Source organism: Dicentrarchus labrax, unplaced genomic scaffold (genome assembly GCF_905237075.1).
Source record: "Dicentrarchus labrax unplaced genomic scaffold, dlabrax2021, whole genome shotgun sequence".
In the NCBI taxonomy this organism is placed as follows: domain Eukaryota; kingdom Metazoa; phylum Chordata; class Actinopteri; family Moronidae; genus Dicentrarchus; species Dicentrarchus labrax.
In genome coordinates this window covers 13,436,954-13,579,227 of record NW_026136708.1, presented here as the reverse complement: position 1 = coordinate 13,579,227, position 142,274 = coordinate 13,436,954, and the positions used below count along the sequence as shown (strand labels likewise).

Sequence of the window (142,274 nt, the reverse complement as noted above, 5' to 3'; positions counted from 1 at the left end):
ACATTAGCCACTACTAGCATAATAAACCCAAATCTTGCAACAAACTGTTGCAGTCTTGTTGCTTTGTGGATAATGTAGGTGCCAGGTTTCGTGACTAAACAAGAATCACAAGTCTGACAATGTTATTCATTCATTCTTGATCTCAGCCCTGTATTAGACCAAATGGTTAATGGTCAGCAAGACTTGCAGCTGGCTTTTTGAAGACGTGTGACTTACTTGGACTTCCCCAAAAGATTCATAAACAGCTGTTGTTATCCTAGTGTGTCTTCAAATCAGGACAACATTTCCCAAAAACCACTGTTGCCCCTTGTTCCGAAGGGCATGCTGTTTCACGGCTTAAATATCCTCTCTTTTGGAAACTGTTGGGGAAGTTGTTTTTCTAGCTATTTTTCACTCATCTACCTCTCTGTCGTTGTCAGAAAACATAATTTACTTTGAAAATGTGGACATCCTGTTTTGTTCATTTCCATATATACAGCTTTACGGCAGATTTCCTGCATGCAGCACAGGCTGTAAAAACTTGTGTGGCAGAGGTCGTTGTCACTGAGCTGTGGAGAACCATCACATTTTTAGACCCGCAGTTCCAGGTCAACAACTTTAGGCAACGCAAGCTCAAGGCAAAGAAATGTCAAGTAAAACAACCCATGAGGAAAAACTTAATCTGCATGAAGTTTATTTTGTTTTAATATGTTCTATACAAGAGCCTAATTTAAAAACACTGACAATCGGTTCATATTAGTAATTATTAACATGCAAGACACAGACGACAGTTTGTTCCACATTGGTCATTGTTGTTCAGAACTCTTTATCAGAAACTGGTGTTGCTGTAGAGCCACATTCTGGTATTAATTGGTAACTGATATCAGTAAGTGTCCTGTACAAATGTCTCGGAATGAGTGAAAATGCTACATATAGCACCTTGTGATGATTTTTGTATTGCATGTGTGTGATAAATAGCCTCTCTCAGGAATTTCCCCCGCTGTGAGCGTGCAATAGAACTCCAAGTTCACTGCGTAAAGGATAAACACTGCAAGATGCTCCAAGAATCATATCTTCTGGACTGTCATCTCACAGCAATTTGATGTTTTGCAACAACATCCATCTTGGTTTGATGAAGCTCCATCCACAGTATGCCGTGAAGCAAATAAGGTCTCCAAACAAAGAGACAGCTTGGAGGAAAAAGAGGAACAAATGACAGGAACATTTAAAAATGAACATCTGGCTCTAAATGCTTGAGGATAACCTGCCCAGTGTCACTCCTCACCACTCGATCACTGTGATTTAAATACTGTCACATTTCCATGCCGTGTTTTGAGTGGATAGAAACCTTGTTTAATAGAGTAAATCACCTAAAGCTGTTGTTACGGCAACAGCTGCTGTTAAATGATTGATGCTCTGTCACGGCTGACTGGAATTTCACACGTGGGGGTAGAGGATTTATTTTGGGGGGAGGGTTTGAATTCAGAATCAGCTTTATTGGCCAAGTAAGTGCGCAAATATGAGAACTTTGAATCTGTTTTTTGTTGCTCTCAAAGTGACATAAAAAAAATTTTAGTTCATCCTCTACTGGACCTTTTTGATGCAGACTTCATGTTCTGGGAGTTTGTGGATGCCTGAAACTGAAGAGACAATGCTGTTGAGTATAGTGATGGAGGGCAGTGTTGGGGGCTCCTCCTACAGTCTGCTGTCATCTCCACAGTTTTTCACATGTTATTTTTCTCCAGTGTTGGGCAGTAACTAATTGCTAGTAATATTATAATATTACAGTTACCCTCCTTCAAAATAACATGATGTTGAATGCCGGGCTGAAGTACATAAACAAGATCCTGGGGCCAACACCTGTTCCTCAGAGGATTTCTTGACCACAGATGTCAGACAGTCTTGTAGTTTGAGGGTTTCTTGGGGATTTGTATGATTGTTTATGTGTCTTGTAATCGAGTTATCATTTGGTTGTGAAGAATTTCAGATAAGTGTTGTGCATGTAAACATCTTCTACCACTGTTGTGGTTTCAGAAATATTTGATAAATCTTCATTCATTTTAATTCAATTTAATTTTATTTGTATAGCGCCAATTCATAACAGAAGTTATCTCAGGACACTTTTCAAATAGAGCAGGTCTAGACCGAACTCCTTATAACATTTACAGAGACCCAACAGTACCACCATGAGCAAACACTTGGCGATGGGGGCAAGGAAAAACTGCCTGTTAAGAGGCATAAACCTAGGACAGACCCTTGGGCTCTTGGTGGGTGGTCGTCTGCCTTGACCAGTTGGGGTGAGAGAGAGACAGACAGACAGACAGACAGACAGACAGACAGACAGACAGACAGGTGCACAGCAACAACAGTAGCAACAACCAATAGTAGTGACTGATGATGATGAACATGAAGAAGACGATGAACAACGACAACAGCAACGATGGGGGACAATGAGCAGTGATAATAGTAATAATAGTAACTGTAGTAATAATGATATTAATAATAATAACAATAATATCGGTGATATTAGCAATGGCAGTCAAGCAGGACCATTGTAGGAGGCTCCACCAGGATCCACGAGAACCTGCGAGACGAGAGAGCACAAGAACTCCGGGGAAGAATGAAGTTATTAACATGCATTAATGCAGTGGTTCTCAATTATTTTCTGTCATGCCCCCCCTAGAGGACAGACATTTTTTCACGCCCCCTGAATTTTAATACTATTGAGAAGCTGATAATATTTATTTATTTGTCTGTACAAACCACTGTATGAGTTGCTAGCACCAGCATTCTGCATACAATCATCTGATTATCAAAATGGATTAATAAAATGAGCTGAGATAACATCTGCAACAACTAAAAACAATTTCCAAGTTCAGTTTATTAACTCAATTTGTAACATTTAAACAAGACTTAACACAGTAACATTCAAAACTTTTTTTAACTGTAAACATTGGTCACTTGTCAGCTTCATCAGCTTATTCCTTTTCAAAAAGGTATATGACTTTTTAACATTTGTTTTTTTTTTTTGTGCAAAATTTGCAACAATATTGTTTATATTTAACATTTGTCTGTTAGATGTTCTGTGAGTTGTTCTTGGAGGTCATCTGAAATGTCAAATATACGTCTCCCGATCGTGTCATTGGAGATAGGGACAGTATTCAGTGTCTCAGCACTTTCCTCACCTATGATTGTGACCATGTCCAATGCTGCTGGAGTATTAGCTCCTGTGCTATTGTGTGATGGTTTTTGCACCTTGCGATGTGGCGGTGTTTGTACGAGGCTAACGGTGCGTTTTTATTTACTGATGCCGCGCTCACTAAATGACCGGCCTGTTGGCGATACTCATCGAGCTTTCGATGAAAAAAGTCCAGTGGCTTATTGACATAACTGGGGTGTAAGGTCTCCAGGTGCCGTCTTAATTTGTTTGGTTTCATGCTGTCCGCTGCCAGAGTTTGCTTCAATTGGCGGGTTTGGCGGTTGTACCACAGTGCTAGTTTCCTATGTTTTAATATTTTCCTTTTTATAGGAGCGATAGAGTCTAATGTTGATCATAGTGAGCCTGCAGCATTATTAACAAGATTATCAATTTCAGAGGGTTTAAAGTTGTTATAGGACTCTTTTATATTCAGACATGGCATTGAATTAAACACTGATGGAATCTCCTCCTTAAATTTAGCAGCACTGTCAGATAGACATCTGCTGTAGCCAAACTCAGAAAAACTAAGTGTTTGTCTCAAAGCACTTTAGATTATTTATATTTGGACTTAATCATCAAGAACATGTTTATAAGTACTAGGTAGGAAGAGACATATCCAAGGCGAAGTTAACAATGGAAAATACCCAAATTCTGTGTGTTCAGTGTTTGGAGCTCCAGGGAGGCGACTTTACTGAATAAGAATGGAGTTCCTGCCATCTAGTGTCACATTTGGCCTTTTACACTGAAGGACAAGACAGACAGATCCCTCAAAAAATATCTTCTAACAAGCTCAGAATAATAGAAACCTTAGTTTCTAGTGAAACTATGAGAATTTTGCTTTCATGGAATAAACTTTGTGAAGGATTGTGTGGACCAAGATTGTTAAAGTTAAACTAGAACTAAGCTAAAAACTAAAACTGAAAAAAAAAACATTTTAGTTAACTGAAAAAATATTGTGTACTTAGAAAACTAACTAAAATAAAATAAAAATACAAAGGAAATGTCTTTAGTTTCACTCTCTGTCCAGGGTTGGTCAAATAGTCCCCATATTATAATAAAAGAAAACTAAAACTAATGTTGAAACTAGTAAAAACTAAACTTAAACAAAATAAAAATGTAAAAATACAAAGTTAGAATAACTCTGGTGTGGACATGTTTCAGCTGCAGACAGCAAAGGAGAAGACAGCAGCTTGATTCATAGACTGGGTTCCTTTATTCCCTGTGAAAGAGATCCTCAGAAGATACTGTCCAACCAAATATTTGTATGATCAGTTCCACTTTTATCTGCCCTGGAGAGCATATTTGGGATGCTCGACTCTCTGCTTCTTAAACCGCCTGCAGCTTATGAGAAGAGCTGCTGTGACTGGAATTACTGATGCTTCCCTTAATGATACCTGGACTAATTGATCATTACTTAAAAACATCTAGTTTGTTTGTATTTTATTGTTCTACAGTTGTATGTAGAAGTGCTGCATTAGTCTTAATTCAATGAGGTTATAGCATTTAATAGAGACACCAGAGTCTCTATCGAAGTGTCATATAACAACAAATGTCAGACATTTTAATATGGATACAGTGCAAACATCTACTGTTGAACCATGAAACAGCAAGTCACAACTCTGCAGAGGAACAACTGCTGCTGACACAGAACTAAGGCATCTGTGTGTGTGTGTGTGTGTGTGTGTGTGTGTGTGTGTGTGTGTGTGTGTGTGTGTGTGTGTGTGTGTGTGTGTGTGTGTGTGTGTGTGTGTGTGTGTGTGATTTACTGGAACATCCCTCCCTTGAGATGACAGTCCCTGTTGTTTCTGAGGATTGAAGGATTCCTGTTTTGTTTAAAGATATTAGTTATACTTCATTTGACGGGTGAGTGAGTCAGTTTTTTTTTTATTACTACACAACCCCTTGTGTGTGTTTTTGTGTGTGTATGTCCATGTTTTAACCAATTTGTGCTCCACCTCTTGCTGTTTTAAAGTCTCAAAGGCCTCCAAACACTTATGGAAAGTTACAGTACATGTTAGTGCTGGTTGTTCAGTCTAAAGGTCTGACACCAGTGACCTCTGAGCTGTATCTCCAAAATGTCCACTTTTCATGAAAACCAGCTCTGTTTTTTTATCATTGTGTTTTTTTCCAGATAATCCCACCGGTTCACAACTACCAAATTTGGATATATACAGTGAGCCTTCATAAAATCACACTGACTCACAGTCTAGTTTTGTGTCTTGGTTTTGTTTCACTGAAGCATTTAAAAAAAGAAAGTTAATAAAAGTACATTATGACTCCCACACCCTTCTGTTCACACTGTTCTGTAGTTTCACTAAATAAACAAACACAATGTTGACCTGTTAAAGCACATTAAAGATGCATTTAGGTGGTGTTCTGCATGGCTTGTTGTCTTTGGCTTACTGGGACACATAGCCTTCGTTAATATAATTATTTACACATGTGCTTTCACTGCTATGGCAAAATGTCTCCAGTGAAAATGGTTTGGGTCCTCCTAATATCTTTTTTAAAAAATATATAAATACTGAAACCCAGCTGTTAACTAGGCTAAATTCAATAACACATATAGTAATATAGGAGATTCAAAAATACCTGAAAGTATTATTAAGTTGCAAGATGGATGAGTTAAATAACTGAAATTAATTTAATAGTGTTTGGATTTGGATTTGTTTTCGGAATCCAGTTTGGATTATTAATTGTTTAAAAAAAAACATTCACAAACACATATGCACACACATATACACACTTTGTCATAAACAGAGGAATTATTAAATGCTGTTTTGAATTTCAATGTAGGACCTGTGAGTTTTGTGAATCATGTTCTATTTTATTAGCCTAGAATACACATTTCTTTTGTCTCTCCTCTCATCCTCATATAATGTGGTTTGGTTTTAGGCTGATAAAGACACGCGAAAGTGAAATTATTAAATGTTGAGTCACGCTCAGGATGAATCAAATGTTTGTCTTTCTGCTCAGCAGCTCTGAGTGCTGCTGCCAATAAATTACTAAACTTCTGGAAAAGTCCTCAGGCCCACCAGCGTCAAGTCCAAAGGAGTTCACACCATAGGGACCGGAAAACGCCTTCAGATTTCAAAATAAAAGCTCAAAGGGAGCAACTTCATGAGGGGTAAAAACTCAAGTCATCATAGTGAAATTACTGGATCTATATTGAGTAAAGCAATCAAAATAAAACATATAGTTTAGTTTTCTCATGACAAACAAATCTAAATCTATGAGCAAATATATAGACATTAATGTATAAATCATAGCCTACTATTGACTGAAACTGGCACTGACATTACAGGATATAAAGGCATATGTAGTCTTTTTTTAATTCATCACTGGAGACCCATCACACCCTGTTCCAACCTCTCCCTCTAGACGCTGCAGAGCACAAACAACCAGACAAAAGAACAATGTCTTCCTACAAGCCATCAATGAGCAGTTAATATCAGTCATACAGTGTCAATAACCCAGTCCACCACTATATATTCACAATATATATTTACATACTGTTTTTAATGTAGCCTACATACAATCCATTATTGTCAATATTAACTCTTCATGTTCTATATTGACTGTGTGTATAGACTTGTATATATCCAGGCTACATGCAAATCCTTTCAGTGTTTATTTCTTTGTACCGTTTGTATTGTTTACAGTTTACAGAAACATTTGACTTGTTGTTGGTCATTGTTACTTTATACATATATATACATACATAACCTTGTCTGCACCTATTTTTTCACCACCATGTATGTCTATACATAGCTCTGTTCATTTTTACCTGCCTACCTCCATGTTTTTTAGCTGTATGTCTCGTTTTTTGTACATATTAAACACAGAAGATATAATAAAATACACTGATTTAGTGAACTTTATGGATGTTGGGTGATTTAGTTACTTTGAAGAGAGCTATGCTAGCTGTTTCTCTCTGTTTCCAGTCTTTATGCAAAGCTAAGCTAACCAGCAGATAAACAAAGAAAATGTTTAACTAATCATTTTATAACTTTACAAGTTTACATCCCACTTCAGGTTTTTATATTCTATAAATAAGAAAACACAGTTATAGTTTGCCCAAATGGCAGTTTGTTTAGTCTAATCTTTGAATAAAACCGATTTATTTTGAAACTTACACCGGAAGTGGGCTTTTGCATTATGGCAGCTTGTAACAGTAGCCTGTTCGGTCAGTGAATCACATGTCTGCACCGTCCCCGTTATCCGCTGGTATAAATAGGAGCAGCAGAGAGACTGAAGGCAGCTTCAGACGGTCTGGAGTCTCAGGAAACAAACAGAGGTGAGTCAGAGGAGCTTTTATTTTTTTATTGAGAGAGACTGCAGCTGGGGGATGCTCAGAGGACAGTGTTGTCTTTATATGCAACCTGTGATAACAGTGTTATTAAGATGAAGCAGAAGAGAGTGCAACATATGAGCTGCGTTTTTTTGAAAGCTTATGAAATGTCATGAAACTTGAATTCACCTGTATGATGTATGATGTGTCTTTTAGTAATTTTGGCCTCTTGAGTTGTTTTTCTTCATGCAGAAATGCTGACTTCATGGCTGACTAGGTGACTGCTGTTTGCATTGCTTACTCATGGGTGTGACCTCCATCTTTGGATCAAAACAACTGGATTAGTGTAGATGACATCATAGTGTGGTTGGTTCACTTTAATACACTTTTAGGCTCAGACACACCCAACAGTAATACTAACAGCAAAACAGCAGAATAAAAATGCTATTTGAGGTTGAGCTGTTGAGGAAAAGAGGGCGAATGCAGTAAATCCTGGCAGTTAAACAGCAAATGCAATATTTTATGATGATTTTTTTGGGGTACTTTTTCTAGTTTAGAATTGACCCTAATGTGACAAGTGAATCCTTTGGGTGCAGAAATCCCCAAACACTTAAAATGAGGCCAACATGAGGCCACATGTGCCAGTGTCCCATTTGTTGTAAATGGATCCCACTTGATCCAGATGAGTTAATTGTTCCTTCTTATTCTGGCTTTGGGAAAGTCGTTTGTGCAGGTTTGAGCTTCTAACAGAGAGAATGAGACAGAATTAGAGGGAGAATTTAATCAACAGTGGAGATAAATGTAAGCAGGAGCAGTAACTAGTTAGTAGCTGATGTATAAATGTTATTTCAACAGATATTTCAGACTGGATAAGATTTTACTGATCCCCCGAGGGAAATTCATATATTACAGGAGCACAAATTTCGGCTAAGAGGTAAGAAAACAGATAAAGAACCATTTAAAGGAAGATTTAATACAATACAATATACATTAATACATTAATGTGTACGAAGAAATACAGCAATGCAACCCCAGCAACAATGATGTGTGACGTATATAGTTATAAGTATGAATAAAAAATACAGCATGCATAATAATATGTTAAAGTAGGGTTGCAACTAACAAATTATTTTCGTTATCAAGTAATCTGCCAGTTGTTGTCACAATTAATCGATTAATTGTTAGGTCTATGTCATGTATCTGATGCAGCTTTCATAGTGTTTATAGTGGATTTTTATGAAAATAAGAGGTTGGAGGAAGAGGATGGTAAAAAAAAGAGATACATAAAACAGAATAAAAGATTAACTACACACTATAAAATATATTCTGTATAGAAATGGAAGAACATATCATGATATAGAATATAATATATGCATTATAGTGATTCTTATCAAGTGATAAATGTCATATGCACTGTAAAATAAAGCAGTTTCAGATACGGACTCAAAGAAAATACTCAAACACAGAGTGTGACGCAGATGTGTTTGCCTATTAAAAACTGTGTAGCTTAGTGGACTAATTGTATTGATACTTGTGTTTCACTTCATGAAGCTGAAACTTTCTCGCAGGCCTCGCAGGCAACATCTGGATTGGAGGACGGTCGACTGGTTTGCATTTTTTCAGTTGTGTAACCAGGATCCACGCAGCTGTTATTCAGCAAATAACATAGCTCAACCTCCGCATTGTAAATTATTTTTCTCTCCTTCTTTTCCTTTTTATGTGTTTAACTTTCTTCCTGTCTCTCTTTTCTCTCTCTGTCTTTGACTGTTTTTGTCTCTCGTCTCATTGCTCTCTTGCTCATTCTTTCCTCTCTGCACGTCAAGACTTACTCATTCTGTTTTTTTTTCTTCTCATCAGCAGTCAGTCCCTGTTTACCTTCCAGTAACTGGCATGCTGTAATTAAGCAAGAGGTTTATTGTCACATGAATAATGACCGCATTGTTTAAGCGGCTGCAGTTTGCTGCACTGTACGTGTTGGACTCATGAACACGTGAGCTCATATAGAGCAGAAAGTGGGACATTTTTTTAACCCCCAGGTGGGTGTCCAGTCCTGCTGGGTTTTAAAACAGTTGGGGACATTTTTTTTCTTCTCGTTTTTCACTGCAGACTAAAAGAATGCGAGAGAAAGAGGTTAGGACCGGTTATGCCATCAGTACATTGAATTTATCTGTGATATGATGAGTGCAACACTCTTTGGCATGAACAGTGCTGAATAATAGTTGCTATAGCTTTATCTCAAAGGTGATAAAAACACATTGTTCAAATCCACAATGTTAAATTCTAGTAGGGATCCGACAGTTTGCAAAGATACCAAATATGTCAGGCTGCATTTTGACGGCAAAAAAGTGGAGAAATTGTATGTTAAGAGGTCAAATAACAATATTATTTAGTAACAATAACAAGATAGGTTAATGTAAAAGGTATATCTTAATCCCTTTGTGTTGATTGGACAGCTTTATACCAAATATGATGCAAAAACATCATGCTGTGCATACTGTACTTTTCTTGTTTCCATAGGAACAGAAGATGGTGGGCGAGCCAGGGATGAACAAATGCTTTCAAATCTGAAAAAACAAGTTACATAAGACTTATTTGGTTTAACATTTTTATGTTTAACACTTTTTAAAACATAGATTACATGTAACACTTTCAATACCTTTTTATTTACCTTTACCCTAACCTACACTAAATGACCATCCTGTCCACATGTACTTAAAGCAGCTATAATCAATACTGGTATATTAATAGTGGATTTAATAACTACGTTTAATGTGAAAGATGTCACTCAGTGATGACCTGAAAGAGAATTATCACCTGAGTGTATTAGAGTCTTTCAGTTCATTGTTTTTGTTTTCCAGCTTGCAAGTTTACTGTTTTGGTTCAGACTCAAAACTCTCATCAGCATTGGTTCAATTGTTAGCAGTTAGCTGGTGAACATAGTGGAGCCTTTAGCAGCTAGAGAACCAGATATGTCCCTCTGGAGTTGGTGGACACCAAAAACAGGAGACCTAAAAGGAGGGTGAGTATTGTCTCAGGTGGTCAGAAACACGACTTAATGATCATGTTTATTTTATAAGATCACCATATCAACTCAATCTTGATACATTCAAATACAGTGTTGTATTTGTAGCTTGTACCTGCTGCCCCCAAGTGGCCACAAAATCAGTTATTGTACGCTCACTTTGTGCCCCAAAGTGAGGTTCATAAAGAAAAGGTTTCTTCAGAAGATATTGACTGTCCTGAACTGGAACTTAGACTGTGAGTCAGGTTTTATAAACCGACATCGGTGGCTGACCTCACTAAAGCTCTTGTGACTGGAACAAATCCCTGCAGCGGTGATGGCAGCAGCAAAGTAATGTTCAGGTGTCCATATGGTTGGCATAGAGCATAATGTATGTTAATTATTACCCATTCACTTTCCCAGTTCTCCTTTTCACGGCTGACCGGCTTATAATGTCATTACTTTGCTTGACAATGGCAAGATTGATGCATTCAGATTGTCCTGTTGTGTATTTAGAAGAAAAGGGAGGATTATGTCTGGCTGCAGAAATCACAGGGAGAGATTTATACTGCCTGGGAAAAGCTGCCCAGAGAGGAGAGAATGCCAGTCCATCTGTCCGATGACTTTCTCCCTTTGTCTTTATCTTGTGTGTCGGGAAGAAGAAACATCAGGCGTTACAGTCACTCTCTGTTGAAGCAGTTAATATATGGGCAGCTGACCAAGCAAAGGTCCTGCTGTTCTCTTTATATAAATGACTTTGAAAGACAAAGTTGGTCAAAGTCACAGTAAAAAACACTGATCTGAGGTCAGTTTGGTAATTATGTCCTAATGGTTTTGTGAATGAAACTGGAGACAGATGATTCATTCAGCGGGCATCGGTTTGAATTATTTATCAGTATTGATCTGTGCGGTTGTTTTTATGCTTTGCTGCATAAGGGTGGAAAACTGCTGAGCAAGCGCTGTCATTTTCTACTGCGTAGGTCTCTGGTTTCTCTACAGCGTATGTCGCCCTCTGGTGGAGGTGGAGGCGCACTACAACAACATTACAACACAGGAGGAGTTTAGACTCAACCTGTATGTCTACATCTGATGGTTGTTGTTTTGTTTTTCCCAGGTTTTTTTTTCTCATCATTGCCTGCTGGCCCTGTGAGAGTCAGAGAGGATGTTAATGATGATGATGATGATGAAGAAGAAGGGGTCAAAGTCTTTGGCTGTGGTGGCTCTTTTTCTGGCCTCAGTCAACTGCATCGTTCCTCCATCCAAAGAGGATCTTACCGGTAAGTTTCACTGCACCTGCGTCAGAAAACTATAAAGGCTCAGTTACCCAAATTACAACAAACACGTTCTGTATTAATTTATTATATTTCCCTGAAATGTACAAAGTGAAGTATGTGGATTATACAGACATTGTTTCTTCAAAACCAAACTGCTGTTGGGACATTTAAATCTATTTTTAATGCTGTGAAATACTAATTACCTACATTGTATATATAGATATTTTTTTAGATACAAATATCTAAAAGCCTGGACAAATAAAACCAAAGTTACAGTAACTTAATGGCTAAATGTCATAATTTTATAATTAATTAGGAAAAAGGTGTGTGAACTGGTCCTTTAAAAGCAACTCACCTCGTCTGAATTAAGAGATGTGTCACGGTGGCGCAGACAAAAAAGGGCAATATTATAATAATATTACATTAAATAAACTTAAACATACAAAAATACCTCTCATATATTTACTTACTTTGTATAAAACACAATCAGCTTGGTCAAAGAGGGCAGAAATACAGGATCCCGTTGAAGGAATCCACCCCTGCAGTGAATATGTTATATGTCTCTTTTGTACAGAGATCTCCCTTCAGGGAGTAAAGTATCTGGATAAACAGATTGAAAATGCTGTTAACGGAGTGAAGGAGATGAAGAGTGTGATGCAGAAATCTTCAGAGGACCACAAGAAGTTTTTGGATGCTCTGGAGAAGACCAAGGAGCAGAAAGAGGTAGAAACCTGTACTGATGCCTGTTTCTTTATATTATAGAATGTCCTAATAATACATTGATTAACGATGCCTATTTCATACACAGGTGTTAAGATATGATCTACTGGAAAACAAATGGGCTAATTTTGTCTCAATATAGTTGTTTATTGAGTGTAGCAGAGTTCATATGCTTTCTTGGCAAATTAGAGTAAAAATTCATGTAAAAGTCACGTTTTATCTGTTATTTTATGTTTTATGTATCTTTAATTTATTTGTTATTATTCATTAAAATGAAAAATATCTGAAAACAAGCAAAAGCTTGACAAGTATCAGGACAGGAAGCAGAATCAGAAAATGGGAGACAATCTTCTTGCAGGGCGATTCATGTCATTTCCCAACAAAAGGACTGAATCCTTGAATTTTATTGCAGAAAATGTTGTTTTTCAAAAAGATTATTGTTGTCTTCACCAGGATCCACTTTCTTGGCAATATACAACAAAAAGGCAATTGTAAAACAGATAAAAGCAAAATATATTTAATTACCTTACAGTCATTTTGTTCTAACCGACAGAATCTGATAGGAATCAACAGAAAACACAGTTTTACTGACATTTGATCCTGAAGGAAACATGATACGACGATAATAACTCGCACTATACATACATATACTATACACTAAAGTTCTGAGGAACCCACCAGAATAACAGCTTCCCTGTTGACATCTAAGTGCCTGTGTCACTTCAGGAAGCGATGCGTACGGCTCAGGAGATGGAGGCCAAGCTGGAGCAAGAGGAGGAGGTCTGCAACGAGACCATGAAGACTCTGTGGGAGGAGTGTAAGCCGTGTCTGAAGAACACCTGCGTTAAATACTACTCCCGAACATGCAGCAGTGGATCTGGACTGGTGGGACGCCAGGTCAGACCATCACATGTACACACATGTACTCATACATATATAGTTAATAAAATATATATGTATAGTAATATAATGGATATAATGCAGTTTCATTGATTACATGTTGCTTTGAGAATCAATCAATAGTGCTGGTTCTTATTGTTGTTAAGTGACTGTAATGCAACTTTTCTTTTAACACAAGCCTCCACAAACACATTAAATATGATCCATGGTGTAATGTAACTAAGTACTTATTTACTTATTGAGGTACTTTAATTGAGTATTTTATTTTCATACTTCATTACAGTTCAAATAATTATACTTTTTACTTCACTATAATTATCTGACACCTGCAGTTAGTAGTTATTTTGCAAATTAATTCATTGCACACAAAACATCTGAAAATGTACAAGTACAGCTGAAAGAATATTTAAAAAAAAAAGTTTTTTATTCATTAATCCAGCAAAAACATTTCATGCTTTCAGCTTCTCAAATTTGAGAATTTGCCGCTTTTCCTTTTAATAATGTTAAGGTTTGTACTATTGGATAGACAAAACATGCATTGTGATTTTACAAACCAAACAATCAAATTTATTACTGGAGAAAATAATCAGCAAATTAATCCATAATGAAAATAATCATTAGTTGCAGTCCTAGAAAATAGCTTTAAATTAGCTCCGCCTCAGCCAACTAGTAAAACAGTAAAATGCTGTTTTTAAATTAATGCATGACTACTAATAATCTAATTATATAATATATAGTTGTATAACAGTCAAAGTTTTCTGTACTTTTACTACTTTAAATACATTTTCCTGATAATACTTATATTAATTAGTTACAATCTTTGGATCCAAATAAAAGTGTGTAAAAATGGCTTCTCTTAATGAGCACAAAATACAAAAAAATACTTTGGAATTTCAATGACAATGTACAAAGATCAATATCAGCACTCATATTCTTACCAGAACCACAAAATTAAACACACTGCAACACTCTCTTCTTCACTCTCCCGATAAGATAAAAAGTATAGATGTTTGAGATTTGAAATCAGAAATTCTCCTTTTATCTGCAGCTGGAGGATGTGCTGAACAGAACATCCCCCTTCTCCATATGGATCAACGGGGAGAAAATAGAAACCCTGGAGCAGGAGGGACAACGACAGAGCAAAGAATTCAAGAACCTGGAGGAAAGATACACAGAGATGGCCGATGGTGTGGACAGCATATTTTCAGACAGCATGAAGGTACTGTTGACCTACCACAGTTTGCTTGTATACATATATATCTGCTAAGACTATGCAATGACTTCATTCTCTAGACAATATGTAACTTCAACATTAAGGGAATACACTGAGAAAACAGACATGTTTTGGTAGACACGATCGTATCATCTCATTTACTCTGAGATCACTTAAACAGGTCCTATAAGTAATATGAGTTATTCAAGCAGCAACAAGATTGAACAGAATTAGAAGTAAAAGAGAAAAAAAAGACAGCTGATAATAATATTAATAATAACTTTATAAAGCATCTCTATATCAAGCTTTATTTATAAAGTAAAACTTGACTGAGTTAGACCTAGAGATTTTCAATGAGCACAGAGAAACTTTCCACTTTCAACAGTTAAATGTGAAAACATTCTTCTAGCGTCAAACTCAGTAAAGCTCAAACATCCAACTGTAGGAACAAGAAGAAAAACATGCCTTTTTAAGTGAAAGTATTTGTATGAGTCAAAACAGTACAACATCATCAGCTCTGTCTCTTTGTTCTTGGTGTTTCTCAGGTGGCTGATCATGTGCACTACAGCCCTCCTGTGTTCTTCCTCCCCAATTTCCTGGGACCGTACACTCGCCGGAGCAGAAGCATTCGCTCTCTATTCCGGGATCCTTTCCACAGCTTCCAGAATTTGTTCTCTCCCATGACGGATGTGACCAGGAACTTCTTCAGCTCAATGGGCTCCATGATGGACGACACAGACACAGCTCCTAATGAGGGTACATTTTCTCACATATTCTCTTGAAATCACAACTATAGATGCTCTGTTTACTTTTTGTTGTCTTTTGTCCTTTGTCTGTTTATTGTGATAAAACTGCACATTTCAGCCTCATTTGGGTAAAAACAAAGTAAGTAGATGAAATAACACACACACAGCATTTACCTTATCAGCAATTAAAGCAACGGAAAAAACAAAAAGAGTTTAAAAAAGGCCAAAACAACCTATTTCCAAACAGCAGATGCAACATTATCTCACGTGACAAGGCGAACTGTCTGGAAAATCTCTCCCATTGAAGTTGAAATGCAACAACAAATGATATGATGGACAAATACATATTGTATATATACCTTTTGAATGAAGTGTAAATGTTATTCTGTTTACATGCAAGCATATTCCCAGTCATGTGACCATTTTGACCCTGAAGACTGACCTGCAGATCTTCTCCCAACATAGTGGTCTCAAAAAATTATTATAGTATAAAGTTTTATAAGTAACAGCCTTCCATCTGCGGAGGATAAGGGCGTGGCACTCAATGGTAAAACAGGGGTTCCTTAAGGGAAAAGGTTGGGAACCCTTTTGTGTTGCACAATTCTAACTGTATATCTGGTTCTAATGTTTAGAGAATATTAACAACAGTTTTATAAAGTTTCCCTCATCTGCACCAGGCTCTGATTAGAACATTTGAGTTCAAGATTTGAAATGAGTGGACACTAAGTTGTGGATTGAAATAACAAACTGTGTCTTTGTGTCTGGTCTGGTCTGGCTATAGACGGCAGCGTCAACGAGGACGTGGTCATCACCAAACCTTTTGGCAACGGCAGGATGACCTGCAGGGAGATTCGCCGCAACTCAGCCGGCTGCCTCAAGTTCCGTGACGAGTGTCAGAAATGCAGAGAGATCCAGCACATTGGTAAGATGACTCTCTCTTTCATGTTGTTTTATATATATATCTATATAAAATAAAATGAATAACGTCTTTGATAATTAAACAAATTATGTAAGATGTCATAAAACAACTAATAATAACTGTTGAAAAGGTTGAGTGGGTGCCGTGAGGTCTGGCTGTGTCCTTTCATGCGGCTTCCTCCTGCAGGAAACCAGCAGGAGCTGAATGATGATCCAAAGATGTTTTTAATAGAGCAACACAATTAGGATTTATGTTAATGTTGGAAACAGGAAGGGCTTATAAAAGGATGGCAGCGGATGCTGGGAGAGTGTCATTTAATTATGTAATCTATTCCTTTGTGTTGATGGTGCTTTTGTTCCTCTGCCATGAACTAAAAATGCATCATCTACATTTGAGACATTGAGACAAAATATTGATTTCACCTTCAGAGGGATGCTTGCAGCTAGTTGGTATAAACACTGCAGCCTAAAATCTATCTTTAGATTTTATTATGCAGCTCGAACACCTTGTTTCTCCTCTGCGTCCTCTCAGTCTCAGGGTTTCTTTTTCCTCGACATTGCAAAATGTTGTCAGAAACCCTGTATACTGATGCCCATCGATACCCTTTTAAACCAAAATATGTTGTTACAACATTTGTTATTTTAGAATAAAAGTCATACGATAACTGCAGTTTCTTATATACACATCCAGCAGTTGTGGAGCAACATTATTCATTTAGCTAATATTCACTCTATTTCGGCTCCGTTTTTGGTCTCCACCAACTTCTGAGGAAAATTTCTGGCTCTCTAGCTGCTAAATGCTGCACTGTGTTCACCAGCGAGTCGCTTACTTTGTCTGTCGTTACGTGCCGAGTCGGTTTTTAAAGCCTTTTAACTAAAAACAGCTGCAACCGAAAACAACGCTTTGAGAGTGGGGAGAGTTATTTATTGTCACATTGTCATTTTATACTTAATTATTACAATAATTCAAGTGCTTTATATACGCCTCAGTAAAAGTCTTTGGTCAGATATAATCTGGGATCAAAATGCCAAACAATGTAAAGAATCATGCAGTGACTCTAATCTCAGTGATTCTTCTAACTTTCCTCGAGCTTCATGATGATGCTGTTTGCCTGTTCCCTGTTTCCTTCACAGACTGCTCCGGGAAGAAACCTCTGGAGGGCCCGCTGAAGGAAGAGCTGGAGGAGGCGTTGGCCATGGTTGAGCGATTTACTCAGCAGTACAACAGCCTCCTGAAGAGGTTTGAGGATAAGATGTTAAACACCTCCTTCATCCTGGACCTGCTCAACAGTCAGTTCGGCTGGGTGTCTTCTCTGGCAAACCAAACCAATGCCAATGACAACATCTTCCAGGTTCAGACGGTATGTAGACCTGCTCGCTGTGCTGCTGTAAGTAATCTGTTAAACTCAGTCACTGTTGTGCTGTTTATTTTTCCATCTGTCTATGTTGGTTAGGAGATGTAATGAGAAACATATTGTACATGTAGGAAAAGAGTGAATGAGGTATAAAAGTAATAAGGGTGTAATCTGTAGCCAAAAGCAATATGTCAATATGAAGTGACTTGTCAGTTGGGATTTTTTCCCTAAATTAAAAAATGTGAATTTATAACAAGCTGGTACAGAAGATGGATGAAGACGGAAGGTCTGCATCGTGAAAAACATGAGAACATGAAATCTGTGCATCTCTTGATGAACTTTCAAATTCAAGGTTTTCTTGTATTATATTTTGTTAAAAGTGTTTTTTTAAATTTATTTAAGTGTCTTTTTGTGATGTGTCTGTTTTCTGCAATTCCTTTAATCCCTTAAACCTTAAACCTTACTTTTAATTGGACAAACAACTACCTTGCAAGTTGGATTTTAATTTAAGAAATAATTGAACTGCAGTGAAACAATCAAAATTACTAAAATTTGAGCCATTAAGCCACAGTCTGCCCACTACATCTGCATATGCACAGAATACACTAGTATTACCTACAGTGTGTGAAAAAGGAGATATGTTTAGGCTGTTTGCTGAAATGTTAAGATGAAACCCCCTCCGTACTGTAGGTGATCTGCAGGGACACTGAAGAGAAGTCAGCTGGAGAGGAGAAGCAGCCTGAAGAAACCAATGTGTCTGTGCAGCTCTTCGACTCTCCACCGATGAACCTCACTGTGCCGGGTGACATCCCCTGGACCGACCCTAAATTCTCTGAGGTGGTGGCCCAGGAGGCACTGGACCGCTACAAAGAAATCAGTGTGTGAGTGTCAAACTACAAGCAAGAGGAGCAGAACCAAAATTTAAAGAAATAGTTTTGGGGATATTCGCTTTCTTGCTGAGAGTTAGATGAGAACATTGATACCACTCTCGTGTCTGTCCCATAAATATGAAGCTACAGCCAGCAGCCGTTTTAGCTTAGCTACGCATAAAGACTGGAAACAGGGGGAACGAGATTGCTTGGCTGGCCAAAGCTAACAAAATCAACCTACTAGCACCTCTAAAGTCACATTATTTTATTGTTTGTTTAAGCTTTCAGAATCTCTGGTGGTAGCTGCTCCCATCAACTGTTACCATTTGACAGATGCAGGCCAGCTGTTTCCCCATATCCAGTCTATATTAACCTGGGAACTACCTAAATAGAAATAACTATATAGAAATCTTCTGGCGTTCGTTTATGTATAGGTCATATAGGGGTATCGGTTTTGAATTTAGACTGTTTCGTAACGAATTAATAACTCTTTGTAGTAGGTTTAAAGGATTTGTAAAGCCTGAGTGATTGAAATTGGTATATTTGGTATATTATTATTTTGTTTTTGTTTTTTTTGTTTATGTATGTCCTTTAAACTTCCCCTTATCCTACAATTTATTTTTATTTCTGCTAGAATTTTTAAATTTCTAGATAATGTTAATGGCAGTGGTAAAAAGTAACTGAGCAGATTTGCTGTACTGCACTTAAGTTCTTTCGAGGTTTCTGTTGTTTACTACTCGATTACATTCTAAATGCAGGATTTTTACACGCAGTTCTCCCCTGTGCTACTTGTATTTAAGCAACTTTGTATGATTTGAATTTTAGATCTTAAAATCCTGAAGTCCTTTCCTTGAATTTAACATGTGGGGGACACAGCAGATGGATCGTATGGAGTGAAAATGAACTCCATACATATAAAAGAATCACTGACAATCTCTGATCTCCTTCTCTTTGTTTTTCCAGTATGGTGAAATAAAGTCCCTGTTGGAGTTGCGTCCCAACCTGCTGACTAGAGAATGTTCTGGATTCATTGAACCGCACCTGAAACCCAGACGATAAACACACCTGGAAACACCCCTGAAGCCAACCCTCTGATTCTGTTGTAAATCTAAATTAATTCCTGCTTTTGCAAACGACAGTTTAACCTCAGAGATTTATATTGTAACATTAGAGCTCTTTTTCCTGCTGTAAGAGAAGATATTCAGTAGATGTAGATAACAGGCCTACTCGTGTCTGTAGCACCTCCAGGTCTTAATACTATATGTGAGCTGGGCTTTGCAAAATATGCTTAAGCCAAACTTGATGTAATTTACTCTGATATGGTTTATTATCTGCATTCAGTGGTCCTAACACACACAACGATTAAACAAATGTTTCTTCCATAACAGTTCAATAAAACAAAGCTTTTATTTGTTGCAGAGATTTGTAGGAAACTAAAGTTTTGATGAAGTTTATTCAGGCTGTTTCAGTGGCTTTAATGACCTGAAGTACCCTTCTACAGATCTCTGATCGCTTTCATCTGAGTTGGTTGAAGTGGTTGATTTGCTGCAGTTGGTTGCACTGATTGGAGTGATTAAAGTTTGGAAAGTTAAAATACTATAGGAGTTGATTATGTTCAGGATTTTTTTGACACCCTCTGTACAACAGCCTAGCCATGGAGCAATACATAAAGATCTAATAAAACCTGCTCAAATCCATTCACTGTCTTTGTCTTTTTCTGTTGACAATTTTCTGAATTTATGCAGCAAATGGTCACCAGGGACTACATTTATGAAAGTGCAAGTTCTCAACTTTAAGCACATTTCAATGCCAAGATTAAAGCTATGTATCAAAGTTCTTGTGAAGTATTACAAGTATTTACAGTAAGTTAGTGCCTTAAATGGCTTCAGTGCAGAAACAAGTGAGCACAAAGCTTCTGAGACACATTTTGGATTGACTTAAATATTCAAATCCCCTGAATATTCTGCATACTTTATTGTGTGATATAGATGTGATTAAAAGTGGACTTCATTTACTTTTTAAGTCATCAGTCTATACACAAAGATGATAAAAGCGAAAAAATGCTTGTAAAAATCTTTACAATTGTTTTTAATTAAAAAAGTGAAACCATTTGTTATGTCACTTTAAACTGAGCTCAAGTGCATCCTGTTGTTTCCTGTCTGCTTTTATTTTCCTTGAGATATCGTTAGAACCTAACTGGACTTGATGAACAATAAATTAACTAGTTTTAATCCAACAACCTGCAGCTGCTGCTATCTTGTCACTGTGATACTAAATTCTTCCCTGATCTGGTTTGGTTTTTGTTTACAGTCTTAGCTAGATCCTATGATTTAATCCCTCATTACAGTCTCATCATAAATATATTAGAGTTTTCTTATTTTTCAACATTAATTGCCACTGAAAATATATTTCACTCAAACAAACACTTAAAGTATACATGTCATTAATCATCACCAGAAAAGACAAACAAAACTGAACTGGAAACTCAACAGTGTTGCACTGTTGCTGACCATTTGCCAGCACTGAAAAGATGGTTTTGAGCCTGTAAAGTCCCCTTCCACTGACAGTATGTTTTTGTTCTTCTTGCTCCTACAGTTCACTGTGCAGAATGATGTATGTGCAGAGTTTTGACACTAGTAGGAGGTTTTCCCATTAAAGCCATCGGTGCACAAGAATAGACTTCACAGTGAAGTAGGAGACATCTTGTGTCCAGCAGGAAAACTACAGAAATGAGAAAAATGTACATATGAACAGATTCTGAACTTTTTAAAGAGGCAGGAGGAGTAGACGCCCTTTTATGGATTTTTTAAAACTGGCCTGTAGAGCTAATCCTGATGACGGGACAGTAGACAACAATGCTCCAAACAGTAATGTTGCTGCAAAGAAGGCACAAGATCTATTCGACCAACTGGAGAACATGGCCCCAATCTCCCCGTCTGGTGTCGGTGTTCTTCATCATGTCACAGTAAAGCTGCTGTGACGATCCCTTCACTAGGTCTTCTCTTTTTGGCTCCTGGTTTTTCTTTTGTTTTACAGGATCCTGGTCAGGACATCAGGAGTCATCAGCCTGATGCACCCTGCGTGGTTCATCATAAAACTCACCACTGGAGATCCCCTCTCTTTCCTTTACCATTACATTTCTGACTTCTACATTTTTCATTCTTTAGTTTTGTAAATAATGCTTGCAACTCATAAAACATGTCTTCCATCTTTGCTGATTCAATTGAATACCCGTCGAAATCAATGAAACGAGGTGGTGGAAACACTACTGCTTTTGTCCACAGGGGTCGCCAGAGTCAACAAAAACATGAGAGTTCTTGGTTACTGCCTTTAAAGATCCGAAACTGTTGTATGGAGAGCGTTGTGTGCTCATGCAGGACCAGAACCAAGAGCATATTTTCAGGGTCTTTAACAAACAATAAAGAAGTCAGTAAAGAGAGCAGTGTTTAAAATATTGTGCCATTTTTATTTTTGTGTAAAAATCACACAGCTGCTAGTTGACTCTGCAGAGATACAGTACATCCATGCAGTTAAACATCTAGGATCCCACAGCCAAGAGAGAAGGAATTAAATAGAATATTCTTTCGCTGTTAGTCAGCAATTAATGCAAATTTACATATGAGTCCAAAAGTGTGTATCATATACAATATACAACGCAGATCTGGGAGCAAATAGCATTCAAAATCCCATCAAAGACTTTAATGTTAACGACTAATTGCTTCTGCCTGCCTGGATTGCCTTTTGGGTTTAGGGTTGGAGGGGAGCTATTGTGCTAGCAAACATAAATCAATCCCACATGAAGGTTTTTAATAGGGTTTTAAATGGTATTAGTTCCAGGTCTGGAAACAATATAACACACTTACACACGCACACACCCACCCACCCACCCACCCACGCGCACACACACACACACACACCAAGTACATCATCATCCTCAACAGCAGAAAAAAGAAGGCGAGCCGTGATACAACAAGGAGGAGAGGTCAGTCAGCCACCATGGAAACCTGAACGCCAGTTGGGGAGTAAGGCTTAAGAAGAAGATTCTTCGCAAACACACAGGAAGCTCCAGGGACAAAACATTTATAAAAAAATTAAAAACAAACAAACAAACAAGACAGGATATTTTAGGGTACTGGCACAAAAACCTTACAGTTTCCAGGTTGTACGGAAAAAAATAAAACTCGAGTGGTTCATTATTTTTCTTCTTAAAGCAACTTCTTTCTTTTTTTTTTTTTTAAATACAACATCATGCAGGTTAAAAGAAAGCAAAGAGGGACGTAACAAATAAAAAATACAAAAGAAATAAGGAGGTGGGATAGGGGTGGGTTTAAGTTCAAAGTGCAGTTGGGTCATTCAGGTCTCCCGTTCTGTTGACTGGTCTCCGTCTGTAGTCCTGTTAAGCTTCATCTACAACCACCAAGGGTCGTATCTTGCAGATTTAGGGTGGAAGTGCCCTAATAAAACACTGATCTGGAGTTTACTCCCTCTGCAGTCGGGAGCGGGGGGGGGAGCGGACTGCTCGTCAGTACCAAAAAGAAAAAGGCAAAATGAATCACAAACATACAGTAGATGGTGTATTGGAAGATCTAAGATACAAAAAACTGCTCACACAGTTGCTACTATCATAGTACAAACAGCTAAGCATAGTTGGTCTGTGAAGATGTATCGCCCGTACTTGCATAGTGCCGACTGCCCGATTGGAAAACAGCTGAATTCTTAATCAATATTAACTCTTATCTGCACCGTCAGATCGGATGTGCACGTGTGTTTGCTGACCGGAAAATCACAGGAACACTTCTCTCCCTGATCAGCAACACACTTCTTCATGAATGCCGCCTCCTGCAGTCAAGCAGCTGGAATATCTTCAAACCCTTCAAGTGAATGTCTGTTTTGACTCAACATTTCGCATCCAGGTGAAGTTAAAGACTGTAAATAACTGCAGCAACCAAGGATAAGAGGTTTAAAAGAAAGCTGAAATGTTGATGCACAGCTATGTTTGGAAAAAATCAAGAGAAACCTGTGAGAAAGGAATCAAGGTTGCATTTTCTTTTTTTTTTTAAAACACAGCCCAAGTAGAGGTGAGAGGGCAGAGTGACAGTTCAGTCATTTGGCATAAAGTTAAACCATTCAGTCACATCAATCTCCAAACACTGTAACATGAGGGGGGGAGACAAAGCACATTCATTCATTCACTGCAGCATGCCATCAACCACACACGCACACACACAAACACACACACACACACACACACACATAGACTTCAAGGGGCAGTAAGAAGAGGGAGGTTGGCTGAGTAAAAAAAAAAAAAAAAAGCCTTCACCATGATGATTTAGCCATTAAAGGCCTCACACAAACACACATACAACGTCCTGTCCAGAAGTAGGCCAGTATATGTTTTATGGACAGACCAACCACACCAGACTCCAGTCAAAAAAAATGGCACTTTTTACGTTCCTCGTTTACTGGCAGATGTAGATTCCTGGTGTAGATGTTCTCGTATTTTCAAAGCCTGTAATATCTCTGTGACCGAATTTCATCAAAATGTTGTGAAAATGGGGACACACTAAAGGTAAAATGTTCAGTAGACGGACCGTCTTTGATGACATATAAAGCAGAAATGCTTTTAGTGTCCCATTTTCCACAATTGCTGTCCAATTCTAAGTAGGTATTCACAGCAGTATAAAAGGAGATGTGCCAATAAGTGACACAATTAAAGGAATAGTTCGACATTTTGGGAAAAACAACTCCCACTAAAACCACAAATAGTTGTTTTTATTTTCTGTTTTTGTAAGGATTAAACAAACCAGAGACAACACGTTAATTTGTGAATTTTAGAGGAGCAGGTAGGTGTAGTTTTGAACTTTGGACAGAGCCAGGCTCTCTGCTTCCAGTCTTTATGCTAAGCTAAGCTAGAGTCAGACTCCATCTCTGCAATAAACACACACGAGATTGATATAGATCTTCCCATCTTACGCTTAAAGAGAGCGAAGAAGCGTATATTTCCCCCAAATACTGAACTGTTTAAATTTACTTAAAAGTTGCCTGATTTTAAATAGAAATTTGGTGTGGCTTGAGTCTGTACCCCAAGAGAAAATAAACATATTGGTGCTAGCCTCAAGAAAGTCACTAAACAGGAGCAAAAATACAGTCAAACACACAACAAACACACTCCGCCTTTCTCCTTCAGTCATTCAGAGAGTATCGGACACCAGCAGTTTGTCTTCAGACCACACTCGCAGTGGGAGTGCTTTGTTTGCCACTCCGAACCGTTTCTCAGTCTGCCGTCGTCCTCACGTTCACCTCTCTTTAGAGAAAAATTGAAAAGTGCCAGTTCCCCCACCACACTCCTGTTGCCTCCTCCTCTTGGTAAGACTGCGCTCTCAGGTCCTTCCGGTTTATGAACAGTAAGTGTGTGTGATTGAGCGTAAGAGTTTTAACGGAGCACCCTGAAGCAGGTCGGAGCCTCCAGGGAAAGCCAAGATGGTGGGAGGAAGGAGGGAGGGAGCGATGGAGGGGGAGTCACAGCGAGCGTTGCTTCAGATGAACTACAGTTGAGGTTTCCTCTTCACGTTGGTTAAAGGTGGGAGAAAGGTCTGAGCTGCTCCAGCTGGACTTCCAGGGATATCCTCTCTTCAAGCAGGTCCTGGAAAATGACGAAAGTTATGAGTGACTTTTTCTTTTTTTTTTTTAAGGAATGAGAACATTTAAATGCATGATATGTTGTTTCACCTGTAAGTGCACAACTCAACAAAATATATAACATGGTCTAGTTTTTTTTTTTACATTTTAATGCAGAAATGTGATGCATTTACGTGCACATCCTAAATACCTTCAGCTGCTGCTGCAGTTCACTGTTGAGTCGTGCCAACACTGTGTTCGTCTCCTTGTTTCTTCTGATTGAAGCTTGAATCGCCTTTTTGTCTTTTCCTACTGACCTGAAAACACACAAATACACACTTTTCACTAAAACGTGATCCATACCGAAATAACGAAATAAATTATTAATTGGTTGTAAAAGTCTTATTAGCCAAACAACCGTGTCTCCTACCTGGGGATGGAGGGCTGAGTGGCCAGGACGGCAGCTATGACGTTTGATTTCTGCGGACCGTGTTGCTCGTCCTCCGGTCGAAGCTCATCTTCGGACTTCAACCTTCGGCGCACAGGTTTTGGCGGAGGAGCGAGCGGACCGGACGAACCCTTGGCCTGATGGGAAATCCAAAATAATTTCAGAGGCAATAAAAAAAAATAAAAAAATCAAAGGAGGTCTCACCTGTCTTTATGTCGTTAAAGTTAAAAGTTAATAATTAGCAAATGTATTTAGAGCCGAAACGATAAGTTGATGAATCGATTAGTCTCTCTTTCAAATCAGAATCTTTTTTTGATAAATATACTACTATACTATAAATACTATATTTAATCTTGATGGATTTTGGACAATTAGTTGGACAAAACAAGCCGTTCGACACATTGGGTTTTGGGAAACTGATCAGCATTTTAAACTTTTTATATCATTTACAGGCAAAACAATCTTTATGTGATCAGGAGCTTCTATAAGATTAATAAAAATATTAATATTTTCAAAATGTATTCACAGTCATGAATTACCAATGACAAGACAAGACATGAAATGCACCTTCCATTCATTTTTCAGACCGTGTTCAGTTGGGTCCTGAATTGTTTGACGTATTTGATTATGTATTCAGTTTATAGAAGATGTTGACTTACAGAGTTGACAGTCGCTGAAGATCTCTCATCTGCTTGGCCATCACTCTTGACTGTTCTTAAAGGGCCGGCTCCCTCTGACGACTTCTCCGCCTGTAGACACACAATATCCATGCTCAAAAACATGCAGGTCAAACTGGGTATCAACTACAGAATTATGGCTCTAGTGAGAGGAAACATAATTGAAACGTAATTACACACTTATCTGAGTAAATATTTGGTCCAGTGCACAACAGATTGTGACCGCAACGAAAACAACATTTAAAATGTGATACTAAAAATAAATTCTAAAAAGCGAGTTTGTGGAAATGATTTGTTATATTTGTTATACATTGTTTATCATGAACAACTACTTAGAAATCGAGACACACTCCAGGTAACAACCTACCTGTCCAGGCTCACTGTGTATATCGACCTCTGGCAGGCTGGAAGGCTGTTCAGATGCAGCGAAGGCCTGAAACTGACTGAAGTCAGCAAAATTGGGCTGCTGAGGAATCTGTTGGGGGGAGGTGGTGGTGAGCACCGCTCCGCCACCGGGTGCGACCTCGGCCTCTCCACGATGCCCGGTGAGTGGCACTGATGTCTAGAGAGAAGGTAGGAGAGGGAAGAGAGGAGTGAAGGCCTTCATTCATGATCAAGATCACACTTGATGCAAGATTTGTGATGGTGTGATGCAGTTAGACCTCATCTGTCTTACCTGTGTGGGCAGCGGTCGAGGAGGCACAGCAGGCGGGAAAGCTATAGTAGAGGGTTGTGGTTGTCCGGGTGCAGATGTGGCAGCGAAGGTGCGGTTCATGTCGAGAGATGAGGAGCGAGAATGAGAGGGGTGGGGGCGGGGCGGAGGTGGAGGGGGGGCTACCACCTTCAGGGCCTCTGGAGACGTACCCGACTGAGACCTGAACACAAACATTTATATTTCTATGAGTTATGGATAGTGGTAAATTATCAGAGCAGAGGAAGAAAGAAGGTCAAAGATACAGATAAACAGATGTCCCCAGATGTCCCCCTCATATCTGTAAATGGTCACCAAACCACTCTGGGACACCAACTGATACTAGTGATGCAACAGTGAGTGAGAAAGTGGATAAAATATAACATGTAGTGATTGCCTGGTAAAAACATGTCCACAGTGCATGTCCGACAAAAGAAAACAACACAAACATTAAAAAACAAAATATAGCCACCAACCTTTGTCTTGTGATCGGCTCCTGGTCTGAGGTGAAGGAGTCTGAACTGCTGTAACCATCACCTTCATGGCAGGAAAAAAGCCCATAAACATTAGATCAACCTACTCACCAATAATCCCAAAAATGTAATATATGTCTATTGTATATGGTCTTATACATTATACAACAAAGCCTTATTTAAAAGGGAGCTCCAGATTTCACGCATCAAAGTCTGAATACTGCTGCATATGTTAAAGTTGTATAAAGCCATTTGTGGCTTCAGAAGGAGATGCATAACACACACGAACCTCAGACAAAACTGTTAGCGGGCTGACTTGCATTGTGGGTAAAATAGGCACCAGGTTTTGACAAGGAAGAAGAAGACGATATTTCTGGCTCTGCTATACTGAGTTTAAACGTTTTTTTTAAACTGTCCATCGTGAGTCAGACGATGTTTTAGGAGTGTGATGCTAAATCGGTTGAGTACTCCTGTAAGCGTGGACTCCTTGACGCAGCAGGCGATCCTTTACTCACCTACAGTGTTGGCGGCTACAAACTTCATGGAGGTGGGCAATTTGGCTTCTTCAGACAGTTCGGGAGGTTTAGCCAGCAGCGGACTGGTAGGATGGTTGTGGTCTAAAGGTTGGAGAAACAGAGACGATAAAAGTGTCGAGTCTACTGCAGTCAGCTATACAGGGTTGTCAAAAAAAATCTTCAGTAGCAGCTTCAGGAGCCTGACCACAAAACATTTCCACTGCATGTTTATAAATTTAAAAAAAATCCAGACTGATTATGTTTAACCACATTTGTTTCTGTTTACTCATAACAAATGGCAGCCTCTCATTACTTCTCCCACATCACAAACTCAGCAAGGGACACAAAGTTCTGGCCCATTAAACATGCTCTTGCCACTCAAATCAGATTTTTATACATTTCCAAAATGTGCTGGTACGCCTCACAGTGCTTTTTTTTTTTTTTTTCATATTAGCTTTAACTCACATTCATAAGTGATTTAAAGCTCACAGTGCTATCCATAAAAACAGTCAATAAGCAAAGGAAAAGCTGAGGTTGTCTCACCGCTGCCAGTTCTCTTCAGCTCCATCTCCTGCATGTGGATCTTACTGGGCGTCATCCGGATGGGGACTGGGTGGACGATGGCCGTGTCCTGAAGGATAGATACAGGAACAGGAGGTGAGACAGACCGATTTATGAAGGGAGAGAGGCAATTTTCACAGAAGGAGATACGATCGTAGACCACAACACTGCATCAACACTTGGTTTGATACATGACAGTTCTGCTTTGTGTATCAAATGTAAACCAAGTGAAGACTCGGCTTCATGGTTGCTTCAGCCGCACGTTGGGTTACAAGTTTATTCAAAAGTTTTCTGATGTGTTTTTCCATTTTTTCAATTCTCAACCGGGATTACTTCAAAAGAAGACATTTATAATACCAACAAATATGTCTGAAAGTACTTTTTCTGAATATTCTAATTGGAACGGCGCTGTGATACACAAGTCTTTTAACAGCAAGACCTATTTATACTTTTATTCACTACAATAAAGAAGATTGTACTTGTTCTCCACTTCAACTATTTGACAGCTTTAGTAGAACTACCCAACCCAGTGCATAGAATAGTTTAAATTATGTCCGCTTCGACCAACCACAACAGTAAAATGCTTACTCATACTAATGCATGAGTGATGATAATCCAATGATGAAATATATAACACTCACAGGAGTCATTGTTCTGCATTATGAAATCTCTCATTTTTGATACTGTAAATAAGTATATTATGCTAATAATATGTACTTTTATTCACATTTTCAAGACTTTTATTTGTAATGCAGTACAGCTACTTCTACTTTAGTAATAAGGACCTGAATATGTCTTCCATCCCTGCCTAATTCTATATGTACCTGTGATATTTCATTAAAAGCAGCTCATTGATTTGCCATTCCAAATGGAGAGGGAAAAAAAGAACATTTTTCAGGTTCTGCTGGGATTTCTGCCCAGAATCTCAGAGCAGCTAAAAACAATCTAAAAAAGATGCACACTCCTGCAATAAGGCAATTTGTGGTAGTCAATACTGCACTTTTCGCCAGGTTAATTTTGCAGAGCAATTCATGAGCCAATTATTCCTGTGAGGAAAAGATATTCTGCCTGAGGGACAAAAAAGGAATTCACAAACGACAGTTCAACAGTAAATGAGAAAGCACCACACATTTGTTTTTTAAGTACTTACAGCATTGACCATATATGGAAAATTGTATCTGTCACAATCTGCAAATGCACTAGTGATTGGTGGATGTCACTGTAGAAAAAAGGTGATGTCCAATAGAAGCTAAGCCAGCCAAATCACAACACACACTGACCACTGCTGATGCAGCAGACTGCACTTTGAAAGAACATCATGCACAGAGCTGGAGACATGAAGAGAGAGAGAGAGAGAGAGAGAGAGAGAGAGAGAGAGAGAGAGAGAGAGAGAGAGAGAGAGAGAGAGACACAGAGAGAGAGAGAGAGAGAGAGAGAGAGAGAGAGAGAGAGAGAGAGAGAGAGAGACAGAGAGAAGGCAGAGAGATTCAAAGAGGGTTAATGTCTGTCCATTAATGGTGAAACCATGCATACTAAGTGATTGACTTACAGGGTCAGCTGGTGCAATGTTAGAGTCAAATTGGGTCAGAGTTTGTGAGCTGGAGGAGCGCTCGCTAAACGTCTCCCACTGCTGCAGGAGACAGACAGACAGTGAGAAAAAACATGTCAGTCAGCCAGTGCAGTGACATCACACATTTACATCATCAGCCCGAGCCTCTACCGAGATGCGACATCATCAGTCATCGGCGGACGACGTGCTGATGCGACATCATCGGCGGGCGTGGAAACAAAAACAGACATCGCTGACTTTCATACAGAACAGCAGGATACCACCACAGTCCAGGAAGTGAGAGAAGAGGTGCTGAATTATCAGTAATTATGTTGGATAATGAAAAAGGATGAAATGCAAATCAAATCATGATGATGATAAAGAGAAAAAAAAAGGAAGGTCATCTAATTAACCCTGAGCAATTAATTATGATGAAACAAATGCAAAACACAGCAAAAGCAAACAAACGTGGAGCTTACAGTGGGTGTGAAAATACAATGAGTAATCATGTGTGTTGTGTGCATGTTGGAACCTCGTTGCTCTGGTTCATCTCTGGCCAGGCCTGGTTGAGTGAAGGCATGGAGGGAGATTTGTTAGGGGTGACCTCGACCGGGGAGCCCGAGTATCCAACGTCAGCAGTCGACTCCGAGACCTCTGAATACGAAAGATTAGACACAGGTTAGCCAGGTTCCTTAGCAACAACCAAACACACAAATATCAGGGGTCAAAATACAATAAATAATCAGAAAAATCTAATTTCCATTTGTCTGTAGGAGTCTTTCTTCAAAAATTTGCATAAAATATTGTTTTATGGTTTTAGTTATGGGGGAAACAATATAACTGACCAAACATCTGGTACAGGTTTTTAAAATGAGACTATGTAACTTTTAAAAGAAGAAATTAAATATAAAATTTGAAATTATACAATAAAACACATTCTTGCTCAGTTTAAGTGACCCCGTAGTTTTACAGTGAAAGCTTAAATTGGTCTGGTATGACCAGTAGCTTAAGGTGGCCAGTGTTGTTTCTGTCTCAGAAATATAAGCATTTACACATTTAGATTACATGGATTGTTTACACACACTGCTTGACTTTGCTCTGCATAGGGTTTGCACTACAGTTAAACACCAGGGGTAGATAGGCAAATAATAATAGGCACAGAAAGAAAAAAAAAAACTTTCTGGAAGCAGTTCATGAATACAACAAAGTGCAAAAAGTACAATCTGCTCTTCAGAGGATATAATATTAAAATGAACAACAGAAACTCAGAAAGAACATGCACTCTAAACTTGGCAATCCATGGCTAAAATTATTTGCATGTAACATGAAACGTCTAATAGTTCTGCCTAATGTACTGTGTTAAAATACCATAATATCCAAAGCAAAGCAAAGGAGAGAGAGAGAGAGAGAGAGAGAGAGAGAGAGAGAGAGAGAGAGAGAGAGGGGTTGTGTACCTGCTGAGTCATCCAGGTCAATCAGCTTTGGCATCAGGCTCTCGGGCAGTTTCTCGGGCAGGTCGTAGCCATTCTTCCTGGCCACGACCAGGTGGAAGGCGGCGCAGAACTCATCCAGGGTCAGCGCTCCGTCTTTATCAAAGTCTGACAGTTCCCTTCAAACACACACAGTTAGACATTAGTGAGTTTGTCGTCCTGCCAAAACGCGTCACAATGACAGCGCAGAGCTTTTTCAAACGGATCAGCTTCCTTTCAATCTGACTTTATCGTCACCCACATCTTAAAAAAAGGTGTCTGCTGTTGCTAGTTGAGATGGTGCTGCAGGTACACGGATGGGCATCAGTATGTAGCAGATGGCTCATTTACACACAAAGACCCAGTTATCAAGAGCTGAATACAACATTTAGTGATAAATACAGTGAAGTTCACACAGTTAGTGATACTAGTAGAGACGAGTCCTGCTCAAAACAAGTTGTGACAACCAGAATTAAGGCTCGCTCCAACGATTAAAGGAACCTGTAAGACTTGTAACAGCAGTTCCCAAATGGATTTTGATGTGCAGTAACTAACATTTTATTGCCCTTTAAAACAATGACAAGTTGGTAGAGTGGGGTTCCAATCCAGTTTTTCCAATTAATCATTTAAAGCTATTTCTATTGTAAGTAAAAGCCAAATTTTTTTGCTTTTCATCAATAAAGAAATGCTGATTTTCTCAACTTCTTATCACAATATCAAAATAAGTGCCACTTGATAAGAAAGAACACAGACTAGATCAGTAACACTACATGACTATATAATTAAGAATAATTAAAATTATTGATTGATTCATTACTGCCCAATGCATGAAAATGTTTCCTGTCAACCTGTCCTAACCTACCATGCAAAAAAAAAAATGATGGTCAAAAAGTATGAGTTGCACTGGTGGTTCAAACGCCCACATTGGCAGAAATGTGACGACTCACCAAATATGTGACAACTCTAAAATCGGTAGTTTTGATTTGGTGAAGAACTCTTTCGCGGCTGAACCTGAAACACAAAAACAGAGCACAGAAGATTAAAACAATACACTTTTTAAAGTATTGTTTTGCGTGTGTGTGCGTGTCTGCATTTCCCTACCAGGTATGAAGCCGGTGAGGTCTGGCTGGATGGTTTTGAACTGGTTAATATAATACTGTCTCTGCTCATCCGTGATCTTCCATGGATCATCGTAGCCGCTGGACTGTCGCTGGATCTCATTGGTTGTTGCTGCTGAGGCCACAGTTCGTATCGTTGTGCTTTCCTATGGGAAACCACATGGGACGTTTACAGATTCAGGAAAAAGTAGCACTGGTTAACAGAAATACATACAATTATGTAGATAATTAAGTAGAGCAGGTTAGAATAAACCTAACTGTGTAAGGGAAGTTTCATCAGGGGCTATATGTACTGTATGAGTCCTTCTAGCCACAGCTTTGAATGGATTGTCTACGCTTGTTACAAATTCAAAGTGTGGCATTTATATAAAAAGGTCACATTATTCTAGGACTTTGCTCTAGTGGAACAGAAGCATCATCAGATCTCAAACACAATTTGACAAACTGAATAAGATTGTAAAAGAAAGTAAAACTCAGCGTGATGCCTGTCTAAAATTAGGCACTGGGTCTTGAGGCCTTTGCAGTTTTTTCCTTTGTGACACGTTTGAGGCACCACTGTGGTTTGTATATCTCATGTTTAATGTTTGCAATGTCCAATGGTGCCTTTTCATCAGATTAAAAGGATGGATGATGTTTACCACCATTATTCACACAGCCTGTCACAATATTGTGCTTAGTCATTCTCATTATCTCCTGTAGGTCACTTGTGTGTCCTGAGGGTGTATATATATATATGCCTCAACAATATGTAAGCTTACTTTTGTTATCTCTTTGTCTCGCCCCTATTTCAGCTGTGTGATTAGCTTATGGTGTTATTAGACTGTAGTTAAAGTCTATGTATGTGGATTAGGGAAAGACAGATGCTTAAAAGGGCTAGAAAGATTTTTTAAAAAAAGGATTTGCTGAAGGGTTTAAAGCTACGTTGCTGCATCAACAAGTGAGTTGCACAAAACGTAACTGTAATTTATCAGGGGAAATCAGTCTGACCAGCTTTAGTACTGACACGCTGACAGAAGCATGACACGGCCCTACCTGGACTGACGAGGGATGCATTGCTGGGAGTGCGCTGGATGGCGGGGTGTCTGCTGTGAAACTGACCCAACTTTCCTGACCTGGAGGGGGAGGCGAGTGGGACGGCCACATTCCCTCACCTGGCACTGGACCTGGAAGGAGGAGGAGAGTAACGCACACAATGACATCCCATGACGCACAAATAAACATACTGCAAGTGTTATTAGGAAAGGATAAGGGCTGCAACTAGTCCAACATTGGAATTTTACCATAACATACGACAAAGAAAGTAGTAAATCGTGACGTTTGAGAAGCTGAAATCCAATCGACTAAATTAATCGTTGCAGCTTCACGTCTTTTCTTTTTTGTAATATTTCCACCACATTTTGTGCTGATGAAAGCACAGCACAGATCATGTGACGTCTTCTTTGTTCCTGTAATGACTAACAGCCTTAACTGCCATTCTCAGCAAACATCATCTATGTACAGGCTGCAAACACCAGGAAGTAACAAAAACACAACAACATGCCCCTCGCTGACTCTTTCGGGCAAAAGTCTAGTTTCAGTTTTTTCTGCCGAGTGCGTCACATCTATGATGGTTGTTGTTATCATCACCACAAAGAGTGAAACCCTGACGCTTCTTTGCTATAGCTTCCAAAATAAGGTATCTGATTCCCCTCGTGGCCTCTTTCTATTGACTTAGGGCTGAAACTATTGTTTTTACATAACATTGAATCTGCTGATTATTTTCTCGATTAACTAAATAGTGAAAAATGTCCAGATGTCTTGTTTTGTCTGACCAACAGTCCAAAACCCATAAATAATCTGTTTGCAGCGGTATAAAACTGAGAAATCTGAGCCACTGGAGAAACTGACACCAGAAAAATTTGGCATTTCTACTTAGGAAATGTCTCCAAACGATTGAATGAACACCCAATCCATTTATCAACTAATCACTGCAGCTCCACTATACTAAATCAATACCGTGTAACCATTGGCATTAGCGTTATTAAGAAACTACTATTGAGCAGCAGTGAGTCAGTGGATGTTACCTGCTTGTGGTTCTCTGAACTGCGTCCACACAGCTCCGGTTGCAGCCACAACCGGCTGTCTGTCTGCGTTTCCTCCGCTGTGCTGCCGCTTGTGTTTCCTCCACGAGTGAGGGGAGGTGGGGGGAGACTGGTGAGGGGAGACCACCGGGGACGTTGGTTCGGGCTGGCAACACATATAAATACAATCGACGTTCAGTAAGCATGAAAACAACTGCAGATTTAATGACAGTGAATCACCAGGCATATTACGGTTTCACGTGTTATGGGTGTTAACGTTGAGATCCCATCTGAAACACTGAGATTTCCATCTCAAAACATGCCACAAGTACGGGCCAATAAACAATACTTCAAAGCTTTTTATCTGCTCATCGCAGATATGGCATGTTCAAGCAACCAGCGAATGAACATTTCACAACAGATTGATGCAAACAGATATGAGCCGAGGAAGAGCTCCTCGTAACCGACGGGCAACGTGCTGCTGGTTTCAGTGAGGAAAGCTCAGCGGCAGATAACTACAGAGAGTAATTTGAGCTTGAAGTACTCAAACATGCACAGGAAAAAACACAGGAAACACATCAGTATTCCAGGAGCATATCTCTCGTAACTGCTGGGTCCGACTGCAGGAGGAAATAAAACGTGTGTATGATGTTCCCCAAAAGATAGATAATGGTAGGACTAATTGTGGGAAAATGCAGCATGTTTGTCTTTAGACCTCAACAAGTCTGAACTGGTACCTTCACCTGTTAAGTATTTTTTATAACAAAGGATGGTTAGTTATAAGAAAAAATGCAAAGAAACATGTTGATATAAAACATTAAAAAGTGTAATTCACTAACCTGTGGCTCTATACTGGGTGCCAGGGGCTGGATGACCTCGTGGACAGGAAGTGCGGTTGATGATGGGGGACCTTTCTTGTTCTGGAGACCCCTGCCCGGTGGCCTGGGTATTACTGCAGTGGCAGAGGCTGGGTACAACCCCTGACTGTCTGTGTCCTGGTACAGTGCCGCGTGCCTCGCCTCTGCCTCATTCTTCCCCACCACGAACCTGGGCAGTGGCAGGTCTTTGACTGGTGAGACAGGAATCCATTCACAGGATTAGAGGACAGATTTGTTTCATATTGATTTTCCGGTGCTTTTATGCACTAAGCTTGAAGACCGAAATCACTCCCCCAAAATGGTCAGATGTGATCTGTGCTGTTAAGTGGATTTCATGAGGTTTTTTTTTTTTTTGCTCACAAGTTTACTTTTTTTTGGTGTAGCCACTTTCCCTTATTCTGCCTCGTGTGCTTGTGCTTCACTGACTCCCTACATTTCCCATAATGCAGAGAGAAGGAGCAGGAACTTGAAGTAAACATGACTGCTGTTCTGCTGAAGATACTGTTGCTGGAGTAAATGGCGTGTTTGTTTCCTCTACAGTGGATTTGTATGATGTTGAATGTCACAACAAAACAGTGAAAATTGAAAGAAGTACATACTATTAGTTTGCCACAGGATTTCCAACTAAATGTTTTACTTTTTCTGTCAAACATTGTTTTTTTTTTTTACTGCTTTTAACTTCCAACGCTGCAGCACTAAAAAAACTTTAGTTTACTCTAGTTTTTATAGAACTTCTCAAAACCAATGCCACAAAATCTTTACACAAAATTAACAATAGAAGCAAAAATACAACAATAAAACAAACACACATACAACAGAAACGTAAGCCGTTAAGCATATAAAACATACTGAAATTATTGATGCGCAAATATTAAAAAGAAGATATTAATTGGTCATACAACCACAAGGATATCAATCAACAACGTGAACTCAGAAAACACAATGTGCATCAACGAGAGCTGTTCCCTGACAGTCTTATCTCTTTACCACACTGATTAAAAGCTCACTGAGAAGAGAACGGAAACAAATGAGGTGCGTGTCGTACTGGATTGTCATAATAAGAAAAAATTAAGTGGGAGTGTAGTTGGCAGATTTACATTAAAAAAGCTTTAGCTCCTGAAATGGTTTAGGAAACAACTTTCTATTCTCTCTCAGCACCGACCGATGTGAGGCTTTCTGATAGCACAGAGTTAACGGACATTATGAACTCACTGTATCTACTTCTGACACGACTTTATCTTTGAGAGAGAAAGGTTCAAACATCCCCAAATAAAATAAGCATCACTTTGTACAGCATGTCCATTTTGCTATGAGGAAGTAACCTCTGTGCTTCCTTGTGTTTTGTTTTGTTTTTTTTAAATCTAATTATGAAATCATTTCAGCAACTTAATGTTGCAATATTTCAGGCCAAGCAAGTAACTTCATGCAGTGGTTAACTGAGACATCTTCCCTTCTGTTTTTTCTTTTAAGAGTAGTCACACCAAAGACAAACAGAAAAATGCAATTTTGAAGTTAAACCCTCAGGACCTTCGACTACAAACTCTATTTTAGTCAAGATAAATAGAAAGCCAGTAGCAACAGCTCTTATTGTCATAAGCATAATGGCAGGAATAACATGTATCTAATCTTTTCTGATAACATTACATTTTTGTCCAAAGGGACCAGTATCTTTCTCTCTCACACACACACACACACACACACACACACACACACACAATGAGCGAGTTGTGGTTCAGTGTCCTGCTCAAGGACAATCATGTGACGTGTGGACAGAAGGAGGCGGGGATCGAACTGCCAACTCTACGATTAATGGCCGACTCTCTCTACCAACTGATGAACTGTGATTATGTATTTTCAATGACTTACGATGTGTCCACCGACTGCACACTTTAAGCATCGGACACACAGAATGCAAAAGCATTTCAAGTATTTTTTTTAATGTTAAGCCCATCATTTGCACAGTTAGGTAACACAGGCTCCATTCTTCCGCATTTTAAACTAAAAGTCTTCTATACTAACCCTTGCTTCTTGTCCCCTGACCTCCTCCAATTCATTAAGCTATGACTTCTAAAATAAAAAAGACTTTGATCACCCTGGATACAGAAAAGGGCCTTGAGTTTAACAGAAACGTCCACTGTTCGAGAGCCTGGTATGCTTTTTAAAATCTTACTGACTGTGTGGGAATCTTTCTTCAGTGAGTGAGAGAGTGAGGGGGGCATCTGAACGGTGGACTCACCCGAGTTGAGGCTCTCCACCCTTAGGGGCAGACCGGACTGGGCAATGGCAATGAGCTTCAGAGCGATGTAGAACTGGCTCCGCCCGAAGTGACCCAGCCGAGTGGCTCCACATAGCTCTGTGATCTGAACCCACACACAGGAACAAGGAGGAACAGTTAACAACATTGTACGTAAAAAACTCTGATAATAACCATTACTGAGAGAAAAAGAGAAGTCTTTCCTCGGATAATTCACAACAAAACAAACACAATTTAACATGGAAGAGTAAAACACTCTTGCTTTAACAAGAGGTGGACACAAGCAATGCTGTAAACACTTGATTACTGACTTAATGCAGTTTATCTGCTTTAAGTCACAAAAGTGGCACAAGCAACAAACTCTGTTCATTGGCAGATGTTCAGTGGGGCCTCACGGATACTAAGCCTGATTATCACATATTTTGTTGTACTTGACGTCATGCTCAGCAGGCTTTGCCCAAAATGTCAGATTGGGTAGCACAACAGAAAACCACAAAATGTTTAAAATGTGCACAGAATCACGGGAGATACTGCAATTCAGGGTGAGAGCGTACAATGAGCGGCGCTGTGACGTGTTTAATACGCGGACAGCAGAAAAACCTGTGGACATTTAACACCCGAGGAGTTAAACTTCACAACATTAGGTTGGCTCCACCAAGTGTGAGTCTTTCAGCACTGAGAGAGAGCCACAACACCGACAGCCCGCCACAGCTGACTGATCCCTTTCTGGCTGACAAAGGACTTTATTTTGAGTATGTGTAGATACAAAGCACCAGTCACTTCTCCTCCGCCTGTTACAACACAACACTGTAGCTGTATGTGTCCCATGGTGTGCGTTTTGATAGTAGGGGATTACAACACTGCCTAATTCTTCCACCACACAGCTCCCCTTGTTGACCTTGAAAAGGATTCTGACTCACAAACTGCAAATATTGGCCTGCTGAGAGACCGCTGGAGTCACTACAACGGGCTGCAGCAGTTACAGTGGCTACACGTAACACACAGTCAACAGACGGGGACAGTCGGGATGGGATCAATGTGACCATAACATAATTACTATAATCTGACAGATGTATCTGTGGGTTAATACATATTTACAAGGTCTGTGTAAAAGCTGGATACCAGTGTCCCTACCTCAGTCGTGTGTTTTGAGGCAGTTTTGGTTTGGTGACAACTACAACTATAGAAATCACACTGACAGGTGGACACTGGGACACTGGGTCTTACACTGGGTCTGTATTTCCACCACGTCAGCTCAACCCAGTGCAGAACAATAACAGACTGTAATGGAGTGAGGAGACAGGAAACAGTGGGCAGGGATCTAAAGGCAGAGGACTGATGGGGACATCATTTGCTACAACGTTATCAGGCGCTGTTCGGACACATGTCCACAAAAACAAAAACAACAACAACAAAAAAAGACACTTGGAGAGCAGACACACACGAGTGTGTCACACGCATGAGATGTTAATCTGAGCCCAAATCTTCAGCTAAGTATGTGACCTGGCTGCCCACTCTCTTTTTGGCTAAGGCTAACATTAGCCAGAAGAAGGTGTGTCTCTTTTGCTGCGCAGCTTTGCTAACCACCAAGGCTAACCATAGCGTTAGTGGACGACAGGTCAGCACTGACAGCCGGACGAGTGTGTAAAATACCCACTGACGGCGCGACGTTTCGTGGGCCAGCTCCCACAGTCTGGTGATAACACTTTCAAAAAAAACCCACACACACACACAAGCTGGCACTGGCTAACGCTAGCTTACCTGCAGGACAACTTCGCTGGGTAGCTGGGCCGCCCGGAAAAGGTCAAGAACTCTCCCATTGGACGCCACTTTCTTGGTGTTGTCCGTGTCGCAGTAAACGAACAAATCCGAGTAATATTTCTGCTCGATATCAGTCAGCGTTAGGCTTTCCATTGTAGCACCAATCGGACCTGAAAACCAGACTAGTGGGCTGTAGATTAGCCCTGAGCCAATGGCTGGGGCAGGATCCAAAAAATGGGCGAGACTTCAGGATCCCAACTCAGCTAGCTAGCGAGCTACCGATGAGGTTAGCGGTAATAATGTTCACACCGCGCCGTGTCGACTTGTTGTCGTCCGATCCCGCTCTCTGTAAACAAAAACAAACAAAAAAAAACACCCTAACACTATCTGTCGACAAAGACAGCTGATCACCATTCAAACTAATTCAAACGAGGACCGCTTTCATTGCAGTTAATCACTTGAGTTAACTTGTTGGGCCAGCCAAGCCGAAGTAGCCAACAGCTGGCTAGTAAGCTAACCGCTACCTTGAGTCAGAGTCAGTGGGCTCTAACGTTGAGCTAACGTTGAGCTAACGTTGAGCTAACGTTGAGCTAACGTTAACTAGCGAGTCGCAAAGTGCGTCCACCTCCTCAGCCTGGACTTCTAACGCGAAAATCTCACGTAATAGCACTTCTTCTCCCTTTAATCCGTTGTGGGATGCTGTGACTGCGTTTCGGTAGAGACAAATTCCTCTGCGGGGCCGCTAGAAGTAAAGTTTCATGGTCTTTGGGCTCCTTCCTCTAGCGTTAGTAATCTTAGCCGCCATTCCTACCGCCAGTGTCAAGTCACTCAGGGTTAGAAGCGCGACTTCCGGTAAGTTCCTTCAAATTAAAACACCTATCGGCCAAGTGCGCTTCAACTACATAGAGTGGCAATTTTACCCCTCCTCACCCCGAAACTATCAGAATGTTTTCACGGGTATTCATATCTTCCTCCATTAAGGGAAGTGGAGGCTGTATTTCATGGGTCCCTACACTTTGAGGCCTCAAATGCCCCACCATCATTAATCAGAAGATGCATCTGGGTGGTGTACTTTTACCTGTCGTGTCGAGGGGTCGTGTGTTTGAATCCACATGTTCCTTCATAAATTTGTGTTAAATCCAATAACCACAGGTAGAGGGTTGGTGGGTCCCCACTTGTCATCCCCCCCCTCCCCCAGGGCTCTCTAGTGGGTTAATCTGGCCCATGTGGACATGACTGTAGTGACATTAAATTAAAGCTCAAGGTCACGATCTGAATATCTGTCTGTCTCAATATACAAGAGACTGACAAATACATTTCATATTCCTTATTTAGTTGAGTTTCAGGTTAATTCAGGGGCCAGATAGTATTCTGTTTGCATTGCACAGAAATGGGGAGAGAAATTAAGAGTGCAGGAGCCTTGCAAAATATTTTTGCTCTGGGGCCCCGTAGCAGCGAAATTTATAAAAATAATGCTTTTTAAAAAACAAAATATTGTGATTATGAGCCAGCATTGTATTTCAGAGTAGTTCTTACATCTTCTTTATTCAGGTAAGAGTGTTTTAGATATCAGTGTGTCCAAACATCACACATCCGTCAAAATGTTGAACTACTTACTCTTATTTAGGCAATATATAAAGATAAATGAAGATAAATGTAATTCAACTGCCTCATTAGATTTTAAATACATTAATGAAGTGGCCCGTGAGTAAACACTCTACTAACAGGAAATATTCTGGCGTATATAAATAAATAAATATTATGCTCCTTAAAAAAAAAAAAAACCCACAAAGTTACGCTTTTGTTCTGAAGAGAAACTCGATACACTTCCGGTCTCGTCTTCATGTTTCTTATGTCTAGCTTGACGTGTCGCGACGTCACTGAGCTACGGTCCGAGTCAGCGCGAGCTTGCTTGGCCTGCAGGGACCCGGATGAGTGATTTCAAAATAAAAGCTCAGTGTTACCATTATGAAGACACGGGACAATTCGCTGTAGTGAGAATACAGACAATAAACAAGGGGAGATGACTTACGTTATTTATTACTGGGTCACTGTTGTCTTTAAGTTCTGAATAATATGTTAATAAATAATAATAATAATTCTGTATCATGTCATAGTTTCATATGGGCTTATAAAAACAAGCCCATAATTTCCACAAATTCTTATCTTAAAACTACAGGTATCCATAGATAGATAGATAGATAGATAGATAGATAGATAGATAGATAGATAGATAGATAGATAGATAGATAGATAGATAGATAGATAGACAGATAGATACTTTATTTATCCCGAGAGAAATTCAAGATGTTCCTCACCCCTCTGAGCAATATGTCCAGTTTTCTTTCTTAAAATACTACCTGGCTCAGATTTTCTGTTTGGCCACTTTAATTTAGGAATATGCACCTGAATTAAACTGGATTAAAGCAGGTCTTAAAAACTACATTTTGACACAGGAATGCTCCTTGAGACAGGACCTTAAGATCAGGTCGTCTATAGCAGGACATTTTAAACAAACTGGGGCACAAACCAGTTGACAAAGACTAAACCTGGAGCTCTTTGAACCCCTGCTGTATATTACTTTGCTCAGTTGGTAACACAGCAAAGGAGGACACAGCTTTCTGAATATTGTGCTGATGCATTTAGCACCTTGTTATGTGTAAAGATATGAGCCAATGGGGGTGAGTCTAGAGCAAGGCTGGTGAGAATGTTAAATCATGAATGTCATGGATGGAAACTTTCTGTGTGATGTCTCTGTTTTACTGGAATATTTTCTGGACACTGCCCTGAAGTCTTAACAACAAAACCTCCTGTTTTTTTTTTTACAAGTTGATGGGCTGTTTGCACATTTAAAAGCTGTTTAACCGACTGTGAGTTGGCACAGGTCATTTGTTTGTGGAGGCAGATTCCAAACGCAAGCATGGACATCGCTCCTTCACGCCATATAAGGGGCAGAAACCGTGAAAGTATCGCATTGTGTCACAATGAAGTCAGATGAGCAACTATGGTGCCTTCAGGTGTTATAGGAAATTGGAGCGTTTCTGAAATAAACCATGAAAGTAATTTAAAATAGGCCCAGGGTTTGAATCCGACCTGCGGCCCTTTGCTGCGTGTCATCCCCTCTCTCTACCCCCCTTTCCTGTCTTCCTGTCTGTCTTCAGCTGTCACTATCCATTAAAATAAAATAATAAAATACCAAAAAAATAAGTTTCAGAAGAAATTTAGAGACCTTAGAGTTGGCATTTTAGCAGAAGATCCTTATAGCCTATATATATTATATATAGCTCTCAGGCTCTCTAGTGGGTTAATGTGGCCTTTATCTGTTTGTGTCAAAATACAAGAGACTGACAAATACACATCCGATGTTGTGCTTTTTTATTCCTTATGTAATTTGAGTTTCAGGTTATCACAGGTTAGTGTATATGTACATAGTATTCCATGTAACAACCTTTTACATTGCACAGAAATGGGGAGGGAAATTAAGAGACAGGATCCTTGCAAATTATTTTTTGCTATGGAGCCCTGTAGCAGCGAAATGCATAAAAAATTATTCATTTTACATGTTTAAAAACAAAATACTGTGATTATGAGCCCCCAGTAGCCATCAATTCAGAGTAGTTCTTACATCTTTCTTCGGGCAAGAGTGTTTTAGATATCAGTGAGTTCCACCCAAACATCACACATGTCTCTCAAAATGTTGAACTTTAATTAATTACTCTTATTTAGGCAATATATAAAAAATAATCTACAAGTTGATGGGCCCTTTGCAAATTTAAAACTTCTGTAACCGACTCTGACTTGGCCCAGAAGAAGGTAACTTGTTTGTCGAGGCAGACAAACAAAGACCGCCCCCCCCCAAAACCTTAAAGCCGGATCGTTTGCGACCGACCCATCACAATTTCCGAGCAGACTTTGAACGCAGCACCATTATCCACGGCAGCCGATGCAACAGTAAGTCGTCCATCATCTAATTACAGTCAAGAAGAATAAGAATAAAAAAGGTAAATCTATAAGTGTTACTGTTCCATTTAAACTGGGTTTGCGTTGACTTTTATGAACTCGTTCAGCCACCACACATTACATCCGTGTCCGACCCTCAGCAGCTCTTTTTTCAACGCCAGGAGCTCAACGTTACCGGCGAGCTCCTGTCTGCAGCTCATTGTGCTGCTTTCTTTTTGTAGCTGAAGTTATGTGTACCAAATCTGTCGACATTAATCCCCACCGATAAATGAATACTCTCCACTGAAACACAGAGAATTACAAGAAGGATTTGTGCTTTACGGCTAGCTTGGAAGGCTAACCACCCGTTTCCGCATTGATGACACGGTCCGCCCTGCTCGTGTTGTAGCTCGTTAGGTTGATCTGAATGCTGCAGTCAGTGCTCACACTCTGTGTATTGTTTGTGCTAGTGTATTTGTTTATCTGATGGATGAAATTTGTTTTTGTATTAATTAAATGGCCACAACACTCGCGTTTTTTTTTTTTTTTTTTTTTTTTTTGCAGGTGAGAGAAAATCTCAGTCCCAAACTCCGTTTACTAATCTTGCAAAATTGTAATTGCCTTGGTGATGAGGCAATATAATCACGGAGAAGAATAAAAGTCAAGATCATTTCTGCATTACTACCCTCTTGTTGAAAATTCGGCTTGTAGTTAATCACAAATCAGTACTTTAATTTCAATTAAATCAATGCTTGTTATAATTACTGAACAGTATCATCGTTGGTGCAAGGTGCCCATGATATCGGTCATGAAAGTTAAAAAATGAATTTAAATGAACTATTAGGAAGATTAAGCATATGCCGAATTGAGTGAACATTTATTAAATATATAAATATACATATTTTTAGAAGCCATTTACTTTTTCCTAGAAGCAACAGAACATGAATAAAAATTGACACTATTTTGAAAGGAGTTTGGCTTGGTAGTCTCAGCTTGCAGAAGAGTGGGTTGTATCAAGGATAACCCCACCCATCCCACACAGTGTACTTGATGCTTTAAAAAAAAAAAAAAAAACGTACAAGTATATTTGTATATAAGTATATTTGTGTTAATATGTTTGTCTCTTTTGATTTTGTTTTCCCTTTCAGTAACAATGAATGTCACTCATGAAGTAAGCTTGCTGGTGGAGGAGATTAAGCGACTCGGCAGTAAAAGTGAGTCCAGGCTTTGATTCAGTATATGAGTATGATGTATTTTCACTTAAGCCTGTTCATGCCATCATTTCTAATGAACCAGAAACATGCAATCATGTGATGTTGATCAGTAGTTCTAGCTCACCACTCATAACCATAAATAAACTAGCAGGTCACACTGCCTCGAGATTGTGTCAGTCTACAAAGACCTATTCTCAAGAGTCAGTCTCAATTATTTAATATGTGGACTGTACAGAAATGGAGTCTCTCTATGTGAGGGAATATACCACAGTAGAAATGGTACACGCAAGCCCTCAAAAGTGTGTGTGTGTGTGTGTGTATGTATGTATGTATATATGTGTGTGTTATATGTGTGTGTGTGTGTGTGTGTGTGTGTTATATATATATATACACACACACACACACACACACACACACACACACCACACAAACAAACGCACACACCAACTTCTTAGTGATTCATGCTCGAGCCTTTACACTCTTAATAGCTATTTTCTCTTAAAATAACTCCTATGTGTGCCTGTGTCTTTCAGTTTCTCACACAGTTGGTACATTGCTGAGTCTTTTTTCATGCTTCTATAGTTGGTGCTAATGTTGCGTTCATGGTCCTTTTTTGTGAATTTCAGATATGTATGATATCACTCACTTGGTGAACATAATAATGTGCCAACAAATCGGTGGCATAATGACCACCTAGTGCTGAGACGATAAGTCGATTTTAAATAAAATTATTGGCAAGAGTTTTATACTCATTTGTTTAATTTTAAGGTAAAATGTTCAAACGTCCTGGTTTCAGCCTCTAAAATGTCAGGATGTGCTACTTCTCTCAGTGTTATGTCACTGTGAATTAATCGTTGGGCTCTGGACAGCTGCTCAGACAAAACAAGCAGTTTGAATTGTCAATATTGTTTTATAATTATTAGCATAAACGGTCAGAAAACAGCAGGCATCTATAATTCATATTGAAATTATAAACCATCCTGTTTGGTAAATAACTTTCAATCTGCTCAACTCTCTTATTTCAGATGCTGACGGTCAAACCAGTGTGAAGTTTGGGGTCTTGTTTGATGACGACCGTTGTGCCAACATCTTTGAGGCGTTGGTGGGCACCCTGAGGGCAGCCAAAAGGAAAAAGGTGGTCACCTTCCAGGGCGAGTTGCTTCTACAGGGCGTCCACGATAACGTCGAAATTGTCCTGCTCCAAGAATGAGGCCAGAGTTCGGACCAGATGGGCCTCTAGCGACTGTGGGTCATACTGAGTCCTTCCAAAAAATACTGAGCTTCTGCAGTGTACCGGCTTGTCACTGAGCTTCTGTTTTCAGTTCTCTTCATTCATGTACAAGGCTCGGTATTTGAATTCAAACACACTGACCAAACAGATTAGATCAAACAGTACACTTACCAGACCCGGCATGTCTGCATAGGATTTCATTTGATTTCACCACGTCAAACAGAATCATTAAAAAAAGGCATTTGAGAACACAACACACATTCATAGTTTCAGATAACAAGAGAAAGTTTTGTCTTTCTCAGGCGCTGCTGTTTTATCAACCACGGGTCTGACATGTCATTTTTGATACACTTTTAAGACTATAAACGCACAAATCAGGAATGCAATAATTTGCGTAAAGCATTCATTCGGGGTTTTTTTTTGTTTTGTTTTCTGGAAAAAACGTACAGTATGGGGTTACTATCACAACCAAATGCCTCTCCTGATGGTATCAGTGTCGGGATAAAGGACACAGAACAAGATACTGGCTCGAATTTATCAACTCTGACAAATTTTGTCTTCACATTTTTAATTGGAGCACTCTGACAAAGTTTATAATGGATACTTGTTTAAAGCTGCACTAGGTAAATTCAATGGGAGTTTAAAATGTGTTTGAGTATTTTAATCTAGTGTAGCTTGAAGACAACGGGTAGTGTGTTTCCACCAACAGTGTCACCAAATGGCAGTTCCATTTACTGTTTACATGAGCCATTTATACTACCTCTTGTGGACTTTGTAAAAAGACATTATCAGACCAGTGCTTTTGGAAATCTAAGAACAATTCCTTCATAGAAACTACAAATACAAGTGCATTGAAAGAATGACTTTTGCACCTTTTTGTACTCATTGCAATCTGCTAGAGTAGTTTTTATTCCATCTTTTTATAAGTGGTCTACGAATGAATTTTCTCTGCTAAACAAACTCCCAAACTTGCCTTTTCGTAAGAAAATAGCTGATGAGCAAATGGCGAATGTATTTCTCGTGCAATTTTTATTAGTGTATAATTACAGGGTGATTGGTGCCAAATGCAAAAGATGAATTTGTTATGTTCCTCAGGACCAAATCGATACAACCAAAATATGTTTAATAATTGTCCTGTTGCTTAAATTAGGTGTCTTACTTGTGACACAAGATGTGCATTTATAGTTTTATTAGTTAAATGTTTTTATTTTACCACTCTTTGCTCTGTACTGTAGGTCAGATGATACTTGCAGATCAGGTGTGACCATTTTGCTTCGTTTACCACCATGAAAACTCATTTGTGGGTGTTTTTGTTTTGTCTGTTTCTGAGTTCATTTTTGCTCAGATATCACTGACAAGGACTTCTGGCCTGTATGGAGGCCCAAAGTGGTCGAAATTAAATAATTAAATCAGACTTTAAATAAATAATCATATGAACAAATACGGACAAAATAAGTAGTAAAACAGGAAATTGTGAAATAATTGAATATAGTTTTGGACTCAGATTAATTAAGTCGGCTTCAGGTCATTTTTTAAATTTAATTCCAACTGTTTTTATTTTAAAATGCCATTTTCTAAGTGATCCTTTTGTTTTAAAATGCCATTGTTTATCATAATTTGGCATGGTGGATACAGCTATTGATTTGTTGTTCACCCATTCAGACCAAAGCCAACAGTCAATCACATAACTGGCTCTGCCCTGATTGTTTTGATTTACAAAAACTTTGTGATAAAACGTGGCATTGATTGGTCATAGTGAGAAATTAAATTATATTATATATGAGATAAAACAGACATTTTAAGATAGAAACTGCAGTAATAAAACAAAAAAAACGAAATAATCTGTTATTGTGAAAAGACAGAATCAACATTTCACAATCAGCAGCTGAGTTTTAAACATTTATTGGATGATTTAACATTTACATTTCATATTTTGTCTACTTTGGGTCTCCTTTGTGGGGTTAGTGGCCGCAGCTATTTGGATGCGAGAAGTAAGATTTTGCCTGAATGTAACATCTACTTGGCAGCTCTTGTGCTCATCTGCATAATATCAAGATTTATATATCAACTGTGTGTGAGCCACGCCTCATCTGCAAGTCTTATAGGACCCATTTCACATTCACTGCTGTTGTATCAACCTCGCTAGATCTTTTAGGTTCAGGTGTTGACTGTTTGACTTGAATTATAGGATTTTATTTTTTATTTTTTCCTAAACCGCATAGGAGACCATTCGCTTGTTTCGTGATCTCTAAACAGCGTTGGTGACATATCAGGACAACCGAAAGAGCTTAATCATATTCTAATTATGAATAAAACTGAAATGTAGCCTAGGAAAGATCAGTTATGTGACATGTAATCATCAGAATACAAACAATAGGCTGAGTAGAAGTGAGTAAAAGTTGTGGAAATGATGGGAGAGTGAGGAAGATTGAGGAAGAAACATGCTGCTTGCATCACTGTCATTTTGGATTATCCTGCTGTTGTCGCACTGGAGTGACTTCCTCCTGAACATAAATGCATATATAAGTCAACATTTAGCAAGAGGAGAAGGTTGGCAATACCTCGAGCCATTTCTGTGAACTAGTGGGATGCCTGCATCATGTGTTCGAGTGTGTCATTACTGTCTTTTGTATTGGCAATAACACATTCCTAAAGGAACAGAGGTGTCTGTTACTGTGGGATTCAGTCTGAGAAATAAAATCTTTACACTTGAAGCCTTGAACCTGCTTGTCTGCGTGTTTTATTTGACGTCTCTAAATCTCGAAAAACAAACTTTGTAACACTTGATTGGATATATTATTGATTGGAATGTTGTTTTTGGAATTATTATGGTTATTAGTGTTTATTGTTGTTACCACTGAAAAGGCGAAATATTGGGAAATGCATTGAGCTTGCTTTCTTTATTTGTCTTTTACATTTCGTTAATTGTGATTAACATTTAAATTCTACATACTTCTGAATGGAGTAGAATTTTGTAGTAGTAGTTAGCACTCAGCTGCTTTGGAATCACAGTTTATACAGATTTTGTAAGGGCCATTATTGTGTGTCTTGGTGCAGGGAGATTGTGGTAACATCAGGTTGAAATATTACTTAAGTGTTGCTTGGTGTGTGGGATGAAGGCCAAATTGGAAAGCATCTACTGTTGTTTTGTTCAGCATCTTGAATAATGTTTTAAACAGGTTTGAACAGTACCTGATAAGATAGAAATCTTTAAATGGTGAGATTTATAAGTGGAGTTTGGTACATCAAACTCCTTCAGGAAAAAAAAACCCTTCAGTTATCTCACAGGGATTTTTATGGGATATCACCACCCAGGCTGATGAATGATGTGCTGTAAAGTGATGCTTCCCCACAGGTATGTGACACTTAACTTCTTCTCATCAGCTTCTGCTGAGTCTGCTGCTGCATTCAGGTACTGTAGGAATATTTGATACGGCTGCTTCAGGTTAAATTTAAGTTTTATTATGTACTTTTCCATTTACCTGTAGTTAAACATACAACAAAAAGGAATACGTTTACAGAAGCAGTAAGTCAAACCAGCTGCCTTTTTATTAAACTGATATCTTTTTCCTCCATCTCAGTGTATTATGTAATACTATTACATTATATTAGGTAAAATATTATTCTGCATAGAGCTTTAAGTATATTTAACGCACATATGAAACTTCATTTTTGACCATGAGTTTTACCTGTAATAGATTATTTCTACACTGTGGTATTGCTTCTGGTTTTCTTGATAATAAGTCTATAACATTTTGGATTGGAAAGCTTCTTCCTTCAAATAAAATTATTAAATTCTTGAGTTTTAAAGGTCCAATGTGACAGATTTAGAGGAAACTAGTGGTGAAGTTGCAGATTGTAACCCCTCGCCCAGACGCTGAGTGTAAGCGTTTCCTTTTTCCAAGCTATTTTCCTCCTCAATTACCAAAATCAATCCATGGATGTGAATGGCTTGTTGAACTAATTTATTTTTGTATATTAACTGTAATATTATTACTGAACTGTATTACTAAATAGTTACACTACTAGTTACTGGGGAAAGTAATACTATTAATGTAACCTTATTAAGATAAGATAAGATAAGATGTTCCTTTATTAATCCACTGTGGGAGAAATTCAAGTTCGGCACAGCAGCACAGGGGAATGTAGTGCAAATAGTAGAGAAGAATAAAAATACAATAAAAGAATATACAGATATAGATAAAATAAAAAATATAAAAACTATTGTTAAGTTGGAGTTGTGCTCAGCAAGTTAAACTTAAACAGCCTTAATAAGCGGAGGTGGGAGGTGCTTGGTTGCTTAATAGTAACGCCTTACCCGCCCAACACTGCACACTGGACCCTTTAACCACTAAACCATCTCCAAAAAGCGTGTGAAAGTAGTAAAACAACAAAAGCCCGTTTTTCCCCCGCTGGACCTTGAACGCACCGCACGTCGTTGACGGCCAGTGCGCGGCGGCGGTGGAGGGAGGGGGGCGGGGTCCTGTGACGTCAGGGGGTGGAAGAAAACAGCGGAGCAGGAATCAAAACAAGAGACGGACACGCCTTCGCTCTTAAAGGTTATAGCAGCTTATTCCTCATAACTGCTGCTGTCAGAGCCGCACTAAAGCTCTGCCTCAACGTCCACGAGGACACCGCAACCGACAGCGCAAAGAGAGAGAAAGAAGAAAAAAAAAAAAAAAACACACTGCAGGAAAACACTGCAGAAATGGAGTCCACAGAAATGTCAGACAGCGTTGACAGCAGCCGCTGATAGAGGTCGAAAAATAACACTGACAATACGAATCCTGTAAAATGCCCAACCAGAAGAACAACAAGGGAAAGAAAAGCAAACGCACCAACAGTAGCGGAGATGAGCAGGAAAATGGAGCCTGTGCGGCCGCAACAGGAGGCGCGGCCGCGGCGGCTGCGCCCAGAAACGAGCGCTCAAGTGGTAAGAGAGGAAACGGACACAGATGTAGAAGTTTGGTGATGCTGCCTTCCTGCAAGGGGAAGCTCTTGTCTTGTCTGTGCGACTGTGACATGCATGCACTGCGACGTTGCAAATGGCACTATCCTCCCCCCTCTCTCTCTCTTCCTCCTCCTCCCTCCTTCCTTTCACTTCTCTCCACTCTGGAGACAACGCCATACCAAACTTAGGTTTAAGAATGTATCAGTTTAATGGCTGCTTGGTTATTATCGGTAAATATAGGCTATGATGGTCGATCACGACTTGAGGCCTTGTATGATTAGAGTGGTGTTTTTTTTATTTGGTCGTCGGTGTGTATGTGAACCAGCATGTGTTTGTACTCAGCTCCACTCATATCTCGTTTCGTGTAATTGCATTGCTTGTTTTTAAAGGACACTGTGGTTTGTTTGGGTACAAGGAGATTGTGGGAACAGCGGGCAAAAAGTTGAAATATATTTGAAACAGGTGTTACTTGGTGAGTCGGAGGTAAGCCGAACTGGAGAATTGTTGTTTTATTTTCCTAACAAGTCTTGAGTCTTGTTTTGGCACTTGTGAATAATGCCTGATAAGCAAAACATCTTTAAATTCTTGTATTTATGAATGGATGTTGGTGGCTCGATGCTCTCCTAGGAAAAAGGGATTCTCACTTATGAATACAGTACTCTTTATTGTGAAATGTAGTCACAGGGAGTCTGAATGACACAATGCAACACTTATTTCAGTGTTATTACATTCACGTTACTGATCGATGGCTGTTACATTTGGTGTGTGGGCTACTATATGCAGGCCTCAGCTGTTCTTTTCCTGAAGCGCACCTTGTCCACACAGTTTTTTTGGTTGTGGCCTTCCTCAAGGGTAATACTGACACCTCGCCGCTTGTCTGCGCACTCAAGTTCAACTTCATCCCATACAGACTTACAATATAGAAGAAAGTTGCCATGGTGGGTTTCTTGCCCTTGTAAATGTGGGACAGATGTGATTTAAAACGGACTGGCTTCTGGGATCAGCTTCTCAGATCATATGTAGGTTTATTAGGATGTGAGTGGTGCAGTATATTCTGATAAATGATCTACAGATGTCAATATAGTCATTTTATTACATGGTTATAACATTTGTTAATGTAATGTAATGTTGTACCTACATTGTTTTTAGAAAGATAAAGATGCACTAATCGTATTTATTATTCAAAACAGTAAAGTATGTTTATTTATTCATTTATTTGACCAAATATTAATCAATAAAATAATCAGCAGCAGTTGCAGCCCTATATAAAATAAATGTATGTTTCCTTTTCACAACAGTAAAATACGTAAAGTGTATAAAATATCTTTATGGAGCTATTGTTTATTCCTGGACTATAAACCCAGTGTAGCACTTAGCCACTAGCACAGGGCTACAAATGCATTGAGAAAGTATATTTATCTTCAGTGTGTGGTGACTTTAGAGTGAGAGAGAGAAAAAGCACTGACACTGTACCGGAAAAGGAAGGAGGAAACTATCCCTCGACACACACACCCACAGTGTATTATCATGAGCTACTTCTTGTAGAGACTGTGTGCCCACATTTGCTTGATTCACATCCAGACTTGACAATTGGCAGGGCTTGAATAGAGCTGCTCACAGGCTTGGATGGCCTAGTTGAATTTCATAGATCGATGGCGAGGAGGCAGCGAGGACACTGAAATCTCTCTTTTAACATTTTCACCTCATGTTGTGTTGTTGACAGTAACTTACAGTGGAGGGACGGCTTTAATGGCACCGTTGTCCTATAAAATCACTGGTGTTCAGAGATATAGTGTTTGTGACTTTGTGAGTGAAGCTGACAGCAATTTTGATTATTATTTTATTTTAGGCTGCAGCTATTATTGATTCATTTGAAGATTAATATTTAAATGAATCGATTGAGTGTGGAAAATGTCCATCACAATTTTGCAGAGCCAAACATATTAACTGTAAGTCTAGTAGAAGAAAAGCTCACATTCCTCACATACCAGAAGCAGGAACCAGCAATTTTATGGCCGTTTTTTGGTTGAAAAGTAACCTGAACAGTTAATTGATTGTCGGCACTAATAATTATTTTGATTGTCGATTAATCAGCAGACTATTCTCAATCATTTAATACATTTGTTTCTACAAAATGTCAAAAAGGGGGGGGAATCCATGCATGTAAATGAATGACCAATGAAAAGTAACAGAAAGAAAAGATATTCAGTTTACAATCATTTAAGACAGAAAAAAAACAGCACATTTTTGCCTGGAAGAAGACTTAAAAGATTATTCCATTATTAAAGTAATCACTGATTAATTCTCTGTGATCATTCATCTCCAAATCAAATTACATATCAAATAAAAGTGCCAAATATTAACTGATTCCACCTTTTTTGGATTATTTCCCAGACTAAACAGAAAATATCAAACATTTTATGGTTCTAGCGCATTTTTCGAACTTTCTGTATTTCTTTGCCTTATTTGATATTAAAGGAGATATTGAGGGGCATTTTTTATCTTTTTCTGATGTTTAATAGGCAGATTTATCGATAATGAAAGCAATCATTAATTGCTGCCCTAAAGTGAATATGTGTAAATATTACATGTAAGTGATGTGAATAAATAACAGTGTAATCATCCTCTTTTCTTCCCCCTTACTGACTTTACTCCCTCAGAGGGCCAGTGTGCCACCCCTCTCGGCTGCAGCTTGGGCCGCCCCATCGATCTGGAGAAGGACGACTACCAGCGGGTGCTCTGCAACAACGAGCTCTGCCCTTACGGCAACTGGATGCATCTGCAGTGTTTCTACGAGTGGGAGAGCTCCATCCTCGTCCAGTTCAACTGCATCGGCCGCGCGCGGTCCTGGAACGAGAAGCAGTGCCGGCAGAACATGTGGACCAAGAAGGGCTATGACCTGGCCTTCAGGTTCTGCTCCTGCCGCTGCGGCCAGGGCCACCTAAAGAAAGACACTGACTGGTATCAGGTGAAACGTATGCAGGATGAGCGCAAGAAGAAGCCATCTGAGAGGAGCACGGGCAGGAATGGGGCTAGTGGCGGGGTGCCAGGGTCCGGGGACGGGCTTTTTGAGGAGCCCAAGAAAAGCAAACTACCTGGAGGAGCAGTAGGAGGAGGTAAACTATCCCACAGAGCCTCTAGTCAGGAGTTACCTCGGAGACAATCATTGGACCGTCAGAACTCTTCAGAGAGGGGAGCAGCAGCAGGAGGACCCTTTTCTCTGGGGCCTCCTCAGAAGTCTCCATGTGACTCTCCAGGACAATCTCCTCCAGCTGGTTTCCCTTGCTCCCCCACTGCTCTTCTCGGATCAGGAGGCGGAGGAGCAGGATTAAGAGGAACCCGTCCGCTGGGAGAGTTCCTCAAATCAGCCGTCCACATGGACCCGCAGAGGAAACACCTCCTGGTCGGGGGAGCTCTCAGTCGGAGCAGTGGCTGCTCGATGGGAGCCTCCGGCGGTGGAGCTCACCTCGACCCCGGGTCTGTTCTTCCCCTGCCACTGTCCTTCGCCCTCCCGCTCCACCACCGGCTCACCTCTGGCAGCGTGGGTGACGGGACCCACTCTCACCCAGTGCAGTTCCTGAGGAGGCTGGACCTCTCGGAGCTCCTCACCCACGTCCCTCGACATAAACTCAACACCTACCACGTCCGCATGGAGGACGATGCACAGGCAGGCCAGGGAGAAGAGCTGCGAAGGTACAAAACATTTCAAGTCAAAAAGTTTCCCCCCTGCCTCAAAATGTGTTACCTGAACTGAAGTTGACTAATTAGTTCCAAAATGCCACTAGCTAAGTAAAGTAAACTGAATTTAAGAAAACGAGTTTGACAAACTTAAGATATTAAGTTGAATCAACATTTTCTCGGTAGAAAAGAACTTGAAAGACAGAAGCTGTGGCTGCTGCTGGTTGCACCAAAGTTAGTATAAAGGCAATATGTAAGTATTCAGTAGGGACTGAATTCAGTACTAACCTTCATCATGGTTCAGTGTTTTCATTATTTATGAAAAGAGACAACCATGACTGAACATGTTTTGAGGACACACAGCAGGTTTCCATTAAGTCTGTTTTTCTCAAACTATAAAACAGTGCTGTGTCTGGTGAGTTTTAAAACTGTGATGCATGCTGGGAAGTCTGCTAATATCATCATCATGTTTCTTTAGAAACTTAAATTGATAAGTTAAGTGAAGTCTCAGCAGTCATTCATTCATTTGGTCAATATAATGTTCGAAAGTGATCAAAAAAATGCAGATAAATAGAGCCGACAGTAGAAAGCTAACATTGCTTTCGTTGACTTAACAAGCGCATCAGCTGTTGTCAAGCTCATGGCGTCGAACTGCTGCACCTGGGTAGAGCCACGAGCCAAATATGTCATCACTGGTGGGGACGTAAATCATCCATCTTTCCTCACTACATTTTAGCCTTTCTTACGCTCAGTTGTGCATAAACTAGAGGTTCTGAACTTCTATTTAAAATAAAAAAATTTGCAATTATCGGTTTTGGCCATCAGGTAATTATCAGTTATCGTATTGGGTGAAAAACCATATTGTGCATCCATATAAGAAATTGTTTTTTACATTGCTTTTGTTAAGCGGTTTTACTGCAGTTTATAGTTTGTGTGTTCATATAAAACCAGATGCTTCTGCTTCTCAGCCAAGAATTATAAAGTCAAGTTAATTGTCAAATTTGAATTTATTAGAAGGCATATGGCTAACTTGAAGGTTTAAGAGTTGTAGCAGACCTAAAGTTTTCCGGGAGTTTGATCCAGATATTTGGTGCATAAAAACTGAATGCTGCTTCGCCGTGTTGAGTTTTGACTCTGTGGACAGAAAGCAAACCTATCCCAGATCTGAGAGGTCTGGTTTGTGACGGAGCGACAGATCACAAATGTACTTTGAGCCTAAGCTGTTCAGTGCTTTATTAATCAGCAGTGATAATCAAGTATTTGACAAACAGGAAGTCAGTGTAATAATCTATGAACTGGACTGGTGCACTATCCTGTAAAGACACCATTACAATAGCTTCTATAATTATTATTGATTGAAACTCAAAATTAAAGAACTTGTATTCTGCTGTGTGCTTACAACACTACTTAAAGGTCCAGTGTGTAACATTTAGGAGGATGTTAACTGTTTTAATCTACAGACATCACAAGTCACCTTCCATGTTGAACCACCATGTTTCTACAGTAGCCCAAAATGAACAAACCAAACACTTCATGTAGATAGGGCCTTTTGTGTCTATTAACAACTCTACAATCGCTATAAAGAATAGCCGTGTGTGTTTAATTGCTAATTTAAGCTTTATTGCTCCTAATTGCAGGAACCAGATCACAATGAAAATGTACAGTATTTAACAACAATCTCCCGCATTTGTTGTAGAATTGTTGTCAAAAGACGGTATTTGGTTCCTCTGTTATTTGGACCATCCTTTTCATTTATGTGAAGTTCATATCAGATTTCAGCAACCGTAACATGATGAATACCCGACTGTGCAGCTTCCCTCTGTTCTACGTAGCTTTTTCAGCATCTTTCAGCTCATTGTTTAGCTGTTTGGCCATAACTTCACTGTCTTGACTCACTCTCACCGCTCTCATAGCATTATTTTTGGCCGCAGCAGGCAGCTGTTTTGAGTGAAAAAGCTCTAAAAACCCAGCATACACTACCTGCTCGGCTCCAAACAGCAGACAGACACAGTTGGCGACCAGCTGGTGGTGAACATAGGGGAGCATTTAGCAGCTAAAGACCCAGATGTTTTTCTCAAGATTTGGTAGAGACCAAAAACAGAGCTAAATGAAAAGTACATTTTGGACATTTTCCTGGTGGACACCACCCCAAATGAATGCTAATGTTTCTCCATATCTGCTGTGTGTGTAAATAGGCAACAACAGCATTCATTATAAACCATCGTAAGAGACTTAAACACCTAACCGCCTTATTAAAGGTGGGGTCTCCCTAATGCAGAAATAATTCAAAGCCACCTTGAAATGATTTGTCTCATGGGACTACAAAAACTATAAATATAAAGACTCATTTTCATGCTTAAACACAGACTGTGAATTGACATTCATGGGTGTTAGTGAGCTGTGGCCCATCATATTAGAGGTAAACAAGTTATTAGTCTCACCTTGAATGTCACTGGTGTCGGCCTGAAAAGTTGGAAAATTGATTAGTACAACTTTTTTACAACTTTTTTTGTAGAGGACTTCATTATGGTGTTTCAGATATCTCGTCCGTGCTCTGAGTCTGTCCATGTTGTCCTGTAGGTTTATCCTGTCAGCCCTCAGTGCGAGCCAGAGAAACGTGGTCAACTGCGCGCTGTGCCACAGAGCGCTGCCTGTGTTTGAACAGTTTCCTTTGGTGGACGGGACTCTGTTTCTCAGCCCTTCACGCCACGACGAGATTGAGTATGACGTCCCCTGCCACCTTCAAGGTCAGACCTGGTTTCAAGATCATGGCATGAGTTAACATAGCTTAAGATAACGCACACATTTTGTACATTTGATTCACAAATATGTGAATAGCCGTGCTACCAGTGTGGCTCTATGGAGGTCTGTTGGTGGGTCAGTCCACCACTTTGGTCAAGACTTATAATAAAATATCTCAAGAACTATGGGATGCATTTCTATGAAATTTGGAAGAAAGACATTGATTGTTCCCCGAGGATGAATCCTAATGATCCCACGAGGTTGACATTTTTACTTTTTATTTTCTTTTTTTTTTTACTACTATTTGGATGCATAGCCATAAAATTTGGTTCAGGCAATCATGTTCTTCAAATAACTTCAATGATCCCTTAACGTTTCATCCAGCATCATCATCAGGTCAATATTTTTATTTGTCCAATGCTCTGGTATATAACTAAATATCTCCATAAACCTCAGCTGTACTTTAATGCTAGTCAGCAAATGTAAGCATGAAAATAAGACGAGGAACATAAATACCTGCAAAACCAAAGCATGTTCATTGTGAGCATGCTGATGTGCAGCCTCACAGACACCCAAAATTACCATCTGCGAGTTAGAGAAAATAAGATAATGCTATTTACTGTGTTTAGTTTGTACTGTGGGTACAGTGTTTAATCTAATAAACCTACAGAAACACATTAAGCAAGTAGCTATCAAGCTGTGGATCTACAGGACATCAGCTGCCAGCATTGCTTTCTAATCAGGAAAAAAAATACATATTTAGTGGTTACATGAATTGCAATCATTAGCATGTCATTTTGCTCAATTAAATTATGACTTTCTATCTAAAATGTTCAAACCGTGTTAGCTTTCCTTTCTGTATAGACAGATTACGACTGGTTAATCCATCAATAAGATCATACTGTGTATATAGATAAAAGGTTTTCTGCTCGCTTCTGCGCAGTCTAACATGAATGTGAATTAGCACGGCGGCTGCATGAAGCTTCTTTGATGTGCTGACCCACAAGCTTTGATATGTATGGACCTTGATATACAGATTATTTATTCCTTTTTTCATGCTTTTGCATCAGGCAGAATATAAATGTTGGCGAAAGAAATGGTTGAATCGTGCTGTACTGTTAAAAAGCGAGGTTTGATTAAAATTGGTGTTGTCAGTGTTGCTTTGTTTATTCAGCGGCTTTTTCTCCCTTAAGAGGGTAACCTTTGGAGCTTGATTTTGTCTTAAGAAAATAGAAAAGCATGTGTGTGTTTTTAGTGAGCAAGTTCACAGAAAACACACCAAAATACCATAATCACGACTCCCTTGTGAACCAGCTTTGGCTCTGAATGCATTCATGTTTACAGTTATTTAGATAGTAGTAAGCTGTATTTTCTCCACAACTTCAGTTTGATGAGGTTTAAAGCTCTACTTGGCTCATGTAAATAAAAAAACACTAAATAAAATGACTTGCAGACAAGCCTGGCTTTTTTTCACATTCACACAGAGTCTGCACAGAGCTGGGAAAGTTTCTATGTGGTCTTTTAGGAAATGAAACCACATCAGTTAAAGGCATCATGGTAATTAGTTCTAGTCAACCTCTATATGCAGAGAAGCTTGGAGACAAACTCACTGACTTGTTACGTGGTATCTAACTATTCTACTTTATTTCTAACAGGCAGGTTAATGCACCTCTACGCCATCTGCGTGGACTGTTTAGAAGGCGTCCACAAGATTGTCTGCATCAAATGCAAGTCACGCTGGGACGGGAGCTGGCACCAACTGGGCACCATGTACACCTACGATATACTTGCCGCTTCACCCTGTTGCCAGGTAAAAATAATACTTTTAGGGGGCCAAGCGATACACTAAACTCAGAAGACAATGCTTAGCTAATGTAGTTATGATTTTGTTTTGTTTGTAAGAGCCTACACGGAGAAATACGTGTTTCAAAGTGAATAGTATTAAGTCATCATAGAATGGCAATCTGATTTATTCTGTTATCAGCATAACATTTTATAATTTTTAGGTTTAATGTTCTTTTAAATCCCAGTTTACATTGTCATTAAACAGCATTTTGAGCAAGTCAACATGCTATATGTAAATTAGCAAGCTTTGAAACAGTTACAGCAGGCTGTTATTGTGTGTAAATATTTATGAATTATAATCCTGATGCCCAAATCTCCATTAAGTAAAGACTTATAACAAGGCTTAGTTTGAATTTAAGAACGGCTTTTGTTGCATGTGATATCACAGGAGTTCTGAGCTTTTAACACCTGCAGTTAAAAGCTCAGAAAAAGCAAGTGGACCTTTGAGTTGAGATCTTTTTGTCACACATTTCACTTCCCCCTCTCCTCCCTGTGTCCTCAGGCCCGTCTCAACTGTAAACACTGCGGGAAGCCGGTGGTGGACGTCCGAGTGGGGATGCAGTATTTCTCCGAGTACAGTAACGTCCAGCAGTGCCCTCACTGTGGCAACCTGGACTATCACTTTGTTAAACCTTTCTCCTCCTACAAAGTACTCGAGGCTTATTGACAAATGCTGTTCGTGCATGCTAGTTAAGCTGCTTTTGTTCCAATTTTTTTTTCTAACACAACCTAGGAAAGATTATATTTTTTTGGGCCTTAAGGTGGTTTTATGTTTTTAAGTTCTGTCTCTTTTTGATTTCTTTTTTAAGTATAGGAAGAGTATGACTCTAGTTTAAAAAACAAACAAAAAAAAGTTCCAAGACAGTATCTTATCTCTGCTATTTAGAGAAAAGTGTTGATAAAGTGTGGAAGTGACGCTTCAGTCATGCAAACACATTTATCTGTGACAAGTGAATGTATCTGTACGCCAAATTTGCTTTTATTTTTTACCAAAAACATAAAGATGAATCTCAAATAAAGCAGAGAAAGATAGACATTGGTCTGATATCTTCATTGCATCTAAAACACTTTCTCCAAGGTATTATTGCAAGAGTGACTGCCTCTTCCATGCACTTTATTGCATATGACATATTATTGTGACAATCACCACCAGGCCGCAGACTGATCGGCAACTTCTTTTACCTGATCATCACCCTCTGGTCTATAAAGCTCACATGTAGGCGGACAAAAATCAAGTTCATTGTACCAAATGTCTACGCACAAACATCTGGTCCACACAGGTTACATTTATAGACGGGACACATAAGTAATGCAGATGCTCCCATAGCTGCATGATACTGTATAATCCACCAAGCCGATATCAGTGGCCGATGTTCATGTGTTGTGTCGCATAAATTTTGCACTGGGTAAATATTTTATTGGTTATTTTCCAACTCGGATATTGGAGAAATAATCTTGTACATTTTACAGCACTGGCACAAAGTGCACGCAATAGTTGCAACAAGGCAGAGATGCTTATATTTTGTAAATGTCTTTGTTTCCCAGCACTAAAGTGTGAATAAATAACAACAAAAAACATCAGCTATCGGCCAAATTGTTATTTTAAACATTGGTATTTCATTATCGGTGCATCCATGGAATCATAAGCTTGTCAGAGTCACCAGATCTCATCCCAATTTATGCGAGATGTTGGACCGACGGGGCTCTCCACAACCGTCATCATCAACAATACGAGGGAATATATTCTGAAAAAATGGCGTTGACACTTCCACTAGAGCTCTGCAACATTTGGAAACTATAACAAGGAGCACTGAAGTTGTTGTGGAGGCTCACTAAGACACTCTGTTGGTTTTAACTTTACTTTAAGGCTTTGATAAGGTAATGGTCAGGGGTCAGAGTTGAGTAACGGTTACGGTTAGGACGAGTAACGAATGTAAGTCAGTACAAAGTCCTCACACTTGCAGTAGTACAAGGTGTTTTGGTACTTTTCTGACTTTACAAACAGTGGAAAGATAACAGGAAATGAGCGAGAGATGCAACAAAGGGTCCCCCGCAGGGCACAAACCAGGACGGCTGCGGTTCATGATAACTGTTGGCACAGTGAAGTAAAAGCCTTTGGCAATTTAGATGATGATTGGCTGGGATTTTTTTCTACTACAGATATATTAGAACTGAATGCAGTGTTCAAACTCAGGGGCCCCATTCATTCATTCATTAAAAAAAAAAAAAGTCTTCGCTCACATGTACCGGGAATATTTTTATTATTTCTTTTCGCTTTATGGTTCACTCAGCGTTCTTTTTGTACAGTTATACCTACAGAAATCTCCCTCTCCACCTCCCTATAATTTACCAAAGAAAACCCATCAAAATACATACACAATACACTACAAGGAGAGCATGATGAAGGAATCTTCACCGCACTGTGACATTCAAGCACAGACTTTTTTTTTGTGTGAAAATGTTTGTGATTTCCGGCCGATCAACGCTCTGTAGACTCTTCTGCTGTGACCGTTGGTTTCTGAGTGGCTTTCGGACTGGAGCTGGCAGACTGCGAAGCTGCAGCCGCGTCCCTTTTTAGTTTTGCCAGTTCCTTTACTGAAGGTAGTCGGAGGACGCACATGGCTACTTTACCGTCCTGTTTGACTCGTGGCGGGCTAGCAAATCCCACCGCCATTCCCATTTGTTTCACCATCTGCTCCAGAGTGGTGTCCTGTGCATGGAAAGAACACAAATGTTAAGATATGTGTTGAGGTAAAATATAATATAAATGTATAACATAACATTTTCTACAGCATGAAATTAATATAAAAATAAAACTATTTAAATTATTCCATTTTAGCGCCTAGAGGCCGATACTGATATTCATATTTGAAAGTTTTGAAACCACGTAGAGGCTTGTATTTGTTTTTTTAACTCAAACAAGATTTTTTTTGATAAGGACCCCTTAAATATGGTTACTTAAGTTGTTTGTTTTGGCAGATGGTTTTAAATCTCTGATAATATTTTGAACCTGTTTCATGCTTAGAGGAAGGCATAGACAAATGACAAAATAGATAATGTGAAGTGATGTGTAATGCGTTTTCTTCTTTACGTTAGACTGAAATGGTACGGTGCTCCCCATGCCACTACTAGGGTCATCCACACACCTAAAGGAGGTCACAGGTCACTGCCTGTGCCTCCTCTTTGTTAATTTGTCCCCCTCTCTGCCTGTTTGGCTGACTAGACTATGCAGAGAAGCTGATAAGGGTTGAACACTGAGCACTCGACATATCCTAAGTTCCACTTTGTTACAGAAGACCAAGGTTGAGAGATAAATCTCTAGAGCTAGTCTAGCTGTCTCCTGGTTATACAGCGTTGTAAGCAACTATAGGGGTCATTCAACATGACTTGGGATAGCGTAGGTGGTTTAGAGCTTGTTTTGAACCACTACCCAAATGGATCTTCCCAAATATGTAGCTTCGTAAAGTCATGACCATATTTGAGACACTAGCGGATCTCGCGGCCTAGGTCTGTGTTAAATATCCCTCGACAGGAGGTGACCTTCAAAATTGGGTTGGCATTGCACTGTGCTTCACTTGTATTGCTGACCTTGTTCTCCTTAATACATATAAGTCACCCAGGTATCCTTCAAACTCTTCTTTGAAGTTTTCCATCACAGGTAATACATAGATTTTATTATGTCAACTTTGTTTATGAAGGACAAATGTGGGATGATTTCTTGTATCCATACCTGCTGAAAACCCAGACATTTTTATATCATTTTATCATTTGTTGTTTGTACTACTTAAATTTGTGAGCGTTCAGTGCACCTGTGCCCTAGGGGATAAGGTGCTGACCACGAATCCCTCATTTCCTGACCTCTCTCCACTGTCTCTATCAAACAAAGGCAAAAACAACAACAACAAAAAACGAGAGTTCTTCCTCACCAGTTTGACTGCGGTGTCCACAAATCTTGATCGCAGAGTAATTCTAACATGGTACTTCTTCTCCAGCCAGCTCTCCACTTGTTTCAGCTTTATGCTGAGGTCATGAGCTGCGATGGCAGGTGAAATTGTGAGCTCTTTTATCTGCAGAGTGTCTGTGGAGAGAATATAGTGTATAGTACCATTTCATACGGCGTGTTTGTCATACTGTGTGTGGGATGTTTTTTTACTGTAAGATGTACTGATGATACCGAGATGGAACTGCCTGACGCAAGGTAATGACTCACTTCACAGGATAATGGGGCCTTGCTTAAAGAAACACTCTGACTGGATCCCAATTGGAAATTATTTAGTTAATACCTCTTATAGCTTTAGGTCAGAAGTGGTTTTCGGAAGTGTTTTAATAAATGTATATCCCCATGAGACTAACTACGATTCACATTTGGCAAAAGAGTATGGTCTATAAATTGTTAGGGATGCATGACATCATTTTTTTCTTTTACCAATAATAGATAATCACCTGCTTCCAATAGCCAATACTGATAAGATATACGCTCATAACCTGTATTTTAAGCACACCTGAGGGTAAGAAAGGCTAAGATATATTGAGCAAAGATGGATGATTTAATACAGTGGGTACGGAAAGTATTCAGACCCCTTTAAATTTTTCACTCTTTGTTTCATTGCAGCCATTTGCTAAAATCAAAAAAGTTCATTTTATTTCTCATTAATGTACACTCAGCACCCCATCTTGACAGAAAAAAACAGAAATGTAGAAATTTTTGCAAATTTATTAAAAAAGAAAAACTGAAATATCACATGGTCATAAGTATTCAGACCCTTTGCTCAGTATTGACTAGAAACACCCTTTTGAGCTACTACAGCCATGAGTCTTCTTGGGAATGATGCAACAAGTTTTTCACACCTGGATTTGGGGATCCTCTGCCATTCTTCCTTGCAGATCCTCTCAAGTTCTGTCAGGTTGGATGGTGAACGTTGGTGGACAGCCATTTTCAGATCTCTCCAGAGATGCTCAATTGGGTTTAGGTCAGGGCTCTGGCTGGGCCAGTCAAGAATGGTCACAGAGTTGTTCCGAAGCCACTCCTTTATTATTTTAGCTGTGTGCTTAGGGTTATTGTCTTGTTGGAAGGTGAACCTTCGGCCCAGTCTGAGGTCCTGAGCACTCTGGAAGAGGTTTTCTTCCAGGATATCTCTGTACTTGGCCGCATTCATCTTTCCTTCAATTGCAACCAGTCGTCCTGTCCATGCAGCTGAAAAACACCCCCATAGCCTGATGCTGCCACCACGTTTCACTGTTGGGATTGTATTGGGCAGGTGATGAGCAGTGCCTGGTTTTCTCCACACATACCGCTTAGAATTAACGCCAAAAAGTTCAATCTTGGTCTCATCAGACCAGAGAATCTTATTTCTCATAGTCTGGGAGTCCTTCATGTGTTTTTTGGCAAACTCTATGCGGGCTTTCATATGTCTTGCACTGAGGAGAGGCTTCCGTCGGGCCACTCTGCCATAAAGCCCCGACTGGTGCAGGGCTGCAGTGATAGTTGACTTTGTGGAACTTTCTCCCATCTCCCTACTGCATCTCTGGAGCTCAGCCACAGTGATCTTTGGGTTCTTCTTTACCTCTCTCACCAAGGCTCTTCTCCCACGATTGCTCAGTTTGGCTGGACGGCCAGGTCTAGGAAGAGTTCTGGTCGTCCCAAACTTCTTCCATTTAAGGATTATGGAGGCCACTGTGCTCTTAGGAACCTTGAGTGCTGCAGAAATTCTTTTGTAACCTTGGCCAGATCTGTGCCTTGCCACAATTCTGTCTCTGAGCTCCTTGGGCAGTTCCTTCGACCTCATGATTCTCATTTGCTCTGACATGCACTGTGAGCTGTAAGGTCTTATATAGACAGGTGTGTGCCTTTCCTACTCAAGTCCAATCAGTTTAATTAAACACAGCAAGACTCCAATGAAGGAGCAGGACCATCTCAAGGAGGACCAGAAGAAATGGACAGCATGTGAGTTAAATATGAGTGTCACAGCAAAGGGTCTGAATACTTATGACCATGTGATATTTCAGTTTTTCTTTTTTAATAAATTTGCAAAAATTTCTACATTTCTGTTTTTTTCTGTCAAGATGGGGTGCTGAGTGTACATTAATGAGAAATAAAAGTAACTTTTTTGATTTTAGCAAATAGCTGCAATGAAACAAAGAGTGAAAATTTTAAAGGGGTCTGAATACTTTCCGTACCCACTGTATATCATAGCCCTGACCGAACTAATTCTAACTATTGGCTATAATTTAATTATCGGAATAATATGCAATATAATTTTCCCATTATCAGCCCCGATATGTACTGTGCATATGTACCCTACAAACAGCTCCCAATCTGTGTACATTTATTGACAGTTTTGAATTTTGAATTTCAAGTACAGCATTCTTCACCAGACACAAAGACTTCAAGGTTGTGATGAATATCTTTTAAAACAGTGGTACTCAACCTTTCTAGCTTGTAACTCTTTGAATTTAATAAGACTCCACCCTCTTCTTATTGTTGAATTTCAGTATTTTTTAGGGCCCCGAAAGGTAAAACTTCCTTGTAGCAAAAATATGTTCTTTCTTCCTAACTTGTTAATCATCTTGTGACCGCTCAAGGATCCTGACACCTCCACCGAGGTTGGAACCACCACATACCTGGTTTCGGTTTCTCTTTCTCTCGCTGTTTCAGCTGCTCTTCGTAGATCTGTTTGCCGCTCATCAGCTGATAGACGGGAGGATTTTTGTGTTCACTGACCAGCGCCAGTTTGAGACCCTTTGACTCCATGAGTTTGATCGCAACTAGACGGTGCATGGTGCCCAGGCTCTCACCTGTGTCACTCAGAACCTCTATGTCAGGATGCGGGATGTTACGACCAGCACTGGTGATTGTGACACAAGCTTGGGGGTCTGGCTTCTTTTTCTTTGGTGCAGGAGTCTCTTTTTCATTGTTGACTACAGTGGTGGAGAATTGAGACCATCTCCAGAAGGAAATAATGGTGTTAGATCTTTCACTGCAAATGTTAAATCTTGATGCGGGTGTCCAGTAGCCAGGGCTGCCACTACATACAGCTCTCACTGTACGGCTTAGCACCCACCTCACACAACCTGCAGACATGTCCTAGATAAAAAGAGAGAGGGGACTGAGCTGCAAGAGTTGATGAAACAGAATTATTTAGAAAAAGGCCATAATGGAGAATGCATTTTATCCCAATCTTAAGAATTTATCTTAATACTTAAGCTTAATAATATTAAGCTTATCTACAGATAACTGTAGATGACGGTACATATTTACATAAAAAGCGTTTGACATTTTTGCCAAAAGTTTACCATCAATTTATGAGTGTTTAAGTTTATATCTGATATAATGTGTTTAACACGTAGGTCTACATTCAGTACCATCCATTGCCTTGCTTTCCTCATGCTATCTCTTGCCTGTGTAGGTAATGTGAGTAGTGTCTTTTAAGACACCTTTGGGTGTGTGACACCTTCATAAAAGAATCTCTGTATCATTAGTAGCATCTCGATTTAAACTTATAAACACAATGGATCACTATGAACAGCCAATCCATAGTGTTGTGAAATGTTCCAGTGTCTGCAGCACCCCGCCCTACCAGGCTGCATTAAAACATCTGACAATTAAAAGTTTCCCTTACTTATCTGTCACTGCACACACCACACAAATCACAAAAAATACATTTTCCAAACCTTCAGGATCCACTGTGGTATTCGGGATACATTACACTTACTTTATGACTTACTTTCGGAAGTTTTACACGCATTTTTGCATAACACTGACGTTGGTTCACGTAATCCTGACACACGTCTACTACAGTTAAAACACTCGGTATGGTCGTGACTACTGCTTGATTGTGAAACATTTAATGGAAAGTTCATCGGTTAAGTACACCCGAACTGACCAGCAAACCTTAGACATTAATAAAATGCATCACAGTAAATGCATCGTGTTACACTGGGTGAGGATTTAGCACGCCAACATTAAATCGTACGATTTTAAACGTGAGTTTGGAGTTAACCGAGAAAGGCGTTCTAGGCCTAAAGGTCATCTAGGCTGAGTTTAATATAGGCCTAACACTGTGGAAACAATGTCATTTGAATTAATAAACTATCGGTGTCATTGGCACTTTGGACAAGGCGTCCTAGATGTTATTAACTCACATAAAGTGAAACCGTGTCAAAAACCATTCCTGCAGGCACAAATTAGAGCTTATAAACGCTAATATCTAAGTAAATAAATTCCCCAAACGTGTATTATGTTGTTGTGGAGCACTCACTGCAGTTCAATGTCGTTTTTTCATGCTCTCTGTTGTAGGGCGACTGGTGTGTGTCTTCTTCCGCCATGTACTTCTTCTTTTAGCTCATGTGAGTCAGGATAGATGCAACAAAACCACGATGCTGCCCTCTTCTGGACAAGGCAGGACACGTCGTTATCCTTTAAAGGCTCGGTTCATCCAAATTACAAAATAGTTCACATTTGCCCCAAGTACTCTCCCCGTCCAGTTTTACTTGCCAGATTTTTGAATTGAGTTTTAGATTTTTGTCTCCGTTTTAAAGGACCAGTGTGGCTGGAGACCTCTCCTCTGTAGATAAAAACGGCTCATTTTAAGGTATAAAAAACAAAACGCTTCCTCTATTCAGGTGATTATACACCAATGATAACATTCTATCCCATTTCTGATGACAGATCCTCCCAACACGCTGGAGGTTTAAAAACTCTTTCCATAAACCAATAATTCAGATCCTTTACTTAAAACTGTCATAACTGATTTTTATTTTTTTGGGCCACTTGATAGTGGAAACAATAAGGCTCAGTATTTAAACATCCGACAGACGCAGAGCAACATTTAATTTGGAGTCATGTTTCTGTAAGTCCAATATTCACTCTCCTTTAAGCTCTGTTTGAAACTCATCCAGCCCCTGTGGGTAATATCTGGCTCTGTAGCTACTAAATGCTTCTTTGAGATCACCACTAACTTTGTCCGTCTGCTGTTTGGTGCTGGACTGTGCAGTGAATTTATCAGAGCTTTCTCATTCAAAACAGGTGCGAGTGAACCAAAACAGCAATGATTTAGATTGTAAGAACAAAACAATTAGCTGAAAGAGGATAAAATACTATGTGGAGCTACAGAGTTGGGTGAGAATTGTCTGTGGGTTTGTTATGAGCATTACACATCTCAATCTTTTTTTTAATTAAACAATATAAATGCAGCTTTAATGCCCCAGATAAGAAGAGAAGATTGATAACTCTCATCTATTTGTCTGTTCAGTATAAATCTGCAACCAGCAGCTGGTTAGCTTAGTTTCATGTAAAGCTAACAGGGGGAAACAGCCATAGACAATATATAATGTATATATGTCTATGGAAAAAACTTACTCAGCCTGGCTCTGTCTGTAAATGTGCAAATAATATATACAAGGGAACAAAATCCATCATATGATATATAAATATTATTTCTGGGGGGGTCAGTCACAAATAAATATTCTTTTGTTTTGTATTTCATAATTAATGTAGGAAAGTTATAATTTAAATGATCATATGTCAGGTATTTCTGCTGTACGGAAGCGTTTGAGCAGGCTGCTGTACACAGGTGTAACCTAGGAAATAAATACAGAGAGCCATGCCAAAAAAAACAAATCCCACAGGTGATGGAAAATATCTTCTGTTCCTGTTTCTCTCTTACACCTGATGCTATAAATAGTTCAACAACTGATCAGCCGAGTCTACCAGGCGGCCACAAAGAGAAGCAGTCTGCTTTAGCTCTGGAAAATATTGGAAATACCAGTATTAATGTTAAAGGCCAACATTTTCTGTTTGGATTTTTCCTGACAACCATTTTATTCTAGCCATTGTAGAGCACACACACACACACACACACACACACACACACACACACACACACACACACACACACACACACACACACAAACTGTATGGCCCCACAATGACAAAGAAGAGTAACTGTAGAAAAGCTGAAAAACCCAAAGGAGATCCCCGTTGTCAGGCTGGGTAAACACATAGATAGGATGTAATGACCTTGAATTAAATGTAATTGATAAATTGATACTTAAATACATTAAATAAGTGGTTTAAAAGTAGCTTAACCACACCTGACTAAATAGCTGAGATGGCAGGTCCGGCTACTCTAAGCTGGGCTAATTACCTGTAGCTGTTTGTGTTGGGTAACACATTACACTTCCAAGATGTTAGTTCACCAAAATTATATAATATATTTAAATAAATACATTTTGCTTGTGTTGGCACAGTTTGGTTTGGTGTTTAGCTCTGTACTACTTGTATTTCTCTGGGGTATTTCCAATTTCTCCATTACATTTATTTGACAACTTTAGCTAATTACTTTGCATATTTAGATTATTAATACACAGTATAATGTATTACTATGGATTAAGCTATCTGGCAGTATATAAAGTAGCTGAATGTTGCTAAAAGTAGCTGAAAGGATCATATAATTTGGACGTATTTGATCGGTTGGATATTTGTTGGAATTTGATATTAAATTATTGCAATTTGAAATATGTTAATTATTGTTTGTGACCTAATAAGTGAATCAGATTTTTAAAAAATCTGTTTAATTAGATAGGTGTAATAAAATTTCATAATTTTTTTGCAAAAATCACTTTAAATCAATTAAAACTGACAATTGTGCATATAAAGGAAAGATTTCAACATTTTACTTTGTTTATACATTCTTCTTAAATATTTACCATTTACTATAAGGAAGTGGTCCGCACTCAGCAGACACGATCCTTATCTGAATCCGGATCAGCATCATTTTTGTAAAGGTTATCCTCTTCCCACAACCCCTGAATTATTTTTTACACATTTAACATATTTTCCTTTAAGCACAAGCTAGTGTATGTCTTCATTTTGTAATCTTCACTGGACGGTCATCCAAGCGTGATGTTATTTTGGGTCGTTTTGCATAAGGGAGTGGCACAAGGATTCATTATGGTACTTTCAGGAACTGGGAATTTGTAAAACAAATTATCTGCAGCTATGCAAAGTCAACAACAACATATTCATCTGGCCAAAAGGTTCAGTTGCTCTTGTTTAGTGCTGCTGTTCAGTGCTTTGGCGTTACTTCAACCAGAGAAGGATACGAATTAAAATACTAATTTGTGACGGACGATACCTTACAGAAAAAGTACTGTGGAGCAATACTTATTTATCTGTTTAAGCAGTGACTGGCTTTCACATCCTGACTGAGGCTTAATGCCATCAACAGAACATGAACTGGACCATTTGGGTTTTGTTTGTGGGCCTTCTGTGGATTGGTAAGTAGACACAATCTCCAAGTAAAGCCTGATAATAAGCTTAGTATCTCTGTTGAACTTCAAACAAGTGCTTGTATTTCACACATTATTCTAAGAAATTACAATTTGTAAACATTACCTTAGAGAACTGGAACAGAGATCTACTTTGGCTATTATAATGTGTAACACATGTTTTGTTAATATGGCATTTTCTGTGTAAACCTATGTGATTTGATTATTGTTTTTTAGCCCAAGGAGAGAAACCCTGCAAAGAAGATAGTACTTGTGATGTGAGAAGTTGTTTGCTCAGCGAAACAAAAAAAAGTTTGGTTATTCCTGACAACTTCAATGGCATCATCAGCAATCGTATCTATTTGAATCTGAGTGAGTCAAAATTATAATAAACATTTGAATACAGTATTTGTTGATTTATCACAAGCTCTAGAAACTGCGTTAGTTCTGAATTTTTTTTTTAATCTTGATTTTGCTTTCAATGAGACAATTAGTTTGTTTCAAGCATACTATGAAAGTATTATGAGTTACTACCTGAAAGAAAACCACTGTGTTCTTTACCTCTCAGCCGCAGATTATTGCATAATATTTCTGCAGAGAAACCAGACAAACCAAGAAAACCAACGTGAGTACTACTTGTGTGCCACAGGAAATCATTCCTGCCTGTGGTCATCAATCTCTACAACGCCTCCCTCAGAGAGTCAGACACCCTCTCTCTGTAATCTGACCTCAAACACAAACATCCACTTCTGCACTTTCTTCTTTCTTGCACATTTTCAAAACTGTACATTTTACACTTTACCTTGTGCAATTTATTTATATATAGATATGTTCTTAATAATATTATATGTTGTATGTAAATATGTTGTATGTTGATTTGGAGTTATAACGAAAGTAATTTCCCCCTGGGATTATTAAAGTATTTCTGATTCTGATTCTGATTCTGAAAGAATACTTCTACTAATAATAAAAAATACATAAGCATTTCAACAACACAAAAATCTAACTTTATTTTGGTTTTGAATTAACAGGAAAGTGGAGCCAACAGTGGCCTCAAATGCAAACAAACAATGGTTCCTATCAACTGCTCATTTCAAAATGGCATACCCAGAAAGATATACTGCTGTATGTTTTGAGCGGGAAGCGGTGCAACCATACACTCTCTGGGCTCGGAGGTGATATTACATAACTGTATTTTACATGTTCCAATGTCTTTTTTTGAGCAATACAAAATTAAAAATATTTCACCTTTACTTATTATCCAGTGCACAAGCGCAAATGAGAGGAACGTTGGAAAATATGTTTGCTTGTTTGTTTGTTTGTCTCTCTCTCTCTCTCTCTCTCTCTCTCTCTGTGTGTGTGTGTGTGTGTGTGTGTGTGTGTGTGTGTGTGTCCAACAGGTCCTTTAACAAATGTACAACTTTAGACTCACTTTTAAAATTTAAAGATAAAAGTTGATTTGTTTTTAATATAAATGTCTCTTACGATCCAGAAACAATTCCCTGCAATCAAAGCGGTAAGCCCATTTCTTTTACATTTTAGTCTGTTGAAATTAAATAGTAAAACCAGCGCTAATTAAAATATAATTACATTTGCACTTAAAGGTTCAGTGTGTAACAGGAGGATCTATTGGCAGAAGTGGAATGTAATATTCATGGTTATGTTTTCATTAGTGTATAACCACCTTTATATAGGAATTGCTGTGTTTTTGTTACCTTAGAACTGTTTTTTATCTTCAGACGTGGCAGTCTGCCTTCCACGAGGCTGCCATGTTGAACCCCCATATTTCTACAGTAGCCCAGAACAGACAAACCAAACACTGGCTGTAGATAGGGCCTTTCACGTCAAATACAGACGTGAGTGGTGTTCAGTTAGTTTTGCAACTTCACCGCCAGATGCCATTAAATCCTATGCACTGGTCCTTTAAAGGACCTTTAAACTCCCTTGTTTCACCACCACCACCCAGATACATCTAGAGCAGGTCTACATATATCTAGAGCCTCTGTAGCTTTGTCCCACGTACATATTTCTACTCCTTACATTTCTTCTTGGATGGGTACTAAATTCTGTTTCCATTAATAGATTCTTGCCAGATTAGATGTGTTTGTACCAAAACCATATGTGATCAATCTATCTATGATGTAAAGGCCTGCAGTAATGACCCCCCTTCAGGTAAGTAAAAGGTGAATGTGTAAATGTTGCTTCCAAACTTCTATCTCACTGTCATTCTTGGCTTTTTTGCTTATGGCAATGATATATAATATATTGCACATCATGCTGTGGACACTGGCTGTTATATACTACATTACAGAATATATGTTTTAGTGAATGGAAGTGCAAATTACTAAAATTCCCTAATTAAATAAATTAAGGAGTGAAATTTCTTGGGATAAAACTTTTGATGTTCTTCCCTTTCAGATTCAAAAAACAATGACAAGTACATCCTCAACCTAACAGCAACAGTCGACAGCTGTATTAACTGTAACAATCCAGTGAAAAAGCCTGAGGAGACACTTGAGCCAAGTGATTTAAAAGATCTCAATATAACACTTGAAATTAAAGAGGGAGAAGATGTCAGCCCTGCCCAAGCTGCGTAAGATGTCCTCCATGAATCTATTAAAGGCTAGTTAGAAATTTGGGGAAATATGTGCATGAGGTTAACGTTTTTGGTCTGTGGTCACTGGTGGATGAATGAAAAACTAAACTATGCTTATTTGCTTTCTTTCTGAGAGTGAGATGAGAAGATTAAAACCACTGTGAAACTTGAGCTAGGATCTTAATTTAGTATGAAGATTGTAAACAACTAGCGTTGTTTTGTCCAAAGTTAGAAAATCTGTCATCCAACCCCTCTAACACTTGCCAATGAACATGTTGTGTCTCTTTAGTTTGATCCGTACAAAAACAGAAATGCCCAGAAATCTCATGATTTTCAACGAGAAATAGTGACAGCACCAAATTCCCTTCACAAAACTTAACATTTATGTACGGATTAAGCTTGAATGTGTTCATTTATGAACTTCAGAGATGCTAACAGGCAGATTTTTTAACTTTGCATAGTGCCTTATGCTAAGCTAATAACCACCACGCTCCAGCTACATACTAAAAGGTCCAGTGTTTAACATTTAGGAGGATCTATTGGCAGAAATGGAACTTAATATGCATAAAAATCATTATGTTTTTGTTACCTTAGAATGAGCCTTTTATATCTGAAAATGCTACACCATGTTTCTACAGTAGCCCAGAATAGACAAACCAAACATCCTATAAGGTATTAATATTCTTCCATCTGTCAACAGTAAAGTCATGGGTAGCATGTCCAGCCTTGTCACTGTCCTCAACGTGTCTTCAGCTGAACTGAACCTGGGAGGAGGAGTTACGGGTATCTTAGTGAGAGAAACAGAGCCTGAGGACGTGGAGGAAGTCTCCTTTGCTTATTTGAATCCAAATGAGAGCATACATGTGGGTGCATTTCTCTTATTTGACCTTCATACATGGGCTTTATCAACAGAATAACAGTGAAATTGTCATTACAGACTTCAGAATAACTGTATGCTTTTGGATGTGATGATTATTACAGCCACCTGCTAACTTCAGAGTGATGAAATAAGTGGTCTATATAAACTTCAATGCCATGTCATCCAGCTATCCTGTCTCTCTTTAGGAAATCCTTTGATATTGTTTAACATTTTGGGAATACTGTTATTTGCTGGCCTTGCAGCCATGCCAGCAGCTCTGTGGGGCTGTAAGCACAGGAGTACTTTACTTTGCAGAAAGTGATATAATAGTGATGTTTCACACCTCAGTTTAGCGTGTTAGGATGCTAACATTTGCTAATAAGTACCCAGTACAGCTGTGGCTGATAGGGATATATAATATAAGTATTTGGTCATAAAAAGTAGTAGGCAAATTTATATTTTGACCTGATAATAGTGGTGGGAAAAAAGCCAAATGTCAACCTCATGCTAGAGCTAGAGGGAAAGTTAAAGGATCACTAAAGTCAGTAGGGTTCATCATCCGGGAAACGTGAATGTCCATCCAAAAATTCATGGCATCAAATAATTAGGCTACTGAGATATTCTAGTCCGGTCCAAAGTGGTGGACAGAGAGACTACCATTGTTAACCACAGAGTCACGTTAATGAAAACAACAATTTGTGGTTTTTAGGTTACTCTGTGGTTGCTCGCTGGAACAATGTCTTGAAAATCTACAACTCCAACTTCTTCTCTTCTCTCTGCTCTTCTCAAACCTGTTTATTCAATTTTTTAAAGTCATTTCCTAAATTCTAAGTAATTTCCAGGATTATAATTGCTTCAAAGTAAATAGTTTCACAATTCTTTTGACTTTAAAGCTGCACCTTAGATGATTTTGACAACACACTTGTTATGCTCTTTCCTGCAGATTTTAGACAGCAGGTATGGTCTGAACGCATTTTCAAGATCTGTTACTGTGACAAAAGAAGCTTTTACAAAATCTATCACTTCGAACATTAGTGTAACATTTGCCTCTGTTGTCCGATTCATCAATATGGCCAAGGTAAGAAAACGTATCTCAGTTTTACCTTCAATGATTCTCTGACATATTTGATCATGTTACTATTGTGTAGCTTTTCCATTTTTCCAGGATGAGATGAACAGCACTGTTTTGGGTAATGAGGTTCTAGGCATTGAAATGGGAACCGAGATCCGCAATCTCACAGACAAAATACTCATCAGTTTTAGAAATATGGAATACGTAAGTAAAACAAAAAAGAGCATCCTCAAATTAGTTTTATTTGTTAACCACCCAAGAGCACATGTTTAATGCAATTCTGTTGTTTTGTTTACAGGAAGGAATTCCATCTTGTTACTCATGGAATGGTGAAGGTATTTTTACCACTTTTTTCTCTCCAGAAATATCATGACTAAAATCGCTCAAATGTCCTTCTGAACCCTCCGGTTTTAGCTCTGCACTGTTTGCATGTTCCCGTCTTTTAGGGAGCCGACCAAACTGGACTAGTGACGGATGCCAGACATTATCAGATGGAGTGAACATTACATGCCAGTGTTCACATTTGACTTTTTTTGCTATCTTATTGGTGAGTTATACTTTTAAAAATATTTTCATGATATACATTCCCTGTAGAATACAGATGTTCTGTACGACCATGTTTGCTGATTGCACTACCTCCTTTTGAATTCCCCCCTCTGTAATGAACCCATCCTGATTACCAATGCCAGTTCCTATGACAAAGTGCTTAAAAGTATTTAATTTTTGCTCTTTGCAGACTCCTCTTAATGAAACCATTTCCAGTTCTGACCTGAACAGGCTCACCATTATCACCCAGGTTGGCTGTGGGTTGTCCATGTTCTTCCTTGGAACAGTCCTCTTCATGCATTGCCTTATGAGGTAAGGATAACAGAACTTTGTCTCTATAATTAGTTTCAGATTAAATAGTTATTTCCAAGAAACTTCTGAATTCACTGCCACATAGAATAAAGCGTTAGTTATTTTTTAAAAAAAAGGTTGAAACTCTGTCCCAGAATGTAAATGATCTTTTCACCCAGGGTTTTGAAGTCCCCAAATTTCCACAAAACATATCTCATGTAGAGATATGCTTATTTAAGTGATTCACCTGCTAAGTGTTTTTATTTTGTAGCCATATTGAGATCTTCTTTCCTATACAAAAAACAATTAGAGAGAAGTCTTGGTTTAGTCATAATTAGTAGAAAGAGTGAACAAATAAAAAGAGATGAAGGTAAGTGGTAAAAATCAGTTCTCAGTTACCCCCACGCTGAACATTTACATTCCAAATTACAGACACAAAGTTGCTGATGTCTTTATCCCGTATTTATAAAGTGAAAAACAAAAACAAGTGTCAAAGAGAGCAGTAGAATAAGACATTAAGGTTCTGCCATACAAGTAAGAAAAAAAACACAGTTTGTGTGATTATGAAAATAAGCCTGTTTTCCAGAATAGCAGAACACTGTGGTAGTCATCACAGCAGCAGCATTCAAATTATGGAAATGAGACTGTTAAACAGAAGCTTCATTGTGTGAGTGCTATGGAAATACATACAACGTACGTAATAAGTACAAATAAAACAACATCCCATCTCTCCCTCACCTCATCATTTATGGTCACATTTTTAAGGCCATTGTTGCACCTACCTTTCCAAAGAAGTTAAGAAGTGAAGCTAAATATACACATGGTTATGTAATATGTAAATATTACTTACATAACTCAAGTTTTGAATCGACTTTACGGCCAGACATAGCACTATATAGCTTTTCTAAACATAATATGATACTTACAGTATGTTCATCTCTCCTCACAGGAAGACGAAGGCCAGTAAAGCCACAAGGATTCTCATCAACCTTGTGTTAGCCATGTTCCTGCTGAACTTCAGTTTCCTGGTCAACAACCCTGTGGCAAAACTGAAGAGCTCTGTGGGTTGTAAAATCATGGCAGCTCTCATGCACTACTTCATGTTGGCTACGTTCACTTGGTTTGCTGCGCAGGCCTTCCACCTCTGCCTGCAGCTATACATGGGGGGCAAAATTGGCATCCGTCGCTACATACTCAAAGTCTCCATTACCAGTTGGGGTGAGTACACGTCATTATTTTCTGCTGTTTGACCTGACCATGGACATGACATTTGCAATTCAGTGTTTTTTTCCTTTGTCCGTTTCCAGTACTACCAAGTATAGTCGGGATTATCCTGCTCATCATAGGAAAATATGGTGAACAAGTTATCGAAACGAATGACTCTGAGGAAAAAGTGTCCATGTGAGTTAGCTAATAATCTTGATGTCTGAGGATTATATATTTAACAATCATACAACAGACCTATGTTTCCTTTTCTTTACCAGCCTGTTTTTCTGTTCCAAGGTGCTGGATAACCGACAGTGACACCCACTACGCTGTCAACATAGGCTACTATGTGTTGGTCTTCATCTTCACCTTAACTATCTTCACCATCATACTGTCCTGGCTCTTCTGTCTCAAGAGAACCAGCGTAGGCAACATGCAAAGTGGCAAAAGTGGCAAAAGTGGAAAAAGTGGCAGAAGTATTGTAACCATCCTGGGACTGTGTTGCATGCTGGGTCTCACATGGGGTTTTGCCTTCTTCGCCCACGGCGTCCTCCAGATCCCGGCCTACTACATTTTCACAGTTTTCAATTCTTTCCAAGGTATCAGCCTGGATGTGATCCATTAATTTTGAATAATAATGTTTTTAGTTTATTGCTTTGTTAATCCTGCTTTTAGACTCACGGTTCATGTAGGTAGGTTTTTTTACTGCTTTACTAACAGCTTAAGTATCCTACATGTCAGCGTCCTGTTGCTTGCTCTCCACACACAGTCTGTAGATGCGGGCGAGCATCATCCTAGGCATCTGTCAGAAGTGCCATAAACTAAACTGAACGCTGAAAATGTGTCATATTTAGAATAACGTTACTATCTGTTACTAGCTTTGGCTAACACATGGAGTTATATTTTGACATTGAAAGACATTCTTGTATTATTCCCCCATTAACTTCAATAAAACCTGAAAGGCAAGCATATTAAACAAATGGATAACCTAAGAACTACAGAAGCACCCAGTGTTTTGGAAGAGATAAGCCGAAAAATAATTTCATAGGCTCAGTTTATCTTTATGAGTGACCATCTTTTTTGCTTGGCAGGTTTCTTCCTGTTCATCTACTACTACAACACCAGCCACGTGGGAGAGATAGATGTTGGCCAAAGTAATTCCAGCAGCAGCGTCAGCACTCTTAAAACCAGCCTGGACAGCACTAGGAACCCCTATGAAAACATGCCAGCCAAAAAATAAAACTTGGGAGACGAATGGGATGGGATGCAGAGACAGTGGTGGAATTTATTCGTTGATTTATATTTTGTATTAACTATCTAAATCTGCAAACTAGTAACTAATGTTGTCAACTAAATGTACTTAGTTAAATTCCACCACAGTGAAGAAGTCACAATCAGCTTTAAATAGACTACACGCAATTACAAAGAATTAACTGTAAAGTCTACTGATGTATAGCATTGTCATGGGCACCTGTCATTACATATTGTTGGTTATTAGTGTATATGAAATTTGCTTAAATACTACATGTTTCTGTTTATCTTTGGGATAGGACTTGGTTTGTACAATCTTTACTAGGGTGCATGATTCATGCTGTTAAGTTTTGACTCTGAGACTTATTTTTAATGCAACAGTGAACTGAAATTGAATTGAAAACAGCAAAATATCCTGAAGCTTTTTAATGTTTCTGTATTGAGCATTTACTTTTTAAACTCAACTTCCAAGACTGATATTTAAATCTTTGACATATATACCAAACATCCTCAACAGTGGACAATACTAATAATATAAAGTTTCCTTATGGATTTGTGTAAATGTAAACGAGGTGGCAAAAAGAACTTGAGTAAGAGAAACACAGGGAAATGGGAATCCTTTATTCAGTTTCAGTCACACCAACATTAAAACACATATTATGCATTAATATACAAGTTTATTTTTTACTCATTTTGAATTGGGAAATTATTATACACTTTTATAACAAGAGAGCTTCTGCTTCCTTGAGAGCTTTTTCCATTTCAGCAGCCTCCAGGGAAAAGTTCTCCCTCTCCTGCATCATATGTTCCCGCGCTTTAGCGAGTTCTGTCATCGTTGTTTGGATATCCTAAAAGTGTATAAAATGAGGAACATTGAAAATACACTCCAAACATCCTTTAAATCGACTACAATAAATAGCAATTGGTCCATACGGGTTTCAACGAGTTTGACTCACCTCTAGCTGAGCACGTTGCTGTGACGCGATGTCTCCAAACGCTTTTAATTCATGTAGAAGGTCTGTGGAGACGCCCTGAAACAGATATAAATGAAAGTTGTGTTTGCTAGATGGCACTGCCTATGATAGCCAAAAGCCTGTAACCCTTTATGTGTACAAATATATATAGTTTTTTATTAAGCATGTTTCTAGTGTAATCTCCTATCAACCTATGTTCTGTTTTTGTAGTGTATTTGTGTGGGTTTGCTTTAAAGTTAATTAAAGCATATGACAAATAATACATGACTGCACATATATCATCAAGTTCACAAATAAGACATTTATATATTATATATATATATATATATATATATATATACACACACATATATATATACCATGACTTCCTTTCTTTGATCTTCATTTTGTCGTGCAGCTTCTCCAACCCTTTCTCCTAAAACTAACAATCAAAAGGAGATCTTATGTTATTTTCTATCAAGCAACAACAGACATTAAGCTGACAAAAACACATTTGGAAAATGGTCGGCACATATTCACCTGGGTCTATTTTGGCTGCAACGAGGAGTACATGACAGTCCTTTAGGTTTTTCTGTACCCCTGCATTCTCCTTTTCAAGGTCACTGAACTCCAGCTCCAACTCAGTTACTCTTTGCTGCAATATAACAAGAACTTTAGCAAAGCACATAGATAGATTGTAACAGCACAAGATGAAAAACCAAAGAAATAAATACTGTAAAATTACAGCTGACCACAAATAAGTGACACACTTTCTACTGGGAGCCTGACCAATGTATTACACAAAATAAAACTTGAGTATAAATAAAAGTACTTAGTTATGTTACAGTCCAATCCTGCTTTTCTGCACCTGTGTGTCTGTGAGTTTTTTCAGCAGCTCCTCATTGGTAGCCATCAAGTGCTGATTTTGCTCCTTGAGCTCTGCCTGTTGCCCATACCTAGTGGAGACCCTATGGAAAGGGCAACATAAAGCGGTTAAAACAAGGCTGAACCCCCTTGAATGTTCAGGATGTGCAATATAATGTATGACTCACCCCTTGTGAACTTTCGGAGCAACATTTTTTCTGGAAGAAAAAAGTGACATATTTTGAATTCAATCGCTGTGAACATGAACTGTTCGGATTTTTTTTTTACCGAGGTATCAAATTGGGTAACAGGAATTATGGAATTTCACTTGTATTGGTATTGATTACTACATTTCTGGTATTCTGAAATCCCTGTATTTCATTCTAGTTCAAGGCTTTTTTCAAGACTAAAATGTTTGCTTTGTAACTTCCTGACAGCAGCATTTTGTCTACCTGTGGCAGAGGAGGTCTGAGGTCATCTATATTATGAGTGCCACTATGGGTCTGGGTCATGACTATTAAGTAGTGACCCAGACGGGTGTCACATGCCACCTATGCAGGTTACAGGTAATGCCACAGTTAAATGGATTTATTTAAGTGGTGACATGTACAACTTTTACCTTTAATATTGTTGATTAGCAGTTTCTTACCTTGGTACGTTTTCTTTTTGAGATTTAAGGATGCCATCTGATTTTCCTGTTCCAGATACAGTTGCTGTGTCTTTGGATTCAGGTTTGTGACCGGTTTTCTTCGTTTCTGCAGGTAACTGTACACCTGGAAAACATAAAAGATTGTTAACATCAGGTTTGTTTGGCTTCATAAAACTAAAATACAGATTAATTCAATCAACAACAAAGTGCAGAAATAGCTAATTATGCTCACCTCTTGGGATTTTTGAAGACATTGCTCTGTCTGCAGTAAATATAATGCCAAACACAGGAACCTGTATGAAAACATAATCTGATTAACCCGATTTGTCTATCCTGGACATATTCACTCAATCAGCTGTTTACCTAGAATTCAACTAAGTTATCTCTCATTCAAAAGCTAAATCATGGATTATCATATTACTATACATATTTCCTACAACGCAGAACATAAAAACGGGCACATTTTGAATGGAGTTTGGTGCGATTTCCCAAATACAACATACCGAACGTCTAGTTAGATTAGTTGAAGTTAAGCGTTCAACATAACTAAAACATACTAATATGTGTGACATGGTTCAATAATAAAACACCACGGCCTACCTTTATGGATACGTTAAACAGGAGATTTGTCAACAGTCAAAACTGAGCCGCACGAATTCAAAAACGTCCCGCCCTCTACGGTCAATTCCGGTTTGTCGGCGTCATTTCCTGCATCGATAACGCTTTTTTTCGCTATTTCTGGTCGTCAGGAGGTTTATTTTTCTTAATTAATTAAGGATATGTGTTTTTTGTTTTGTTTTTTTTACGAACACTCTTTAACTTTACTGCTTTGACCGAAATAACCGAAAGAAAGGGAGAAAGTAGAAACTAGAGTGCTCTGCGCATGCGTGTAGGCGGCTAAATTCAAACCTCAAGACGTTAGCGTCGAGGCTCGTTGACGTTGGGTTCCCACATCGATCTAAGCAAAAAAAAAAATAAATAAAAAAAGGCGACATGAAAACAATTTTAAATTAGTTTACCAGTAATAACACAAACCGTGGCCGTTGTAAAACCAGAGGAACTCATAGCAACTACAAGGTATGCGCTGTAATATCTTCTTTTCTTGTACATAGTTGTGAATGGTCCGCCAGCACGAACGTTAACAGTTGACTGAATAAGTGCTCTTGAATACAATGTTTGTATCCTTGCCAGCGAGGTCAGTAATCATCCGTTTGTTTCATGCAATGCAATCATTTTGGAAGAGTGTGTTTTGCGAATGAATATGTATTAGTGTTTGTTGACAAAAGGGGAAAATCCATGTCAAGCTAAAGTCGCCCTTTATAGCTAACTTTACCGTATTACCCCGTATACGCGATCAAGTTAAAAACCTAAAAACCATGTCACTTGTACTCATCCAGTCCCATAATGTCCCCAATGCCCCTGAGGCTCAATAATGGTACCTTCTTAACATAGAGATTGAATGACGGACACTCTGTAGTTTACTTCCATGCCATGGAGAGGTCATTTCATTTTTCACATTTGTCATTTCACAAGCTTATCATGGCTACTGAAGAGCAGTCTTTGTCAACCTGCTTTACTGTCCTGTAATATCTTTGGTCATTAATGTATTGATCTAGCTAAAGATGGCCATTCGTGTTGTATGCCAATGAAAAGTCATGAAATATCAACTTAAATGTAATTGATTTAATGTATAAAGCACTTTTTTATTTGTTCACAGGTTGAAAATGGAGCCTCTGGATCCTTTTAAGAATGAGTGAGTGAAAATTATGTTATTGAGAGAAAGCAGCCAACAGTGTATACATTACATTACCTTAAGGCCATGTGGCATTAACATGAACTTGTGATATGACTGCATTTACATTGTTTATAATAATGAACACCCCACATGCACATAAGCCAGAGCTGAATACAGTGTTTCATGTTTTGTGTTACAGTGAAGGCAGTGGATTCTCCAAGCGCCGCATTTCTTCGGTCAGTCCTACAAATACTTTTATGGACAAAGTGTATATACTTTTTTACTTTGTTTTAAACACTTAATTTGCCTGAACTATATTGTCTGCAATTTATTATGTTATTGCTTTTTATCAGATTTTAAAAGCACCGCGGAAATCAATCAGAATCCCTGACCCTGAGCAACAGGAACATACGGTAAATTGATTGCTTAGGTTTAAGATTAAGACTGTAATTATATGTAAAATTGGAGATTTAAATTGTAATTAAAGTGGTACTACAACCAATATATATATTGGTATATAAAATATATATTTGTAACTATCAATATTACTCCGAACAAGGACAAAATTGAGTGGTAATAACTTTGTTTATGATTTATATGTTACCTTATAAATTGTTCTTATTGTCACTAAGGTGGAGTGTGCCAAACCAGTGGAAAAGAGGAATTCAAGAAGAGTCAGTTTTGCCCCTGCAAATGATGTTCTCCTGTTCTCAAAGTGAGATACTAGAAGAAAAATTCAGGCTTAATTTCCCACAAGAACACTGACATTTCAATCTAATCAGTACTTTATCTTTACAGGGATGTAAAAAATGCCTCTCCTGCCCGAAGTCCTTTGCAAGACTTATTGACAAGTAAGTATGTAATGCAGTATGTGATGTTTTTATTCTTATTTTTTTTATTTAAAGCAGCCTAATAACATCTGTCCTCTGTTATTCCGCAGCCGCAGCAGCCACACAAAATAGGTACGGTGACTTGATCCTTTCTAGTTCTACACATTCAGCTGTATTTCAGATGATAATATTGTTAATAATAGTCTCACAAAACCAGGTACATTTCTCTGTCTTAACAACAGTAAAGTATTGTGTAGTACAAAGTATTGTTTTTTTTTTTTTTTTTTCATAAGGGTCCAAGTGGCGGTCACTGAAGATGGAATTCAACAAATTGCAGGTAGGGATATTAGGTTTTCACCTTCAAACAACTATTACCAAGTGCTCACATTATCTGTTACAGTGTAAAATCACTCTCACTAAATTCTTAAAGTCTTCAAATTCAATTTAGGAATGGAAACCCTTCTGAGTGCTCCTCTACACACTTCTCAACAAAGGGATAAGGTCAGCTTGAAGTCACTTTGTTGTTCCATCAATGCTAGTTTTCTTTACCACTGTCACAGTCACAAAATGGTTAAATTTGCTTTGCATAATTATATCCAATATATTATTATAACTCTTCATAAAAATGTTTATCAGACGTTTTCTGTTAATTAACATAAACCTACTTATCTTCACCAGGTCAACCTTGATACTCGGGATGACTTTGGGGAACGAACAGTGATGTTTTCTACGGATGATGCATTCATGGACATGACCCACTGTCACACTATAAACATTGGCAATGATGCAGATTTACTTGCAGATATTTCCCTCCAAAACCATGACATTTTACCCACTAGCAGAGAGAAAACTGTGATGTTCACTGCAGATGATGGATCCATGGATATGACCTTAAGTCACACTGTGAACATGACAAACATGTCAGTGCTACTAACCACTAGCAGAAACATGGATTTAAGTGCAGAGAAGAGAAACACACCCTCCATGAGGCTTCCTGCTGGAGCATCCTCTGAAGAGACAAGTGGCTCTCTGGCCCAGATTAAAACGCACATGGCTGATGTGGATAAAGAAAATCAGGCACCAACCTCTCTTTCAGCTGTGATGGCGAAGTCACTAAATACATCCAGGATGATTGGTGAATCATCTTATCGAAGTGCGCTCTATCCAAAGGATGATGTAAGCATGGATATGACTGAAGCTCTGACAGGCCGCATTCAGGGTTTTACTGACGATGACGATCCCTTTCAGTGTCTTTTTCCCACACAAGAAATGTACTCCCACCTTGACAACAGAGTGTCACAGACAGCAGAGAAGACCAAACCACAACAGAGCAGTAAAATGCTGGCATCATTCAACCCTAAAGGTAGTCTTTTTTAGTTTTTATTAATTAATAGAACACTAATGTATTTCTTGCTTTGGCTTATTGTGGTATCTTGTAGGGCTGCACAATATGGTATTGACATTGATAATTTTTACATAAAAATGATCAAGATGTGATATTTATTTGGTTGTGTACCAAACAAACATGTTTACATCTGGAGAACAAGATTTGTAGGCAAGGACATCTTTGGATATTGCACTAGGCCATGTTGCAGTTTGGATAATATTTTGATTAATTGTGCAGCCCTAGCATCTTGTGTGTTTTGGGGATGCTGAGATTATTCCAAAACCTATGCTTAAATTAAAGTTGAAATAGAATTGTTATTACATTTCAATTTCCAAATATAGATATGACCTCCTTGAAGAACACGTCTCTTCATGATTCTCATCAAAGACAAAACGTGAGTACTTTTACTTTGCTTTTAGAATGAATTTGTGAAATTATCTTTCATAATGTACTGCTGTAATGTAATGTACTCACATTAACTGAAACTAAAAGCTACATGGAAAATTTACAGGCAATAGTAGTACACATACGGTACTCACAACTAGTGTTGTACTTGAATTAAAATTGTATTATTGTCTGAGCAAAGTGATGTGATTAGTAGCCGCAAAGTCAGAAAAGTATAGTATACGTAACAGCGATTTGCCAGTGAGTATGGGATAACATGCTGTTTTTTCTTCTTCAGGTCAACCTTCACACAAAAGATGAATGCAGAGAGAAAATTATAATCTTCACTGCTGGTGATGAGTTCATGGATGTGACTCAGAGCCACACTGTAAACATTGCCAGTGGTTCATTAGCTCCACCAAACCAAAATTGCTCTCTTGGAAAAATGGACAATGCTTCATCTCTGGAGGAGAGAAAACAAAAGATTTGTGGTCCACCTGGCTCATCAGCAAATGGTGTGGATCTAGGATTTAAAAACTTCCTTGCAAATCTCTATGAAAAAAGTGCCCCCAGTGGTAGTTCGGTGATTGCCAGAAAGGAACCTCCTACTGCAGCTGCATCCTCTAAGGAAACCGTCACAAACAGCTCCCTGTCCCAGCTTAAAACCGATGGTACTAAAGAAAATCGGCCACTAAATACAACCAGGAGCTTTGGAGAATCATTTAATGGAGGTGCAATCAGTACTGAAAATGACGTGAGCATGGATATGACAGAAGCAGTCCAAACTACAGCACTCACTGCCTCAGATGATCCTTTTCAGTTTCTGTTTCCAACACAAGACATGTACCCTCACCGCGAAAGTCTGAAGAAACCAGAGAGGACTTCAGGACGGAAGAGTGCAGGTATGGAAAGCACAAACATTTGTCACTCAAAAGGTTGACCAATGTCCAAATAATAATAAATGCAACATTTGAAAAAATATATATATATTTTTGGTAATGTCAATGATGTATGAATTTAAAAACATTGTATCACATGTTTGGCACTAAAGACAATGTCAGAATTAATTCCACTTCCATTTTTTATTCCCCATCTCCACATTAGGTATGGAAACCTCACTGAAGCCATCTATAAAGACAAAGGTGCAAAGACATCAGGTGAGCTTAAAAATACACTAATTTATACTTGTACAGTTGTTAAGTATTTATTAATTGCAGAATGAATTAAAACACAGCCTTCTAGCACTAAAATGACATTACATTTTTAGAGCTATATTTGGTCAGTGCTGTGTTTTATATATTGATTCACATGAAAGAGCATTTGTCAAGTTGGGCAGAATCATAATGATTTTACACTGTGTATTTCTTTCTTTCTGAGAATGGAAAAATACTTTTTTTATAGTGGCCCTAATATAGTAAAATCAATTAATGAATTAATAAGTAATGCTAATTTAAAATGTCATTGCAAGATTGATGTTTTGTGACTACAATGATGTGATTGTTTTTGTTTTTTTCTTCCACAGGTCAACTTTGATGCTGAAGATGACTGCAGAGAGAAAACAGTGAGGTTCACTGCTGACGATGGCTGTATGGATGTGACAAGAAGTCAGACTGTAAACATTGTCAGTCATTTAGGACTGCAGTCGCACCAAAATGTGGGGTTTTTACCTGCTTGCGGGGAGAAGACCGTGAGGTTCACTGCAAGTGATGCAGCAATGGATGTGACGCAAAGTCACACTGTAAACATTGCCACTGATTTCAACCCACAGTCGCACCAAAATGTGGACTTTTTACCTCCTTGTGGAGAGAAGACCGTGAGGTTCACTGCAAGTGATGCAGCAATGGATGTGACACAAAGTCACACTGTAAACATTGCCACTAATTTTGACCCACAGTCGCATCAAGATGTGGACTTTTTGCCTACATTCGGAGAGAAGACTGTAAGGTTCACTGCAAATGATGCAGCAATGGATGTGACAAGAAGTCAGACTGTAAACATTGTCAGTGATTTAGGACTGCAGTCTAACCCAAATTTGGACTTTGTACCTACATGTGGAGAGAAGACTGTGAGGTTCACTGCAAATGATGCAGCAATGGATGTGACAAGAAGTCAGACTGTAAACATTGCCACTAATTTTGACCCACAGTCGCATCAAGATGTGGACTTTTTGCCTACATTCGGAGAGAAGACTGTAAGGTTCACTGCAAATGATGCAGCAATGGATGTGACAAGAAGTCAGACTGTAAACATTGTCAGTGATTTAGGACTGCAGTCTAACCCAAATTTGGATTTTGTATCTACATGTGGAGAGAAGACTGTGAGGTTCACTGCAAATGATGCAGCAATGGATGTGACAAGAAGTCAGACTGTAAACATTGCCACAAATTTTGACCTACAGTCGCACCAAAATGTGGACTTTTTACCTACATGTGAAGAGAAGACAGAGAAGACGGTGAGATTCACTGCAAAAGATGCAGCCATGGATGTGACAAGAAGTCAGACTGTAAACATTGTCAGTGATTTTGAACTGCCTTCACACCGGAATGTGGACTTCTTACCTTCTTGCAGAGAGAAGACGATGAGGTTCATGGCAAATGATGCAGCCATGAATGTGACACAAAGTAACACTGCAAACGTTGCCAGCAATTCACTTTCATATTCAGGTCAAAATGTGGACTTTCCTTTATCTGCAAAGAAGAGAGAAAGTGAGGCATGTCGTCCACATAAAAATCGACCTTCATCAACACACACTTTGGACCCAGGGTTTAAAAACTCCCTGTCTAGAACGAGTGGCCTATGGGCTAAGCCTGTGATGACTGAAGCTGCTTCATCGTCCCCTCAAGAAACGGTAGATGCAAATGAATTCCTGAACCCACTTAAAACGCAGAAGCCTGAGGTTGATACTGCAAAGCAAGCTCCAGGTTTTGTTTCAGCTCTCATGGAGAATCCAGTAAATCAAACCATGGCAGACTATGCAGAGGACGATGTAAGCATGGATATGACTGAAGCTCAGACAGGCCACATTTTGAGACAAACGTCTATAGATGAGCCACTTCAGTGCCCTGATTCTGACCATTTGAATAAAACAGAGGGGACTTCACAACAGGGCAATGGAGCACTAGGATCGTCCAGCCCTGAGTGTGTGAAAATCACAAACCGTCCTAATCTTCTTGACTCAAATGAAACTGATAACAGGAAGGAACCCAAACCAAGACATCAAGCTTGTTCACCCAGTGCTGTTAACGATGTTGATACAGCACCTTCAAGGAAGTCTAGACGAATGAGTTTAGCTGATCTTCATTCAAAAGTAAGGCGTTTGAGCCACATGATAAATACAGCTCCTGATGCTGATGCCCTGGACAGCTGCACAACACCTTTGCCTCAACTGGAACACGACATGGACAAAAACTCAAAAGACAGAACCAAATCTCTTCCTGTAGTGGAGCCTGAACTTGAAATGGGTTTGGTGAACACTCAAGAAAACACACACGCACAATGTCTTATGGAAGGAGAAGAACCCTCTCCTACTACTACTACTACTACAATTCCTTTCAACTTGAAAACCAAACAACTTATGTCAAGACTCTCAGTGGGAGGCTTTAAGGCCAAACTCCCCCAACGAAGCAAACCCGATGAGCCAAAAAAGGTGAATTCAGTGGGAGAACACACAAGGACACTCACTGTGAATGTTACTAATCAACTGACTAACTTTGACAATGATGTGAGTGACATTTACGATGAAGAGCTTGGTAGCTGTGAAGATATGTCAGAAATGCTGGACACAAGGAGTCCTCAGAAAGCCACTGGAAAAGTGAATCCTTCCCGAGAGTTCAACGTGGATGGGCCTTTAGAGGATGATGTGTTTGAACAGGACTTTATTAGTCCTCTCCATGTAAAGAAGAGACCTTTGCCAGTAGATGAAAATAATATGGAGGATGAGAAGAGAATAAAAGCCTCCACTGAGACAGCTACCAACTTTGAAATGGTAAGTCAAATTAAGAGTACTGTAAATTCTCAAATCATGCCTGGGGTCATTTTTTACCTTAAATTATATAAGAGACGTGCCTTAAATTTGACTTTCCCATTAGTACAAAGACATAGTCATGTCATACTCACCACTCTGCTTCCGAGTTATTCTTCTCTAACTTTCATTTGCTTATTATTCCTGATAGTTTTCATTTTGATTGTGGTTAAGTTTGCTGTTTGCCAAATGCTGTTGTTTCTAGGAATGTAAACATGTATCGTGAGACAGTTAAACCGTACTACAAATATGTGAGAACTCAAATCGATGAGATGAAAAATGAATCGTGATATTAGTTGTGGTATCAAGGCACGAAGACATCAGTTTCACTTAAAGGAAATATGCATTGTTTTGCACAGTTTATACCCTATCTCAGAAATAAAAAAAAGATTCTATATTTGGTGACTTTCAAAGTCTTCCAGTGACCTTCAAGTTTAATTAGTGTTGGGTGGTATGACCAAAACTTTGTATCACAATAACAAAGTGGGCTTTTATATTGGTTTATAGTGGCTTATTCTACTGTCAGGAGTTCATAGAATGTACAAAAACATATTTTAATATCACCATGTACAGGCTTTGATTACTGTAGGGTTGTGTAGTGGCCTGGATGTTGGTATATAAAAACAGCAAATTAAAACCAGTATGAATTAATCTGGTAGAGAGGTAATTAACCTAATAATTGTGATTAATTAACTCCTCTCTTAATATAATATCGGCTTTGATTTGAGAAATTAAGGTAGATCATATTACAGTTTATTGTTGTGATGTTTGTGTTTTCCTTTTTTTAAAGCTACTTTTGTTTTTCTATTTTCCCCATTCACAGGGATTACAGTCTGATCTTGTAGAGTGTGACAGTAACATTACTACAGCTCCATGCATCACTACACAGACGACAGATTACTGCAATAGCAGTCACACAGCCAGCATCAAATGTGAAGCTACATTTGAATCATGTAAGTTGTTATAGCTTCACAGTGTAGTTGAGTATCATTAAGATCCTTATTGTCCTTTCCTAGATTCTGAATACATTTTTATTTAATTTTTTCAGCTTTCAAACACAGCCTGTTTGAATCCCAGCTTGAAGACTACGCCTGTGACATGCAGAGGGTATATTACTGACATTGTTTATAAATGTATATTTTTAATATTATTATTTTCATGTCAGTTATTTATTCAATGTTTTTGATTACAGAAACTCAATGATGGCACCATCACAGTGTTAGAGTTCTTTAAACTCTTCAACATAGACTTTGTCATCCATAATCCTCGGCAAAGTGTCCTTCCTGGCAGAGTAGGTTGATCTTCATTAATATTAAAGAAATAGAGAGAAAGACATCAGCCAGATGTGGTAATGTGACTTTTTGTTTTGTTTTTGCAGCTTTTGTCAGACACAGAACGCACACCGATAGATTTACTGAAAGACAGGCTTATCAACCGTCCTAAACAGACGGTGTATGAGACAGACGTCTTGAACCTTACAGAGAAGGTGGAGGGGTATGTATGCTCAAGATTGTATTACACATTTAGGACTAATATTAAAGTATATATATATATATATATATATATATATATATATATATATAGATATATATATATATATATAGATATGTTTGTCACATTTAACCATATTACTGTAGTTTTTTCCTCCATGAGAGGAGTAAATCAACAATGATTGACAGCTTTGTAATGTGCAGAGCAGTGTAAATTGTGAGAAGAAGTTTAAAATATGTGTTTTCTGAAAATTCCAATATTACAACTGAAGCTCAAAGACAGGCCTATTTTCTTCTCTTCTTAGGCTGAAGGAGCGAATGCGAGATCTAGACAAACCACTGAAGACTGTCAATAGACCTTTGTGGGAAGAAATGAAAGACTCTTCAGAGAAAGAGGTATTAAAGTTCAACTTGGATTACTTTTCAAACTGCATTTCCCTCTTTGTTACCAAGATGACTGTGATTTATGTGACATGTTTGCAGTATGAACTCTTAACAGACCCACAAATAATTTACAGTTAAGTGTAATTTTATGAAAGGACCAGTGTATAGGATTTAGTGGCATCTAGTGTTAAAGTTGCAAATTGCAACCATTTGAATACAGCTCAGCCTTGCAACCATATAGGAGAAACTATAGTGGTACAAAAAACATGAAAGGCCCTATCTAGAGTCAGTGTTTGGTTTTGTCCATTCTGGGCTACTCTATTAACATGGCAGACTGTAGAAGAGGACCCGCTCCCTCTGTAGACAATAACTCAACACAATTGTTCCTATTTTTAGGTGATTATACACTAATGAAAACATACCTATAAATAGTATATTCCATTTCTGCAAATAGATCCTCCTAAATGTTACACACTGGACCTTTTTAAAAGGGTGCATGAATTTTTGGGGGAGGATTTAGCTGATGCAGAAGGAAGAGTATCATTTTGGCATGTGCTCTTATTCTCAGGCCTCACTGTGTTTGTTTGAATCCACAGCTTAAATCTTTTGGTGCAAAACTAAAAGAGAGAAACAACTTGTTCAGAAAGATGAGCAAAGTTCAGTCACATGAAATGAAGGAGGTGTTGTACTCAAACCTTGTGCGGGCTAATCTGGTAAGAGCCTTCACACAGAAATACTCGATTACAACATTTGGGATATTCTGAGAATATTAAAGGTCATTGACATTTTTCATCTCTTCAGGAGGAGCAACAGAGGTTGAGAGGAACGATTGAGGAAGCAGACGTGATGATAAAAAGTTTGGACGACTGTATTGGTGAATTAGAAACAGGTATGGCTCCTGTGGAAAAATCAGTTATGGATGTCCAGTTTACAATGCCACCTTCTCTGTATGAATAAACTAATGAGTCAGATACAAGGAACCCGGCTATAACACAATCTCTGTTTTTTCTTCCTTTAGAACTGGCTGCAGTTGAAGAAAAAGGCTTTGAAAACACACCCAGTCTGAAATCGCGTCAGGAAGGTAACTTATAATACCACTTCATTATTTTAGTTGTTTATTTTGATGTAATTTATTTGAATAAGTTATTGAATATTTTATTCATTTATTCTACAGAAATGCAGAAAGTCACTGAGGCTTTGGCGGATAATGACCGGTGAGTTGAAAATATTATTGGATTGGATTGTCTTTATTTGGTTTGCAGTAGTCAACACAACCAATGTGCAACCAAAAATAACCAATACACAACCAATAAAAAACATATACATATCATAAACATACAGTAGATGTCATAATAAGTTGCAATGAGCTATAAAAGTACTAAGGTCATACATTAATATGTTAGTTCATATGTTTTTCATGTTATGGTTTAAACATAGAATGATTCCTTTTTGTTTCTTATTCTTTTCTTTGTTCCTGCTGCAGACAAATATCCGAACTGGAGATGCAGAAGAAGCAGAATTCAAATAAACTCAACAGACTCAAAGCTGAGACGAGGAACCTTGAGAGCCACATCACCGCACTGCAAATGTCAGTTTCTGGTTTTAATTGGTTTTCAGATCTTTCAAGTCTTGCTTGCCAACATGAAGGACCTCATTTACAAAAAGCTGCTTATGCTGAACTTTGTCCACTTTCATTTTACTATTTTGGAAACTGTTCCTCTCCCCAGCTGTCAGTAAATGAGGGCCATTAGCTTTTATAAAAAAAAATAATTTTTGAAAATAGACAAAGATATTAAGCTTTTTGTATGTCTTTCCGCAGGGTCAATGAATGGAAGTTGGGAGAGAAGAGAGACAACTCCACGGTCTACACTTTTCTCCATGACACCTTGCATCTACAGTTGGTGTTTGAAAAAAATGGTAAGATTGTTATTCTGTATGGTGGACAAGCATTCATATTATTCCGTACTGTTATATTTTTTAATTAAGATGTGTATCCACTTGTACAGGCTGAAAATCTAAACCATGCTCCACTTTTAGCCACAGTAATGTCAGAACCAAAACAGTTGTTTAACAGCCAAACTATGCACATACTTGTTGTCTTTGAACTGGGCAGACATTGGGGGAAAGTGTGTTTGCAGACTTATGCTTCTGAAAACACTGATTTGTGATTCAAGTTCTTTTCTTTTTTTGTTTTTGAAGGAAATGATGCTGGTAATCAGTCGGAGAGGAAAATATCACACATCACATTCAAACAACAATTTGATGGTAAGATAAAAACAAAAAAAATGATGATTGTTAATTTTCTGCAGTAGAGCTGTACAGAATATGTGTTAAGCATAATCTGTGGATTAACGTTGGTTCGAATCTTGACTCATGTCTGTTTTTATCATCTGCTCACCTGTCTAACTAACCTCCATGTAAAATGAATATTACGTCACTATCTGGTAGTTTCTCAGTACCTGTGAATTATTTATATATTTAATATATTTATTATTATTATACATTCTTGTTATTGGTAACTTGTAAAAAAAAAAAGAACTACTTTACATATATTTTTCTAACTAGATGAGAAGTCTCAGGGCCATGCGTGCCTTGTTCACAAACTACTCTCTCAGTACATTGAGGGAGAAGCTGCCTGGGTAGAGAAGTATCCAACCAGCAGACATGTTCCAAAGGTAGGTGTGATTTGTTTTGTTGATCGATGGATTCAGCTGCACGTTGTACTCATCTTGTTTTTGGTCAGACTTGTTAAACTTAATCAGCTACACTGAAGCTTTCAACTGAGGTCTCCTCTTGTATGCAGCTGCTCCATGACGTGGGCCTGGTGGTGAGTCGCTGTCGTCTGCTAGGAGAGGAGCTGCGTCTGCTGAAAATGTGGGGGGGTCTAAGGCTCGACATTCTCAACATCAGCTGTGTGGACACTCAGTAAGAACTCTTCCTAACAAAAGATCTAGTTAAAGATTAGCTAATATATAATAATTAGCACAACAAAATTTTTTTTGTATCATTAATTTTGCTTTTATTAAGGATGAGGATTCAAAAATGCAGGATTGACAGACACATCTTGATTTAAAGCACCAAGACACAGTGTCACTTTTCCCCAAATATCCTTTCTTATCTTTCTTTCTCCAGAGTGCACATTGTTTTCAGCAGTCTTAAAAAAATGTCCAAGTTTGAGGTGATCTTCTCTGTCAGTGTGACCAACCACCTCTGTGTCCTTCAAGTGCAGAGCTTCAGAAACCTGATCGGAACCACAACGTAAGTTTGACTCAAATATAAATGTAGGACTTTTTAAAATAAGTGAGGCAGTGCTTTCTTGGCTTCTGGGTGTATGAAGAAAAACCTTAAAACAGTATTTGACATTTTCATGTATTTGCAGGATCCAACAGATTGAAGATATTGTGGCATCGTTCAGCCCAGCCAAGAACCTCTTGACGAAGATTGTCAGAAAGCTTCATGATAATCTACTCTGTTGAGACCTATAGAGGACTAATGAAACTCTTTTGTACATTATAAATGTTGAAAAATTAAACAATTTAAAATCTATTAGCTTTCAAAAAATGAATATAGTGTACAGGTCCCAGTCTGTTTTCTCTTCCGCAGTGCACATTAAGTGGTGGTTTTTCATTATAGCTTATGTCCTCATAATGCAGCTGCATCTGTTGATATTTTGCATTTTGTTAGAAAAACTTTACAACATAGTACATAGAAAGGGACGATGTAAACGTTCAAATTGCTCAAATACAGGAAATCAGAAAAGTTTCAACTTGCTCTAGTTTGTTCTTGACTAAGGACTAAGAAGTGGAATAGTTATGTCACAGCTACATAGCCAATTTGAGGTTATTCAAGTCATTCTCAGTTGTCTTAGCTATGCCAAAATTTGGTTTAATTTATATTTTGTCATGGATCATGTGAAACATTTAAAATATTAGATCTGGTTGGTGTGGATAGCAGACAGTGCTTCTTCTTGCTTTTTCTGTGCTGTTTTCAGAGTTGCCTCCAGATGGAGGACAAGGACTGACTTTACAGTACTTAAAATGGGCCTTGATATATGTATATTAGATCCTGTGTTTGAGACAAGACTCAACAAAAGGTTGTATATCTGTCTTATTTTGTTGCAGCTTTGTGCAGTACAGAACATATGTAAATATATTTCATTGTGTTTTGTTCATAATGCTATTACCACAGCTCCTCTGATCTTTTTTTAATTTGAAAGCAAGCTTTGTAATATTGTCTTACTTTTTGTAAAATACATGTCCTTGAAAAGATAAATGTACTCAAAGTTTTCCATTAAAAAGATGTTTACAATCCTTTTTTCTGTGTCATTGTTTGCTTAAATGTGCTTACTTTTCCAGGATGCATTGTCTTCTATGATGATGATTAATGCACACATTATATATTATACTTTAAGCTTTAATAATATATAAATAATAACGATCAATTTGCAGAATGTGAAATGAAAATACAGATGTGGTGTCAGTGTTGAGATCAGTTTAAAATAAATAAATCCATCATTAGACTAATGCTAATGACTTTAAGACTGACTCTATGACTCTATAGCCTTTTGCATGTAGATTGAATTTGACCTACTTGAAAGAAGAAAGGACACAATGAAATGTTGTGGTGACACCGCTGAGATGTCAAACATCAACCTTTGTTCTGCTCTTATGACAATAACCAAGTTGACGTTTCAATAGCAGCTGCATTGTATCATTTAGATAGTATCTGTTAATCATCCTAAATCATATTCCCAAAGGTGGGAACAGGAACACTTTATGGCTATTGTTTGGCTCGTGGTACTGTCAAACCTGAAACAAGGGCTTTTGTAATGACAAATTTCCTTTTTCATTTACACATCTATTTAAATCATTACCTGCTAATTTGACATCAAAATGCACTTTCTGTGTCAATTGCTGTTCCTGCTGTACCGTGTATAGACTTTAGAGGGCGCTATAGGACTGTAAAAATATATGCAAATGTTTTGCAAGGGCCATTGAATGTAATATATCTTTGTATTAAGTTCTTATCACAGTGTTTTACTGTAGATCCCGACAAAGTTGTGTTTGGTTTGTGACCTCTTAAAACAAGGCAATGGCTACTTTTTCCCCCTCATCACAGTCTACAGACTCTAGAAACAGAAAATGAGTTGTGTGCAGTTGAACCGGTGTTCGCTGCTCTGATTGTGTCATTTGAACAGTATTTTATTAGAAAAAAACAGACATATATATAGATTTTTTAAATCTAATTTGTTTGATTGTTTTGTGACCCCACTGATTTATCTTGGGATCACTAGATAATTATAGAGCAGGATATAGATTTTGAAGTGTTGGCAGTTCTGAGTAGTAAATAAACAGTGCTGCAACTGACTAATACTTTTGTGCAGTACAACATTTTCTAATAATCAGCCTTTAAAGCCTTCATCCTACGGTCCACTAAAAACACAATTTTCCTCAGCTGCAACTCGGCATCAAACAAAGAAAACTCATCTGCGCAGTTTGTTGAACCAAGATAAACCTCATGTTAGTGTTTAACTGCAAATCTTGCTGCTGTTCAAAGCCAAACAGACAAAACATGACTGACATGGACAGTGTCCAGAGGTCATTTGAAAGGTCAAACAGCCAGAGACAAGGCTCTGAGAGGGTGAGGGGGGCAACGTCTGTCCACTCCTGAAGCCCCGGCGTCAAAGGTCAAAGTGGACTTTCCAAACCGTCACCCTCGAGTGAGCCATCAGGGGACACGAGTTCCTAACTCCCTCCCCCAGAAACAACGGTTGCTGTCAAACCTGATAGAGGACACACAGGGTGTTCAGGCAGGGGTTAAGTTTGACTGAAGCTGCATTTGGGCCTCCTGACCTCAGCCTGGGGGTCAACTCAATTTCATTTCAATCGATCCATTGAAGGATTTTTCATTATTCACACATGTGACACCGAATCGTTCATTAGATCATAATACAACAAATCAAATAGGTATTAGGTTTTTCACTCCAGTTGAGTACATTTAAAATGATTTTCTGTCTAATTTTATGTGTTTAACTTGTTTGCAAACAGCTTGGTAACATGTGGTTGAATCATTGTCTTTCTCATTTTAAAAAACACTTTGTCATTGGTCCAGTAAGAAAAAAGCTCAATCCTAATGCACTTATCAGATTGAAAAATGGATAAACAAACAACATAATTTCATGAGCACTGGTTCTGGACTGTTTAATCTCTTTTGCTAGCTCTCTGGGGTATGCAGACAACAGGATTTCATGTTGAATATACATGAAAAAGCTTATGATGTAGTTATGTAGCCTCGCCCAGGTAAGATTCATATTATTAAGAACACACAGACTCATAAAGTGATCTGTGATGATAATAATGCTAATTATCTCAACCTCCAATCACTGTAATTTCAGTGTTACCTCAATAGAAAATACTGGGTATAAAATTTGAAACTAGCATTTTGCTAAATTGGGTTGGAAAGGGATTGGCAGTTGTTTAAACCACTTGAAACAAAAATTACCCAATTGGTGTGTTTTGCACTCTGAGTAGAAGACTATGGCTACGTTCACATTGGAGGTAAAAGTGGCCCAAATCCTTTTTGCTAATTTAGTCAGAGTGTGTTCAGATCAGATTTTTTTCATGACAGTGTGTACAGCTTGAATCAAATGGAATCTGATCTTTTAAAATCTAATTTGGGCCACTTTGATATGCGGTCCACATCAGATACAGGTCAGATTTTTTGCAGTGTGACCTCAGTGTGAACAGTCATATATCTGAATTGATGTCACTTTTATGTCACTCTAGATCTATGTTGGTCATGTGGGTCACTTCAGGACTGTGACCTGTTCACACTGGAATCAGATATGGGCCGCGTTTAACAAATAATGTGAACAGCCAAACAAAAAAACATCAGATCTGAGCAATAAATCAGAACTAAGTGCCAAGGCATGCAGTGTGAACGTAGCCTTGCCTAGCTCAGCGGTGCTAAATGCCAACATTAGCATGCCAATATGCTCATAATGACATGCTAACATGTTGATTTTTGCCATTAACCATTTTAGTTCAGCACCGTAACATGCAAACATTTGATTATCAGCACTGAACACTGTTCATTGTGTTAGTGTTCATTAAGGCTAATGAGGCTTGCAAGATTTAAAAATAAAAAAGTCATTGGGTGGTGCCGAGATGACTTCTTTTTGTAGGCCGACCCGGAAGCAGCATCACCCCGGTTCTTTCAAAATACATTTTGTTCAGAAAGATAATATTAACAAATGAACACCACTTTTATGATTTTTGAAGCTTAAATGCAATCGGCGGAAATAAATAGCTAACGTTAGACTATAAACGAATTACACCATCGTTGCATGATCTGCATCTCAAGCTCTAAGCTTTACGTGTTCGGCATGATGACATTGAACATCCGCAACAACCTCTATAGTCTCATTTAGCTTGTGTTAACCACAGACCTTATTTCAGGCATCTAACCAAAAACTCCGAAGTTCAAAAATGATTTATGCTACAGTTTTTAGGACTCATTCCTACAGCACTCTACCGTCGGTCATTTCATGTTAAGTTATAATTAGTTAGAAATGATCTTTTGTGATTGGAGGATTGGGTCAATATTTGTCAAAACTGTTGAAATCTCAAACTAAAGCTACCAGAAACCTTTACAACCAAAAAACATGACAAGATAGGCAATAACAAGCATCCAAACTGGTGAGTTTCATATGTAGCTTTGTATTTAATCACGTGTTGCCCAATAACATCATCTCCACTTGACATAAAAGCATCATTGCATGTGAGAGCTGCAATGAAACACCTGTCTGAAGGACACATCTAACATTTTATTGGGATTTAGATGAAGTTAGGTGACAACATATTGTCAACACTCCAAATGTCTAATTCTGTAAAGAGGAACATTTGGCCTCGAGCAACCTGGTTTAAATCTGTTTATCCACGGATTCAGAAGCAGTATTTCACCTTAACAACCTCATCAGTGTCCTCCACTGACATCAGCAGGGAGGGAGGTTTAAGGTGGTAGAATTGGTTTTGGAAGATGGAAAACGGCTTTAAGGTTTCCTATGTATTAAAATCAAAACATGACCGTCTGCAAGACCCACTGGTGCTTCATCCAAGAGAGCAGAGAAAGGGAAGTGAAGAGCGTATGCACATTCTTCTAGCAGGACTATTTTTTAAATTTATGATTCTAGAAATAAAATTAGAAACCTATGATAAAGAGTACAGAATGTCTGTATGTCTTATGTTTGTTATGATGTTGTGATTATATTTATTTGTAGAAACACAAACACAACTAAACCCAAAGGATAACTAAAATACTTATATGCTCCCAAGATGTTAAATGTCCATTACAGGACCAACATTCAGCTGCTACTCGGATAAACTAAATGTTATTATACAATAGAGAGCTAAATCATGTTTTTTATACAGTTGCCACAATTTATTTCCATTTAAATATAATATGGGATCTCCCAAGGCTCCATTCTGGGATCATTGTTGTTTGGCCTTACTAGATCTGCATTGCTTGGCCAAACCTCTATCTATATACATATATAAAGAAACAAAAATAGTGAGGTAGAAATACTCCATAATCCAGTTAGTCAAGACTAAAATTTTTGTTTATTGTACCACAGATTTTTTATAATAATGGTTTTCAGCTGAGTAATGAACAAATATTTGGACAGGATATCAGCACATAAGCAGTTTGATTCACAGCCATTATTTAAAAAAGCTCAAAGTTCAATAAAGAGCTCATTTTCACTAAACCAACAACCACTGCTGTAACTGTAATGACAGACTGCTAACACCTCCAGTCTTCAGTAATTCGCCTCCATTGTTCTTCCCTTCCTCTGGCCTTGGTAGCCATGTTTGTTCATAGAACAACTCAGCCATGTTGTTATCGTAATTATCTCACAGTGCTGCTGGAGTCCAGCTGCGACAGCTTCACTCATACAGTTAGGAAATGATAAAGGCAGCGCAGTTTAAACAAAGTGTTGGGTTTTACAGAAGGTCCAGAGGAAAGGTCTATATTGAATCCTAAACACAATGGATTTATTCTTAAGGCATTACTGTACATTCCTGAGAATGAGAACGAAACTGTGTAGTCCCATGGTACACTGGAGTTACTGTTTATTAAAGTCAGCCACTGGATAACATAGAAAATATGTCAGTTCGCAGTGAGACCCTACTAGATTGTTGTTGCTGTTGATTTTGATTAAAGGAAAGACATGATTAAAAAAGTAGTGCTGTTGACTTTGCTGTCATCTTTGAACAGATTTATTGACATTATCAGATAATGTTACAATCCAACAGGCCTATCGATACTGTGTAATGGTAGAAAATGGTGGTATCCAATTAAGCCTCAATGTCACAGGTTGATATATTGATTGATGAATGAAAATCATTGAGGATACCAACTTTAAGTAAATGTATAGAATAATCAGTCCCTCCAGGATTTTACACACTGGACCTTTCATGACCTCTATGAGGTCTATGAGATGGATATGAGATGGATCAACACACACAATTATTTCAAGAGAAAGGCAGCGACTAAGTAATGAACCAAAACCAAGTGACCAACTAAATAAAACTAGAATTAAAAGTAGATCTAATGAGGGGGAAAAAATGTAACACATTTAAAAGATTTAAGAAATCAGGGCACAGTTAATAATTCAGTCCAATTTAACAATTCTCATGGTTCAATTAAATGTTTAAAACTAAAAGGTATTATTTCACTCACTTTTTTAGCTGAAAAAAGGATGACACCAACCCAAACAATGTGGGTAAACACACATATTTAGTGTGGTTTATATTCTTGTATGTCACTGTATGTTTAACATTTTACTCCTCGGATAAAAAAAAGCCTTTGAAATACAGGTAGTATATAGACTTTCTGCTGTGATGACAACTCTCAAACTGATTAAATGTTGTTAATGAGAAACAGTTGACTTCAAATGTTCATGCCACCGTCCTGCACCTATGTTCATCAGTCCCTCCCCACTTCACACTCACAGCCATCCTGCACTACTGTAAGCCCTCTGTAGATTATCTTGTTAGGGGGCATTAGAGGGTGTCTTAATTGGTCCTTCCAGGCAGGTAATTAGCTCTGATGGCATGTGCTCCCATAGAGATGCGAATGACAGGGCCACAGCTACAGACCACATCCCACCCCAATCACCAACACACACTAGGAAAGACTATGTGACCCGAGGAGTTGCCACATTCTCTGGTCATTCTTGGTAGAAGACAATAGGTCTGGCTTGTTAAAATAGGCTCCCTCTCAGCAGGGGGACAGAGGAGTTGCAGCAGCTGTCCCATAGTATCAAGATTTAATGGTCCCAGTAGCCCTCAGAAAACATCCAGTCAAGGGGTTGTTTTAAACTTTTGTGGGGACACTTTACATCTCATAACAGGGAAATACAAAGGAAGTATTACACTGAATTGTCCACTTCTATCTCTGTGTTGTTATATTAAGAGTGAATGTTACACAGTATTATCTCTCAATGTAACATTTGACATATCTAATAGTCATCTGAAATATCTTTTATTAATTATAATTGCATAATTTGGCCTTGAGAGACTTCAAGACTAAATTCATTTAAAGTAACTTTCTTTTTGTCTCCTGGAAGCCTGATCCATCTAAAACAAATGACTTCAGTGTAACTTCCAGCTGAGTTGGATTGAATTCAAACTATTCTCTGCCACTTAGCTTCGGTCGAATGCCATTTCAGGTCTATTTGTATCCATGGAAGACAAACAAGTACCAGGAACCCCAGCTAACAGAAAGCATTGTGGGTGAGTTGCCTATTCTCTGGTAGAATAATGATGACAAAACAGGAATTCTGACCTTGTTCGGGGGAACACATCCTGGGGCACGCAAGCAGAAAGGGAACAGAACAATAATAGCTTTTCCTAAAAATATAAGGGCCTGACAGGGGAGGGTTCCCATTACAATGGCATTGAGAGGATCTTGCAGAGAAGGTGGTGGAGGGGTTTTCTCCTCACAAGACAGACGTTGAACATAAATCAGATTCATTTATTTAAGGCCCCGCCAGGAAGAGAAGTACTGATGGAGCCAACTCATCCAGCAATGTGTCACACACCTGAATGTATATATTGCATTTCATTGGCTCCGTTTTTTGTATCTGTTACTTTGCTGATTCTAGATCATTTCAATGCATATGCTAATGTTATGTGGACATTCCAGGTCTACCCTTTACTGTTTGTTCAATGTATTTTTATTGTTTTGCCAGAGTTAGTAAAATCAAAACCAAGTCAAATCTTTTAGGAGTCTAGTCTCATTTTAGTCAATCCAAAAGGCTCATTGTAAGGTAACAAAGACGCAACAATTATGAAAACATAGTTGTGAATGTTATATTCAATTTCTGTCAACAAATCCTCCTGAATGTCACACACTGGACCTTTCAACACCACTGTATATAATGTAAAAATATGACTTAGGAAAGCTTTAAGTCTGACTTGAATCTCAAATCCAAAACTTTGAATGTCTGTAATGAAAACATTTACTGAAACCTGAATATATATTTTTTAATGTGCTACAATGTGAAAACCTACCCGATCATTTTATGTGGAACTTACTGCAGTCCTGTCACCGTCATGTCTTACTGCCTTCACCATGGATCCTCCATCAACGCCTCACACACCTCAACCCCACGCAGATGTCTGTGCTGCGTTATCGAATGCCCTTTTGACACATGGCGCTATTTTGAAATCCAAGCTCACATGGGAGGATATAGGAGCATCTCCTGGACAAGGCCAGTGGCGGCTGAACGTCCAGACTCTCGGACGGGTGGATACCGGCCATCTTGACCCACACCCTGAGCCCGCTAACAGAGGTACAGCAGCCACCTTGGCTAAGTGCATTCCCTGATCTGCTGGCCCAAATCCCTGCTTGACCCTGGCTGATAAACTATGCTATGGATAGACCACTGGAGAGTTTTTCCCTTTAAAATAAGGGTTAGTCCAAAGTTTCCACAACAACAAATGGTTCTTTGGGCTACTATGGTCCATGTCATGAGTCATAAAGGTATTTGGATAAACATACACGTATGTTCTTTCCAATCAGCCTAGCTCAAGGTATTATGAAAACGGACTAATATTAGTGTTGTAGATATGATGTGGTGAGATATCACATGTAATAACTAAAACAAAATAAGTTGCCATTATTAAAGGGGGTACAAAGTATGAAATTGATTGTGTACCAACAAGTTGAAAAGTATTGGACTTTGGCAAAATGACTGTAAAGGTTATGATTTAATGGAACAAAAGCAGGAAAAAAGTGAGATGGACATAAAAGGTGTCAGAGTCAGAGAAGGATGGACTACGCAGACAGACAGGAAGAGAAGGTATGGTGGCTTCAGGAGGCTCCAGGTTTGGCAATGAGCTAAGCCCAGTGAAGTCTGGCCTGCATCAGCTGCCTGCAGACAGTAATTGGTCATGACTGCGAGGACCCAGCACCCGCATGTTTTGTGGAAGGATGGGATTAACACGTTATGGGTGCCTCAGGACCCGGCTGAGGAGCTGATAAGCTTTTTTGGAGGCCTTTTTGTGGGTGATGCTCAAATGAGGCCCAAGAGAGGATACAGTGTAAGGAAAGTACGTCAAAATAAAATACAGTAAGTTTTAGATTTCTTGTGTTCTGCTTAAAGAAGTTCAGTTCACAAAGAAGTAGAAGTAGTAGAAGATCTTGCAAGCAGTGAGTAAAATACTGTAAATGTTGCTTTATTTTGACCTGTAATTTCTGTGTCCAATCAGTCCCATAAAGTATGACACTATTTGCATGATGTGAGGGTGTCAGTGTAGGCATGTCAAGTTTGACATCATGATGTTCATTGCAGTTTGATGAGTGATTAGTCAAGTTGTTTTTCACTTTCTTTTCTTTCCTGTATTTCTTGTGTTTCCATTTTCGACAAGGAAGTGTCTCTAGGAATTAATCATTCCTTTCTTCTACTTATATCCTCCAATATATATGTATATAAGCACAGTATATTCAAGAATTTTCTGCAGACAGCAGTGGACAGTATAATGTAGATATCAACAGATATTTATATTTAGAGTTTACTTTAATTTGTCCTTTTTAAAGGGGAGGTTCTAGAGACATATTCATGGAGTGGCAAGAGGTGAAGACTTTAAGGAGTAGCAGAAATATATGCTGATATAATCACAAACAATCACATATATCAATATTTGCTTTGAAAAGCCCCCAAATGACTACAAAAGCACCCACCTGTCAGTCAAAGCGGCCATATGCTCATTTATGCCTAACTTTAAGCCTTAACATAATACAGGTGAGTTATGTAAACCCCATACAGTTGTCATGAACGGAGACCTAAAAGTTGTTTGTACCAGGCTGTAAACATGTTTATATCTGCCCTAAAGTTAGGTGTTTTAATATGGGGCCTTATGGAGATTGATCACTTCTGTAGCCAGCCTCAAGTGGCCATTTGAGGAACTACAGTCATTGTTACTTCAGTGTTGACTTCAATTACCAGCCACAGAAATTGCCACTTGGTTGGCACCTACAAGTGATATCAGAACAGTTGGCTGCGAAGAGTAAAACTTGCTACAATGGGGAATATTCACGTATACTTATTTGTTTTCACTTTTTTATGCATTGGTCTTATTTCATCCCCTCATTCATTCGTGTGGCAGCAAACCAGAGCGGGGTGACTCCTGTACAATGCTTCAACTCAACAGTCCCCCCTCCGTCTTATCGTGCCCTGCAGCTTGACTTGATCGGGCAATATAAATTGGACTTGCCCAGAGGAGAGACGCCGGTTCCTCTTTTGGGTCTGCACATTGTTTCGTCTAGGCCTGTATTTATTTAGATGTAAATCAGCTTGCAAAGAGTGTTACGTCCTGTCCTTGTGTAGTGGGCGGTGGACTGGGACTCATTTGTTGGAGGAAGTCAGCCCCATCGAGATTGGAGCTCTGCAGATTGTTTTCCATTATAAGGCTGTTATTGATGTGAGGGGGTGACATCATGTAGCCTCACCCCTCAAGGCAGGGTTGGTGAGAAAGAGCTCCCACACCCATTTCTTATTCATTACTCAGCACAGTGAGGATGCTGGACTTTTCTGTACTCTGTACTTCTGTGCATTTTAAGCTGCACTGCGAAAGGGCTCCTCGCCACCTGAAATCATCACACAGGATCAGAACATGCTGCAAATCAATGAGTTTTTAAAACACAATGAAGCACAAGAAAAGCATTAAATGATTACATCTGAGTTGTTAAAGGAATAAAACTACATTTTGAGAAGCAAGCTTATTTAAGCTACAGCTGGTTAGCTTAGCTTAGCATAAAGACCGGAAGTAGGGACAAACAGGTAGCCTGTCCAAAAGTAATAAAATCCACCCTACCAGCATTTCTAAAGTTAAAGTACCACTCAGAAATAGGTTTTTCATCTTGTTCCTACACTTGGATGTTTGAGCTGTACAAAGTTTGACACTAAAAGGATGTTTCCACCTTCATCTGCTGAAAGTGGAAAGTTTTTCTGTGCTAATTGAAAATCTGATTTTTAAGGGGTGGGGTCTACAATACTGGAATTTAGAAGAAGGTAGGTAGAAGAAGTAGATGCATTTTTTAGGATTTGAATTACTTTTTTAAATTTTATTTTAAATACGTTATTGTCCCAAGCAGACTATTTGTTTATGTCGTAATACATCGTCTGGAGGGGATATTTAATTAAAGGTGGTGGATCTGTAGTCTAAATGGAATATAATATTTATAGGTATTTCATTCATGTATAATAAAAATAAGAATTGGTGTGTTTTTGTTACTGTAGAGGGTCCTCCACAGAGTCCGCCATGCTGAATCACCATGTTTCTACAGTAGCCCAGAAGGGACCTTTTGCATTTTTCATGAGGTTCCCATAGTCCTTTCTCCTACAGGCTTGGAAGGAAGAGTGGTATTCAGTTGGCTGTAATCTGCAACATCACTGCTAGTTGCCACTAAATCCACACAGGTCCTTTAATTCACACTTAATAGCTTGTTTGTCCAATCTTTTAGCAAAAAACAACAACAGGGTTTTATGTGCTGGACTGTTTTTTAGCCAGAACAGTAACTTCCTGGAGTCCCGGCAAGGAAACTCTGGCACACAACCACTTGTAAAACGACAAATCTTCATCTTATTTTCATATTTGCAGTCCAGATAGCAGAGAGCAATATCAATCTCCTCTTATGTAAATCTCAACAAGAAAGTAAGTGGAAAAACTATTCCTTTTTTCTGCACCTCCTGAAGTTTTGAGTGGGAGAGTTAATTCTTAGAGTTTCCAAAGGCATCTCAGTCTGTTGATTGTGTAGTTGAAAGCTCCACACACACTTCAAGTTTTGTTTACATCAGTAATATTTAGTTAGCAGTAAATAGTCATGTTATGTTTTAGCTGAGATCAGTGAAGAAACAGACACAATGCAGATTTTTTTTATCTGTAAAAAGGCTTTCATATAAGGAAATACTTACAGTTTAAATGGTCTTTTCTGATTGTATTGACTTAAAGGGTGCAGAATAAACTAATACAATATTTTCAGCTTGTTCTAACACAGAATAACACACAAAACATGCTGCCCTTGATGAATAATACCCTCCTCCTTGGAGCCAGTTAGTAACAGTTACATCACCTTTATTTGACCTGTGACTGGTGAATCCCCCTGAGCCAAACAGTGTAATGTTAAAAACCCCCAAAACACGGGGGTAGAGCCCCATGCACTAAGGCTGAGTCCTTGCTGCAGCAGGGTTTGAATCCAACCTGCGGCCCTTTCCTGCGTGTCATCCCCTCTCTCTCTCCTCCTTCATGTCACTCTTCAGCTGTCACTATCCATTAAAGGTAATAAACAAGGTTAATAAAACAAAAAAAATGACCAAAAAGATATTGATCAGGGTTATATGATGAGACCAAACTAAATTCTATACACACATAAAACTGTTGCAGTGGTACAGTGGTGCAGCGCTAGCAGCAAGACAGCTCAAGGTGCAAAATCCACCTGCTCTCCTTGATTGTGGCTCTAAATCACCCGTAGGTTTGAATGGTTGTCAGTCAATATATACCAGGTCTCTAATAGACTGGAGACATGTCCACAATGTACCCAACATTTCCCCCCAATGTGATTTTGGCTCAGGATAAGCAGGTATAAATAATGGAAGGGTATACATGTATAACATGTATATGATGCTCTAGTGGTTTGTAGACAGATAGGATATTAACGTGTCATTTAACATTTCCAATTTCCTTTAACTCTCAAGATCTCTTTCTTTTAATGTGCTCACAACATTCTCACATGAATAAAAAGGCAATTTGGCTCTTTCTGCACCCCACATACATGTTTGTGCCAATTCACACACTCTGATGATGGATAAACCAAAGAATCCCACACACTGTCCATCACTTGTGCTCAGTTTATTAGCAACGTCCACAAACTCTGAGGACCGAAACATTGTTGATCCCAGAAGCCCTCACCAAAGGTTCCTTTAAGAAACATGTTAAGACTCATCTTTATTATTTTACTTTGAAGTAGTCTTTATCGTGGCTTTTAATGAATCTTACTGCAAGTTTATTTTTATTTAATTCAATGTCATTTTATATTTTAGACCTATTATTTTTCTGTATGTTAATGTTTTGTTTACATACACATATTGATGTAAAGCATTGTATGTATGAACGGTGTTATAAGAATAGTTTATTACTACTGTAAAACTTAAATTAATAGCCCAGGCTTTTATTTGCTTCAATCACTGAACTCAACCTGCCTATATTTGGGACAGACCCTATATGGGACTTTATTTTTGCACAAAACTCCTTCTCAGTAAAGATGAGAAATACTATTACATTTTTATTTAAACCAATTACGAGTAATTCATTTGATACTTTGGTGTTCCTGCTTTCCATAAAATGAACTGAACTGATTGAACTGTGGACAATCTCACTGATCTAAGGATGTGTAGCATATATGTCTATATGTCTACATGTCTATACTGACAAATGTTTAAACATTTATATTTGTGAAGGAGATTTCAGCAGCTAGAACTCGATCAAGTGGGCAACCCGGTTGGCTTTAAGAGGTTTTATACATCTAAATAATTTCTATAAAATCCAGAAGAAGGCTCTAACTGAGACCTGTGTTTATTAATCAAAACGTGTAGACACACTAGTTTAGTAAAGGAACCCTGCTTTTAATTGGGGCTCAGCTTTTTTAAATTTAAATTTTTTATCTTTATTTATAAAAAAATATAGTCAGAATCAATTTAGTTTTTTAATTAAGAGCAATAAACTATTATTAAAAGGATGAAAACTTTAAGGAAAGGTATTTTAAGGTATTTTGTGTTTTGATAACACTGTTATGGGTCATGTGAGTAACTTCCCAAACACAGCCTGACTGTTCATATTAATTATTATTTTATTTGTCGGAATTAATATTTATATCGTAAAAATGTAAATCCTCTAAACAACATTTATTATCTATACAACTGTTCCATGAAAAACGCTTGAGTCAGTGTCCATATAAAAAGACACACCAACCTCCTTTCCTCTCAACCCTCATGCCATCCTACGGTTCTCATGTCCTCTCCCGGCTACCGTAGAAATTCCTCCGCTGTCAGTTAGTGTGCGGTGACAGACAACCATCGGTGAGCCACCCATCCAGCTCCAAGTGTTGAACTATGGAAGAGATCAATAACATTGAAGTGGTTCCGTGCACAGAGTCGGACTACCTGAAGCCGTTCAGGGTGCACTACAACCAGGTGAGTCCTGTGTGATCACCGGTGATAGAGAGGAGGCTGGAGGCTGTGGGGCTAGCCCAACCCCCCATTCATTTGCAGCTAGCAGGCTAGCATAACATGAAGGCTAAACTGACCTTAAACACAGACAGGTGACAGCAACAATTTACCCTTTTTTGTTTTTGTTTTAAAAAACACAACGACAGACCCCGCCGTATCCGCTGTGTTTTCACGTACGGTGGCTCAACAGTTGCCTTTGCGTTTGGACGCGAAGCAGAGACAGCTAAGAGTCAGCTATGAGCTAGCATGCTAACGTTAGCTAGCTGAAGAGGGGTTTTTTTTTTTTTTTTTTTTAGGTTGAGCATCACGTTAACGTTAGCACATGCTTTACATTAGTGTGAGGAGGGTGGTGGATAACGTGGTTCACGCAGCGTTACGTGATAAGGACAGATGTGTGTCGGTCTGTAGAGGCAGGTCAGGTGAGACAGATTGACTCCCATGTGAATGCTGTGTGTGTGTGTGTGTGTGTGTGTGTGTGTGTGGGTCAGAGGTCCTGACAGTTCAGGTTAACATGGAGCTGAACTGTCCATGTATACGTGGAACAGTGTAGTGTAGTGTTGCCTTGTTCAAAGCCTATAGGAATGTATTGTTAAAGCTAGAGTAGACGCCTGTTTTACCACACTCACAGTGAAAGTGCAGGTCTGGAATATGCATACAGCTCAGGACAGCTGCAGTCATTTACATAAGTGTGGATTTATTTAAAGGTGTAGATTCAGCTAATCTCTTAATCAATGCTGCTTGTGTTGACAGACGACAATCTTTTTAGTTATTTTTCAGTCCCTCCAGTACAGTTACGATGTTGCAGTCCTCATGGATTATGCACCACCTTGCAGTGTTGTTAAACTTTTCTAAACTTTTTTTTTTACCAATCATTGTTGTTTCCTGCTATAAATGTTGAGCCACACCCGACCAGACTCACTCCCTTGCTTCTAGTTGTGAAGATGCAGAGCATGCAGATGTCTCACATCTACCCCGTCCAAACAGTGCGACAAACTGCCTTCGATTTTTAATTCTACCAAAACAATCAGAACCATTTCACTTTCACTTTCACTTTCTCCTTTAATTTCATTGTAAAAAAAAATGTGACATGCATTGCAACAATCCCAAATTGATTTTTATTTCATCATTCATAACTTAATAATTACAAGTTTGTTTGGTCTTTCCACACCATTACACTGACCAAGTGATAGATTCCTGAAGTCATCAGCACCAGATATAAAGCAATAGTAAAGATCTGCATGTTGCTGACTTTGAATATGACCAAAAACTTTGATTTCCTTCTTGAAGCATACTGGATCCTGCACATTCAAACCCAAACACATATTTCTGAATGAAGCCTTTAACGATTGCTCTTTGCTAGATGAGAAAGTGGTTTGATGAGTTTAATTTGTCGAGATTTGTTGATGTTAGTATTTAAAGATCGGTGCTGATACTGATCATCCTAAGCAGGCTGGATATCAGCCATGATGTGACACATCCACATTGACTACAGCTTATTTGTCAATGTCTTTTATAAAATGCATTGTTTCTGCTATCAGTTACATTCATTCGAAGTAATTCACAACAACCTCTGGCCTCATGTTACCCTGAATAAATATGAATCCATGTAGTTAGATACAAAGATTTAGATTTGGGAAAAAGAGAGCAGGGTGTCAAACTCTGTACCAGGAGAGGAAGAAATTGGATCAGTGTTATTTGTGTTGGTGCATATTGTAAGTGTGTGTGTTGTATATTCACAGAAACATAAAGTATGTGGAGATTTACGTACATGTTGGTGGGGTTAATTTTGTATATATGGACAAAGTTACACATTTGTTTCACGTTCTGTATCATCAGTTATGATGTTAACTCAAGGGACTTTCTGCTCATACGTCTCCTCTTATATACTTGTTGTATAGATTCAGTATTCCCGTAGAACTACATTGGCACATTCATGCCACTATATACTGCTGGTGCAGGGCTTGAGGGTGCAGGTATATTCACCGTCCATCCATCCATCCATCCATCCATTCATTCATTCGGTGGCAGGCAGAGTAATTGTACATTAGCTGCCTCAGTGTTTTGTAGTAAATGGGCCTACATTGTTAACTACATACAGGAAATTGAAACACAACTCAAATTCATTAAACTATGCTTGACTTGTCTGTGTTTTATAGGTTCGTCATTAAAAAGGTTTTTTTTTTTCCTACTAAAAGAAAATTAAGTGTGATAACTGCGTGTCCTGATGGTCTCCAGCGAAGTGAGAAATGTTTCCTCACCCAAACATAGGCTGCAGTCCAGGATGAATTTATTTTTAGGTTTCAAAATATTTGTGCAATTTCTCTGTTCCTGGCTTCTGTTGTGTGAAATCTGGATGGTGACAGTGGTGCAGAATAAGTATGGCACAACTCACTCCTAAAACCTCAGAAATTACATGGACATCTGCTTTACTTACACTTTAGATGATAATAAGATGTTATTTGACCCAGTCTTACTTTGAATAAAGGCTGTTTTGTTCAGTCTGGGCTGGTAACAAACGCTCAAAGTGGAAAAGACTATTTAAATTGTTCTCGTAGTGAAGAAGACACTGCAACTGGCGTACATCTATGATTTGAAGTTACTCTTTTGTAGTGTTGCTTTCCATTTAATAAAAAAAAAAAAAAAACTCTAGTACGCAGACACTCATGTTAAGGGGAGCTCAGTGAGAAGGTTTTTTTTTTTTTTCCCATTTGGGGTTCACACCTGTGACAGCAGAGGAGGGTGTGGGGTGGGGTTAAGCTTGTCAAGAGAATGGCGGAACGGCTAAGACAGCAGATGGACAACAAAGGAGATGATGGTGGACTCCCTCTCCATCCTGTCCTCCCTTTCATCCTCATCATCTCTCCTGTGCAGCTCGGGAGGGGCTGGGGGCTGTCCAGGGACTCCCCACAAAGGCTTTTCAATCACACTGAGGGAGCATCTCTTCCCCAAAACCTTTTATGTTCATCAGTGCATCTGCAGCTTAGCCACTGGTCACTAACCGAACCCTATTCACACACACAGAAACACACTCTTAAAAGTAGATGTCATGTCATGCGCAAGAGGGTCTCTTCATCATTAGTGTTTACTGGTGTTTTGTCTCCTCTCCCTCGCCTCACTCTACAAAGCAGGTGATTGTCCCTCGTTGACTCTGGGAAACCCCTCTTATCTCTGTTGTCTCGTGCTAACGTGGAATCACGGGTTGCTACTTAGAGCAGGATGATTACCTTCCATTTATTCATTAGAATGATTTGAATTATTCATCTGGAATTATTTATCTCACATAGCTTACAGCCCCAGTGGCCCTAGTACTCCTTCAATGAATATGACATCCATTCTGATCTTAAAACACACATTTTCTCACATGAATAGTTATTCATTAGCTTGAGTCATGGCAGTAAAATTGCATGTATGTTCTGTAGGCGGAGAGAAGGATTGTGTGTTAGTTTTAAAACTTTGATATATGCCAGGGCAATAATGTGTGGGACAAAATTAGTTATTGAAGGTTTTGTTTTATCCAGTGAACATTTGTGTCTAAAGTAATGATTAAGAGTGGAACACACACTGTAAAACATCTGGTTCGACCTAAAAACAGAAGTTTCCCTGCTGCCTTTTAAACATGAGTTCCCTGAACTAAAGTTTAATTTTTTTACTTCAAAGTTGTCAAACAATACATGTCTTGTATTTGAATGTTTGTTCAAATCATTATTTAAAGTCAAAATACTTATAATACTAGTCTTTAAGAACTCATGTCTATAAGCTCTGAAGTGGTCTGAAAATAAGATAAGATTTGTTTATTACACTCAATTCCTGTATGATGTTTTAACAGTGAATGAAACATCAGTGTGATCATTCTTTGCCATCATGGTATAGATTAATATTGATTCATATAAAACAACACAAAACAAGACATTGACACATAGCATCAACAAACAGACTTCTGAAAACGAAAGTATGAGGCATAAGGAGGCATGTATTAAATATTAGTCTATGAAATTTCAAAAATTCCCATTACAATTTTCTAGAGCTCAAGATGAATATTTCTCTGGCCAACAGTACAAAAGCCACATATATTCAATTTAAAGTTGTATAAACCAGAGAAAAGTCCCCAAGCAGTTTCAAAACGCAAAAGTTAGTTTGTTCTGAACTGCTGTAGAAACATGGTAGATAAAAACCGCTCAGGTAACAAAAAAAATAACCATTCTTATTTTCAGGTGATTATACACTGATGAAAACCAATTTTTATTCTATTTTGTAATAGATATTTATATATACCTACATATTTTTTATTCCAGTAGCTCATCCTAACTGTTAAACATTGGACCTTTTTTAAAGTCTGTGTGAATTAAGTTAAAACAGACATAGGCTGTGGTCAATTCCTCCGCGTAGTCAGTTCGCATCGGAGGGACACTAACATGTAAACTGACTTGATTTGATTTGAAGTTTATATGCTTTCTGTGGATTTCACTGGAGGACACAGTCACATGGGTGTGTACTTGAAGAGAGTGTGTCCTTGACACTGGATTTGGCACTCCGGCTAGGAGCCGCTCTGCAGGTTGGTTTTAATGCTGCAGATCTGTAATTTCATCATTAATGGTCTGTCAGTTCATGCAGGTGCAGATTCTTTTGTCACTGCCATTTTTAAACTCCGCTGATCATTAGTTCACTGGTTGTAATGTGTGTATGATAGCCCCTGCCGCCTTTGTTGAGCCTGGTGAGAAGACACAGGCTGAAGCTAAAACCAGAAAAAAAACTGGAGAGCACATGTTGAGATTCAAAGAGTGCTATTGTACTTGAGGATGGTAGATGATTTTTTTTTTCTTCTTTTCTTTCTGCTGCAGCTGCCTGCTTTATAGTGTAGTCAGGTGTGTGTGTGTGTGTGTGCGTGTGTGCGTGTGTTTGGTGTGTGTGCGTGTGTGCGTGCGTGCGTGTGGACTTTAAGCACCTAAAAGATCAAGACCATACATCCCTCCCTACAATAGCCATTCACACAGGAGTCTGTCATTTCTGATGCCCAAAGCCAGAGGGACCACATTAATTTCAAGGTCCTATGTAGCCTGTTCCTGCTTCTCTCTCTCTCTCTCTCTCCCTCTCCCTCCCCATGGGCTAATCTCTCTGTCGTAATCCATGTCGGCCACGATTCTCCATCTCCCCTGGGCCATTCAAGCTGTCCCCGCCCCCCTTTTCTCAGCAAGTGGCCTGAGTAATGAGGGGAACCCCACCATCTGTGAGTGGTGACAGGATACTAGAGAGGGAATGTGTGTTTGTGTGTTTGTGTGTGTGTGATGCATTCATGCTGAGTAGATTTACAGTATGTGGTTGCTGGAAAAGAAATGTGTCATCTCTTTATTGTTTGATTGTTTGATCAGTCATTGCCAAATTAATTGTGAATTTTAGATATTATTACTGTAAACAAACCAGACCTTAATTAAGATGATTGTTAGTCTTTCACTTAGTTTCCAACTGCTTTTACTGGTATTGTTGTTGCTGTTTTTTTTTTTTTTTAAATTAAGACCACATTTCCTCAATCCTGCAACTTCCTGTTGGAAAGACATTGTTCTGACTTGTTTCCCCTCTCTGTAATCACTCTTGATGAGTTACTTCTTTTTCTCATTATTCTCAATAGATAGACCTTCTTGGAAGTGAATTTTATTATCAGCTTTTCACCCCCCCGCCCCCCACCCCCCATCTGCTCTTATCAGAAGTTTCTGAAATCTGGTGCTCTCATTTAAACTGGAAGGACAGTGCACCTTTCCTGTTTGTGCTGTAAAGTATTTTCACACTACGTCCACTCTGAATTGGCCAAATTTGATCATTTTCTTTCCTCAGCGTTGGCCGTGCACACTAGGCTTGGGTTTTTTCACTGCACGTCCCCATGACTTCAAAGGTTTCTTCCTCACATGTTGTGTCTTCTTAGCTGACTTGTTACAGTAGCCTCTGGTAAACCCACATCCAGAGTCACTTTGTTTTGTTCAGATTTGGAGAGAAGTGCTCCAGCATAGCCACCCAAGCTAAGCTAGCTGTTGACGGGCAGTAAATCTCTCAGTTTATGGTGGTGAAGCAAGACTCAGTAGCTTCTGAATGAGTTATGGGAATTATCAGTTTTTTGCAGATGATTGCCCTCTAGCTTTTCAGAACCCCAAACCATACATTTGATTTCTAAATTCTTCACCAAACATTTATTAGAACAGCTACTTCTTAAATGTCAACAAAAGAAGGATTAGAATATGTCATAAATTAAGGCACCTTGCTTCAATGTTGTGCAAAAACTGCTAAATTACTGTAACATATCCTCGTTATTCTAGCTCCAATGCCAAGTATAACACACAGTTATGCACTGTGCAGCAGTAGTATGTAGTAAAATATAGACTTCAGTGGCATCGACGCAGTATTTAATAACGAGGATTTGGTTCAGAGGCGGGACAGTCCTAGTGTACATCAGTGTTGATAGCCTACGTTTACCCATGCAATTACTCCACAATTTACCTGTAAAAGCTTCATTGACAGGAAAAATGCTCTGTCTCATACATTATTCAATAAGCACACTTTACAAAGCAGCAAGCCACGAGAAGTGCGTCTCCACCTCAGTCACGACAAGGGATTTATTACACACACACACACACCTTCACACTAGTTTTTGCTTGCACCAGGGAAAAGTGAGCGGGGTGCGGCTGGCTTGGCCTCAAGGAGGAATGATGGCACACTTTGTGTCAAGATTTTGTTAGAGTAATTACACCCGGAGACTGTCTGCAGGGCCGGCTGAGAATCTTTCATGACAGGACTCACCAGTGGGGATGTCAACTCTTTACTAATGGCTGACAGCGGGAGAATAGATAAATGGTATCAATTTTGTCTTTAAGTCTTATTGGCTTAGTGTATGAATCCATGCATTATGAGCCTGCAGTGTCGGTTTATGGACAGTTTAAACCGAATAAGAACGGACTAAATTCAAATTCTCGTTGACAAAAATTCAACGAGCAGGAAAGAGTATAAAGCACGTGTAAATTAGCAACGTCATCAACATGCCCAGTTGCTTGCTGTGAATTCTCCAGACAATGACCAGCTCTATTCACACAGGGGCTCAATCTGACATTACCCATTAGTCCATTAACGTCTGTTTAAAGATCCAGTGTGTCACATTTAGAATGATCTGTGGCAGAAATGTGTTTTCATTAGTGTATAAGCACCTGAATATAGGAATTATTGTGTTTTCGTTACCTTAGAATGAGCTGTTTTTATCTACAGATGCGGCAGGTCGCCTTTCATGGAGTCTGATGTTTCTACAGTAGCCCAGAACAGACAAACCAAACACTGGCTCTAGATGGGGCCTTTAGTATTTCTCACAAGTTTAACGGCCATCGTAGTTTCTTCTACACACATATATCTACACACAGGCAGATGCCAGTGGTGTTCAGTTCATTGCAATCTGCAACCGCTAGTTGCATCTAAATCCTACACACTGGTCCTTTTAATGTCCTGTCCAACTGATTTGGACTTTTGCGTTCTGGATGCAGCTCATCCAGTTAATGTCCAGAAAGGTTTTGGGTTGCAGATTGGAAAGGCTTAAACCAGTGAATGTTTTGTACTTTGCTTGACGAGTGTCTTAAATAATGGGTTAATCAGTTATCAAAGTAGTTGGTGATTAGTTTTTTCAGTCTGCTAATTGTTTCAACATTATCTGAGCTTGTTGTGGCAAAACATAGTAAGTAGAAAAGTCATTTATAATTCCATTATTCCATGCACATTACAATCTAATATACGTTGTCTTAGCCAGAATTATGTTGATTTAGATGGAATTTTAATTAATTAATGAATTAACAGAAAAATACATAGGGTAAGGGTGAAGATTTTAGAACGTGACGTGTATTGAAGGGAGAGTGCTGTACAGTATGTGAGAACTGACATTCAACTGCATTATTCTATACATTATAACAATATATAACAAGACAGGATGGTAGAAGAAAGTACTAACATTTTATATGTTTATTCAATATCAACAATTCATCTCATTTCAGCTAAAGTGGAATTTGCTACATTTGTAAATACATGGGATATAAATGATGGCTATTCAGGTTCAAGTCAGTTGTTTGGATTTTCTCGGCTCAGTATTCAAATGTGTGTACAGTAAACCTCCATCATATATCTGACACAATAGCTGTTACAGCAGTAGCGCAACCAAACCTACAGAAACTTAGGCTTCATGCTCTCATTTCACACCACAACATGATAGTTAATGATGCATGAATGGCATTATGCTAGCTTGGCTTCACATTGAGGCCCTGTGGCCGTGACCTGTTGGTTCACGCACCAGTCGTTTGACCGTATTGTTAAGATGAATTTGAGGACCTTATTGTAGATTAGAAGCCGGGCTGAAAGGAAGACTAAGAGTAGTTTTTTTATGGATGAATGATAAAGTAAAGGTTTTCATGATTAATTAGGCAAATCAGCATTGTGGCTGATTCTTCAGTATTATGCTGTTATCATCTGTTGACGAATTTGTTGTTGTTCCCTTTTTAGATAGAAATCTTATAGTTGTCTATCCCAGATCTCTAGCATAGTGGCACATCCTAACTCAAATCCTGTTGCCACAACAGTAGTTTTATCATGTCTGATTCTATCAGTGCAATTAGCTTGCCATTTCACCTCCTCCCATTTCTTGGGTGGTACTGAAACTGCACCGCCACACTCGCACACAAGAAGGCACATCCATTGTAGCTGAAATAAGCCTGTTCTACTAAAGCTGTGCGTCCCTGCGTCTGAAAGAGCTTGTGGGTGGAGAGGAGGTGTAGCCTAAATTTGAATCAAGGCCAGATTTCCTCGGGCATAGAAAATGTAGGCCAACTTTACCATATTTATTCAGCATGTAATGTGGAGAGAGGAATATATGCTTAGCTTACGTTTCAGTTTAATTCACACATATTTGCTGATTTGCAGTTTGTAGTAAATGTTACTTAAACAGGAGGAATTTGTCGGGGACTGTTTTCAGCTGCCAGACTTTACTGTGTTCAGTTGAACTCTTCTGAGCACAGATTGGTTAAATATCTACAAATTATTAGAGCTGGGAGATAAATTGGTTCAATTGATCAATTTCTGTTTTAAAATAATGCGAAAAACGGCTGCATCATGAAATCGAGCTTTAAAATACAAATGTTATAATGCAGAGATATACAGCTACAGCTTTTCAGCGCTCTCCAGTCGATAAACTATGCAATTTCTGAATGACTTCAGACATGTTTTTGCATTTTTGTACTGCAGTTTCTTATTGCTAGTGGGCCAACATGTACAAGCATACCGGTGCAATAGGCCAATATCGTTCTATAGCTCAGCTTGGCCGATTTATCAGTCTAGCTCTAGGTGAAATACACGGGCCATGTTGAACCGCCATGTTTCTACAGCAGCCCAGAACGCCACTGGCTCTAAATAAGGGTAGTTTGCGTTTTTTCATGGCCGCCGCAGTTTCTCCTTTTTGCTTGAAAAGGGAGGGTGAGGCGAGAGGGTTGCGTTTTGCAATCTCTTGTCAGCTCTTTGTGCAGACTGAGCCACAGCTGCACTTATTCATCAGTGGATAAGAAGTATTTGTTGACTTGTCTTGAAATGAAGTGATTAAGTCCAAATCATTTTAATTTCCTATCATCCGGTGTGGCACCCTGAACTGCAAATACCTTTCCTCGCTTCACCTGGTATGAATGAAAATAACCTCGAAATGAACTAGGCGGGTTAAGGAGGGTTACCTTATTGTCTCTTTATGCTTACTGAAAAGTGATGAAACAACAATCAGACAATGTGCGTGTCACTGCCCACATATTTAAGATCTTTGTATGCCAGAATATTTCTGATTATCTCTTTTGTGCTGGTTGCACACCTGCCTTGCCAGTTTGTTTGTAATTGAGCTGCTGGAAAGTTACTGAAGGAGTGTTCAGCTGCACATCCTGTTGATGTGACCAAAGGGCATATAAGCACTTAGTAACTTCTGTCACTTAAGTTGATTAACTACAGGACATGTTTGAGTATTTCGTCATCAGGAATGTCTCCCTGCAACTGCACTTTGTTCTATATATATATATATATATATATATATATATATACACTCCATAACAGTGGACTATTTCCTTTTCTGACGGAGGATGTGTAAGAAAGTCACTGTGTTAGAGTCCAAAAATCCTCCACAGTTCCTAGGTTTGTTTTTTGACATTTTGTCCTAATCGGCATATGTTTGCTCTAAATTGTGTATGGAATTTGGCAAGTTACCGCCACAGTGATATCAACTGTATATTTCATAAGGAAAACACACATTGATATAACTTCTGCAAGATTTCGGCTACTCTTTTAAAATGTTATTCAAGTAATTATTCTAACCGTTTGCATTTTTCTTTCACTTGCTTTTTTTCTGAACTGCAGTTGCAAAAGATCCAGTGTGTAAGATTTAGTTGCATCTTTAGTTGCATCTTTAGTTGCATCTAGTGGAGTAGTTGCAGATAGCAACTCATTTGCATCACCCCCCCTTCCAAGCACTACTAACTACGGTGGCTGTAAAGAGTGTGAAAAACATTAATGCCCCCTATCTAAAGCTGTTCAACATGGCGAGCTCCATGGAGGCGTTGTCTGTAGAAAAATGTCTCATTCTAAGGTAAAGGAAACACAACAATTCCTGTATTTATAGTTTTGCATATTATATTCCATTCCTGCCAATAGATCCTGCTAAATGTTACACACTGGACCTTTAGAGTTCAACAATGTCATGTTTGGTGTAGGCACAGTGCTTTTCGCTTTGCATCTGCAGATGTTTTTGTTGGGAGTGGTTTGTGATATTATTTTAACTTGCCCAAGCAAGAATCTGTTGTGGGGCAGCTTATTGCCACTTCAGTAATCACATTAAATAAGTCAGAGGTGATTTGTCATCTTGCCATACAAGTGACATATAACAGAGAAGTTGTGGTGCACTGAAAGCACACTGTATACAAACTTTTGCACACACTTCTGTTGTCAAACCATTGTGTTTGAGGATTAAAATTGTGTTGCTGTTATTACTTATGCTGTTTATTTTGTCTTACTCCTTCACAGAATGGCACAAAGAAATCCTGGGACTTCATGCGAACTCATGACAGGTAAAACATGTTTCATTCTCTGCTGTTAGATAGAAGCAGTGCCCTCACCCCACTCATTCTATATGTCCACACATAAACACAAACACATGCATAAAGAGATGGTACAGAATGGACTAACACACACAACCAGCTCAGGATGTGTTAGAAACATTGATGTGGAATAGGCCAAAGACAGAGCGGAGTTTGGTTTGCGTAGCCAAGACTTCACCTTTAAAGAATGTCTGCCAATAAAAAAGCTTTGAAATGTTCATGTCAGGAGACATTTTGCAATCTGAAGAGCTTATTGCTTAAGTATCTGAATCTGATCTAGCTCTCAGGGATCAGCAGACGAGGATGAATTTGGTGATCTGTGTGCTAAGGAGCTTGATTTACACCAATCTTGACCCATACTATGTCTGTAACTCTAAATCTTATATCTACTCTCCATCCTTTGCCATTTTACTTGTAGGATATTTTTTCATGGACTTTCTGGTGTACCATGAAATATATAAATGTAATAATAAGCTGAAATCCAGTAAAAGAAATACATTGCATATGTTTTTGTCTTTCACCTATAGCCAATGTCATCATCTCTGTATATTTTTTAAAACCATTATTTATCCGGGGGGATAACTGAGAGGAAGCGTCTCTTTTTCAAGAATGCCCTGATCACATTCACACAGTTATACATTCACGCCTGGAAGCTGTCCAGTACAACCACAGTCTGCTGGCAGGGGTTAGGGGCCTTGCTCCCAGCGCTTGCTCAGTGGTGGAGGGGAGATTGAACCAGCGACACTCTGGTCACAAGCTTGCTTCTCTAACCTTTAGCCCACCACTGCCATTTTGTGTCTATATATATACCTTTATTCTCTGGCATGTCTGAAAGATGCCTAATACTAGGAGGATGGTCAAGCCAAAACAGACCCTTTTTTTTGGGGGGGGGACTGGCGGGACTGGCGCCCTGTTTTTCTACTTGGCAATGGCTATAAATGTCTGAGCTTCACAGGGGGCACTGTAAGAGAAATATCACACATTTGTGTCAAAACCCCAGTTCCTATTTCCCTGTTTTGCCCAGGGTACCATAATGCCCTGAGGTAAGTCTTGGGTCATTTAAGCCCTCTTTCCTCAAGTCCTGACCCCAAAGAGAGGTCCCTGTGAAAAATAGTACCACTGAGACAAAAGCAGTAAACCACAAACCTGTACTTCCAAAAGAAACTAGCCCATGGGAACATCCATCCCTCCCCCAGGTGGAAATTCTGCCAAAGTGTTGTTCCCCCTTTAGCGTGTATTGAATGGACCGAGAATTGTTTTGCCTTTTTGTTTAAGTGCGCATAACATTTTCTTCTCAGCAGGACACTCGTCAGATTTCAGGTACACTAGCAAAAAATGTGAAAGACAGATTTGTGGGTAACGTACTGTGAAATATCTAAACAAAGAGTTTAAGTCCTTAAAGAGCTGGTTCCTGAAATTATTCCAAAGATTTTTTTAAAGGGGCACACCTTCTTGAATATGTTTATCTCTCAGTGGCCATTTAGATGGTTACTGCTATTTTACACAATCCATCCATCCATTTCCCACCACTTATCTGGCTGCAAGGTGTTCGCAAGTCGGATGGGGTATGCAATCTTTTCAGCATGTTTTAGGGCCTTTCAACATTAAGGTGGAGTGGTCTTTGGGCACAGGATGAAGTAAATCTTATCATTTTGGACACTTATATCTGCAATCGAACTTATTCAGTCACTATGCAGAACTCATGGTCATAACTGAAGGCTGGAGGGAGAGATTGGTAAATGTAGACTGTTTCCCCTTCACCATGATAGTGCTGGCTTAACCACAGACAGCACACCAATCTGCCCATTGATCTCATCCCGCATCTTACCCTCACCCTGAGATAGTTTGATACTTCATTTGGGGGCCCCAATTCATTCCCAAGGGGACTGGAAGCGGCTAACCCACAGTTTTCTATCACATATGCCATGGCCTTCAATTGGTAGTTCCTAACCCTGAATCGCCCATAGTGTGAACTGGAGGTCACTGCCTGATGAAGCCCACAGAACTGCATCAAAAAGCAGAGCTGCAATATTGAAGTCTTCATACTGGATGCTGATTGAAAAAAGCTGGTAAAAATGTTTAGAAACTCCACCAAGAACTTCCTTCACTAACTGGGACAAATGTAAGACGTCCAGAGGCACACAGTGAAAAGCTTTCTCCAAATCTACAAAACCACATGAAGCCTGGATTGGCAAACTCCCATTGCTTTGTTATTTTGACACCTATGTGTTTATTGGAGTGTTTGCGTACTGGTGCTTGTTTACTACTGGAAGTGACTTTTAATGATGGACAGTATATTCAGTTTTTTTTTTTTTAGCTTTTGACAACAAAAACATTGTTATATGTAGAGAACCACATTTTGTCAGTTTTTACCTACCTGAACAAAACACAAAATCAGGTCAGAGCTTAGTGCAAGAAATTTAGATTTTGAGAACAGAAAGGTAAAGTCAGTTGCTCTTGCTCGTTGTCTTTGTTTGTTTCTATGCTTTTCACTTGCTGTGAAGAGTTTAATTTGTTTGAGTTTGAGCAGTTATGTATCCCCAGCCAGCTAATAAATGTCGAGGGTACACTATTGGGATTCATTTGGATCAATTTGTTAACACAGTAACATAATCAGTTTAATTTCCCACTGGTAGGCTCCAATAAATTTTTCAGGGAGTCTCCAAGATGATTAAATGAAATAAGATGCACATCTGCTCAATTAAGTGTGTTCTAGCTAGGGGTGTTGTGTGTTAATGAAAAATGTCTATTTTTTTCCCCCTACAAGATTCTAAAAAAATTTGTCTTATTTGTTATTATGAAGTATTATGATGATGAACTAAAAATAAAAAATTTAAAACCTGTTCATACTTAACTGATATGAAAACCAATGAGGGCTTACAAAAGGTTTAAAGAATTAAAAGAAAATGAGTTCTAGTATCAGAAGATGGCTTATATAGCATGTAACCCAGATTTTTATTTTTACGACAAAGGCCTGATAATAATGTCTTGATCCTAAGAGCTTTACAGCGCAACCAGTAGTCACCTTAGTGCTGCTCCTCATATGTCTGCTATAACCCAGTTTTCCCACTGTCCAGCTAGAAGCCCTGCAGAGAAAGCTTAACGGTGCATGAAAAGTCCTAAGCGTCCGTTTAGCCTGCTTCTTGGTTTAACCATTAGAGTCTCTCTTTTTTTTTTCAGCGGGAAGCTGTAGAACAGCAGTAATGGTGTGGAACAGCACTACATGACCCAGGCTTGCCTCAGGGGACAGCTTGAATGCCTCAGGCCTGTGTGTCCCACTTTTGGACCAAATCTACCACATTATCTTATCCATACTTGTACACTTCACTAACAGTATACAGTTTCACTTCAGTATCTTCTTCAGCTGTAGGCGGTCACTAATCTCAGCACTGGTTTTTCATTGCCCGGATGTTTAGAATAGACGTTGGACTTTCACTTTATAATATCTGTATTGCAAACAGATATTAAATCAGTATCAGCCCAGGCGCTGTAGCTAGAAACAAGTTGTAATACCAATGTCCTTGTTCCCTCTCACCATGGGAAAGACAGGGCAGGGCTTCCTGCCGCCTCAGACACATCCGCTTTCCCAACACAGAACCCAAGCCTCAAGTCTCCACTGGCAGGGACAGTCACACTTGCATACAGTAAACCACCTGTGTGTGTGTATACAGTTCACTGGGTGCCAGTGGTGAAGCACATCACACTGACCTTCCTTATTTTATCTCCACACCCTGCTTGAGAGTCATCGTTTAAATCTTCTATGGTGTGGTCCTGTTTCAGAATGGTGGTTAGTTTTAGATTTGTTTTAAGTATAATTTGTGGTATTATTTAGACTTATCATTCACATTTCAACTTATTCTGCTTCCATTCACATACTGTATTGCATTACTTTTATGTAAAATGTATTAGACAAAAGCTAAGAGTTTTAGTTTCAAGGGCAACACTGCATCATTTGATGCCCATTGCATACGCCAGACGTGCTGTACAGACAACTGTTGCCAAGGTACGGCAGCTGGGATATGCCACTCCAGGGAGCAAAATTGCTGCTATTGTGGAGTGTCACTGGGAAATAGGATAGTGATGTATCTTGATACGGGATGCTGATGAAGTATGAGTTAGTATAACAAAAACGACAGCCATAGGTGTTTTGACATGTGTCATACACTGCTGGACTGTGTTGCCCTTTATTTTTTCCTCAATAACAGTTTCTTTTACTTTTTTGTTTAGATGAGTCCCTTGTTCATGCTTTAAGTTCGGTTAGTTGAGTAAGACTTTAATCCCATTTTTGAACCACAATTAAAGCCAGATTATACTGACCTTATCTTTTGTCACAAGGGACTGTGTGCACGTACCGTGTCTGCCATCAAATGTAGGTACACGGCTGAGTATGCAGACGCCAAACATCCCAACCGCCTGCACTTTTGTTTTTGCACGATAGTTACTGTCCAGAAGGACTTGTCAAGCAAGATACGGTAGGCAAGACATGGCATTCTGATTGGATTAGAGTTCAATTAGTTAGTGTGTAGTTGTGAAATTTGTTGTACTGGATCCAAATTGTCCTATATCCTGGTAGAGATTACCAGACCAGTGGTATATCATGTAGGCAAAGAGATTTATGGTCAGAATAAGTTGTCTGACTTTATTTAAACTTGACCTTTTTCTCTCTTTTTCCTTTAGTGTATCAGTGCTGATCTTCAACACCAGCTCACACTGTTTTGTTCTTGTCAAGCAGTTCCGTCCAGGTGAGTTTTCACCATCTAAAGCAGGAGACCAATAGTGCTGTGGAATCCAGTTAATTCATTTTCTTCTTGTCACCAAGCTAGATCTTGATTGTTATATATCCTGTGGACACTTTTACTAAAAAAGCAGTACATTACAATCCCTGTTTATTCAACTGGATCATAGTAACAATGCAGACTCATAAATAGACCACAAGAGGCCCCGTTACAAAGCAGCCTAACCTCCTTTGTTAGAAGTCGCCAGGGACTGTTCCACACCGCGGTGTGCTAAATTCAAGGAAGTCTGGGCATTGATATATTTATTTCCTCTCCTCTCTCGTTCCTTTAGCTGAAAGAAATCAGTTTGTCTACAACCTAGAATGTCATTTGTTTTTACACAGGGTGTGTACGATATATTCAGTTCAGTTGTATTGGACAATAAATGTTTAGAAATATGTTTTAGTTTCAGTATATTCAGGGTTTCACGCAGGGAATTGATTAACATCGGTGGTAAATGCTAAAGGCTGCATGATATGGCAGAAAAATCATGCAATTGCAATTATTTTTTACAATCACATCGGGATTGCGACATGATTCACGTCAATTTTTGCATCACAATTTTCACTGAAAAAAACTATTAAAATAATAATTATCTGACATTTGAGAACAAGATTTGTAGGCCATTGCAGCGCTACAGTACTTAATAATAATGCTGTTTGTCGTACATTTTACCCTTATCAAAAAATTGCAGCTTCGGCGATTTGGATATAGCCCTTGGCCACGTCGCTATTTCGATTAATTGCGCAGCCCTAGTAAACACTATTTCATAAAAACACAATAACGTATTCTGACGTTGGCAGATGAGCTTTTCTTTATTTTAGATGAGGCAGGTTGCCTCCACTATGGCATGCTGCTGGAAATTGTGATATTGTACAGATTTTATATCTGGGTGATGTATCTAAATATTATTATCCTCTCTGTTTCACCACCAGCTGTATACATGTGCGAGTGGGAAAGGAACAAGACGCAGCCGCCTCAGTCCGCTGAAAAAACTGAGGAGGGTGCAGCTGAAGCCGCCGCCCCTGCTCCCGAGTCTCAGGAGGGCCAGTCGGCCTCAGAGGGGGAGAGCTCTTCTCAGTGGCCCCCGGCCTCAGCGGGGGTCACCTATGAGCTCTGCGCCGGGCTGGTGGACAAACCCAACCTCTCCCTGGAGGAGATCGCCCGGCAGGAGGTGCTGGAGGAGTGTGGCTATGATGTGCCTGCCTCAAAGCTGAAGAGGATTACTTCTTACAGGTTAGCTGACTGCACATGTAGAAAATGTCTAAGTTTAAGTTAAGAGTTAGTTTCACTTATTGACCCTATCCATTCCCAACACAGAGCCTTTTCATTCGTCTTTTGAATGTCTGCTTTAGTCACTCCCGCTGGATTTCTTGTCCCTTAACAATTAATTTCCTGTTGTCCTATTTTGTATCATTTTAATTTATAATTTCTGAACCTCCTTGAGCTACGTTCACTCAGAAATAACCTACATTTGTATCTTTGTTTCTCTAGTTTGAATTATTGTTTAAAAATCCTTTTATGCATCAAACACTCACTCACCCCTTGGAGGCTTTAATCAATGTAAAGAAACCAAAGTTCCAAAGTTACCAGTTTGCATGATGGAAAAAACTATCTTAATATCTTGTGATCCATACAAACATCCACGAAAAAATTTAAATCGAAAAATGCCCACAAAATTGTGACTGGTGTAGGTTGTTGTACACTGAAAACTGTTGTTGATGTTGCCAAAATGGATAGTGACTTGCAACTGAATTCTAAGGACAAAGTAAAAACGTTATAACTGGGGCTGCAACGAACTCTAATTATCATTACCAATTAATCTGACTTTTATTTTCAAGCTCGTTAGAAGGGTTATTTATTGGTTCTGCAACATTAGAGCTCCTACCTCCTGTTTATCCACTAATCAGAAGTCAAGTCTTGTATTTTGTGTCCTGTTTATTGAAGAAACAGCTGTTCGAATAACATGCAAATATATCACGTCAGACCACTGAATGAGCCTGTAAAACTACATTTTGGGAGGATTCCATTATGAAGAGAAACTACCAGAGCTGACATTATGTAAGTGAGCTAGAAAGAAGCATCAGGGGAATCATCTATCTTTGTCAACATATTATTAGCTCACTTTAACTCGACACAGAAGTTGAAAGTACCAGGAAAAGAACAGTCCCACATTAAACAGCAGCACCTGGACGGCTATGACAGCTGTCATAACAACGTAACAATACATTGGACATGTGCTTTTGATTTGACTGGAGCACCTCGTCTGGTTTTGTTGGTGTCGTCTATGACCATTGTTATGTGTGGGCTGTTTCCGTTAAATACATGGGTATCGTCTTAACCCCCAGGACCCCTATCAGGGTCTACAGTTGTATAATGTCTTCCGTGGCTCTGGAGGAGATTCGTCAAGTCAAGAGTATCTGAGTTTGGCCTTGATTGAGACAACAGATTTATAACAGAAAACCTGTGCTACAGACTGGGGGCAAGACATTTGAAGAAAATAAAAGCAGACACTACAGTTGGATTATGGGAAGTTTAACTGTGACATTGTTACTGAGATTTGGTTGTCAGGTTGGACGCAGTATTGAGGTTTTCAAACGATACTCAATTTGAAGAAAAACTTGGAAGAATAATTGCAAATGTAGACACCAATTTATTGTTTCTTTCCTTTACAGGTCAGGCGTAGGTGTAACAGGTGCCAAGCAGACCATGTTTTACGCCGAGGTGTCTGATGACAACTGTGTGAGCGCAGGTGGAGGTGAGCCACGGGAGGGAGAGCTTATCGAGGTGGTCAAAGTCCCGCTGCACGAGGCCATGACGTTTGCCTATGACGAGCGTATACCCAAAACCATGGGCGTCATTTTTAGTTTCATCTGGTTCCATAATAACATGTCTCCCAAGTACAAGATCTCCACCAATGTGTAACTAGTATTAACCAACCCTCTTTATACGGTTTATTCCAAATTAAATCAAACACTGGCCCAGCACATCCACTCTTCCCCTCATGGCTCTTCATCCTGTATTGCCTTTTTGCTTATTGGTACATGATGAAAGGTGGGCCCCTTGTCTTGTTGCCAACAGGTATCTTTACGTTTTGTCCTGTTAACCTTTTGAATTATACTGTATGTGGTCTTAAGATTTTTCCTAAAAACTATTTTGCCATAGCTGGTTGTCACTGGCACTTTTGTCTCTTCTTGATGATTTTTTTAATTTCTTTTTTTTTCTTTTTTCATTTTCTGTGCCATCTGTTATAAATGGCTGCATATCACTGATTTCATTTGCCTGCCCTTGATTAAAGGAATACTCCACTGCCTTTAGTGTAGGCTCTTGAATGTTAGCAAAAGCAAAAGAATATTTTAAATATACCTGATATTGGCTGAGGAAAAAGCCTTTTTACAGTCAAATTCCAACTTCTTTCAACCATTCCTCCAACACTCAGTATCCATCGCAAACTCTGTTTCAAGCCATGATGCTAACCAACTGTTTGCTAGCATTTTAGCATGCTTGGAGGTCATTGCAGTAAATGCAAACATTTCTACTTGCCAGACAAAGTGTGCCAGAGAAATTTTGCATCTAATATGACAATACACAATATATTAATTATATGATTGGCTCCCTGCTCATCACTTCAACCATTAAAGACAAAGATATGGTCACAACAAAAAACAGTGGAGTATTCCTTTAAGCCATGACCCAGTAATGCAAAAACTATGCTAGTCAATGGTGGGGCCTTGTGACGAACAAGGTGTTAGATGTGTTTTAACCACCACTTGTTCGAGTATGCCTCAATTAATTTCTCTGACCCACAGCCTTTAAGCAATACTTATCATAGTATCCCGGGCTAAACAATCACTCAGTGTCACTGAAATCAGCTCTCACTCTGTTAGAAAATCTTCATAAAGTCAAACCAGTGGACATATTAGCAGACTTTTTTCCTCAATAAGCAAAGTGGGAAATGTGAGTTAGGTTGCACAGAAAAAACATACACCTACCACTCCACTAAGGGCCTAGTTTCAGTTTTGTCGTCGTTATCAAGCCCAATCCTGCAAAGGGATAAGGTTACCTGAAATCCCTTTGACATGGAGAGGAGTTTTAATTTAGTTTTAATTTAGGACTGGAAGAGATAAAAACTGACTGAAAATACAGTAGAGAAGACTCTGTATGAAGGCAAAATCCTCTAGCGAGTTCATTTTATATCCGGCATGTTAAGGTTACATTTTGAACCCATTAACGCAGGTTTAGGGGCATATTTAAATGGACTGAAACCATCTTAAAATATCACCTTTGATCATAATTCATTTTGGAGGTTCGGTGTAGTAAATCTTGAATGATCATCAACACACAAACCTGATCTCACAAAGTGAATCTCAACAGCAGTTTGCCAAAATCTCAGGTCCAAAATAGTCAAACTGTTGGTCATATTCAGGGTGGATCTCTGGATGTGATGACGACCAGCATGTTATTATATTATTATATTTCAAAGTAACTTGCAGCTTAAAGACAACAAAGTTACTATTATTACTTACTATTCTTCCTATATTTTAGTATTTTTCTTCATTCAAAAAGGGCTGGTACTTCATTTATTAATTAATATGTGAGAAGGAAGAAATTCCCCCACCTTAGAGTTTTGTTGAAAATATGCAAGTTCCGAATCAAAGACGATACTGTTTTTGGAAAATTACTGCTCACTTAAACAGATAACACATCTCATTATGTATACATTAAGAACTACACCGCAGATCTTCAACCGCAGTGACCGTATGCGTGTGCGAGAGTTTCAACTCTTCTTGGTGTACATACAGAGTTGGAAAATATGACAAAATACAGTAAGTGAAGTGTTACGGTTAAAAAATGACCTGCCTAATTAACTTGGTGGTTTGTTGAGTACAAAATAAAATGAAAAAGTGCCGTAAGACATTCTATTCCCCATAATACAACTTACTGTTGATGTATTTGTATACACTCTCATTTCTCAAATGAAGAAATATTCCAGGTGAATATGAGCATCAGTCCAGGATTTTCATTTTTGTTCTTCTATGCTTTTTGAGCCAGAGGAATAACTGACAATCAAATGTCAACATCTTTCTTTTTTTACCCATAAAACCTTGTGTTTTTAGGTTTTTCAGTGGTTCGTTGGTTTTATGTAACTCGTTCCAACTGAATATCACAGCAGGTCTCTTAGAAGAGGACTGACATAATTTCCAGGCGTCGCGGTTATCTGATGCCACTTGAGGTCTTAATGCATCGTTCTTATCTGCACAGACAAACAAGGTCAAGAGAATTTGAATCAATCAAACTAAATATGTTTGGTTATAACACTGAGTCAAATATTTGGGGAGTAATTTCCACCCAGACTGTGTAGGAATATCTGTAGAACCCTTAAGCCATATTTAACTCCCTCTACGCCCAATCATTGAGCTTCTTTGTCCATCTGTCCACTGAATTTTAATTCCTTGATGTAGGATTGTATAGTTTGCTGGAACTGCTTGAATTATTTTTATTTTGTTGATTTTCTTGGAAAAATAAAGATTACTCTCATTAGCTAAATTGATTCAAAGGAGCACCCAAACCTGTTTAACAGTAGATGTCCAACACTAAATCAGATTCTCTTTGTGTTGTTGATATCAACCATCAGTCACAAGCTTTCAACACATACGAACTACTGGATCTGTCTACTGTAACAAGTTTAATATCAGGACACTTTGGAAAAATGTGGACAGCACCTTTGGAAAACCATTAAATGACCACTGGATGACTTGTTAGTGTTAGTGTTAGTTTCATGAGGCATGTAGAATAACTCAGAGGCACTAACAGGGCTTTAAACTGTATTTTGTTCAACTACACTTCACATCATAATAACCAGCCACCATAAATGCTTTTTAGATTTCAGAAAGTTATTTATTTGGCACCTTTATCCTCATCAGATCAATGGCCTCATTCCCTTAACGCCCTTATTTTCTCCACCGTCTTCCATGTGACAATCCTTTCTTTAGTCTTCAGTTGAATAAGGTCTAAGTGCAGAGAAGTTTAATGGAGAAGCTCACGAAAAGATTCCCAATGGTGCTCACAGTTTTCCACTGTTCTTGTTCTCGTGTAGTATGAGATGAACCCATCAAATGAATTACTGAAGATGGTCACTTTTTGTCTTGGAATGACTCATTTGAAAATTAACTGTCGCCCACATTTTAAAGGGGGTTAGCCATAATCATTCCAAAGTTGATAGAAATAAAAATAAATCTCCATTTGCTGAAATGAGGCCAACTGCTTCTGATTTGGCTTGATGTAAAATGTGACAAACAAAAGCCATTTAAACTTTTAAGGCCAGTCTGTAACTTTATGTGCCTGTCAAATGTGGAGAACTGCCATGTAACTTTCTCTTTTGGCTGAAATATTTTTTTCTTTTTGTGGAAAGTAATTGCAAAAAAACACAAGGCTTTTCTTCGCCTTCTCCATAGGCTTGTCACTGTGGGCCGCGTCAGCCAGCAAGCCAACTCAGTAAATATTTCTCCACACCGTCCCTCCAACTATTATCTGAAAGTTGAGCGCATTTTGTGAACAACACAGAGGGCATACAGTAGCCTTAATTACCGACACACTCACAACAAAAGGGACATTTACAAAAATAGATAGAAGCTGCAGGTGGGAGGGATCAAGTCTAACGTCTAATGATGCTTGAGCGTTGCAGAGAATTGGGTTGCCAAAAGAAACACAAGAACTTCAGGTTCAGCTGGTTCAGCCAGTGTCTCTATAAAGAAAGGTATGGGGTTTTTTAAATAAGCAGTTAAGATGGAAATGGAAATTTAGATTTAAGCGAGGCCTGTATTTTATTTTTGTTCAGCCTGCGGAGTCAGAACTCACAGATTGATCCGTTATCAGACCTGCAGTCTATTTTATACTCAAACATTTTTTATTAGTTTTATAAGCTATTCAGATGTAACAGCTATGTTTTTGTAATCTTATTTAGTTTAAGTCTTCTGTGTGTTTTTTCTGCGTTAAAATGCTAAAATTTGAGTTTGAAGCCAAACTTTGCACTCTCATAGTGTTAACTTTATTCTTAAGGAAGCCATGTGAAAGTCAGTAACACTGCCGATTGGCAGTGTTCTTGGAGGACTTAAAGCTAAAGTTCGACATTTTAGAAAATAAGATGAGGAGACACCACTCTCATGTTTGCACGGTAAATGTGACGCTACAACCAGCAGTTGGCTAACTTAGCTTAGCATAAAAACTTGAAACAGTGTGGAAAAGGGTAACATCGTCTACCTAGCAGCAACTCTAAAGCTCACTATTCAACAGGTTGCATCTTGTTTGTTTTAATCCGTACAAAAACTGAAGTGTAAACATTTTTACAGCGGGATTATACAAGACTATTTCTCGGCTGGGACCTGTAACTTTCTGTGTCATGCTCTGGTTGCCTGGCCTGATTTCATTATTTTGTACAAATGAAACATTCAAGATACAGTTTATTACTTAGCTGTTAGCAGGTTTCCTGTTTCCAGTTGTTGTGCTACGCAAAGCGAACTGGCTGCTGGCTGTAGCTTTATATTTACTGTGCGGTGATGAGAGTAGTATCAATCTGCTCGTCTAACGCTCGGTGAAAAAGGGAATAAGTATATTTCCCAAAGTGTTGAACTATTCCTTTAAGTCTCCCGCTGCGACAAGCCTAACCTTCCCCTCTACGACAAAAGTAAATGCACTTTTGACAGTCCAGAGTGAGGTTGCAGACTGTGCCACTGGTAAGCCATATGCTTCTTCTATTAAATACAACACTAACATTTGAGGTAAGTAAATGGTTGTATAATTCATTCTTGCCTATGCTGGATATTAACCATTAACCCAGCACATGGACATTTCTACCTCCATCACTCAGGCACACAACGGAAATACTAATGTCCGTTTGCTTGCTTCTAAGACGCTGACATATCAAATTCTCAGCAACATGTCAGAAATGTCAAAACTCAGTGGTTCTCTGTGACAGAAATCTTAATTCATAGGTACCAGACTTTTATAGATGTACCCCCATGGCTATGCTGTAGTTGCTTCTTCAACTGTAATTGTTTTTTGTTTTCTTCTGTTGATGGTTTGTGCACCATTTGACAATTTCTTACTGTATTTTCAATGATCATGAGCTGAGCAACAGTTTATCATGAACATGTTTTTAAAGGTGCTATGTGTAGTATTCTCTAATTAAACAACATGTGTTACTGTTAATTGGACCATGGATGTGACAGTTGAGACATTACCTCTTGTGATCTGCTCAATATTTCTTTGTTTCATTAAATATTCAGTGATTCTTGAGTCCTGGAAAAAGGACTTTTGGTTTTGGAGGAACTTTTGCTTCGTTATTGGCAGACTGGCAGTTGAATATTCAGAAGCAAAAGGTGGAAGATAATCAGATTTGCTGCTGTTAAGCAGTTCATAGTGACTATAATGTGTAGCACATATGTTATTAGGTAGTGTAATATTTAGTGAAAATCCTACACATAATACCTTTAAGTGAAGGAAGTGTTATGATTTTTCTCTCATAGTAAAGACATAAAGAAAATTGTCCAATTGTGATTTTTTTTCTTTCTGGTGTTTTACACTGAATTTGTGTTTTTAAAAAAATATTTTCTGAAAAAAAAGGTACAAACACAAACATTGCCGTTTTACAAAATTTATCATGTATTTTATGCTTTATTGAAAGTGTATACTCATTGTGGGCAGTGTTTTTAGTAATGTTTCAATTTTGTTAATTTATTACCTAAATGTTAAAATATTTAACTTTTAAAACATGACACTTGGTACAAACATACAGTATATATTTAAATATGATACTTTGCATGTGCACTAACTGTGTTGGATTAAACTGCATTAAGTTGAAATAAAATGGGTTTGATGCCCAAAATGTCTTTCTTTTTTTATGTCCTGTAATTATTCACTCACATTTCAAACACATTTTTAGTGTGTCTGTACTATAAGTATAACTTATTTTTCTACAGTAATTTTTTTGGCACTTCATACAGTAACCTGCAGCAATAAGCAGCAATCCACTTTCTATTTTTTCCAGAATTGTGTAATACTGAATAGTCCCAGAAATGTGATGTGCCGCTCTCATTTTGGTTGCTAAATTTGAAATAAAGTTCAATTGTTAATCATATTAGAAGTAATACATTTGAATATACATTAGATAGGTTTAGCAAGGCTTTACTTTATCCCCCAATAAATAAACAGTAAATAAATACTTTGTAAAACACTAAAATGCAGTTGTAATAAGATATAAGAGTTTAAAAAATGCACTTCACTTCCATGGGAAACTGAAAGGAGATCAAATATTATATATCCTCCTCCTATATAAAAGTCCACAGCACTTCCCTGCTGCTTACAGGAATCTGTCTACAGCCTTTTTGCAGCTCGTTGATATACATCATCTCTTTTGAACAAACACATCCTGATCTGACACAACCAGATGTGTATCTGGGACAATGGGGCGACACATTGATGTAAAGTATCCGTCCGTGTAGATAAGCCAATGTAAATGTAAATTCTGCAGATCTGATCTTAATGGTATCTTGATAGGATTCACAAAAATGAAAACAGGGTTGTTACATTTATCCAGAGAGAAAATAAAAGCTGTTGCACTGTGGAGATTATTTTATGTAAGATGACTCAGCAGAGATGTGAAACAGGAAGAACATTTTCTTTTTTTGCAGAGTCATTGTTACAAAGACAGACAAATGACTTTAAAAACTATTTAAACTCTACAAATTGTGGCTAAAAATAAATAAAGATACATTTTTAAAATGTTCAATCTACTCACTATCACTCTTAACAATTGTTTAAACAACTTTATTTCTAAAACATGTCTGCCAGGCATGACCATTTCTATATCACTTTCACTTTATATACTTTATTTTTTCAAATGCCAATACCACAGAAAGCATGTTGCTTAGCAACAAAATGGCAACAGTTCACACTTCTACTCCTTTCTACTTTAGTCTCAAATGTCTCAATGTCTGCTAATGTCACTCTTGCAAAGAAGTACATTATTGAAACATCAGACTAGGAACTTGACATATTTTTATTTCATTTTCCTTTAAAGCTTTTAATCTTAATAACATTAAGACTGAGAGAAAGTGTCTGACCTCTACTGTTGTATTCTTAACTAATAAATAATAATAATAATAATAATAATAATAATAATAATAAAGTGTTTGTGACGTTAGCCACGGTATGCTAAGTTGTACATTTACCTGAATATTACCGGCTCTTTCCATGAGTAAACTGTCTTCTTAAGGGTAAGGTTAAGATTTGGGGATTATCCTTACAATTTAGGCCTTAATGTCCTATTCAGGAGGCTCTATTGGCACAAATGGAATATAATATGCATAATTATGTTTTCATTAGTGTATAATCACCTGAAAATAATAATCGTGTTTTTGTTACCTAAGAATGAGCTGTTTTTATCTACAGAGGGAGCAGATCTTCTCTGATTTCCACCATGTTGAACTGCTACCTTTCTACAGTAGCCCAAAACGGACAAATCAAACACAGGCTCTAGATTGAGCTTTTGTAGTTTCTTCTACACGCTTGGAAGGCGATCAGTATTCAGATAGATGATGATATGATGATGATGATGATGATAGATGTAACTGAATCACACTGGTTAAAGATTTTGAGAAATACTCGTATTCACTTTTGAGAGAGCAATTTGAGACAATCGATAGCACTCTTATCTGTTCGTTAAATAACAGTAAAAGAATATAATTGCCTATATATGATCGGCAGTTATCAGGTGGAAACAGCTTGTCTGACTCTCCAAAGGTCAAAACACCAATACACCTACCAGGACCTCTAAAGCTCACCAATTAACACACACTATCATGTTTGGTTAATCTGTACATATACAGAAAGGTAAAAATACCTGGTTTTAGTGGCAGTTCCTTGGTGTGACTATGTCTTGACACTCAGTACGACCGTGCAGCATCTTCACTGGATCCATAGCAACCTAACTTTGATGTCATTACTCCAGGAAGTTACTGTGCCCAGCTGTGGTAGAAAGAAGAAAAAGAAAAAGACACAATTCATACTTAAACATCAACTGTTTGTTTTTACATTTCTGTTTGTGTAAACAATTGAGATACAGCAAGTTCATTAGTGAGCATTACAGGTGCTGGTATGTGTAGTTCTTAACTTTGGAGAGAAACGCTAACTGCTTACAGTTTTGATGCTTAATTGCTTTCTGGCTCTGGCTACACACTTAATACACATAATTGAGATAAATATTGATCCTCTCATCTAACTCTCAGTAAGAAAACAAATAAAGAAATGACATCCCAAAATGTCCAACTAATGTTTTCAGGTAATAACAGGACCATTAGTCTGTGGGGCTATAATGCTAATCACACAACAGAAACTGAACCAGAAAATGGAGAGATGACTTATCTTATACATTATCTGTCCCTCTAGTGAGTCAAGATTCAATAATTTATTACCTCTTCCATGAAACATTAAATGTAATTTCTCTTCACAACAAAAGACGACCATACTAATAAATAGAATACAAAAACACATCCGCGTTCAACATTTCTGTAAATACATCCATATACATACAACAGCACTTCCCATCCATCTTTAAAAGGTTTAAAAGGATGGACGGATGGATGGGTATTTAAATGTTGTTGCTTTCATGTGGTAACTGGACACATGGGACGTCTCTGTTCTCCAGAGACCATCTGGAGATGCGGTTGTTACCACAGCAGATGGATTACCACCCCTCTTTCTGAATGCCGTCCACTCACAGGTGGGATCTAAAAACCTGCCCTTTGAAGGAAAGACAAGATCCACCACTGCAGTTAGAGGACACACTGATGATTCCTGCACTCTGACACACTCTCCATCTGTATGTAAATGAGATCTCACACAAATGGAAAGGAGGTGTCTGTTTTAACCTTTGTCAACCTGTTTGTCTCAACAAACCTACAGTCTTTTCTAGACATTAGTGGTGTTCAGGCACTGTAGCTTTCTTCTTCTCATACTCTTGTAAAGTGTAGGCTACATACTCTTACTGTGGCATAGTCTTAGTTATAGTAAATGTCCTTCTAACCAGTGGTTACCAACCTTTTTGGTGTATGGCTCTTTAAAGCATCAAGTCAAGACAGACATCGCCGTTCCAAAATTAAAACCGTTTTCTGATGTCACGATCTCGATGGTTAAGGTTTGATAAGGTCTGGCAGAAAAACAAAAAAAAACCTAACTTGGTTAGAGTTAGGGAAACTGTGTGTTAAAAATGGTTACTTTGCTAAGGTTAGGGGGCCTTCTTGGTCATGGTTTCAATTAGGATGCACCAATACTAGACCAAATACAAGTACTTACATTTGGGTACTTCCCTATACAGAGTAGTACCTAATAATGGCATTACAGTTAAAAAAAAATAAAAAAATTTTTTTTATTTTTGACAGTAACACCCTGTGCTAAACTAAGAGTAAAAATAAAAAAAATCTTTTAACCCCTTGGCCTTGTCACAGGTTACATATGTCCATGAATTAAGTTAAACTAAAGATTAAACAAAAATGTGGCAGAGTGGGTCTGTTTTCTTATTTCCAATCTTGTTAGTAATCTCACAACCCTTCAGATTTATCCTACGGCGTCTGCCTTAAACATTAGCAAGTACAATTGAATCCCCTGATCAGATTAGTTCCTTATCTACTTTTTTTTTACCAAACCTACCCTTGAAATTACTACAAGATGTTCTTCTCCTCTGCCCTCAACTCTAGAGCAGTTAGGTCATAACCTTGGATTAACATGGCATCGTGCTTTGAGGAAGAGCAGAGGAGAGGACTGGTTCAAACTGATAAACAATCCTGGACAGGAACCAGGTGGATACCCGCAACCTGTTTCTGTTTTAAAGGGCTAATATCAAGCTGGCCATAAAGGTTTTTTGCTACGTTGAGAGTCCTTGAGCAGCGTCTGCTGGGCCTTATCAGCGACATATATTTACGAGGTCCTGGGCTGTGCATGTTGGGGTGGATTTGGGGGGTTCAGAGCAAACCTCCCTTTAGGTATCTCCATATGTGGAAGGAGTCAAATAGGAAAGTCTTATCTGCCATGTTAACACTGACAAGAAAACCATACCATATATCCTCTTTAATCGTGTCTTTTAATCAGTGATTTATAATAGGACAGTCAGCATTTAGGTAATCTGAGCATCATAGCTCATCTCTTACGGGCTGGCGATGGTAGAGGAGAGGAAGCAAAAGAGACAATAATTCAGGTTCAAAGGGCTTCTTCCTCCTCATCTTCTCTCAGTGTCGGGTGTTGGTCGCTGAGATTTTAGGAACAGAATGTAAACATTAAAAAGTATTTAGTGTTGCCCTGCCATCCCAGAAAAAAATGACACAAAATTAAAGGGTGTCCTGGATGAGCAACCACTCATTTTGTCGTCAAGGTTAAATGGGGGGACTGCCACTATAAAATCAGTTCCAAAGCATGAACAGGAAAAGGAAGACATACAGTGTAAGTGTCATTAACTTGCCCAACTGGTTAACATAATAACTGTTGTTTTTTCCATTGTAAATCATTCTCAGAAATGTGTGTGTCTCTCTCTCTCTCTCTCTCTCTCTGTGTGTGTGTGTGTGTGTGTGGGTTGCTTCCCTGTTCACCCAGTGTTATTGAAACCCAACTATGCATTTCCAGTTAGTTTGGTCATGTCTGTCACTTTTCCCCTCCTCTGAACAGTAACATATCACACAGGCTGGCATCTGCTGTATGAAATCTGAGCTCTCTGCATGAGAAAACACAAATGCATACAGTACTATCAGCAGAGCAGAACATAAGGGCATGAGAGAGGTACACTTCGGTGTCAGTGGTGACTACATGTCTCCTCTCATCCCAGTGGAAATGCCCTTTCCACACGCTTGATATCTCAGTAAACCATGGGAACCGAAGGAAAAGCTGGACTACAATGCTAGCTAGCTTTCCTATGGAAACCACTAAGAACCACACTGCTGCTAGTTAGTTAGCTTAGATATCAGACAAGCGAGCTCAGTTTAGCTGGCTGGTTTGTCCAATATCTAAAGGCTGTGTTCAGATGGAGGTTAATAATACAGTCATTTATTTTTTGCTTTTACTCAGCTCTGATTGTATCACGTGGAATTTCTCCTTTGTGCTGACACTTTAAACTCTGTTTGCCACAGTATTGTGCAGATACTACTGTCATTTGCATTTCCATAACCGCCATACAGTGTTATGGTTTTTGACAGTCAGTCTGCAGGAAAAGCTGCATTCCTCTGCCAGTCTTGGGACAGTGTTTCCCCATTCTTTCTACAACTGATATTACTGATATCTAGTATCTTGATTTGTTAAAAGTGCAGAAGACAGATAAACATGATTAAATTAGTTAAATTCTGGCCATTAATTCAGCTTATTCCCCTCACGATCCCTAACACTCTACACGGTCGACAATTAAATAAAGACAAAGAATGCCAGAAAAATGTTTGTGGGATTTACAGCTACTGCAGACAATCAGCACCAGAAAGATTTAAAAATGAAGACTCTTGTTTTCAGGGTCTTGTGCTTTCCAAAAACATACAGAATATTGCTGTGTACAAAACAATGGTTATGTCAAGAACCACGTACTTTAACAGGCTGGTTCAATCTGATGCATGATATTTTTGTAATATAAAGATTAACATTTGCTTTGAGACTGAAGACAGACATATTTTATAAATGTTGGAAAGGATGGATTGAGTTTATCAATCTACTTAGAACTGATATCAGGTAAAAGAGCATCAATTGTATTGGATAAAGCATTGTCATTTTTTGGTGTTGACTTTTTTTTTTTTAACCTTCATAGAAAAGAAATACACACCCAAAAATGACAAAGCAGTATCATTATTACAGTTTTTTTGCCTCGTGACCATCATGAGATATTTCAGTTGGTCCTTTGCAATGAATGACTTCCTCTTTCCATCTATGAAAATGTTGCCAGTTAAAGGCTTTTGTAGCTCCAGGGGAAAGGTAGAGGCCAGGAAACAAGTTCAGTCAATGGTGATGATCCATGGAGGTCACAAAAAGAGGTCATTAATTATTTAAAGCCCCTTTTAAAAGACATATGCGTTTGAATTAATCCACAGGGGAAATAAACTGCTATTAAACAGTAGTGTTTATGTATGGTCCTTGTGGACTGACCTCCACAATATTCCTATGAGATGCAGTTACATCACATCCATTCAATGCATCTGCACTGTGGAAAACATACAGATCCACATCGTCTTCACTAAATATTTAGAATTCGTAACCATTAGAGAAAACTACTGAAGCTACACACAATTAAAACCCTGAAGACATGAGCAAATGAGCACTATCTTAGCAGCCAGTGTGGTGAGATAGTCATTAGAGCTTGATGAAAAACAGCATGTCTCAACCTTGACCCATGCCGCCCCCCCCCCAACGCTACCCACTCACACACTGAGTCCCCAAAAGATGCTTAAAGATAAAAGAGAATCGACCCGTCAGCCGTATGTACAGAGACTGGAGATCTGAAAAGAGAAAAGGAGAAAAGCCATGAAAAATGGATGAGAGAAGAAATCCACTTCACCTCCCCCCTGGAGGCTGGCAAACCCCCCACAGCGCTCCCACTCATAATCCCTTCTCCTCCTGCACACACACTCCTCTCGCTGTGCCTCACACACATGTATTTGGTGTATGCAAACAGGAAGACAAGGTAGGCACACACCACCCGAGGCCCTTTGGTAGGTGTTAGTATTCGGGAGGTACTATAGTTTGGTGCTAATTCTAGTCTTTTAGGACATATGAGATATTATCCATTGCTAATGTGATGTGATATAAAACGCAGCTTCATAAAACAGACTAAAATCTAAAATTAGATTCTTTAGTTGTTATTTGGCATATTTCCCTTTGTTGCTTAGACTTTCTTTTTTTTTGTAGATGCTTTTTGTATGCAAAGGCAAAATGTATCCAGGTTCGTCTGGCAAATCACTCGGGCTTAAAGAGATGCTTGACAAATGTCATTAGTCGTGGTTTCAATGGCGAGGATCATATTAGAGAATCATTAAGGTCTAAATGCTTTTACCGAGGCATTTTCACCTTGACATGAAAACAGTTCTGGTGGAAGCGCTGAATGCTTTTAATTTGAAAAGGCATGAAAATGAAAGAAATACATTTTTAGAAATATAGGTTCAGCACAAGATATTGGCTCTCAGCAAACAGACTAGCATGTTAGCATCTCTGAAAGGCTGTACTAAATGCTAACATCAGCATGCTAACATGCTCACAATGACAATGCAAACAAGCTGATATTAAGCATGTCGGATGTTTACATGTTAACAGTCTTAGTTTAGTGGGTTAGCCTGCTAACATTTGCTAATTAGCTCTACACAATCAGTACAGCTGAGGCTGAAGTCATTAGTTTTGTATTTGGCCATAAACCAAAGTATTTATGGATGATGGCGCTAAATGAAACATTACAGGATTGCCAAAGTTATTGCAATTCATGCTGTGCAAAAGATAATAACCACAAGAGTCTGTACAAAATTGTATAGCCACCAATCCACTGACTGACCCAACCAACCAACCACACCCCAAACATGGCTGAAAACCTGTACTGGTCAAACACTACAGAAGACACACACACACACACACAACACACACACACACACACACACACACGCACACACACACACACACGCACACACACGCACACGCACGCACGCACACACACGCACGCACACACACACACACACACACACACACACACACACACACACACACACACTTTTCATTCAACCCCCCATCCAAGGCCCTTTACTAGGTGTGATCCAACTTAAGGCACTCACATGTACTTGTGACAGCGTGTGAAATGTTCCAGTCTAAGTGGCTGCAGCGGCTCAGGCTATCGGCAGCCTCCTTTAAGTCCTATCTGACGGGCTGGCAGTTGCCTGATGGGAAGGAGACAGCGACATGGAGGGTAGGAGGGGGGGTGCTGTCACATACACTTTGATTGGCAGCGTCTCTCTCTCTCTTGTTGTCTTTGTCAGCCAGGGAGTGGGGTGACTTCAGTGGAAGCATGGTGCATGTCACTTACACCTGGGCTGCGGAGACATAAAAGTTCCTGTTTATATAGACGATAAAAGCTTTATTTATAGGGGGAAAAATGGATACATACTGTTTTGTTAAAATGAAATAGATTGATACAGGCCACAGGGAGTTTTTGATGTAGCTTCTGTCTTTCATTGTGATGGTGAGGAACTTCTCTCCTGCTGAGATGTGGCGAGTGTTTATTTAAAAATGGGGTCACAGTCAAGCAATATTTAGCCCATGAAAGACAAAATATTTTGGCACTCTGGCAGAATCAGGCTTCTGCTAAGGAAGTGATAGAAATGTACATATGTATGATAATGTATAACAATACCTATAAAATAAGGTATGCCACCTATATTCTTTACAGACCAGCTATAAGAGGCAGAAGACTATAACTGGTCTCTGTGTTTTTGAATGAATCAGCCGATTAATTACAAATACATATTACTCATAATCATATAGGTATATAAAGGGATTTCTATCTTTCAGTGTTTTTCTCTTTCCCTTCAGGCAGCCATTGGTTCGCATTTATTACCAAACTACTCAAACTTTCTTGAGATAGCTAATCATCATGGTGAAC

General features: G+C 38.8%; 9 protein-coding genes across 14 annotated transcripts; 6 read left to right on the top strand and 3 right to left on the bottom strand.

Annotated features, from left to right (window-relative positions):
• The first annotated feature begins 7,399 nt into the window (after positions 1-7,399).
• On the top strand, positions 7,400-20,162 carry clu (clusterin). Its single transcript, XM_051409306.1, has 10 exons — positions 7,400-7,475; positions 11,585-11,747; positions 12,319-12,467; positions 13,191-13,361; positions 14,413-14,583; positions 15,123-15,333; positions 16,105-16,245; positions 17,376-17,602; positions 18,287-18,477; positions 19,429-20,162. The coding sequence occupies exons 2-10, from the start codon at positions 11,633-11,635 to the stop codon at positions 19,439-19,441; spliced, it is 1,389 nt and encodes a 462-aa protein (XP_051265266.1). The 5' UTR covers positions 7,400-7,475; positions 11,585-11,632; the 3' UTR covers positions 19,442-20,162.
• A 1,748-nt stretch (positions 20,163-21,910) lies between these two features.
• On the bottom strand, positions 21,911-40,369 carry reps1 (RALBP1 associated Eps domain containing 1). Of its 2 annotated transcripts, XM_051408651.1 has the most exons (19): positions 39,538-40,369; positions 37,759-37,882; positions 35,484-35,713; positions 34,648-34,810; positions 33,617-33,747; positions 32,568-32,730; positions 32,414-32,477; positions 31,452-31,606; positions 30,530-30,651; positions 29,998-30,078; positions 28,431-28,518; positions 27,888-27,989; positions 27,376-27,436; positions 26,885-27,083; positions 26,576-26,770; positions 26,191-26,280; positions 25,514-25,668; positions 25,295-25,400; positions 21,911-25,108 (listed from the first exon to the last, which is right to left on the bottom strand). In XM_051408651.1, the coding sequence occupies exons 1-19, from the start codon at positions 39,688-39,690 to the stop codon at positions 25,040-25,042; spliced, it is 2,451 nt and encodes an 816-aa protein (XP_051264611.1). In that variant the 5' UTR covers positions 39,691-40,369; the 3' UTR covers positions 21,911-25,039. The 2 variants fall into 2 exon arrangements, with proteins under 2 accessions (XP_051264611.1, XP_051264612.1); XM_051408652.1 differs by lacking the exon at positions 29,998-30,078.
• A 3,016-nt stretch (positions 40,370-43,385) lies between these two features.
• On the top strand, positions 43,386-48,643 carry abracl (ABRA C-terminal like). Of its 2 annotated transcripts, none has more exons than XM_051408348.1 (3): positions 43,386-43,488; positions 44,625-44,690; positions 45,716-48,643. In XM_051408348.1, exons 2-3 carry the CDS (start codon positions 44,630-44,632, stop codon positions 45,898-45,900), a joined length of 246 nt encoding a protein of 81 aa, XP_051264308.1. In that variant the 5' UTR covers positions 43,386-43,488; positions 44,625-44,629; the 3' UTR covers positions 45,901-48,643. The 2 variants fall into 2 exon arrangements, with proteins under 2 accessions (XP_051264308.1, XP_051264307.1); XM_051408347.1 differs by having other exon boundaries at positions 43,414-43,538.
• Positions 48,644-50,199: 1,556 nt separating this feature from the next.
• On the top strand, positions 50,200-60,169 carry heca (hdc homolog, cell cycle regulator). 2 transcript variants are annotated; one of them, XM_051408343.1, is made up of 5 exons: positions 50,205-50,854; positions 53,533-54,565; positions 57,131-57,297; positions 58,948-59,102; positions 59,640-60,169. In XM_051408343.1, the coding sequence occupies exons 1-5, from the start codon at positions 50,716-50,718 to the stop codon at positions 59,802-59,804; spliced, it is 1,659 nt and encodes a 552-aa protein (XP_051264303.1). In that variant the 5' UTR covers positions 50,205-50,715; the 3' UTR covers positions 59,805-60,169. The 2 variants fall into 2 exon arrangements, with proteins under 2 accessions (XP_051264304.1, XP_051264303.1); XM_051408344.1 differs by lacking the exon at positions 57,131-57,297 and having other exon boundaries at positions 50,200-50,854; positions 59,640-59,805.
• A 1,212-nt stretch (positions 60,170-61,381) lies between these two features.
• Positions 61,382-67,510, bottom strand: mtif3 (mitochondrial translational initiation factor 3). Its single transcript, XM_051408346.1, has 4 exons — positions 67,396-67,510; positions 65,759-66,221; positions 63,064-63,215; positions 61,382-61,847 (listed from the first exon to the last, which is right to left on the bottom strand). The coding sequence occupies exons 2-4, from the start codon at positions 66,216-66,218 to the stop codon at positions 61,617-61,619; spliced, it is 843 nt and encodes a 280-aa protein (XP_051264306.1). The 5' UTR covers positions 66,219-66,221; positions 67,396-67,510; the 3' UTR covers positions 61,382-61,616.
• A 2,633-nt stretch (positions 67,511-70,143) lies between these two features.
• On the top strand, positions 70,144-79,460 carry LOC127368255 (adhesion G-protein coupled receptor G2). Of its 2 annotated transcripts, XM_051408852.1 has the most exons (17): positions 70,144-70,414; positions 70,643-70,777; positions 70,974-71,030; positions 71,437-71,580; positions 71,898-71,921; positions 72,488-72,577; positions 72,824-72,998; positions 73,702-73,864; positions 74,804-74,938; positions 75,026-75,136; positions 75,231-75,267; positions 75,379-75,479; positions 75,669-75,790; positions 76,719-76,987; positions 77,077-77,170; positions 77,273-77,574; positions 78,067-79,460. In XM_051408852.1, exons 1-17 carry the CDS (start codon positions 70,369-70,371, stop codon positions 78,213-78,215), a joined length of 2,154 nt encoding a protein of 717 aa, XP_051264812.1. In that variant the 5' UTR covers positions 70,144-70,368; the 3' UTR covers positions 78,216-79,460. The 2 variants fall into 2 exon arrangements, with proteins under 2 accessions (XP_051264812.1, XP_051264813.1); XM_051408853.1 differs by lacking the exon at positions 71,898-71,921.
• knstrn (kinetochore localized astrin (SPAG5) binding protein) lies at positions 78,827-81,421 on the bottom strand. The gene is made up of 9 exons (XM_051408854.1): positions 81,293-81,421; positions 80,925-80,985; positions 80,693-80,816; positions 80,232-80,261; positions 80,048-80,147; positions 79,720-79,834; positions 79,560-79,621; positions 79,183-79,257; positions 78,827-79,074 (listed from the first exon to the last, which is right to left on the bottom strand). Exons 2-9 carry the CDS (start codon positions 80,944-80,946, stop codon positions 78,946-78,948), a joined length of 657 nt encoding a protein of 218 aa, XP_051264814.1. The 5' UTR covers positions 80,947-80,985; positions 81,293-81,421; the 3' UTR covers positions 78,827-78,945.
• Positions 81,422-81,510: 89 nt separating this feature from the next.
• On the top strand, positions 81,511-95,236 carry knl1 (kinetochore scaffold 1). Of its 2 annotated transcripts, XM_051408851.1 has the most exons (31): positions 81,511-81,769; positions 82,410-82,445; positions 82,627-82,663; positions 82,781-82,840; positions 83,060-83,142; positions 83,226-83,278; positions 83,368-83,389; positions 83,551-83,594; positions 83,706-83,758; positions 83,936-84,620; positions 84,986-85,038; positions 85,327-85,930; positions 86,133-86,185; positions 86,551-87,098; positions 87,351-89,013; positions 89,873-90,002; positions 90,098-90,156; positions 90,242-90,340; positions 90,428-90,543; positions 90,845-90,935; positions 91,520-91,636; positions 91,725-91,812; positions 91,942-92,004; positions 92,098-92,137; positions 92,407-92,511; positions 92,743-92,840; positions 93,123-93,188; positions 93,489-93,598; positions 93,727-93,848; positions 94,056-94,181; positions 94,303-95,236. In XM_051408851.1, exons 2-31 carry the CDS (start codon positions 82,417-82,419, stop codon positions 94,397-94,399), a joined length of 5,514 nt encoding a protein of 1,837 aa, XP_051264811.1. In that variant the 5' UTR covers positions 81,511-81,769; positions 82,410-82,416; the 3' UTR covers positions 94,400-95,236. The 2 variants fall into 2 exon arrangements, with proteins under 2 accessions (XP_051264811.1, XP_051264809.1); XM_051408849.1 differs by having other exon boundaries at positions 86,551-89,013.
• A 13,242-nt stretch (positions 95,237-108,478) lies between these two features.
• On the top strand, positions 108,479-133,506 carry nudt14 (nudix (nucleoside diphosphate linked moiety X)-type motif 14). The gene is made up of 5 exons (XM_051408911.1): positions 108,479-108,675; positions 119,770-119,813; positions 124,521-124,585; positions 125,554-125,854; positions 127,294-133,506. Exons 1-5 carry the CDS (start codon positions 108,595-108,597, stop codon positions 127,541-127,543), a joined length of 741 nt encoding a protein of 246 aa, XP_051264871.1. The 5' UTR covers positions 108,479-108,594; the 3' UTR covers positions 127,544-133,506.
• Positions 133,507-142,274: the final 8,768 nt, after the last annotated feature.

What these genes read in the sequence shown, in the direction of transcription:
- reps1 (XM_051408651.1), bottom strand. Translation starts at nt 39,690, where the DNA reads ATGGAAAGCCTAACGCTGACTGATATCGAGCAGAAATATTACTCGGAT. An exon ending in CCTCACCGGCTTCATACCTG is followed by an intron (nt 32,478 to 32,567) that starts GTAGGGAAATGC and finishes TTTGTGTTTCAG; the next exon opens with GTTCAGCCGCGAAAGAGTTC. An exon ending in AGATGAACCAGAGCAACGAG is followed by an intron (nt 30,079 to 30,529) that starts GTTCCAACATGC and finishes TGTCTCCTGCAG; the next exon opens with CAGTGGGAGACGTTTAGCGA.
- clu (XM_051409306.1), top strand. Translation starts at nt 11,633, where the DNA reads ATGTTAATGATGATGATGATGATGAAGAAGAAGGGGTCAAAGTCTTTG. An exon ending in CTGGACTGGTGGGACGCCAG is followed by an intron (nt 13,362 to 14,412) that starts GTCAGACCATCA and finishes TTTTATCTGCAG; the next exon opens with CTGGAGGATGTGCTGAACAG. An exon ending in CAGAGAGATCCAGCACATTG is followed by an intron (nt 16,246 to 17,375) that starts GTAAGATGACTC and finishes TTTCCTTCACAG; the next exon opens with ACTGCTCCGGGAAGAAACCT.
- heca (XM_051408343.1), top strand. Translation starts at nt 50,716, where the DNA reads ATGCCCAACCAGAAGAACAACAAGGGAAAGAAAAGCAAACGCACCAAC. An exon ending in CAGGGAGAAGAGCTGCGAAG is followed by an intron (nt 54,566 to 57,130) that starts GTACAAAACATT and finishes GTTGTCCTGTAG; the next exon opens with GTTTATCCTGTCAGCCCTCA. An exon ending in CGTCCCCTGCCACCTTCAAG is followed by an intron (nt 57,298 to 58,947) that starts GTCAGACCTGGT and finishes TATTTCTAACAG; the next exon opens with GCAGGTTAATGCACCTCTAC.
- knstrn (XM_051408854.1), bottom strand. Translation starts at nt 80,946, where the DNA reads ATGTCTTCAAAAATCCCAAGAG. An exon ending in CAAAAAGAAAACGTACCAAG is followed by an intron (nt 80,262 to 80,692) that starts GTAAGAAACTGC and finishes TTTTTCTTCCAG; the next exon opens with AAAAAATGTTGCTCCGAAAG. An exon ending in TGCAGCCAAAATAGACCCAG is followed by an intron (nt 79,622 to 79,719) that starts GTGAATATGTGC and finishes TTTGATTGTTAG; the next exon opens with TTTTAGGAGAAAGGGTTGGA.
- abracl (XM_051408348.1), top strand. Translation starts at nt 44,630, where the DNA reads ATGAATGTCACTCATGAAGTAAGCTTGCTGGTGGAGGAGATTAAGCGA. An exon ending in TAAGCGACTCGGCAGTAAAA is followed by an intron (nt 44,691 to 45,715) that starts GTGAGTCCAGGC and finishes CTCTTATTTCAG; the next exon opens with ATGCTGACGGTCAAACCAGT.
- nudt14 (XM_051408911.1), top strand. Translation starts at nt 108,595, where the DNA reads ATGGAAGAGATCAATAACATTGAAGTGGTTCCGTGCACAGAGTCGGAC. An exon ending in TCAGGGTGCACTACAACCAG is followed by an intron (nt 108,676 to 119,769) that starts GTGAGTCCTGTG and finishes ACTCCTTCACAG; the next exon opens with AATGGCACAAAGAAATCCTG. An exon ending in TGTCAAGCAGTTCCGTCCAG is followed by an intron (nt 124,586 to 125,553) that starts GTGAGTTTTCAC and finishes TTTCACCACCAG; the next exon opens with CTGTATACATGTGCGAGTGG.
- knl1 (XM_051408849.1), top strand. Translation starts at nt 82,417, where the DNA reads ATGGAGCCTCTGGATCCTTTTAAGAATGA. An exon ending in CCAAGCGCCGCATTTCTTCG is followed by an intron (nt 82,664 to 82,780) that starts GTCAGTCCTACA and finishes GCTTTTTATCAG; the next exon opens with ATTTTAAAAGCACCGCGGAA. An exon ending in CTGAGCAACAGGAACATACG is followed by an intron (nt 82,841 to 83,059) that starts GTAAATTGATTG and finishes ATTGTCACTAAG; the next exon opens with GTGGAGTGTGCCAAACCAGT.
- LOC127368255 (XM_051408852.1), top strand. Translation starts at nt 70,369, where the DNA reads ATGAACTGGACCATTTGGGTTTTGTTTGTGGGCCTTCTGTGGATTG. An exon ending in CAGTAATGACCCCCCTTCAG is followed by an intron (nt 72,578 to 72,823) that starts GTAAGTAAAAGG and finishes CTTCCCTTTCAG; the next exon opens with ATTCAAAAAACAATGACAAG. An exon ending in GTTTTAGAAATATGGAATAC is followed by an intron (nt 75,137 to 75,230) that starts GTAAGTAAAACA and finishes TTTTGTTTACAG; the next exon opens with GAAGGAATTCCATCTTGTTA.
- mtif3 (XM_051408346.1), bottom strand. Translation starts at nt 66,218, where the DNA reads ATGTCTGCAGGTTGTGTGAGGTGGGTGCTAAGCCGTACAGTGAGAGCT. An exon ending in GAAAGAGAAACCGAAACCAG is followed by an intron (nt 63,216 to 65,758) that starts GTATGTGGTGGT and finishes TTCTCTCCACAG; the next exon opens with ACACTCTGCAGATAAAAGAG. An exon ending in TGGACACCGCAGTCAAACTG is followed by an intron (nt 61,848 to 63,063) that starts GTGAGGAAGAAC and finishes TTCCATGCACAG; the next exon opens with GACACCACTCTGGAGCAGAT.